At 43.1% G+C, this 120,223-nt stretch overlaps 4 protein-coding genes, 3 long non-coding RNA genes and 1 pseudogene across 12 annotated transcripts; 5 read left to right on the top strand and 3 right to left on the bottom strand.

Moving 5' to 3' along the window:
- Window positions 1-12,328: 12,328 nt before the first annotated feature.
- On the top strand, window positions 12,329-13,300 carry LOC147333533 (uncharacterized). Its single transcript, XR_015128391.1, has 3 exons — window positions 12,329-12,763; window positions 12,919-12,970; window positions 13,070-13,300. It is a non-coding gene; the product is annotated as an uncharacterized LOC147333533 (long non-coding RNA).
- A 26-nt stretch (window positions 13,301-13,326) lies between these two features.
- On the top strand, window positions 13,327-16,527 carry LOC147333532 (uncharacterized). The gene is made up of 12 exons (XM_086285802.1): window positions 13,327-13,331; window positions 13,485-13,530; window positions 13,624-13,743; window positions 13,819-13,866; window positions 13,946-14,029; window positions 14,138-14,203; window positions 15,258-15,318; window positions 15,416-15,466; window positions 15,555-15,599; window positions 15,684-15,748; window positions 15,825-15,926; window positions 16,041-16,527. Exons 1-7 carry the CDS (start codon window positions 13,327-13,329, stop codon window positions 15,309-15,311), a joined length of 423 nt encoding a protein of 140 aa, XP_086141928.1. The 3' UTR covers window positions 15,312-15,318; window positions 15,416-15,466; window positions 15,555-15,599; window positions 15,684-15,748; window positions 15,825-15,926; window positions 16,041-16,527.
- A 4,528-nt stretch (window positions 16,528-21,055) lies between these two features.
- On the bottom strand, window positions 21,056-25,846 carry LOC147333531 (uncharacterized). Its single transcript, XM_086286388.1, has 6 exons — window positions 25,810-25,846; window positions 24,166-24,510; window positions 23,950-24,075; window positions 22,129-22,446; window positions 21,146-21,472; window positions 21,056-21,078 (listed from the first exon to the last, which is right to left on the bottom strand). The coding sequence occupies exons 1-6, from the start codon at window positions 25,844-25,846 to the stop codon at window positions 21,056-21,058; spliced, it is 1,176 nt and encodes a 391-aa protein (XP_086142514.1).
- Window positions 25,847-33,021: 7,175 nt separating this feature from the next.
- Window positions 33,022-57,239, bottom strand: LOC147333530 (NLR family CARD domain-containing protein 3-like). 4 transcript variants are annotated; one of them, XM_086286333.1, is made up of 12 exons: window positions 57,175-57,211; window positions 56,774-56,866; window positions 55,383-55,508; window positions 55,179-55,298; window positions 54,961-55,080; window positions 47,213-47,291; window positions 46,310-46,535; window positions 44,305-46,111; window positions 43,181-43,354; window positions 40,101-40,271; window positions 36,209-36,255; window positions 33,022-36,051 (listed from the first exon to the last, which is right to left on the bottom strand). In XM_086286333.1, exons 3-12 carry the CDS (start codon window positions 55,469-55,471, stop codon window positions 35,522-35,524), a joined length of 3,363 nt encoding a protein of 1,120 aa, XP_086142459.1. In that variant the 5' UTR covers window positions 55,472-55,508; window positions 56,774-56,866; window positions 57,175-57,211; the 3' UTR covers window positions 33,022-35,521. The 4 variants fall into 4 exon arrangements, with proteins under 4 accessions (XP_086142459.1, XP_086142457.1, XP_086142458.1 ...); XM_086286331.1 differs by lacking the exon at window positions 56,774-56,866 and having other exon boundaries at window positions 57,175-57,239; XM_086286332.1 differs by lacking the exon at window positions 57,175-57,211 and having other exon boundaries at window positions 56,692-57,000.
- An 8,352-nt stretch (window positions 57,240-65,591) lies between these two features.
- LOC147333529 (uncharacterized) lies at window positions 65,592-70,736 on the top strand. 2 transcript variants are annotated; one of them, XR_015128381.1, is made up of 3 exons: window positions 65,592-65,741; window positions 70,079-70,132; window positions 70,248-70,736. It is a non-coding gene; the product is annotated as an uncharacterized LOC147333529 (long non-coding RNA). The 2 variants fall into 2 exon arrangements; XR_015128380.1 differs by lacking the exon at window positions 70,079-70,132.
- A 1,676-nt stretch (window positions 70,737-72,412) lies between these two features.
- On the top strand, window positions 72,413-88,423 carry LOC147333527 (CST complex subunit CTC1-like; annotated as a pseudogene). The gene is made up of 26 exons (XR_015128376.1): window positions 72,413-72,888; window positions 77,247-77,331; window positions 77,711-77,810; window positions 77,886-78,108; window positions 79,148-79,362; window positions 80,670-80,684; window positions 80,761-80,890; window positions 81,160-81,456; window positions 81,537-81,659; window positions 81,746-81,975; window positions 82,096-82,240; window positions 82,314-82,516; window positions 82,589-82,758; window positions 82,839-82,953; window positions 83,097-83,499; window positions 83,599-83,688; window positions 84,012-84,149; window positions 85,166-85,212; window positions 85,347-85,432; window positions 85,605-85,740; window positions 86,017-86,085; window positions 86,159-86,321; window positions 86,524-86,579; window positions 86,686-86,842; window positions 87,550-87,670; window positions 87,745-88,423. The product of XR_015128376.1 is annotated as a CST complex subunit CTC1-like (transcript).
- On the bottom strand, window positions 73,090-77,102 carry LOC147333528 (uncharacterized). The gene has a single exon (XM_086286405.1). The coding sequence runs from the start codon at window positions 77,041-77,043 to the stop codon at window positions 76,369-76,371; it is 675 nt and encodes a 224-aa protein (XP_086142531.1). The 5' UTR covers window positions 77,044-77,102; the 3' UTR covers window positions 73,090-76,368.
- Window positions 88,424-109,374: 20,951 nt separating the features above from the next.
- On the top strand, window positions 109,375-110,977 carry LOC147333526 (uncharacterized). The gene is made up of 3 exons (XR_015128393.1): window positions 109,375-110,264; window positions 110,350-110,461; window positions 110,542-110,977. It is a non-coding gene; the product is annotated as an uncharacterized LOC147333526 (long non-coding RNA).
- The last annotated feature ends 9,246 nt before the right edge of the window (window positions 110,978-120,223 follow it).

The following is a 120,223-nucleotide window of genomic DNA, read 5'->3' as shown; positions in this document are numbered from 1 at the left end:
GAACCAGAATCAGAACTAGATGATAGCAGCACTAAAAATCATCATAGACCTGCACTACACTTATTTTTTAATTCTACCAAAGTACAATATTTAGATTGAGAGAAGTTTATATAATTATTTAGCCTTGTTGTGCAAACAAGCTGCAGAACTTAATAAATATAGAATTTGAAAAATAACAAACCTAAAAAGAAACACTAGGTACGAGATACATGAGGACCTGTGATACGGTGATACTTTGGTAAACAACCATTTGACTAACATGTGTGTCTCACCTGCTCTTGTTCATCTCTGTTCTGTCCTCATTCTCCATCTCCCTCTCTGTTCCTCTCTCTCCCCCTCTGTTCCTCTCTCTCTCTGTTCCTCTCTCTCTCTCTCTGTTCCCCTCTCTCTCCCCCTCTGTTCCTCTCTCTCCCTCTCTCTCCCCCTCTGTTCCTCTCTCTCCCCCTCTGTTCCTCTCTCTCTCTGTTCCTCTCTCTCCCCCTCTGTTCCTCTCTCTCTCTGTTCCTCTCTCTCCCCCTCTGTTCCTCTCTCTCTCTCTCTCTGTCCCTCTCTCTCCCCCTCTGTCCCTCTCTCTCCCCCTCTGTTCCTCTCTCTCCCTCTCTGTTCCTCCCTCTCTCTCTCTGTTCCTCTCTCTCTCTCTCTCTGTCCCTCTCTCTCCCCCTCTGTCCCTCTCTCTCCCCCTCTGTTCCTCTCTCTCCCTCTCTGTTCCTCCCTCTCTCTCTCTGTTCCTCTCTCTCCCCCTCTGTTCCTCTCTCTCTCTCTCTGTTCCTCTCTCTCTCTCTCTGTTCCTCTCTCTCTCTGTTCCTCTCTCTCTCTCTCTGTTCCTCTCTCTCTCTCTCTGTTCCTCTCTCTCCCTCTTTGTGCTGACAATCATCAAATATACAGGTGAAACCAGATATTTACTCTTCAGATAAAAACACTTTTTTAATTGTAACATCAAATCAGACTAAATGTTTATTTTTTAGATAAATATAAAACATATTTGTTAACTTTAAGAGTAAAGAGAGAAACTGTCTGTATTTCTTAATTGCAAATGGCACCAAATTGTATTCAAACTGAGCCACACTTATGGAGCTCCACAGTTCTTTTTCTGGTGTTTTGGTTGAACATCTCTTGATGTTCCCATGTCACAGAAACAGGCTCTGTGTTTTGCCTTATATGCATCCACAGCTGTGCCACCAGTTTACTCACATGGACTCTACTAACCTATCAGAAGCTTCTTCAGCTCAGAATGGAGTTTTCTTATTAATTAACAATAAACTTAGTGTACATGTACTCCTAAATTTAATGAAAGTGATAAAAAATAGAAAGCTCTGTCTCTCTTTATTCTGACATTTAACTGATTCAAAAGATATTTCAATATTTATCTAAAACAAAAGTTTACTCTAAATTGATGTTGTACAGTAAAAATGTTTTATGTTTTCTCCCTAAAGTGTAAATATCTGGTTACAAATGTGAATATCCTGCTGTGTACTGAAATCCCTCTTGTTTTGCATAGAAATATACTGAACAACATACAAAGCATAATATATAAAATAACATTTACCTGAGTTTTTTCTTTGAAAGAAGCCTCTAATGTCCATTCTTATATTTCAGTACATAACTGAAACCGATTTAGTCGGGGAGGGTAAGAACTAGGGTTGCCAACCGTCCCTTAAAAAACTGAATCGTCCCGTATTTAGAAACAAAAGTACACGTCCCGTATTGAGCTAATAAGGGACGCACTTTGTCCCGTAATACAGTGAGAATCAAAAGTAGTCTATAAATGTTAATGGAATTAACACTTTGTTTGAAATCATAATTCCCAGCCCCTCTCCTGATTTGTGACCAATGAGCTGACAGCACACTTATGACAATTCGAGTATGACAATTCAGATTACTGCTCATCTCATTGGTCGAGGAAAGGTCGCTTACGGAGAAAATACCGGAAGACAACAGATGACCACAACAAGAAGCATGGCCAACAGGGGAACAAACGCCGACACTGCGGTGCAAGTCTCGGACGACAGTACACCTAAAGCTGGGCAGACACTGTGCGATTTTTTCAGTCACGTTATTCAGCTCCTGCTCAAACTGCACGATTGACTCGCAGGGGTTAGAAGTTCATAGGTCACGATGCAGGGTCTCACCGGATGATCTGATGCGACCTGAGTGCTCACACTGTGCCTCCATAACATGAAGGTTATAACAGAAAATCTGTCGCTCTCTCTCTCTGTCTTTCACTCACACAGACACACCACCACCATCAACTTTGTTAAATTTCTAATGAAAAACATGATCAGGCAGCTGTGATTGAGCAACAGTGTAGATCCAACTATTTTCACGGTTGTTGTGGTCGTGATAATTTTGTGAGGCCACATCGAAAAGGCTCGGATGAGCTTTCCAAAGTTCTACAAGTTGTGCCTCCATCGCTTGTGTCCAGATCACACGCTGCACAGCCGTGCTGCTCCGTCTTTTTCACCGACGTTTATGTGTTTGCGCGTGAGCAGTGTGAGCGGCTGTGGTGACACTCACGAGCGATTGATGATCGGGAGCTGCTCGAGGTATTAATCGCTCCTTGTTACCCCACGTATACTACACGACGCACGATGAAGGCCAAAATCGGGCCGATCACCAAATCGGTCGCACGACTCAAAAATCGTCTCAAAATGGGCCAAAAATCGCACAGTGTGAGCCCAGCATTAGAGCAGCAATGTTTGTTCCCCTCAGAGAAAGAAAAAAAGGCTGCAAAAGTACAGGGAGGAATGGGAAAAACACCTGGCTGGGAAAGTGCACGACAAACACCTATAAAGCGCACTGCACTGTGTGCCGGAGCACTTTTTCCATAGGCATGCTTCTAGTGGTGGCACATGAAGAACATGAGGGGCGTGAAAGCTCGGGGAACCCTTAACCAATTTTTTGTCCACCAGGCCATGGCAGAAGCAGATATGGTATGTAAACACTGGTTTATTTTTTAAACCCTCTGGTTAAGGTTAATATGGGCATGTGCAGTGAATATCAGCGCTATGTGGCCAGAAGTGTAATAATATAATTTATTTTGTGTAATAAACAACTGCAAGGATAGATGATTACAACAAATAGATGACTAATACATAAAAGTAATACATAGATGAATAATGATGATGAGTTAAGATGCGTAACCTTCCCTCCCCATCTCCAGCTGCCTCCCTCTTCCCGCTCCACCACAACCACCCACACATGCAGGGCCTTGGAGTAGGGGTATGTCACCAGGGTGCAGAGGAGGCTACCCCCCCCGTCCCCTTCTGGCTGCCTCTGCCTCAATTTTATCCCACAACTTAGACATTCACATTACTCACACTCTCATTACACATACATATAGGATCTTGGGGGTGGGCACGATACACGGAGTCCAAAGTACCATCAGGGTGTACACCCCACCCCTGGCATCGTTGCCCACCTCTCAATTTTAAATACACGTAGACATTGAGGGCTAGCAGGAGGGACTATGCGCTTACCTGCTGCTCTCTGGCAGGTAGCTCCATGCCCTCCTGGGTTTTAATTGCACCTTAGAACACACATGCATCAACACTACAATGAGCGGGTGGAGGGAGGTTTGGAGTCTTCTCTCACCCCCGTTCTCTGCGACCTGCTGGAGCGGGGGGGCTAGGAGGAGGAGTTGGCCGTCCGACTGCGGTCTGGAGTGTGGGGCCTCCCTGCTGCTGCGGAGTCGGGGCGGTCTGCCTCCCCCCACCGCAGGGAAAAGGGAAACACCACCTGGGTCTGGGTGCAGTTCCCCCCTCCAGGGGCGAGGGCACCTAGACCCGGTTTGTAGAGTACGCTTGGGGAGTGTGATCGTGTGTACAACGTCTCTTTATGTCTGTCTCCACGTTGGTTGAGTGTGGAGTAAGTGCATATGAGAGCATGAGGGTGGGAATGGATGTTTGTATCTGTGTGTGCCTGTATGTCTGTGTCTATATGTCAGGTTGGGTGTCAGACGCCACCTCTCTGGGGACATCTCAGGCCCTCCAAGGTTTGGAGGCCTATCCCCCCCTACCACCACTTCCCCTGCCGGTGGCGGACTCCCTCAGGTGTCGGTGCGTTGGTGGTTCTTTGTGTCCGGGGATGGGCGTCCAGGTACACACCGGCTCACTCCTTGGCGGCCGCTTATCGGGGCCTGGAGCCTGGGGCTTGCTCGGGCCACTTCGGAGGTGGGGTGCCCCCGGCCTCTCGGCCTGGGGCTCGGTCACTCAGGCGCAGCTGGCTGCCGGCGGAGCTCACGGGCGCGTCACTGCAACTCCCCCTGGCTTCTGCTCCGCGGCTGCTGAGTGAGCCCTCATCTGGGACTCTCCTCAGCTCTTTCTGGGACAGTGGCGCGGCTGCCCCTCTGTTGGTCTTCCTTGGTCTCTTGTGTTCTGGGGGCCTCTGGATGTCTGGAGTTTTGATCTCCTCCATACCTGCTTCACGCCCTGGAGGACGGGGCTGTGGCCCCCCCACACCCTCTAGCAGATCATTACATGAAGGAACCTTTTAAAAACAAGCGCGTCCATGCTCACAGGTGTACACACGGGTGATCACACCCACAAACTACACCCCTTTTTGGCTCCTACCTCAAAGCACACTGTGTTCTGTTGATCTTATGTGCTGCACAATAATGTTTAACATTTAGTATTTACTGTCATATTCCCATATATCATTGTGATGCTGTTTATTCTATTACTCTTGTTCTCTTCTGCTTGCTTTCTTTTTTCTTTCTCAGCAGGTGATCCAGGTGATTGATATATGCATTTTTTTTCTCTGCCCGTTCTTTTGGTTTTTGTCTTTTGCCCTTCTCCCCCGTCCCTCTTCTCAGCTGTTTCTCTTTCCCTCTTTCTTTCTCCCCTTCTTTCCCCCAGTCAAGTCTGTCCCGTATTCAGCAAGTGAAAATAAAATAAACAATAAAAGGTGAATCAAATGGACCATTACGGCAAGGCTGGGATGGTCAGTTTGGTAAAGTAAATCCGTTGGGCATCTTTCTTTGCCTTTAGACAATAATTCTGATGCAAAAGAGCCAAACGGGACAGGCAAAAAAAAAAAAAAAAAAAGATGCGTAATCATGGGAACAAGTGGGTTTACAAACAGGAGCAGCTGCTTAGCTTTAGAAAAGCTGAAATAATACCTCAACTGAAGCCAATTGTACTAAATGCACTAAATGTGCACTGTTACAAGAATATTTTTGTTCTATTGCTTTCTATTAATTTATATAATTTTAAGTTAAGCAGGACAGAGTTCTTTTAAAGAAAGATTTACTTATATTCTCAAAAGTTAAGCATGACAGGCTTCTGTTTAAGGAAGAGACCTGTGTTACTGTGTTAATGTTGTCATTTTGAGCTAAAAATAAATGGCTAAATGATCATTTGTTTCCCATATGGTCATATCACAAAGAATATGCATCTGCTTAAATCAAATTCAAGTCAAATGGTTAAAAAATAATTTCACACACACAAAAAAAGAGCTACCACACTGGGAAGGGTGAAGACAACTGGGTTGCCCGGCCCTGGCCACGAGGTGTCCCTTATTTATTTTTCAGGGAGTTGGCAACCCTAGTAAGAACTGAAAATATGAAATAAACACACGTAACCTAAGACTCTCTAAAAAAAAATAGCATTTGTTGGCTTTTCATTTCGCCATTTGTTGATTCACTTGAAGAGCGAGTAACGTAATATTGGTCAAGTGATCAGTTTGATATCAATCTTTCGTGATTCACCGTCATATTTACATTATTTGTACAGTACGAATGATTTGCTTTGGTACCTGGTCAAACTTCAGCTCTCCTTAGTATGGCTGGCTCCGTTTCTCCAACAGCGCACTCACTGCTGGCAGCAGCTGCCCCGCCCCCTCGCTCAGTCGCTTAGTGCCTGAGCTCGGATCATACCAATATCAGGGGGGATTCACGCACAGTCGTAAATTCCCACAGTGTGCACTATGTGCTTCGAATATTGTGTGTACTTTTTGTTTTATGCAGTTGTCAGCCAGGCATCTAACTATGAAAAAATTACACTCCAAAAGACCCCGGGCTTCTGACAAAACAACCCGGGCTTAAGCCCAGTAAGCCACCCCCACGCTCCGCCCCTGCTCCTGCTGTGTGTTTATTGTCTCCTGTTGTTCATTTCATGCTTCACACTCATGCTGTGTGATCTCTCACACAGCATGAGTGTGCTCTGTGTTTCTGTTACACGTCCCTAGTTTCTTCATTTAGTGCATGTTGTTGTATTGAGACTAGTTTCAGTTTATCAGGCAGTCGCATTCATGTTTCCACACTTTCATTCATTCATTCACCTCAAAAATGAATTGGAGATTACTGATGGATGAGTGAACAGATCAGAGACTCTGTAGAGTTTAACGTTTTTAACCTTTCGAGTCATCGAGAGGCTCCATCAGCTCAGTGGTGAGGTTGTTGTCAAAGCCCTCAAAGCCCTTTTAACCAATAGAGCTCATCCAGGTCTTTAACAGAAGCTGCAGGTTAACTCTACAGATCCAACAGCAGCGTGATAAAGAACGATACATTCGTTCAGACTACAATAAACACATTCAGTTACAGAGTCACAGGTAAGGGTCTCATACTGTGATGTAGTGCAGGAACTTTTATATTTACAGTAAAGTAGAAATGAAGCTGGTTAAAGACAAAGTCAGGCTGACATTGTGTGAGAGAGGAGTGCAGACTGCATTAATAACTAACATGTACACTATAAACACAACTGCATGAAGGTGAAATACAAACCATGTTTGGGCTCTTGTGGCTCACAGGTGAGTTCAGGCTGAAGACTCGTCATCCAGACTGATGGAGAGCAGCAGGAAGCACTTCCTGAAGTAGCACTAAAGCTTGTGAATGAATTGTTTCACAGCACGTGCAGTCCCATTAAGAGATTAAAGACAAATAAAAGACTTTAAACGAGCCTCACATGTACAGGCAGGGAGTGGAGTGAAATTAAAATGGGCTAATGTGCTCAGACTTGTTGCAGTTAAAGACGTGCTGCAGCACAAGCTGCAGACTCATAATGGATGCATCAGTAACCCCACAATAAAGTGCGTTACAACAATCCAGCCTAGATGCAACAAAAGCTGTTTGCATCAAACAGGAAGTCGCCCCGTGTCTTTTATTGCTAGGAAGGAAGCTTTTTATGCAAGAAGGGAGCAAGAAGGTGAGATGTTGAGGGGATCCTCACATGCATTATTCTCTCTCATGGACAAAATGATTCAAAGCTGTCCAGAGAGACGAATCCCCGATGCTGCTAGAATGCTTCCTGATCAATTAGCTGAAGGTGCTGATGGACACTTTCATCTTCTTCCCGTGCTAAACCACCATGCTTAAAAGTGTTTGAGTTCACTGAAGGCTCAGCGTGAGCAACATGTTGTGAGGAAGTCTGTTGTTGCGTGTTGTCTTCACTGATCTCTGATGTATGTAAGGCTCTGGTCTCCTTCTCTGTGGTCCTCTGATGCTGTGTTGAAGCTCTGACAGCCTGAGGTTACTTTGCACAGACTGTTCATGTCTTTATCACAGAGCAAACTCCAGCAGAGTCAGCAGATCCTCATCTCCCCACCACACGTTTCTGTGGTGATGCTTGAGTCAGAGTTGGTACATTTTCAGTCAGCGAGGAGGAAAATCCTCTCAGTGGTTCCTACTGAATAATGTTCAAGAGAAAAGGTTTCATTAAAGTCAGAGTTGTGATTTTCCGTGTGTAATGTTGCTGCTACGGCGATTTCCTCCACCCAAACTGAAAGCAGCTGAGTGCAGAGGCAGGAAGATGAAAGCATCACTGATGAACTTTAGTTACACGCAGTAAGAACATGACTGTGACTGTAATCTGATTACTGAATGGATTAGAGTATCAAGGACAAGCCTGAATTCTGTCTTTGTGCTCATTGTTGCTCTCAAACTGTGAAACACCGTCAGCTGACAGAAGAAAAACTACACCTGCCAGTGTACACATTCATTTACTGTAATGATCATCCCTGACTGTCGTCCATCACCGTGTGTTGGTGATAAAGTTTATTTATAAATCTCCTAACTCACACGAGTGTTTACTGCATGTTTCAACAGCTTTAACTTTATTCATATATATTATTAATATCAGCCTCCTTTCATGTCTCGTGGACCGAACTGTTCAAACAACGTGGGACAAAAAGGCTTCAACTTTTTTCACAAGTCATGATTTTGGGTTATTCTGGAAGCATTTTGACTGAATTTACAGGTAATATATTGATTAGAGTTCATTTATTCTTTCGGTGTTGTTGTCTCTGTTTCCTGGGGGAGGACGTGCTGGATTACATCTCTCGGGTGGACTGGTGGTGTTGGGAAGACGGAGGTCTGGGCTTCTCTACTTAGAGCACACGAGCAGATAATTGGAAGAAGAAGAATCAGGAAGTTGAAATTCTGACTTTGTTTTTTCAATGGTAGAAAAGATGTTTCAGTCTTCTTTTGTCCTTTCCCCTCACACACTTAGATTGCTCCTCAGAGGCAGGGCCGTGCAGAGACGTTTGAAGGGGCTCAAAGTTAAAAAACCAGGCTGGAGAACAACAACACATTCATCAAGAACCTCATATGGAAGCACATCATGTTACATCACTGTGATCATGTGGGGACGATGCAGAGCCTGATGGGTACAATGTTGCTGTCGGTCTGAGACATTACAGAGTCCACAGGAGAGATGGGAGCTGATTAAACACGTGTTATGAGATAATAATAAAATGACAGTGCTTGGAAACACAAGGCAACAAAACTGTGAGAAATCAACTCTGCCTGTGAATCACTGTCTGACTCTCTTCCTCCTTCCATCTTCTCTCCACGTGCTGCCCATCTGAGAACACTTTGCTATTGTATTGATCTGTTACTTAAGTATCCACACATGACACCTTTACACCTGATCCATAATAAAGTGATGATAGAAAATATTATAGAAACAGAGCCCTGCAGCTTACTGTGAAACTAAAGATGTTCCCTAAAATGGTGCACAGACAACAACAACAACAACAATCTTTATTTATAGAGCACGTTTAAAAGCCTTGGGCATACCAAAGTGCTTTACATAAAACAATAAAAGGTTAAAAAAAGGAGCTTATCAGAGCACACTGGGATGTGATGGAGCTGTTGTGCAGTTGCTCCTCAGAGGCAGGGCCGTGCAGAGACGTTTGAAGGGGCTCAAACCTACAGACCCCTGCCTGCTGTACCCAGTGAGCTGGCAGCTGACGAGCATCACACAGGTGATGTTTGTCGCATTGTTGCACACACAGCACGCTCGTCTGTTTCAACTCATCAGTTGCCACAAAACAGCTGAACGTGTCCATAATAAGCTGACACTGCTGTGTGTTACAGGCTACAGTGTGCGCTGTTCACCTGCTTACTGGTTTCCTTTGCATCAGTCTGTCTCCCAGTTTGTGTTTCTCCTACAGCTCTGCACCACCCATGTGGCTCTTTGTGAGCTCGTTCCCACCTCGTAACCAGTGCACTCTGCCGTTAAGAGCGATCATTGGTTAATGGTAGTCATGTGACTGCTTCGAGCCAGCTCATTTTATTTAACAAATTGTGATTAATAGTTAAATATTATTGTTGAGGGGCACAGACAGGACTCCACACACACATGAAAAGAAAAAACCCTCAAGAAAAGGCCACTGGTGGGACCCATAAAGAAGCGCTCAAGCCCCTCCCACCCCCCATGCCTGCTTAGATATGCCAGATGTTCTGATGTGCTGATGAATTTGAAGTGATTTAGTTTGAGGAACTGATCTGGAATTGCTCTAAAGATTTTCAGTGTTTGTTTGCAGCCTGGTGAGCCTCTGTTTTCATACCCGTCATGTTGCTGACGCGATGCCAGATGATGTTTCTGCAGCTCTTTATTTTTATTCATATAAAACATGGAGTTTGTTGTCATGTTTGCCTTTTGCTGCCAGCAGGTTCAAATCAGCCTTTTTTAATATTTTCTCAGTTTAAACATTTGATGTTTTTTCTCAGTCGTCTTGAGATTTTGTTTCATTTCTGAGATCATCACATTCTTTCAGTCCCATGATCCACAGACAGGACAGACTCAAAGACATCAAACTCATGTTTGGATCTGTGTTCGTTCATTATCTGATGCTCGTCAGCTGCAGAAATCCTCTCAGGAAAAGAGTTTCAGCTTTTCTTCAGGGTCACAGTGATGCGTTCAGGAACACCTGTGAAACACAGCAAACTGAGTTCTGCTTCTCTCAGTGGGATGCTCGAGTGTTTGGGTCCCTCTGTGGTTCGCTTTGCTGGCCTCTAGTGGCCACGAGGTGAACTCATCATGTTGGTGTCAGCTGTATTTGACAGCAGCCACCAGTCTGCAGTTCTGTATTTGAACCTTTGAATCTCCACAAGTGCAGATATGAAACACAGCTGGGAATGATTCTTTTTGTGTATGTGGACGTAGTCTGTGGGTGGCAGTAATGGGGGTGCCCCACCTTTTCCCCTATGACAGCCTCCCCCACTTAACCCTGAGCTGGACAAAGAGAAAACGACGTCTTGTATTTGGCAGCTGTTACATCAGACACTGTTGACTGAACAGGTTTCCTGACAAACTCATTTTTATTTTGCTCTGAGACATTTTCACTCACACAGCCAAGGGCGCAGATTTGGCACGGACGGAAGGGACGTGTCCCCACCAATAATTTGATCTGTTCGAGTAAAGAAAAACAACCCGATAGAAAGAAAAAAAACGATCTCCCAGCGGTGCAGAAAGGGTTAAATTACATTCTTTACTGGAGTGCTACGTCATGTGACAAATATGGCCAATGTGATTGGCTGAGCCTTTCAGGGAGCTCTGTTTAGTTTTAGCAGCGGCAAGCCTGCGCTGTGAGGAGGAGAGGAGGATGGCAGCAAAGAGAAAGAACCTGGATATAAGAAAGTATTTTTGAAAGAAACCTGTAAGTCACAAACTCAAGCTCACTCATAAAATGTGTCCGTCATAGTAACGTTACAGGCTATGCTAGGCTTTGGCCCACATCAGTCTAAAACTGTATGTAACCATGAATAACGTGTTTGGGAAGCTAACTGCACAACAGGCAGCACTGTTAGTTCTCTCAGTCTCAGAGCAGCATTTCTAATTTTGATTGAAACTGTCAGAGGAAACGGAGCCTCGAGCAGCCCGGATATTAGTTTACAGAGGCTGTTAGAATTATATGTCTAACATTAAAATGTTGGTGACACAATAATTTCATCCTAATGGCACTGATATATTCATAGGGTTAATTTTTGAGACAAAATATCATGAGGTAGTCACGATTTTGCAAATATTCCACCTTGTAGTGCAGTTTGCACAAATTGTTGTAAAAACGCACTCAGCCTACAAACATTACTGACGAGTCAAGATCTGCACAAAGTGACAGAAACACTGAAGCAGCTCCACATTTTATTCTTATTGTCATGTTTGTCCTGTTTGTCAGGTGACAGAACCAACACAAAGCTCAGAGAGCAATGGTGACACAAGGTCACAGGTGGAATTGGATGATGACTTGTTGGTTCATTGTTGTATTTGAAGCACATGTGTGACTGCATGTATGTGGAGTGCCTCACTGTTATTGATCAGGTGACAGAGGCAGCTCTGCCATGTTGTAGCTCGGAGGTGAAGAGGCGAGGTCACAGGTGACTGACTGATGATGTGGTGCTGTAGATTAACTAGTATTTATTATCATGACAATTATCAGGCTGCTTTTAGTCATCCCAGTATCCTCAGTTGAGGCTGAAAGAAGCTTCAGTGCTCTCAGAAGACTAAAAACATGGCTAAGGTCAACAATGACTCGAATGAGATTAAACAATGCTGCTGTGTGTCCACCAGGAGAGACTGGACAGTATAGATGGAAAACCAATATGCCAGCAGTTTATCTCAGTTAACGAGAAGAGCAGGCCTGTGTTTGGCTCCTTCACATAGTGGACATTGAGTTGTTGTGTGGGACACCAGTAGTATTAATGTCTGTTGCTGTAACAGTAGCTCATGCTTAGAATAGAAAATCCCAACTCATTGATCTGATCGGGGCAATAGTGTGGCTAAAATATTGCATAATTTTGCTGACAGATCTTTTACTTTGTGGTAATCTTAGATGGACATAAACCACCAGGTCATTCAGTGCTAATGTATCAGAGATGTTCAAATCAAATCAAAATTTATTTATATAGCACATATTAAAACAACAGTGTTGACCATAGTGCTTCACAGTCAGTAAAAGCATGAGACAGTTAAAAAAAACAATAAAAGAGGACAACAAACAATAGGTAACAACACAACAAGCTAAAACAGCCAACTAGACAGAATCAAAAGCCAAAGTAAAAAAATAAGTTTTAAGACGTGATTTAAAAGACTGGATAGACTCGGCTGTGCGAATATAAACAGGGAGGTTATTCCAGAGTCTGGGTGCCACGGATGCAAAGGCCCGGTCACCTCTCGACTTCATTCGAGACCTAGGTTGTGCTAGGAGCCTGTGATTGGACGATCTAAGTGCTCTGTTGGGATTGTATAAGTGGAGTAGTTCAGAGAGATAGCTGGGCGCTAAATTATTCAGAATATTAAAAGTGAACAAAAGAATATTAAAATCTATACGATATTTAACAGGGAGCCAATGTAGTTTGGCTAAAATTGGAGTTATGTGTTCATGGATTCTCGTACCTGTTAAAAGGAGAAGGGTCTGGCTGCAGCCACTGTGGAGCTCCACAGTAACCGGATACACGTGACCTCCACACTAACCGGAAACACGTGACCTCCACAGTAGCCGTAAACACGCATGGATACCGTGGAAGTCTTGCAAGTTGATCGCAAAGGTTGGGACAGAGTCTTTCTTAAATAAATTTGCCGTTAGTGATTTCATAATTCTAGGAATCGTCTAGTTTTCGTACAATGATCATGTTGCCACTTTTTTTGCGTTACAACAACATTCCTTCTTGTTTTAATGTTTTTTCATCGTGCTCCATGGCAGAGAAACACACAGATCAATATCTCATTGTCGGCACTGGGTCAAGCTGTCGTAGGTAAGTACATGCATTGTCTCATGACCAGAACGCTACCATTGTTTACATGTTAGATTTGTTCCTATCTGTGTGTGTATATTCTTTTCTTTGTGTACCTAGCCCCACAGGTGTGCAATAAACCCAGAGAAATCACTGAAACGGTGTTGAACCCAGCACCTTCAATGTCTGGTGACACTGGTAAAATTTCTTATTTTGAATAGTGATTGTCATATATAGGTGAAATAATAATCTTGCATTCATTATCTTGTTGTAGTTGATGGCTCATAAACGAATTTGTTACATGCTGTTTCAAATGAATTTCCTTCTATAGATAGTGCTTATTTTTCTTGCATTTGTATGTATTTAATGTGCATTCTATGTAGTGTTTTGTCTGAAACCTGTTAAAATCCCTATAGGACCTCAGGAAAGAGTTGACAACAAGAAAGCCAATAGAAGGTCTCAACAGATGCAACTTTTCCTGACCTGTGTGGACCACCGTGCGAACTCTGACAAAGCCTGAGAACATTTTGGCCAGCCGTTCATCATGGTGTTTTGTACCGCACCCTGGCCAACAACAGCTTGTATGTTAAAGTTTTCAGATGTTGCAAAGTGCAACTTTTAGTGCTTATCTGATTTGGTCATCCACAGTCTATGACACCTCTCTGTTTTTTTAGCTCAACTATGTTCTGGACATCAGCAGACCCAAAGATGAGCTGATTGTTGAAACGTCTTCTGGATGCCTCATGCGGGCAGATTTTTGGACACTGGGTTTAAACAAACAAATGGAATCGACTGTAAGTATTATTTTTTCTATGAATATGAAATAATAAAGTGTACATTCATTTTTTTCATGATTTTTTCTGTTTCAGATTGGAAATGGCTGTTTTGAGCTTATCACTAAAATTGTCCAGTCAAAGGTACTGTATGTTGTATATGATGATTGTCAAGCTTTAATTTAGAGAGTTGTTGTTTTAAATGTTTTTGTTTACATTCTAGGGGATAAGCATTTACATAGAAAATCTGTATGTCACCCGGACTTGGCTTGCACCCTATGGCTGTGATCCATTGCAGTCCTTTCCTGTAAGTGTACCGTCCTTTAAAGAAACAAGCAAGTAATCAAAATGATTTTTTTTTATAACTTTGGTGAGAGTTCATATACAGGATACTTAAAAAACAATTCTGTTTCAGACTGATGCTCAGAGGATGGACATCATAGTTCTCCCTCTCTGGACCCCTGGTCATTTCCAGTTGTGTGTAAGTCTTGTTTTTTGACACGTACAAACTGTTAGAATTTTGCTATGTGTCTGAGATGTATTCAAGCTTTTATGACGCAGTTTCAAAAGTCTTTGATTGTGATCGCTTGCAATGACATTGTTTTCAGGTTTGAAGTCATGGCTAACTGTCTTTTAGGTACTGAAGCCACCTCAAAGAGAAATCCTCTTTCTTGACCCAATAAACACCAAGGCAGGATTTGGTGGCCAACAATATGTTTCACTTTTGAGGTCACATTTTTATAAGCATTTTTGGTTTGTTCCGGAGTTTTCAGGAACCTGTTCAGTGTTCCAGGTTAAGTGCATCCCAGATCATGTTCTGCTGATCTTGAGTGTTCACACATACAGTACACTCACATGCTTTTTTTATAAACTATATCAGCAAGTTTCTGTGTGGAGTTTGCATGTTCTCCCCGTGTTTGCGTGGGTTCTCTCCGGGTACTCCGGCTTCCTCCCACCGTCCAAAGACATGCAGCTTGTGGGGATAGGTTAATTGGATAATCCAAATTGCCACTAGGTGTGAATGTGCGAGTGAATGTGAGTGTGAATGGTTGTCTGTCCCTGTGTGTTGGCCCTGCGACAGACTGGTGACCTGTCCAGTCTGTCGCCCTATGACAGCTGGGATAGGCTCCAGCGACCCTGAAAAGGAGAAGCGGAAGCGAATGGATGGATGGACGGATATATCAGCATGATGCTTCAACATTTTATTCTATTTCTCATCTTCACATTATGATCAAGTCAGTGATGCTGTCTTTAGATGACTTTCAGACATAAATAGGGTCTTCAAATGTTCTAGTTTAACATAAAAGACCATTAAAAATGAGTTTATAAAACATGCCAACCTTAACTTAAAGCTGTAAATGCTTTATTTTGACCAACTGTGAGCATGTGACTGTACTTTTTCATTTTGTTATGCTGTTTTGTTGAGGTCGTGTTCCTAAGGCCTGTAGTTACAGTTGGTGCTATTAGCAATAAACATTTCACACCCATCATCATGACATCTGTTAACTTGTGAATGTAACTGTCTTTAAAAAAAGGAATCTTGCAGTGAAGATCATTCCCAGGCAGTGGTCAGAAAAAAAGAGCTTTGACTTGAAGGTATGTGCTAGTTTAAGTGTATGGTGAATGATATGAATTACACTAGTCTTCTTTTAAGGGATTTTATTAACGAGCCTTTATTTTCAATGTAATACAGGGTTTTCCAAGCCAAGACTATGGAGTTGACTGTGGGATCTTCATGCTGATGGTAATTTTTCTCTTCTCTTCTTGAGATTCATACAGAAGCTAATTTAAGCTTCTAAAAAAAGGACATTTTTATTTTTTCTTCCAAATAGTCTGCTCTGTACGTGGCACTGGATGCTTGATTTGACTATACTGTAGTAAGTATTCTATTTACTTTCACAGCAATGGAGTCTTGAATCTTTTGAAAGTTGTTAAATATGTTTCATATTAATATTTTACAGTCAGACATGCCCTACTTGTGTAAATGGTGGTGCTTGCTGTTGATGGAGAACTTTGATCTCAGGAGGTATTTATATTTTGACTTCTGTTTTATGTTGTGTCAAAGTTTACACACCTTAACAATATCAACAATTTCTGTTAAGCTCTGGCAAGCTATTTGCACACTGGAGAGAGGAAGCCAAAGCTGTGCTTGAAGGACAACACGTGCCCATGTCAGACTGAAAAAGTTCCAGGAAGTCAGTCAGGTCAGTATTCACTTTAAACAGTAATTACATGGTTAGTGACATTTGAATAACTGTTAAAAAACTGTTGTGCAACAGAGAAATAACTATGTTTTCATCCCCGTTTGCCTGACACAGGAGCCAGCAGTTGTTGAAGATCTGCGTCCTGCTGTGCAGTGGGCTGTCCAAAATAAGGCACTTTTCCGTGGACATGTAACAATGCCCAAATATCTGTCCTTAAATCAAGGGGACCAGCAGAGGGTCTTAAGAGACATGTCAGAGGAAGAAGACACTGGAGCAAGGGACTTGTTCCTCTTTGTTTTTCAGTTTGCAAAGGACATGGAGCTCTTTTTGAAAGCATGTGCTGATGAGCAGGGGCTAAGGGTCAGTGCTATGTTTGACATGTAATGGACAAATGAAGGCACTGGCTGTGTTTGTTTGTTTAATATGTCGTTGTTTTTTGTTTTGTTTTTTGCACAGTACAAAATTCCAATTAAACTTATTTCAAAATGTTGTTCACTTGATTCTGTGTCCATACTTATAATAAAGGATTACAGTGTAACAGCATTAAATGTAAATGTAACAGCATTTTTTTTAAACTTGTATTTTCAAAATAAAAAGCTTATTGTTGATATTAACAGTAAAGAATTGCAATCAATAATATTTTTATACATTTTAAACATTAACACTCTGGGCTCTATCCTGGCCATCTGTGGACACTTCACTTATTCTTTTTTTTGACTACTGCACTGCAGTGGACCAAAACAATGACACGGGTTTGATCTTAAGGATCTAATAGTTGTGTGTGTTGTGCATGACATTGCCACACAAATATGTATTTGCAAGATAGAGTAGAATAAATATTACACAGGCTGCAGTGAATCTCTGTTGATACAGACTATTGAGCTTTGAGTTTCCCAGTCAAACTTAGCTTTGAAGCACATGCTAAAAACACTTTTACTCTTGTACATTTCATAACAAGACACCATAGCCGAAATATTAACAAAATATATATTATTAAAAAATTCAAAGCTGCACATACAGCAACAAACACCGTTAGTAAATGTGTCCTGGAGTTTCTGCAGGTGCAGAAAGTGCTGCTGCTGTAAGTCAGCCTAACAGCTTCCAGATCACTTTTCTGGAAAGATGGTAGGAAGGGCATCACTGCTCATTTCTACAGTCTCCCAGATCTTGGAATACAATCCCTTTGTACCATGAAACCACGTCGCAGTACTAGGAGTCCACTAAAACCTATAAAGAGAGTGATCCTGGAAGAAATGGGGCACACACTAGTGACCTCAACAATTGCAAGACAGCCTTTTCCCCGATGCTCAGATGGGGAAAAAAAGGAAGTTTCATGAAAACATTAGGACTTTATCACCGTTTTATCTGAAAAGTTAATGGTAATATATAACCTAACTGGCTATAAAGAGTAAAAAATTTAGATACAATTTTGATTTTGATGAAAAGGACTGGTGCTATTTTAAAGAGTCACGTCGGTAAAAGTAGAAAAATGTTTTAAGAAATCTACATTTTATAGCATTTTGTGAACATACACAAAAAGTGGCCATTTTTGGCAACAAACAAGCTGAGAGAGTTTTATATTTTTTGCTCTCCTTGAACAAAAATAATAGTGCATAATAATCAATGTTGATGTTAATCAATTAGATGTCCCAGACTCTACTATTAATAATACAGCAGCCCCTCGTTTATCGCTGGTGTTACGTTCTAAAAATAACCCGCGGTAGGTGAAATCCATGAAGTAGCCAACTTTATTTTTTACAATTATTACAGATGTTAAGACTGTGAAACCCCTCACTACATGCTTTATACACTTTTCTCAGACAGACATGAACATTTTCACACTTTTCTCTTTTGTTTAAACACTCTTAGAGTTCAAACCTTCGTAGAAACATAAGTCCGGATTATGGAATGAAACCTAAAGGTGCATTTGAGGGTGCAAAACGTTTCGTCGGCATTGTTGTGTTTGTTTGGGAGAAAACTTACAAACATACAGTACAGCACTTCAGAGTTACACTGCTAGCGAAGATATATGTAAATTCGACAAGCTAAACGCATTCTGTACTGTACAGCAGGAGTCCCGAACCTTTTTGCACCACAGACCACTTTAATGTCAGACAATATTTTCAGGGAACGACCTTTAAGGTGTCGCGGATAAATACAACAAAAGAATTAAAAAAAGAAACTGTGGTATTTTGTAAATATAATAATAAATGTGACTTGAGCTGTGTGCCAACAACAATGACAGTGACATCCTCCTCTCTGCTTCTTAATGCTCTCTGGTCGCTATGGTAACGCGTAAATAGTTCTTTCAAAATAAGACACACAACTACAACCATACATTTCACATCGGAGGATCAACTATCGCAGAACGGTACCAAAGGACTCACGGACCGGGACCCGTCCGTGGGCCTATTAGGGACCGCTCCTGTACAGGAGACACTGGACTAGATTGATTGACAATGGTCTACAGCAATCAGAACGCACAACACAATGTACTGTAAAACAAATAAATAAATCAGCGAAACAGCAAGTGTCGCGGAAGGTGCGCCGCGTTATAGCGAGGGACCACTGTACACTTTTGGCCACGAACAATTTAGGGGATGGTGAATTTTTTTGAACAAACCCAGAGTGTTAAAAACCCCCCACTTAAAACCATTTTTATTTCTCAGCAGCATCAATAGTAACAAAAACGCAATTTAGTTTTCGCTGTCAAAGTCGATTTAACTGAAGTTACGTGTTTCCGGTTACTGTGGAGGTCACGTGTTTCCGGTTACTGTGGAGCTCCACAGTGGCTGCAGCCAGGTGCTCTTGGTTAAAAGATGCGCAGCTGCATTTTGAATTAACTGGAGCCGGCAAAGAGAAGAGTGTTGGAGGCCCGAGTAGAGGGAGTTACAGTCGTCCAATCTGGATATTCTGCCCTCACTAGGGTGTGAAGCTGGTTTCTAGCTTGGCAGATAGCTAACAGGTCCACAATAAACATCCAGGAGTCAGCGGATACGTTTTAGATGTTTACTGTTGAAGCACTGTAAAACTGGTACAGAAACAAAAATAAAATATTACATTTCTGCTGTAATTGCATTTTCTTTACAACATCAAACATTAAGCCATGCACTACAATGTATATAACACAAACACAAACTTATCCAAACCCTTTCACTGGTTATTAGGCCCACGCATTTAGCGATTAGCTTAATGCTAACATTACATGGGAAATCCCATAGACGGGCTAACGTGTTAGCATCGCGGCCGTTTTACCTCACAAAAGAAAGTTTTCCACACAAACCTCTAAACTGCTACACAAAACTATCGCGGGAAAGCTTACAAAACAGATAGCAACTACTTACAGGCATGTGCTCTCTCAGGCTCAGCAAGAAAAAGTGAACAAAAAGTGGAACAGACAACAGTTTGGCTATAGGACTGTTTTTCACTGGTGAGGTACTACGGCAAGTCTGCTGGTACAAAAAACACACACCCAAATGATCATGCCTGCCTTAAAGGGGCAGCACACTGGATGTAATAAATGCGTGGATAAGCTTTTCAAGGTCCTTTAAAGGAAGGAACGGCTTTGCTTTAGATATCTGACGCAACTGGTAAAAGCTGTTTTTTTATGTTGGTGTAATGCAACTGAAGTAATGTTGTTAAGTCTTTGAACTCATATTCGTTTATTGTCATGACTGTATTTCAGGGCTGGACTGGCCATCGGGCATACCGGGCATTTGCCCAGTGGGCTGCTCGTGATTTTTCGTTTTTATTGGCCGATGGGGTTTTCTTCCTTTTCTTTTTTTAACGGTATAAATGAGTGGTGGTGGATTGGCCAGTTGGTCATGATCGACTCTGGGCTGGACCAATTACAGCCGAGGAGGTCAAACTTTAAAGTTAAGGTGAAAAGGAACGGGATTTGTGCCGTACTACTTCAGCTAGAAAGTTGCTAATTCAATCATGAAACTGATCAATGATCAGCTGATCGGCTTTTCTCTCTGCGCCAGAAAGAGGAAACCAGCGGAGGTCGAATTAAACAACAGCAGCACGTTTAAGCTTGATCAGCTGTTGTTAGAATTTATTTAATATTAATTTCTAGTATCAGCTGATGTTTGCTGGAGCCACAGCTGTAAAGCTGCTGGTCATGATGTCGGTTTGGATATGTGGTGAGAGGGAAACATGAAGATGAAACCAGGAGATGTCCTTACTGAATCATCAGAGCTGTGATGGAGAAACAGGTTTACCTTTCAGGTGACAGGAATGAGTTGAAGGGAAGTTCTGAACTGTTTCTGTGTGCTACTGTTTAGAATACCAGAATAGGGAAGGTGGTGTAGGTTTAAGTTTAATTATAAAGGCTTTAAAGGATTTTTGACTTTTCCTGTAATACCATGGTGGGCCGGTCACTAGTCAAAATGCCCATATTTTGTGCCAGTCCAGCCCTGCTGAATTTGAAGTTATTTTTATTTTTGTATGATACCTGATTTATATTGAATATGACTGAAGTAAACTAAAGTCTAAACTACTTAGTCATTTGTTTAATTGTAATTTAGCATTATATAACTCACATATAAAACTATCAATTGTAATTTTAAATGGTTTAAAAGCATGTAGAATAGCATATGTAGACAAGTACATTTCTCCTTTTTATCAAGAAGCAAAGACAAAAAGGAAAAAAAACTGAATCATTCGTCCCCACCAATGCCAAAACGAAATCTACGCCCTTGCACACAGCTGTGTCCAGCAAGCTCCACCCACTGCTCCTAAAAAGGTGTGGTCAGTGATGGATCTCAGCTTCCCGTGCCCCTCCCCTCCCCTGCAGCCGAGCCACAAACATCCACAGATACACACAGTGTTGTTAACGGTTACTCCACATGCACATGACACTGACACACCTTATATTTGGTCAGACTTACAGAAACAGCCAACAGTGCACTTTCCAAGAACACAGGTTTGTCGGAGTTTATACATTAGCTGTGTGATCATACTGAGAACACACAGGACTCAACAGGCCTCAGTATCAGCTGACAGCATCTTCAGCACCATCTGTTCACTGATGTCCTTCACTGATCAATAATCAAATAAACACATCAAACTGATTGATCAGTGATCAGAGCAGACGGATCAGTGGAGCTGATCCTGATGGCCTCTGCTTATTTCTCGGCCTGATTTTTCCCTGCAGAGGAAACAGAAGAGTCACACCTCACACACACACACACACAAACATGAATGAACTAACTAACCTTTGACTGTGAGCAACACCCTCTTGTATCTCCAGGCCTCCTTGCTGTTGACCTCACATCCGTATCTCCCAGCATCTCCCACTTTGAGGTGTCTCAGGGTCAGACTGAGGTCTCCAGACTTCAGAGCGTCTTCATTCATCTCAGTGCGACCTTTGTAATGGTCGTCCTGTTTGTCGGGCCGGTCAGAGCCGTTCTCATACACGTGGACCTTCATGTATTCTGGTTCATAACATTTCCACACCACTTCACTGTCGTCAGGCAGGTTTTCTGTGGTTTGAAAGGGAAGACAGATGGACTCCGCCCCCTCCTCCTCCTCCACCTGACACTCTGAGAGGACAACAAACAACGTGAGCATGTTAACATTTTACTTGTTATTGATGACACACCAGTCGTGGACTTTATGTTTTTACTTAATCCCCCAGTTTTTATGTTGATTCATAAAAGCTGAATCAACATAAAGCGTCTACAGCCTGTTCATAGCCCAGCATCATCCTTAAACCATTGGCTGTCTGAGCGGTGTGTAGACTCATGTGGGTCTCTGAGATTCTGATGAGGAGAGACAGCATCTATCCAGCTTTGGAAGAAGCATTTAGGGAAATCTGTATGCAACACTGAGACCAGGATGTTTCCGGCTCACACACCTGCTGCTGTTGTAAAGGTTTCCATCACTCGTCTCATTTTAGGACATTGGGAACGAGCTCAGGGTTTGTTTTTGCAACACTATAGCCGGGCTGATAGAGTCAGAGCTCTGAAGTCTTATGTGTGATTCTCTTACACTCATCTCATCTCATGAACGTCCTCACAATATCTGAACCACTACAAAAATGAATCAAATTTACAGTTTCCCACAAACTTATCTTTGAGCCTGGTTGATGCTTTAACTGCTGACATTTACCAGTTTCTCTCCCACAAACTACTTCAGTCATTACAAACCACTGACTTATCAAACACAATCTGTGAATAAGGATCATCTGCATACTGACCTTCGACTTTCAGCTCCACTTTTTTCTCCATCAGGACTTTTCCCTCCCTGCTGTAGGCGGTGCAGGTGTAGGTGTCCCTGTCTGTGTGTGTGGGGTATGTCAGGGTCAGACTGAGGTCTCCAGTCTTCAGCGGGTCTTCGATCATTTCTGTTCGGCTCCTGTAACGTCTGTGCTGTTTTTCAGAGTCTTCCTGATACACGTGGACTATCCTGCCATCTCTGTCCTTCCACACGACTTTATTTACCTGAGACAGGTGAACTGTGGCTTTGCAGGGCAGCTTGGCAGACGTCACACCTGAACCCACCTCCACCTCACGAACTGAAAGAACAACCAAGCACAACATGAGCTGCACAGCATCAGCAGCAAACTTCCTTTGACAGGATGAAGTGAAATGTTTGCAGTAAAACATGTTGGACTGGTTCCAGTCTGAAACGTGTTCCTTTGCTCCATGAAGAGACTGTGCTGTGTTTGGTGTCCAATCAGCAGCAGAGCTGAACTGAACGTGTCTGCCAGATACCACAGAGTCAAAGCTTTCAGCGTCTCATGGTTTCACTCCAGTCAAAGCTGTGAAGAGTGTAAAAGCTCGAGGGAGAGGTGGACACAGTGTTTCTGTAACACTCATCACACATCTGACTGCACTTACAGTAAACCATGGACAGGGTAACACATGGACCTGCTGTCCTGATGTTACTCTGTGTTTTCTGAAGTCCTGCTTCCAGCCTGGAGATGAGCTTCTTCAGTGGTTGTCACAGCTTTTTCTATCCATGGGGCCTTTTTTCTTTAACTATTATAAGACTAATCCATCTGACCAAGAGAAGGATCATCAGAGGAGAGCTGAAACTAACAGGTGTGGTTATTGATTGCACCTAACTGTTATGTTATCAGTCAGTTGCATCATCAGTGGATAGCAGGATGGACACTCCTGCAGGCACTTAGAGCTCAGCGCGTCTCCTCACTACCAGCTTTAGTTACTTTCTGTTAGCCTATTGTTGAAATCTCCCAATCCTTTGAATCTTTGGGCTGAAGGAAGGACAATACTCGGTGTATAAATGCTCAATCAACAATCATTTATTTCCATACAATTCAACACTTATGAGCATTAGAACCATCATGATGGGGAGACATGCCTGCAGAGGGTCACAGCAAGTCTCAAAATGGTGACGGGTTGCTCAGCTTCTTATAGCCTCTAGCGGCCCCCACCTAGTCGTAAAAGCCTAAACATTCACATTCTTTCTCTCTTACTAAGTTATGACCTCGGCTCCTTGTTTCTCTGCTCTCTGTAAGGTGGGGGTCTGTCTCTTCTATTATCGGCACAAGGTCCTCTGCACACAACATTCTCTTCATGACTCAGCAGTATGAAATGTCAAGAAACAGTGTAACACATTCAACAGTGTCGAGTAATACAGGTCAATCCAATAGATCTAATGATTTTCACACTCTTTTAAGTCAGAAGTATAATGCAAACTAAAACTACATACTGATCACACCATCTAAACTAAAGGATAATATCTGTCCTACAGCTGTTATCATAATTCAACTACTTTGATTACATATATAAGGTAACATATGGTAACAGAATAATATCACACTATAATGATAATACCAGAAACTTTGGCCCTTCAAACAAAGAGTCGGTCCAGACGTCTTGTACAGGATAACTGGGATCTAACAGTTCGTGGTAACCATCAGTGATGAAAAGATCACTAACAACTCATTCAGGACAGAGACGTCAGCTATGGTGCTGTCAAATCACCAAATCAAACTTTGCTGATTACCTTCAAGGTTCTGATATTTCATCAGATGGTCCAATAAAACACTCACCTTCTTTGTTCTTTAACGTTTTGTATCTACAAGACAGCCATGCAGCAAACATAACAGCCAGAAGAACCACAGGAACCAGGACACCTGAGAGGACTTTGAACCAGACTGCAGAACGAGGAGGAAGTTCTGTGATCGACACAAAACAAACAACCTGAACATCAACCAACAGATTTTTAGAACTTGCCATTAGCATGCATCTGACCTGACAGCACTGACCTGTGACCTTCAGGTCTACATAGGCCTTGTTCCGATCTTGTCCATGCTTGCGGTATGTGCAGGTGTAGGTTCCACTGTCAGAGACTGTGGGCTTCCTCAGAGTGAGGCTGAGGTCTCCAGTCTGCAGAGCCTCGGCTCTCAGTGATGTTCGACTGAAGTAACGAATATTCTGATCTTTAAAATCGTCACCACTCGGCAGACGCACGTGGACCGTTGGGTCCTTGAGCTCCTCACGGTCCCACACTGCTGCTGTGGACTCAATGGTAACATCAGCTTGTACCTGACAGGGCAGCAGGACAGACTCCACCCCCTCATACACCTCCACCCCTGAGGCATGCTGGGAACCTGAGGATAAAAATATAAAGCAGGTGAGTGCTGTGATTTTGTAACAGCTGAGAGACACAGGACATCAGGTAAAGTTCCAAAGAGTTTCCTGATGGTTCACAGATGAACTAAACAGGTAAAGAGGAGCCGACTGAGTCAACAACCAGGAAAGTGAGTGACTCAGTAGAAGCAGACGTCCTCTGCACATGTGCAAACATGTCAGCCTGTCTGACTCTGAGCCGTCCCTCTGATGGACACAGCTCTGATGCTGGAACATTTTGTGGTGGATTTGTGTGTGACATGTATACCTATATAACTATATAGACTATCTATCTATGTGCACTGAACATAGATATTTTAACTTTCACGCAGAGTCTTAAGCACATGGTTTATTAAGGGGGTACAGTAACAGTTGATGTACGGGGAGATTTCTCCTGAGTAACTCAACCTCCCCAATACACACTCGTCTTTCATGCAGCACAACCAAAACAGTTACACTGTATGCGTGTCTGTGATTATGTCATACGATATAATCACACACACACACACACACACACACACACACACACACACACACACACACACACACACACACACACACACACACACACACACACACACACAGTGAATTTCCTTTCAGTGTGGAGATGATGCAGCAGAATTTAGCTTTGTGTTGGGTTCTGATGAAAAACAATCAGTAAGGTTTCGTTTGTATATTTACAACAATTAATGCAAAATGAATCAGAATAATCTGAAGGAAGCTGACAAATATGTAAAAGATGCCACTGTGACATGAAACAGGTGAACAGCAGAGATGCAGTTTGTTCACAATAAGTCCAATATGACCTAATGTTATATTAACAAAGTTACCATTGAAATGTTAAGATACTGAAGTAAAAAACTGAAGACACTTACTTCAACCTTCAAATATAAACAGCTTCTAAACAAACTGCTGTGATGTTGTGTTTCATGAGTCATCAACCTGTTCTTCATGAGCTGCTTCAAAATGAATAAAACACTGAGATCTGTGTGAATGTGTGTCAGTGCTTTATTCATGATGAACTAAAACCTCACTGAGCTTCATAGTTCTCAGTTATTTGAGCCACATGGTGGGATCCACCCTGCATCACCCGAGCAGGGAGGGCTTCATTCAGCAGGACAGAGAGCAGACATCAGTGCACTGCATATATAATAACCTCTGTGTGTGTGTGTGTGTGTGTGTGTGTGTGTGTGTGTGTGTGTGTGTGTGTGTGTGTGTGTGTGTGTGTGTGTGTGTGTGTGTGCGCACATGCATGCAGAGTATCAGAGCAGCTTTCTTACCGAGTAAGAGGAGCATCAGCATCAGTGGCATCTTCATAAATCTGATCCTCAGTCAGACACACGCAGCAGCACTGCAGACACTCCCAGAGGCTGCTGCACAAACACCAGCTTACTTTCACTTTCATTTTCATGCAAGGGTTAAAAATGATTGATTTTTAGTTTGAGATTTATTATTATTGTTGTTTTTCTGTCCTGTTCAGCAGCTTTAGAAGGAGAATTATGATCTGAATGCTTCGTCAGTTTATTTATCTTGTATGTGAATAAATAATATGTATTGTGTAACAGTGTTTGAGCTGACAGGCTGGGAGGGGCAGATTATCAAGAAGAAAGAACAAGCTAGAGTGAGAAAGAGAAAGAGAAAAGAGGGAAAATGTGCAGTAAAGCTGTTCAGAGGCTCTGAAAGCTAAAATCATCTGAGAGTCCCGATCAAAAGTTTAAGACTGCTTGAAAAATGTCAAAAAATCCTGTTTTGCTTGGTTGGATCTTAACAAGGTTCCAAGTAGAGCTTCAACATGCAACAAGAAGAAATGGGAGGAAACAGTTTTTGAGCCTGCAATTTATTTAAAACAATGCTTAAACTGAAACAGGCGGTTTTACAGCTGATCAAAAGTGAAACTGAACAGGAACATGCAACAATGTAACTATGACATAAACATGAACCTGAACAGTGAAAAGCTCTGTGATGTGATGTGACTGGGCATGAAGGCAAAACAGACAACCTGACAAGGAATGAACAGAAACACAGAGACTAAATGCACACAAGGAGGTGATCAGGGGAAGTAGAAACACACGAGGAAACAGCTGACTGGAATACACCTGATGACCAACGTTCCCTCTAATGTTTCATGTGTCTGAACACACAAACTGAGCGTCCCTTGGACCACTGTGAGCAACAGCAGACGTGTGCACTGTGGTCACGCCAGCATCCAATCCATCCAAGTTACATGTTTATTAAAGTAATCAAATTACAGCATTTATGTTAGACTACTTTTAATTAACTGCTTCAGCCCACTTACAATGAAAATAAAATCTTGTTCCTGACCTGTGCAGCATGTTAACACTATTGGAAGTAAAAATAACTTGAACTCCAATTTTGAAAACACAACTTTATTATTATTTTTTTCTTAATCTTTAAATATAGTAAACATACCTTGTGTGCCACAGACTGCTCCCAAACACGAGGGGACAAGTAATACCTCTAAAACACTTAAGTTGGCTTTATTAAACGTTAGATCTTTAGCTGGGAAAACATTTTTAATTAATGATTTAATCACTGAGCACAGCCTTGATTTTATGTTTTTAACTGAAACTTGGTTGGACCAAAGTAACAGTGGAGCTGTTCTCATCGAGACGACCCCTCCTAACTACAGTTTTATCAGTGAGGCCAGGGTGAGCAGGAGAGGAGGAGGGGTTGCTGTCTTATTTAATGAATCATTTCAATGTAAGCAGCTATCTCCTGGAAGTTTTCAGTCTTTTGAATATGTGGCTTTACAGCTGAAGGCCCCATCCAAAGTTGTGTTTCTTAATGTTTACAGGCCTCCCAAATACTGCACAGACTTTTTTAATGACCTCAGTGAACTGCTGTCTGTGATCTGTGTTGATCTCGACTGTGTAATTATTGTTGGGGATTTTAACATTCATGTGGACAACCCTCAGGACAAAGGGACTAAAGACCTGAGTAACACTCTGGGCAACTTTGGGCTGACTCAGCATGTAACAGAGGCCACACATAATAGAGGACACACTCTTGACCTACTGATCTCCAAGGGCCTGAGCATTTCAAAGGTTACTGTGTCTGATGTGGGCCTGTCTGATCATTACTGTGTTTTCTTTGAAAGTAAAATCTCAGCCCACACAAATATATCAACAACAGTGATCACAAAACGGTGTATAACTGAACACAGTAGTGCAATTTTTAACCAGGTCTTCCCATTAACACCTGACCTGTCCAGAGGGTCAGTCAATGAGCTCGTCAATAGCTTCAATGCTAACATGTTAAATGTAATGGACACTATTGCTCCCATTAAGGTGAAGGTTATCTCTGGAAGGAAAAAGTCTCCATGGAGAAACTCCACACTGGTGAAAAATGAAAAAAGAGAGTGTAGGAAAGCTGAGCGCAGATGGAGAAAAACAAACCTCCAGGTTCATTATGACATTTATAAAGAGAAACTTCACAATTATAATTTACAACTGAGGAGTGCAAGGAGGTCCTACTTCTCTGACATCATCACTAAAAACAGCCATAATGCTCGGGTCTTATTTTCTACAGTTGACAGGCTAACAAACCCTCCTGTGTCAGTGGCAGCTGAACTTCATTCGACCATGGCCTGCAATGACTTTGCCAAATTCTTCACAGACAAAATCCAAAAGATTAGACAAGCAATTGGTACATCAACAGCAGATCCAGGATATGTACTGTGTCCACCAAAAAACTGTTTAAACACCATGAAACAGTTTCAACCTATTAACAGCAAAGACCTGGAGGACATCTTAGGTCAACTGAACTCCTCCTCCTGCTGTTTAGATGTCCTGCCAACAAGTTTTTTCAAAAAGGTCTCAAAGACTTTAGAGTCAGACCTGTTACAGATCGTCAACTTTTCTTTAATATCAGGTGTGTTTCCAGAATCACTAAAAACTGCTGTAATCAAACCTATACTGAAAAAGGACAATCTTGACAAGACACAAATGAACAACTACAGGCCGATCTCAAATCTCCCGTTTTTAAGTAAGATCATTGAAAAAGCAGTTTCTCAACAGCTCAATTACTTCTTAAAACAGAATAATTGCTACGATGCCTTCCAGTCAGGTTTTAGACAGAACCACAGCACTGAAACCGCTCTGACCAAAGTGTTTAATGACATATGTCTGAATACAGACAGTGGAAAAATGTCAGTCCTAGTTTTACTGGATCTCAGTGCAGCATTTGATACAGTTGACCACAACATATTACTCAAACGACTGGAGAACTGGGCAGGTCTTTCAGGAACTGTACTAAACTGGTTCAAAACATACGTAGAAAACAGGAAATACTTTGTATCAATAGGTAACTTCACATCTGAGCAGACAAGCATCACATGTGGAGTTCCCCAAGGTTCCATCCTGGGACCCCCTCTGTTTAACATCTACATGCTCCCACTGGCACAGATTATAAAGAACAAAATAAACTATCACAGCTATGCAGATGACACACAAATATATATCACAATGTCACCAGGAGACCGAGGCCCTGTACAGGCGCTTGGTAAATGCATTGAGGAAATTAATGACTGGTTGTGCCACAATTTTCTCCAGCTAAACAAAAACAAAACTGAGGTAATAGTCTTTGGCGCCAAAGAAAAACGATTACAGGTCACCAGAGAACTTCAATCTATACACCTAAAAACCACAAACCAGGCGAGAAATTTGGGTGTAGTGATGGATGCAGACCTAAACTTAGAAAAACACATTAAGACAATAACAAAGTCAGCTTACTATCACCTCAAGAATATTTCAAGGATAAAAGATCTGATGTCTCAACAGGACCTGGAAAAACTAGTCCATGCATTCATCTTTAGTAGGCTTGATTACTGTAACAGCATCTTTACAGGTCTACCTAAAAAATCAGTCAGACAACTACAGCTCATTCAGAACTCTGCTGCTCGAGTCCTCACTAAGACCAAAAAAGTGGACCACATCAGTCCAGCTCTGAGGTCCTTACACTGGCTGCCTGTCCGTCAGAGGATAGACTTTAAAGTTCTGATGCTGGCCTATAAAGCTCTGAATGGTTTAGGACCAAAATACATCAATGACCTCCTGACCCAGTATGAACCTCCCAGATCCCTCAGGTCATCTGGATCCGGTCTTTTATCAGTTCCCAGAGTCAGAACCAGACACGGAGAAGCTGCATTCAGCTTTTATGCTCCTTATATCTGGAACAAACTCCCAGAAAGCCTCAGATCAGCTGAAACACTCAGTTTATTTAAATCCAGGTTGAAGACTCACCTGTTCTCAGCTGCATTTGAATAAAGCACCAAATCCACACTTTTAAGCTTAAATTTCAAAACTTACATTAACTACTGATTTTATCTGTTTTGATTTTATATACTGTTTTGTTTGTTTGTTTGTTTGTTTGTTTGTTTGTTTGTTTGTTTGTTTGTTTGTTTGTTTGTTTGTTTGTTTGTTTGTTTGTTTGTTAAGTGGGTTTAGAGCTCTGGGTAGCTCCCCAGCTGGGTCTAGACTGGGTCTAGAGAGTATTTTAAATTCAGGGAATTTAAAATAGAAAGTAGCTCGTCCACAGAAGGACTGGTAGCTCCCCTTACGATAAGGGTTCAGATCGCGCGAACAGGTGTGAAATGTGTGTGTTTAGTTAGTTTGTTTGTTTGCTTGTTTTAATCAATTTTAAATCATGCTTTTTATTTGTTTTTGTTTCTAATGTCTCTGTAAAGCACTTTGAATCACCTTGTTGTTGAATTGTGCTATACAAATAAATTTGCCTTGCCTTGCCTTAAATAGTATCATCAACATCAGTACATCTGTACATCAGTTGAAAAGCTGCATCAAAAATTCAAGTAAGGAGTTACTTGTCCAATGAAGCCTTCAATAGGTGGACTTCATTTTTAAAGCAAAAATCTGAGTAATTTTCAAGAAGCGACATTTGTGAATGAAAAATTTTGCAACTATAAACAAGTTGTTAATCCCAAATTCTATTTTCTTATTTTCTGTTTGTAGGCCAAATCTAATTACTTGAAAGGTTAGAGAAGGGCAGTCAATATTTTTAGAGGTTAACCAGGACTGAAAATCATCCCACAAACATCTGGAACTCTCACATGAATAAAAAAGGTGCTCTGTAGTCTCAATATCACTGTTGCAAAAAGTGTGTTCGTATCTATACTGAATTTCTTGTGAAGACAGTCGTTGGACGGGTATATGGCATTTAAGATTTTAAAGTGATTTTCTTTTGCTTTTGGTGGAATTGGAAAAGAAAGATACTCAGTCAAAAACCTCGAGTTATAATCTTTAAACAAATATTTTCTTTTTAATTGAGAAGGAAAAAGTTGTTTGGTTAGAATTTTGCATGTCTTTCCTTCAAATTGACGATCATCAATAATTAGGGACGGCTCACAAATTATAGAGGAAGAACAGGTTAAACTGGCTTTAGCCATCTGAATCATTGCAGGGGGAATGGCTTTCACAACTTTAATGAATTTACTCTGAGTACATGATAAGCCATAATTATCTATGAATTTATTATATGATAATAATAAATATATATTTTAATATTTAATTTAAATAAATACTTATTTTCCACCCTGATTTATGAATAAATTCTTTACAAATCCTACCATGTGGATTCATGGATTTTTTTTTCACATTCTGTCTCTCACAGTTGAAGTGTACCTCTGGTGCAAATTACTGACCTCTGTCATCATTTTAAGTGGGGGAACTTGCACAATCGGTGGCTGACTAAATACTTTTTTGCCCCACTGTATATATATAATAATAAAAACTGCAAAGCTAAACTTAACCCTGGTTAACCCTGGTAGTTAACCCTTAACCCTGGTAGTTTGCCCTGGTTCAGCTTTGACAAAGTTGTCATCTTGTACCCTGTCAGAGCCCTGTATGCTTGCAGAGACCCCTACAGTAGGGCAACATGCAAATGTCCAAACCTTTGTGTTTTAGCTTTATTTATGTCTTACACAGCATCCAACTCTTTAGCTGACTTAATAACTTCAGCTAAAGTGAATAGTTAGTCTAATTCATTAGTGCAGCATTACTGGATCACCTCTGTTTGAAGTGATATAACGTGATGTACAACTATCACTGAAACAGCAAACTTTGTAAATAAACAAACAACACTTCTCACAAAATGTGTTCTTTATACCTGACTGTATACCTTCAAGCCTGTAGTTATATTTATTATCAGTTAGAGCCCCTCCTCATTGTTCTTCTTTGGTGCAACCCTATAAATACAGTGTACCCCTTTTGCCTCTCCCCTTTTCTACAATTCCCCAGTGGGAGACGTGGGTAATTCGTATGGGACTCATGGACCATCTCTCTATGAGCACTCAGTGCTTTCAACAGTGAGTCCCAGTTTAACCAGCAGCCTTCACACCACACATCACACAGACATGGAAACTTCAAACCCTCAGACTGAAGACACCATCGGAAATAAATAGATTGTGATGAAGATGAAGAACTGGAACAGTTTGCTGTGGTTTCTTCTGTTCCTGTCAGAAATAAGAGTCTGGCAGCACTTTGCTCTCCTTCCACATGTTTAAGGAGGAAGTGAAGAAGAGCGAGTGAGTCGTCTTCCTCTGTGGGCCCAACATCAGGCAGCAGCCACGTATTTGTAAAAACCCAGCACACTGCTTCAGAAACACTGAGTCAGGTGACCAGAGTCATGTGATCAGTGAGGTCTTCACTCAGGACGTCACTGCTTCAGGACCTGATTCGGAGGTTTATAAGGACGTGGATCATTGGTGTTGTGTGAGAGCTGGTGAACCATGGGGAACATAAATAAAAACCAGGCCATCAGCAATTTACCTCTCAGTTCTAAAACCTACATAATACACTATACATATAGTTATATGGGTTATAGTATGTTATAAATAAATGTAGCTTCACGCTGCACTTCATATGTTTTTCCACTAGATGGCAGCACAGAGGCCTGTGTTGGAAAGCTTTGAGTAATGAAGCGTTTTCAATCCAAGCTTCAGAAAGCTTCATGTGATCATCAAGGAAGCAACCAGGAAATATCTGCTGTGTGTAAAAACAGCAACACAAGAATCCAGGATGAAGACAAGAAACTCAAAGCTCACACACAAAACAGGCGGAGCTAATTTTGTGACGAGTTTCTGTAAAAACACCACAGAAGTGAATCATCAAAGTTTCCATGTGAGCTGATGATGCTGCTGCAGAGTTTCTGTGAACCTCCTGTGACCCCGCCTCCTCATACAGAGACATCTTATTGGCTTTATTCATTCTGCTCAGCACAGACGTGCTGCACCCTGGATCCCAACAAGAGCTCCAGTTGGATCCAGTTTGATCCAGTTTCTGCAGTAAATCTAATGACGGGCGTCTGTCTCTCCTTAAGCTTTTCTGCCCACAAGGAGAGCTCTGCCTCCTGCCGCTCACGGGTCGTGTCATTCTGTCAGGCATGTCGTGTGTGGAGGTGAGGAAGACATGACCCAAACGCTGGACTCACGGTGCAGGATAATGGTGTTAATGGTGTTTTATTGTAGGTAGGCTGGATGAACAGAACATGAACTGAAATGACTGACTGGGTGACTGAACTGAACATACATGCGGAGAGACAACATCAACATCAATGACACAACAAAGAACTGGAGGAAACTGAGGACTTAAATACACAGACTGATGCGGATGATAATGAGAGACCGGTGAGTACACAGCTGAACATAATCTGGCTAACGACATGAGAGACGAGCTGCTACGGGAAAAACAGGAAGTGAGAACAACATTGATGTGGCAAAATAAACTGAACATGAACAAACTGAAATCACTGGGTCAATGACCCAGCAACCCTGACAGTTGCATTGCTGGCTGATCCCAAAAGGTTGATTCTGCTCATCTGGACGTTTTCAGTGGGAGAAACATTTGGTCACTGATCCAGGTGACTTCTTCAGTCTTAGCTGACTGCAGGTTTCCAACCTTATAAACAGCACATTTGCACAATGATTGAAACTAGCAGCAGTGGTACCTGATATATATTATAGTAATAAAATACATAGACATATATAATACATACTAATGATGAAGGAACTGAGCTCACAGTCCATTTTTCATTTAGTGAACTTCTCAGTTTATTTTGGGGGGCTCAGAAATGCTCACTCTGTTTGTACATCACTTATTGTCAGCAATAGACTCATTCTGCTTTGTGGAAATAAACATGTGACATTATTTCCTGTGTTTTTGATGCAGCGTTTTATCAAACTAGAGCTGCATGATAAACAATGAAACGGCTTCTAAAAGTTTGACGTCAAAGAATAGAATGAATAGAATAGAATGCCTTTATTGTCACTATACAGTTGTACAATGAGATACAGAGCATCTCTGTCACCAAATTCCAGCATATTCTTCACCAGGACCCTTTGTGATATTTTTCATGTTTCATACAAACTAAAGTGATACACAACATACGCAGTGCTAAACACAGATATTTACATGTTTCTAAGAGTTTGATAACGAAGCTGTTACCAACATCCTGCACCATGTTCTTGTTCTTGTTCAAAATGGGAAAAACACAAGACTAGTTTCAAATAATCAGCGTCTGCTGTTTATTAGATAAGCCGCATGCATTATGATCCCTCAGTACAATACAATCATTTTCTGCTTGAACTGCATTCAAAACAATTGAGCCAATATTTTCAGCTTATATGGCTGAAACATTTTGAAATGATGAGCTTCCAACAATGAGTAAAAGATGTGGAGAGTTTGGAAACATCCCATTAAGAAAGAGAAATCAAACATTTGGATTCATTTTAATGAGCTCAGACTTGTTGAAAATGCAGAGGAGCTGGTTGTGAACTGAGCTTCAGAGAAAAACAACATATTGATATTCACTCTGAAACTTTGAGTGTAAAAAGACAGAAAAACAACATGTGGATCCTGTAATAATGGGAGCTTCCATCTTTAAAGGACTGAAGAGGAAGAAGTTTACAAGGAATCATTTAGAACAGTTTCAAACATCAACTGATTGAATCCATGAATCTGAAAACGTGTTTCTGAGTGAAAGAGACAGACATGTACAGACTGAACTATCTGTTCAACAGTGAGAGTGTTTCTCTAACAGGAGACACTCTTTAAACTAGGGCTGCTCGATTATGGCAAAAATGATAATCACGATTATTTTCACTGACATTGAGATCTCGATTATTTGACGATATTTATTTAACAATAACAATGTGTTGAATAATGACTTTAAAGATTGTCAAAAAATAATATAAAATAGTGTGCAAATACTGATAACAGTGCAAATGTTTGCAATATAAGAAATAAATGAAAAATGTAAACATCTGTGTTTAGTGAACTTTGCAGTGTTGCTCTGTGGTGCAGCTACGACACTGTAGCAAAGTTTACACACTGTGTCTACTTGATCCACGTCTGACCCCTCAAACCCATAATGTTTCCACACCACTGAAGTTTTTTTTACCTTTCTTTTCAACCAGCAGCAGTCACTCTCCTCTCCAAATAACTTCTGCTTAGCTTTCCGAGCTTCCCTCGGGTCCTCTTAATCAGCGGTCCCCAACCCCCGGGCCTCGGACCGGTACCGGTCTGTGAATCGTTTGGTACCGGGCCGTGAGAGTTGAAGCTCAGGTGTGAAATGTATAGTTTTCAGGGTTTTTATCGCTTTTCAGCGTTATTTTGTTATCATTTTTATCATTTACTCGGTTTTCCATCTTTTTTTCGGTACCAGTACTAGTTTTATTTTGTTGTATTTATCCACGACACCTTAAAGGCCGGTCTATGACAATATCGTCGGGCATAAACCGGTCCGTGGCGCAAAAAAGGTTGGAGACCGCTGCTCTTAATTGTTGTGACGCGTGTTCGAAATGCAGAGAGGTGTGCTCGATTTGCCACACGAAGCAGCGCGAGAGTAAAGCACGAGGGAGGGGCTAATAATCGGCTCGGTCATTTTTAATGATCGTTGAAAGCCCAGATCGTAATCGAGATTAAAATTCGATTAATTGAGCAGCCCTACTTTAAACTCAGCTCAGCACAGGGACACTGAGGAACCAAGATACCTGAATCTAAACCCAGGATAAAGAGTTTCAGTGAATGTGGTGCTGAAGGTGTGAATATGAATCAGATTGTCAGAGGAGACTCTGTAGAAGGACAGAGTGCCGGCAGGAACGTCCACATACACCGCTACTCTGTTAGAGACGGAGGAGGAGGAGGAGATGGATGTTCCTCTGTTATTGTGCCAGACAGAATGAGGACCATCATCGTAGCAGATCAGGCTCCAGGACTGATCATTGTAACCAAACCAACAATCTTTACTGTCTCCTTTCCTTCTGATTCTTCTGTAACTCACTGACATATAAACCCCTCCTTTCCACTCGACCTCCCAGTAACAGCGACCAGTCAGACCATTTTTACACAGCAGCTGAGGCCAGTAATCAAATCTGTCTGGATGATCAGGAAATGACTGAACCTCCTCCACATGTGCCACCTTCCTGTTGTTGTCAGACAGTTGGAGTTTTGTGTGTACTGTGTTTGCGTCGACTGTGAGTTGACAGGAATCTGATGGAGAGAACAAACACAATCCAGCTGCAGTTATTGATCATCTGTTCATTGATTGACTCCTGACATCAGAGATGTAAATGAGTGATGTGACAGTTTGAAGATGGTTGAATGTGTGCTGCTTTGTTTTCATGAATCACATTAAAAACCCACTTACATTTCCTCAGACCTGGTCTCAACCACTGGACTCCAGCAGGCTCCACCCTGAAAGGAGGGGGGGGGGGGGGTGTCAGACCAGCACAGTCTCTTTCAGCATACACAACTGGACATTACATGGCTCTCATATACATACTGTTAGACACTGATAAAGGAACAGTGCAACATTTTCACGAATACACTTATGAGGAAAACATTGAGACAACAGTTTATCCTGCCCCGGATAGGGTTACCGAGGCCCACAGCCAGAAGAGGGGACATGGGCCCATCCTCCTGCAGGCCCACCACCCGCATGAGGTGCAGTAGGGGTCGGGTGCATTGTGTGCCGGGAGACAGCCAGGAGCAGATGCCCTGGCGGACCGATTCCCGGCTACCAAGACTGGCAATTGGGACATGGAATGTCACCTCTCTCGTGGGGAATGAGCCTGAGTTAGTGCATGAGGTTGAGAGGTACCGGCTAGATATAGTCGGGTTCACCTCTACGCATGGCTTGGGCTCTGGAACCAGTCTCCTGGAGAGGGGGTGGACTCTGTCTCAGTATGGCGGGCTGGGGTGGGTATGCTACTATCCCCTCGGCTTGCTGCCTGTACATTTGTTCTCTGCGCCTTAGGTTCAGGGAACAAGTCCTGATTGTCATCTGCACTTATGCGCCGAGTTGCAGTTCAGAGTACCCAGCCTTCTTGGAGTCCCTGGGTGGGGTGCTAGAAGGTGCTCCACCTGAAGACTCTGTTTTCCTACTGGGAGATTTCAATGCTCACGTGAGTAATGACAGCGAGACCTGGAGGGGCGTGATTGGGAGGAACGGCCTCCCTGATCTGAACCCAAGTGGTGTTTTCTTATTGGACTTCTGTGCAAATCACAATTTGGCCATAGCAAACTCCTTGTTCGAACATAAAAGTGTCCATAAGTGCATGTGGCACCAGGACCCTCTAGGCCACCGGTCGATGATCGATTTTGTAATCGTATCACCAGACCTGCGACCATATGTTCTGGACACTCAGGTAAAGAGAGGGCCTGAGCTGGGGAGGACGCTGGACAGACCCAGTGCGCCTAAAAATGTAGTGAGGGTGTGCTGGGAACGCCTCGCAGAGGCCCCAGTCGTGAAATCTTCAACACACACCTCCGGCAGAGCTTCAACAGCATCCAGAGGGAGACTGGGGACATTGAGTCCTAATGGACCATGTTCAGCATCTCCATTGCCAAAGCTGCAGCATTGAGTTGCAGCCGCAAGGTGGTTGGTGCCTGTCGTGGTGGTATTCCCCAAACCAAATGGTGGACACAAGAGGTGAAGGGAGCCACAAAAGGCTGAAGAAGGAATCCTGTCAGGCTTGGTTAACCTGTGGGACTTTGGAGGCAGCTGACAGGTACCGACAGTCAAAGTGGATTGTGGCTGAGGCAGTGGCTGAAGCAAAAATTTGGGTGTGGGAGCAGTTCGGAGAGGCCATGGAAAAAGACTTTTGGACTGCCTCAAAGAGATTCTGGTAAACTGTCAGGCGTCTACCAGTATTGTGGATAGTGTTGGTGGAGCGCTGCTGACTTCGACTGAGAAAATAGTCGGACGGTGGAAGGAATACTTGGACGACCTCCTTAATCCCACTGACACGTCTTCCAAGGAGGGAGCAGAGTCTGGGGATGAGGGGGATGACCCGCCAATTTACCGGGGCGAAGTCACTGAGGCAGTTAAACAACTCCTTGGTGGCAGAGCCCCTGGTGTGGATGATGTCCTCCCCGAGTTCATGAAGGCTCGGGATGTTGTAGGGCTGTCCTGGTTGACACGCCTCTACAATGTTGCGTGGAGATCAGGGGCAGTACCCCTGAACTGGCAGACCAGGGTGGTGGTCCCCATTTTTAAAAAGGGGGACTGGAGGGTGTGTTCCAACTACATTGGGAATCACACTCCTCAGCCTCCCTGTGAAAGTCTATACAAGGGTGCTGGAAAGGAGAGTTCGTCCGCTAGTCGAACCTCGGATACAGGAGGAACAATGCGGTTTTCGTCCTGGTTGTGGAACACTGGACCAGCTCTTTATCCTCTCAAGGATACTTGAGGGGGCATGGGAGTTTGCCCAACCAGTCTACATGTGTTTTGTGGACTTGGAGAAGGCATTCGACCATGTCCCTCGGGGTGTCCTGTGGGAGCTGCTATGGGAGTATGGGGTGTCTTGCTATTTGATCCCTATACAACCATTAAGAGCTCGGTTTACATTGCCCACAATAATTCGGACTTGTTCCCTGTGGGGGATAGGCTCCGCCAGAGCTGCCCTTTGTCACCAATTCTGTTCTTAATTTTTATGAACAGGATTTCTAGGCGCAGCCAAGTGGCGGAGGTCTTTCACGTAGGTGGTCTAAGAATCTCATCTCTGCTTTTTGTGGATGATGTGGTTCTGTTGGCTTCATCGGTTGATGGCCTCCAGCTCACTCTGGAACGGTTCACAGCCGTGTGTGAAGCAGTGGGACTGAGGATCAGCACCTCGAAATCCGAGGCCACAGTTCTCAGCCAGAAAGGGATGGAGTGCCCACTCTGGGTCGGGGACGAGTTCCTACCCCAAATGGAGGAGTTTAAGTATCTCGGGGTCTTGTTTGTGAGTAATGGGAGAAGGGAGCTGGAGATCGACAGACGGATTGATGCTGCAGCCGCTGCACCAGTCCGTCGTGGTGAAGAGAGAGATGAGCGCAAAAGTGAAGCTCTCAATTTACCTGTCTGATCTACGTCCCTACCCTCACCTATGGTCACATGCTGTGGGTAGTGACCAAAAGAACAAGATCACAGATACAAGCAGTGGAAATGAGCTTCCTCCGAACAGTGGCTGGTCTCTCCCTTAGAGATAGGAGAGGGTAGGGAAGTTCAGCCATCTGGGAGGGGCTCAGAGTAGAGCTGCTTCTCCTCCACATTGAAAGGAGCCAGCTGAAGTGGTTTAGGCATCTGACAAGGATGCATCCTGGGCGCTTCCTGGGTAAGGTGTTCTGGGCATGTTCCGGAACACCTCACCCAGTGACTTTGAGGACTGGTGCCAGCAGAACTACCTCCAGATCAACACAAGAAAAACCAAGGAGCTGGTGGTAGACTTCCACAACCAAAAACATCCTCTACTTCAACCACTAAACATCCAAGGTATAGACATTTTGAGGCTGTGATACCTTGGTGTACATCTGAACAATAAACTTGACTGGACTCACAATTTAAAAACCCTCTACAGAAGAGGGGAGATCAGGCTGTACCTGCTGTGGAGACTGAGGTCTTTCGGAGTGAAGGGCCCACTCCTGAAGACCTATGACTCTGTGGTGGCCTCAGCCATCTTTTACGGTGTGGTCTGCTAGGGCGGCAGCATCTCTGCTGGTGACAGGAAGAGACTGAACAGCCTGATCCAGAGGGCCAGCTCTGTTCTAGGATGCCCTCTAGACCCAGTAGAGGTGGTGAGTAAGAATGGAGAAAGGAGAATGGTGGCTAAGATGTCATCCCTGTTGGACAACATAGCCCACCCCATACATGGGACCCTGACAGAACAGAGCAGTGCTACCCAAGATGTGGGACAGAGATGGCCGCTACCTTTACAGGGAAAGACTCAGCTGAACATTTCTATCTATTTCACACCTTGGCTCATGTGATGAGGCACATAATTAATAATGGGTCAACGACCCTTTTTAGGGATAACCAAATTTTAAATAAAATTAAATACCTAAGTTTCTCCAAAATTTTATTTTAGAACTGAAGAAGCTTCTCATATGAAATGTCTGCAAGAAAAAGCCCAGTTGCTCTTTTCAAGCTCCTTAGATTGTCTGTAATGAGCAAGCACTTCCCTTCATTTGTGACATCTGCATGAAACAATCAGGAACTGAATGTAGGACACAGCAGATGTTTTCAACTTTTCCTCCTCTATCAGACATTCTCTCCATACCTGAGAGTGTCTAGTCTCCAATGTGGATCCTTCAGTCCAGCCAACAAACTCTGGACTGAGTCACCTGGATGATTGTAGCTCAGGTCCAGCTCTCTAAGATGGGAGGGGTTGGAGCGCAAAGCTGAAGCCAGAGAAGTACAGCCTTCCTCTGTGATCAGACAGCCTGATAGACTATAGCAAAAACACACACAAAAAAACCAATACATTTGTTAAAACTTCAGTAAAGGCTTATTTTCAATTATTTTTATGGATAAAATACCCATTCAAATTCAAATTTTATTTGTCACAAACAAATGAATGATAGTCAAATGCCAAGTCCACAAGATACATGTAGACTTGTTGGATAAATTCCATGCACCCTCAAACACCTGAAGAAAACTTTGTGAGATTTCTTGTTTTATTTGTTTAAGAAGAAATAGACAATTTCATCAAATTCTGATATGTAATATTGTAATATATATATATATATTTTTTATAGGCCAAGGAAAACCAGTCATAACAGAGAATTTACACAGTTAGTAGGTAGTGTGCAATTTAGACATTTTTTGTTTGTTTGTTTGGTGTGTGTGTCAGAACAGTTGGACAATGATGGAATGTCACACACACTGCTGTTACGGCTGCCGTCGTGGGCTGGGATTATGACATGTAAATGTGAGTGTGCAGGTGCGCCTCCAGGAGTGGTGGATCCCGAAGATGGTACACCAGGAGTATAAGACGGCGCGGTTGAGGACGGCAATCATCCATCCTCGGTTTTACCCCAACCAGCTGGGGCTGCGACATGCCCTGTGTTGCTCTGCAAGTCATGAGGAAGTTCGAGTGGATCGCCTTTTCAGTTGGGTACAGTTTTCTCATGTTTAGTTAGTCAGGGAGGTAAGTGATTGTTGTTTAGTTATGTTTTTGGGGGCTACGTAAGCAATCGCTCCTCTGAGTTAGCTTCTCTTATTGTTGTTTGCCGTTCGAGAAGCCAAGCAGGAATTCCTCCGTGTCAGCCCAGCTGATCTTGTTTTTGGACACACGGTACGCAGGCCGTTGCAATTACTTAAAGAGAAATTATTGTCCGAATCGCATCGGGTGGAGGATAATGTGTTGGATTATGTGTGTGCTTTTAAGGAACGTCTCTCTCGTGCAGTTGGCCCGCGACCACTTGAGGCGAGCCCAGGGCAGTATGAAAGCACGTTTTGACAAGAAATCCGTGGTTCGGAATTTTGCCCCGGGGGAGAAGGTGCTGGTTTTGCTTCCAGTGACTGTGTCTAGCATTCGAGCTCAATTTTCTGGTCCTTATGAGGTGGATCGGAAAATAAGTGATACTAACTATGTCATTAAAACGCCTGATCGGAAGCGAAAGTTGCAAGTGTGTCATGTTAATATGCTCAAATGTTATGTGTCCAAAGATGTGGTGATGTAATTTGCTCTGGGCACCACAGAGTACCACCCACAAGACGATGGTTTGATGGAAAAAAGTGGCTGTATACTGGGGGCTCGGAGATTGGAATTGCGAGATGTTGGCCACTTTGGAGTCCTCCCGCTCTCATTTGCCACCCCCTGCTCATAGGGATGTCCTTGCGTTAGTGAAAGCTCATCAACCTTTGTTTTCTGACTACCGTAGGCAAACATCTGTCCTGTGTCACGACATCACGGTGGAAACTGACAGGCCGATAAAACAGCACGCTTATCGTGTAAACACCACAAAGCGGAGCTTGATGCAGTAGGAAGTTGAATATCTCATTGAGCATGGCCTTGCTATTTCCAGTCATGACGCGTGGAGCTCGCCTTGTATTCTGGTAGCGATAGCGGACAATATTTCCAGAAAGTGAATGCGGTTACCAAACCAGACTCGTTTACGCTCCCGCGGATGGAAGATTGCCTCGATCGTGTTGGTTCTGCTCAGTATGTTACAAAGCTGGACCTATTAAAGGGGTACTGGCAGGTTCCATTAACACCTAGGGCTTTGGAGATCTCTGCGTTTGTAACGCCCGATCACTTCCTCCAATATACAGTGATGCCTTTCGGGCTACGTAATGTGCCCGCAACGTTTCAACGCCTTATGCGGCAGGTGCTGTGTGGAGTGTCTAAGTGCGAGGCATACTTGGACGACGTGGTTGTCTATTTTACCTTGTGGCCTGAACATCTCGCAACACTTTCTGAGGTGTTTGGGCGGTTCAACGATGCCTCCCTCACGCTCAACCTTTCTAAATGTGAGTTCGGGAAGGCTACTATTACCTATTTGGGCAAGCAAGTGGGACAAGGGCAGATATGGCCCGTGACTGAAAAAGTTCAGGCCGTTGAGGACTTTCCAGTGTCACAAACTCGGCACACGTTGCGTCGCTTTCTGGGCATGGTTCTATCGGGGGTTCTGTAAAAACTTTTGTTTTGATTCAGGGGAGCACATTTTTTCCCTTGTAGTTTTGGCATTGGCTACGGTTCACGGTAGCCTGTGTTACTGTTCTTATAAATAAAAAAAAAATAAAAAAAACACCAGGTAACCAGATAACATATCGTCTCTGTCTTCTGTCGGAGGGATGTTAAAATGTTATATAGTTTCGTCTGGCTTGATTGCAAATGGTGTTCTATGACTTTTGATGGTTATAACCCTTTATACTTTTTTATATATGAAATTTCTGCACAAATTTTGGTCCTATTGAAATGAATATGAAACTACAGTCCATCTAGTGGTATGAATGGCAAACTACAGTCATGGTGCGTTTGGCTTCCTCTAGTGAAAGAAAGGTAAACTATACTCAATAGCAGTACATTTTTGCTCTAGTTAATATTAGCGGCTAAAGTTTTAAATGATTTCTTAAACATGTTGGTGATTTAATGCTAAAAAATAAAAATAAAAAACATTGTTTTTAAGTGTTTTTTGTGAGATTTTAGGTTGTGTTAAGGCAGTACGTCAAAATGAAAAAAACAAAGAAACTGCCAATTTAAACGTGAGGTTGTGTTGAATAGAATGCCAACAAACGAGACATTTTCTTTTAATATAAAAGAATAGAAAGGTCACATTACAGTTAGTGAAAAATAGCCAGTTACACTTTTGATTTCTGAAGGGTAAATGACTGCTTGACTGTCTGAGTTCTAACCTGAGAGTTTCCAGTGTACAATATGGACTCTCCAGTCCTGCAGACAGAAGTTTCGCTCCCAAATCTCGCAGATCATTGTTACTCAGGTCCAGCTCCATCAGACTAGAGGACGGGGAGGTCAGAATTGAGGACAGAGCCGCACAGCTTCTCTCTGAGAGGTTGCAGCCACTTAGTCTGAAACAATTATTATTGAAAATAGTTTTATTGTTTCATGTAGACAAGAGAAATACACTTCATACAGGGAGTGCAGAATCATTAGGCAAATGAGTATTTTGTCCACATCATCCTCTTCATGCATGTTGTCTTACTCCAAGCTGTATAGGCTCGAAAGCCTACTACCAATTAAGCATATTAGGTGATGTGCATCTCTGTAATGAGAAGGGGTGTGGTCTAATGACATCAACACCCTATATCAGGTGTGCATAATTATTAGGCAACGTCCTTTCCTTTGGCAAAATGGGTCAAAAGAAGGACTTGACAGGCTCAGAAAAGTCAAAAATAGTGAGATATCTTGCAGAGGGATGCAGCAGTCTCAAAATCGCAAAGCTTCTGAAGCGTGATCATCGAACAATCAAGCGTTTCATTCAAAATAGTCAACAGGGTCGCAAGAAGCGTGTGGAAAAACCAAGGCGCAAAATAACTGCCCATGAACTGAGAAAAGTCAAGCGTGCAGCTGCCAAGATGCCACTTGCCACCAGTTTGGCCATATTTCAGAGCTGCAACATCACTGGAGTGCCCAAGAGCACAAGGTGTGCAATACTCAGAGACTGAATGTCAGAAATGTATATTTGTGAATGTGGAGATGTTATATTGGTTTCACTGGTAAAAATAAATCATTGAAATGGGTATATATTTGTTTTTTGTTAAGTTGCCTAATAATTCTGCACAGTAATAGTCACCTGCACACACAGATATCCCCCTAAAATAGCTAAAACTAAAAACAAACTAAAAACTACTTCCAAAAACATTCAGCTTTGATATTAATGAGTTTTTTGGGTTCATCGAGAACATGGTTGTTGTTCAATAATAAAATTATTCCTCAAAAATACAACTTGCCTAATAATTCTGCACTCCCTGTATCATTTTGTTACAAAAGTCTTTAAAATGAGTACATATTTACTTACAGAGCTTTGTTGGCGATGTTGACCACTGGCAGCAGCCTCAGAAAAGCCTCCTCTGAAGCAGAGTATTTCTTCAGGTCAAACACATCCAGATCTTTTTCTGATGACAGTAAGATGAAGACCAGAGCTGACCACTGAGCAGGAGACAGTTTGTCTGTGGAGAGACTTCCTGAACTCAGGGACTGTTGGATCTCCTCCACTAGAGAACGATCATTCAGTTCATTCAGACAGTGGAACAGACTGATACTTTGCTCTACAGACAGACTGTCATTGATCTTCTTCTTAATGTACTGGACAGTTTCCTGATTGTTCTGTGAACTATTTCCTGTCTTTGTCAGCAAACCTTGTAGGAGAGTCTGATTGGTCTGCAGTGAAAGACCAAGGAGGAAGCGGACGAGCAAGTCCAGGTGTCCACTTGGACTCCGTAAGGCCTTGTCCACAGAACTCTGGTAGAAGTGTGTCTCTGCAGATTCTCTTGTTTCACGTGTCTGGGAGGTTGTTTGCTGTTCTTCCAGCAGATTGACTCCAGAGTTGATGAAGGTCAGATGGACATGAAGAGCAGCCAGAAACTCCTGCACACTTAGATGGATGAAGGAGAACAGTCTTTTCTGGTACAGTCCACTCTCCTCTTTAAAGATCTGTGTGAACACTCCTGAGTACACTGAGGCTGCTCTGATATCGATGCCACACTCTGTCAGGTCTGATTCATAGAAGATCAGGTTTCCTTTCTGCAGCTGTTCAAAAGCCAGTTTTCCCAGAGACTCAATCATCTTCCTGCTCTCTGGACTCCAGTGTGGATCTGTCTCAGCTCCTCCATCATATTTGATCTTCTTCACTTTGGCCTGAACCACGAGGAAGTGGATGTACATCTCAGTCACGGTCTTGGGCAGCTGTCCTCCCTCTCTGGTTTCCAGCTCATCCTCCAGAACTGTAGCAGTGATCCAGCAGAAGACTGGGATGTGGCACATGATGTGGAGGCTTCGTGATGTCTTAATGTGGGAGATGATCCTGCTTGCCTCCTTCTTATCTCTGAATCTCTTCCTGAAGTACTCCTCTTTCTGTGGGTCAGCAAACCCTCTGATTTCTGTCACCATACCAACACACTCTGGAGGGATCTGATTGGCTGCTGCAGGTCGTGTGGTTATCCAGACGCGAGCGGAGGGAAGCAGCTTGCCCCTGATGAGGTTTATCAGCAGCACATCTACTGAGGTGGACTTTCTAGGGTCAGTTATAATTGTAGTTTTGTGGAAGTCCAGAGGAAGTCGACACTCATCCAGACCATCAAAGATGAACACAACCTGGAAGTCTTCAAAGCTGCAGATTTCTGCTTCTTTGGTTTCAGTAAAGAAGCGATGAACAAGTCCCACCAAGCTGAACTTTTCCTCTTTCAGCACATTCAGCTCTCTGAAAGTGAATGGAAATATGAACTGGATGTCCTGGTTGGCTTTGTCTTCAGCCCAGTCCAGGCTGTATTTCTGTGTTAAGACTGTTTTCCCAATGCCAGCCACTCCCTTTGTCAGCACTGTTCTGATTGGTTCATCTCTTCCAGGTGAGCCTTTAAAGATGTCTTCTTGTCTGATTGTTGTTTCTGGTCTGTCTGGTTTCCTGAAGGCCATTTCAATCTGTCTGACCTCATGTTCATCATTGACCTCTGCAGTCCCTCCCTCTGTGATGTAGAGCTCTGTGTAGATGTGATTCAATAGGGTTGGGTTTCCTGCTTTAGCGATCCCCTCAAATACACACTGGAACTTCTTCTTCAGTGTAGATTTAAGTTTACACTCACTCCAATAGACGTCTCTATTAGAAGTTCCTAAAAGAAAGAATAATTCAATTCAATTTTATTTATATAGCGCCAAATCACAACAACATTCGCATCATTGTACAGCAGAATAGACAACAAATATCAGTCCAGAATTTTTATATTTATGTTTGACTATCACTTTAGGGTTAGACATTAGTAAACAACCTGTTCAACCAGCAGCTTAAATCTTTATAGAAATCCTCTTACTCTTGTGCAGAAGGTCAGCTAGCTCATCCTGCTTCATTCTCCTTAAAAAGTCCAATGTGATCTTCACAAATGCCTCTCTGCTGCTATTCCTCTGCTCCTCGTCCTCACCCACTTTCTCTTCAACCGTTCTCTGACCTTCCAAGTATTTCAGATAATCTGGACTGACAACTTTTTGAATCTTCTTCAGTTCATTCTTCACAAAAGTGATGATGTTGTCCTGCAGTAGCTGGAATAGAGTATTGTGTCAATTAATATGTTACATTACAACCTCAACTGGTGGTGAAGTGGAAGAAGAGAGGAACAATGAACAGAGGGAGACCAGGAACAACAGACAGAAATAGCCAGGAGATATGAAGGTGTTGTCATAATCATATTTCTGTTGCAGTCCACAGCATATTTTGATTCTGGAAACAGAGTGAATATTGCTACATCATGGTAATTGTAGTCAGTATGTTCAAGGGAGGTTGTTAAATTGGAATGTTTAAAAAAACAAGCAAAAAAATAAATCAAATTCTGAGATCAGATAACTCAACTTTGCATTGTTTAGAGTGGAATAAATGCTATAATAATATGATAAATAACTTTTTCTAAAGTTTTCCAATCATTTATCCAGCTTTCATAGTTTATTAGACACTACCATGACAGCCAAAAATTAAAGGACCTGTCTGTAGCAATATGTGTCAAGGTGGTCATGGGTATAGATAAAATTACAAACACATCTTTTTGACCAGCCCAGCTGCTAAAGCTCATTGTTTATTTGAAACAGTGTTTAGTTGTGCTTCTAACTTGTCTTATCTTGCAATTAATACTACGAAAAACTAATACTTGCAATATGTTTGAAGTATAAATAGCCATTCTTTTTGAGAAATTACTGAATAGAATAGATGTTGAACATGTACAGACCATAAATATGGAGTCCAGCTGTGTTTGATGCTGCTGGGTAGACTGACTTCTGGGAACCTCTGAGCTCTGCTGGTCCACTCTGTGGAGGAATCATGAAGAATTAGTTCAACACAGGAGAAAGTATAATTGTCAGAGGCCATAAGAAGATCATTTGTAACCTTCACTAAAGCTGTTTCTGTGCTGTGCTGAGCTCTGAAACCTGACTGAAACTCTTCAAATAAACCTCTGCAGATGATCTGTTAGCTGTTTGACAACTACTCTTTCAAGGATGTTTGACATGAAAGGAAGGTTGGAGATTGGCCTATAATTAGCTAAGACTGCTGGGTCTAGAGATGCTTTTTAAGTAAAGGTTTAACTACAGCCAGATTGAAGGCCTGTGGTACATAGCCGATTATTAGAGATAGGTTGATCATATTTAAGATTGAAGCATTAAGAGATTAGAGATTACTCTTATTTTTCATAAGTGCACAAATCGTACTCCAGAATAGATTATTTTTTGCTTGATTCTAAATTTATGTCTAAAGTTGTATGCTCAACTTATCATAACATATTGTTCTCGGATCACTCTCCAACCTCTTTAGTCCTGGACTTCTGTGGTACGAAACAACAGGGTTACTGGCGTTTTCACCCGTCACTCCTGTGTGAGACATCCTTTTGCCAATTTATGACAACTAAAATATCAGATTTCTTGGAAGCTAATGATAAACGTTTCTGATTCGATTTTATGGGAAACATTTAAAGTGGTAATGCGAGGAGAAATTATTTCTTTTGAATCTTCGTTAAAAAAAAAAGAACGCCGGAAACGCCTGTTCGAAATAGAAGCTGAATTAACACAGTTAGAACAGGACCACAAGGCCTCCTCTTGTCCCTCTTTTTTTCCAAGACATCATTAAAAGGAAGTTTGAGTATAACACAATTTTATCTAGTCAAGTAACAGATCAGCTATTTAGGATCAGACAGAAGCATTTTCAGTTTGGAGATAAGCCCCATAAGCTTCTTTCTCGGCAGCTAAGAGGCCTACAGGCCAGTAGGGCTATACACAAAATTTAATCAAGATCAGGCGAAATTTTAATTAGCCCTAAAGCTATTAATGAGCCATTTAGAGAATATTATGAAGAGCTCTATATGTCGAAATCATGGGGCAATATTACTGATTGGTTAGGGAAGCTGGATCTCCCGAAAATGAATGACGTTGCACGAGAGGCTTTAAACTCAGATATTACTATTGAAGAAGTTTCGAAAGCTATTAAGTAATTCCCCAATGGAAAGTCCCGAGGCCCAGATGGGTTTGGCATTGAACTGTATAAAAAATACTCTGAAAAGCTGGCCCCGCTTTTATTGAGAATGTTTAAGCATTCTTTCCATACTCAAAGATTTCCCCGTACGCTATATGAAGCTAATATTTCTTTGTTATTGAAAGAAGGAAAGGATGAAACAGAATGTCCCTCTTATCGACCTATTGCTTTGTTGAATTTGGATATGAAAATTTTCACTAAAATTTTGGCAAACAGATTAAATGGACATGTTGGATGAATTATCCATCCGGATCAAACTGGGTTTGTCCCCCAGAGGTTTTTCTTCTTTAATGTTCAAATGTTGATGAACACTATGTATCATAGGCACTAGGGAGCTTCCAAGATCGCAGTACTGAGCTTAGATGCTGAAAAGGCGTTTGACCAGGTCGAGTGGGCCTATATGCTTCGGTACTGGAGAAGTTTGGTTTAGGCGAACAGTTTATATCATGGGTTGATATGATATATAGACATCCCTCTTCTTCCATTCTTATTAACCAAGATAGATCAGCGCCTTTTCTTTTTTTACACCACGGGACACGACAAGGCTGCCCTTTGAGCCCTTTGCTCTTCGCAATTTCTATTGAACCTCTTGCAGTAGCCATTAGGAATGAGCCCTCTATTGACCCTGTCCGATTGGGGAATATCAAGCACTACATTTCTTTATATGCGGATGATGTTGTTTTGTTCTTGTCAAATCCTGAGCAATCTGTTCCTGTACTTTTAGATGTGGTGAGGTCGTTTGGGGAAATCTCAGGTTATACAATTAATTGGCAGAAGAGTGAGTTTGTGGCTTTAACTGCAATTTTGAAAGTTTTGCCTTTTAAAATTACAGACAGATTGAAATACTTGGGTGTTATTTTGCCTAAGGTTCCTAAATCGATGTTTAAGTTGAATTATCTTAAACAAGTTGAAAAATTGAAAAAGGACATTGAGAAATGGAGGGCTCTACCTATTCCCATGGTAGGTCGCATTAACGTAATTAAAATGGTTTCCCTTCCTAAATTTCTATATTTATTTTTAAATTTACCTATTTTTTTGAATAAGCAATTTTTTAAAGTGATCGACTCAGTAGTATTACCATTTGTTTGGGGCTTTAAAACTCACAGGATATCAAAAGTTCATCTATGTACTGTAAGTCTAAACTTAAGGGTGGATTTGCTCTGCCACTGTTTCAGTTTTATTATTGGGCTGCAAATGCTAGAACTCTTGCTTACTGGCAGGAAGGGTACAAAAAGGTCATGTCTGCCGATACCGCACCTTGGGTGGTCATAGAGAGTGGTGGGGTTGAGAATAGTTCCCTCCCTGCTCTTCTTTTTTCATCCTCTAATCCACGAACCAAGGTCAATAATTTTATAGTTTCGAACTGCGTTAAAATCTTTAGTCAGAACAAAAAAGGTTGTGCTCTACCAGATACTTCGATCCATACTCCAATATATTGTAATCATGCATTTCCACCCTCATGTTTAGACGCCTCTTTTGAGGTCTGGACACAGAAAGGTATTATTACTGTCAAAGACTTATTTATTGACAGGCAGTTTGCATCATTTACCCAGTTGCAGAACAAGTTCTCTCTCCCCGCATCACATTTCTTTCATTATTTACAGATAAGAAACTATGTTCGTCAGAGTATTCTTAATTTTCCATCTCTTCCAGAAGAGGGGTAAATTTTTACACTCTTCTGAGCTCCCCGGATTCTAAAAAGTTGGTTTCTGGTTTTGTGAAAGCTTTTTCTGAGTATTTAAATTTTGAATCTGACTTTTTGAAGATGGCATGGGAGGAGGAGCTTGGTTTGCAAATAGGAGATGAGGTGTGGGAGAGGAGTCTGTGTAGGATCCATTCTTGCTCTATAAATGTAAGGCATCAGTTAATTCAATTCAAAGTGCTTCACAGACTTCATTATTCAAAAACTAAACTGCACAGGATTTGTGATATATGATCGTTGTAAACTTGGAGAAGGCTCTCTCACTCATTTATTTTGGACTTGTCCCAAATTGCTTAACTATTGGTTGGACATTTTAAAATATTTTTCTGGTATTTATAATTGCACATTAGAGCCGGACCCAATAATTGCATTGTTTGGAACTTCCTCTTCCCTTTTACACCTCAGCCCTGCTGCACAAACTGCAGTTTTGTTCGGAATGGTAATTGCTAAGAAAAATATCTTGACTCTCTGGAAGTCGGATATTGTACCTCAATTCAAAATGTGGCAAACAGAACTGAGTGCTCTACTACATATGGAGAGAATTAGGTACACATTAGCGGACAAACTTAGTAATTTCTTTGATGTGTGGCAGCCATTTTTAGACCATGTATTAAAGCAAAGTCCTGTTTGATCAATCACCAATAACTCGGCCTACCACCTTAGTGTTTTATTTCTGTTTATTGCCAGTTGAAGTAATTTTGAATAATTTACAATAGTAATTTTACTAGTAATACTACTTCAACTGATGTTGAAGTAGTATTTTTGTCGTTGCAGTGTAATATTTTGTCTTATTTGTGTGTTTTAGCCCTTGTTGTTATGTTGTCTGTTTTTTGTTTTTTTTGTGTCTTTCTTTTTTCCTTATATCAAAACATCTCAATAAACATACTTACAAAAAAAGATTGAAGCATTAATTAATGGCAGGACTTCTTTGAGCAGTTTTGTAGGAATGGGGTCTAAAAGACACGTTGATGGTTTGGAGGAAGTAATTATTGAAGTTAACTCAGAAAGATCAATTGGAGAAAAAGAGTCTAACTTAACATCAATGGTACTAAGAGTAGCTGTAGATAATATTACATCTGTGGGATGATTATTGGTAATTTTTTCTCTAATGATAAAAATTTTATTTGTGAAGAAGTTCATGAAGTCATTACTGGTTAACGTTAAAGGGATGGTTGGCTCAAAAGAGCTCTGACTGTTTGTCAGCCTGGCTACAGAGCTGAAGAGAAACCTGGGGTTGTTCTTATTTTCTTCAATCAGTGATGAATAGTAAGATGTTCTGGCTTTGCGGAGGGCTTTCTTATAAAGCAGCAAACTATTTCTCCAGGCTAAATGATGATCCTCTCGATTTGTGACACGCCATTTCCTCTCCAGATTACGAGTCATCTGCTTTAGGGTACGTGTTTGAGAATTATACCACGGAGTCAGGTACTTCTGATTAGAGACCTTAGTTTTCACAGGAGCTACAGTATCCAGTGTTAAACATAGAGAGGAGGCAAAGTTATTAACAAGATAATCGACCTCTGTTGGGGTAGCGTTCGGGTAGCTGCTCTGCTCTGTGTTGGTACAGGGCATTGAAGATGATAACAGTGGGTGGATTATATTCTTAAACTTAGTTACAGCCCTTTCAGAAAGACATCTACTTTGATAAAGTCTACTCTCCACCGCTGTGTAATCGATTATTGTAAAAGTAAATGTTATCAGGAAATGATCAGACAGGAGAGGGTTTTCAGGAAACACTGTTAAATGTTCAGGTTCGATGCCATATGTTAAAACAAGATCTAGAGTGTGATTAAAGTGGTGGGTGGGTTCTTTTACATTTTGAGATACTTCAATTGAGTCTAATGAAAAAATTATATGCCATGTTGAGGCTGTCATTTTTAGCATCTACATGGATGTTAAAATCACCCACAATAATTACTTTATCTGAGCTGAGCACTAAATCAGATAAAAGGTCTGAGAAATCAGACAGAAACTCTGTGTAAGGTTTATACATAGGCTGGTGTGAAAAATTGCTGCCACACCGCCCCCTCGGCCTGTGATTTGAGGTTTCCAGTTCCAGGTCACTGTTCGTGTGGTCGAATGGCCGGTCAGCTGAGCAGTTTTGCATTCTTTTCTAACTTTAATGCTCTTTCCATTGTTGTTTTTCGCCGTCTACTCTGTACATTTCGTATTCTTTCCTTTTTCTCATTTTTGTGGACTTGTTTCTGACACTTCGACATGACCCCAAGGCTCACCTACACCAGAGAGTCCCTCATTCAGCTGCAGCTGCAGCTGCAGCCCAGGCTCCGGCATTTCCGCTCTGCTCCTACAGACTATTTTCGCGAGGAAATACTCTTGGACACAGAAATCAAAAAACTCACAAAAACAAGGTAACCAGGAGGGGATTAAAGAAGAAGGGGTGAGAGCCAGACTCAAGAGGGAGACACACAAACAACGAGCACTCCTGTCCATTAACCTAATGTGTGTTCTCTCTGCAACAAGCTGGACGAGCTGCAAGCCTGCGTCAACCACTTGCATGAGTGATGACGACAGCACGCTGCACATTGATGGCTTTTCACTACCTCTTCATCTGGACGGAGACCATGAACGCACCATAAGCAACATGGCGGCGGCATGTCTGCATGTAAACAGCAGCTGGTGCTCTACAGTCATTGTGAGGGAGAAGCTGTGCACTACAGACATCAAGCTTCTGGCTGTTTCCCTGTTCCCAACTCTGGATAGTCATATTTTGGAGGGGGGGGGGTTAATAAATTTGTCCATATTTCTAGAAACGAGAGCTGCTCCATCCAAAGGATGGGATGAATGACATCTCTCTTAAAAAGACCAGGTTTCCTCCAGAAAGTCTCCCAATTATCTAAGAAGCCCACATCGTTTTTTGGACACAACTCAGACAGCCAGCAGTTTAAGAAGAAAATGTGGCTAAACATGTCACTCCTGGTCTGATTTTGGAGGGGACCAAAGAAAACTACAGAGTCCGACATAGTTACACACGATTCAATATTGATTTTAGTGACCTCCGATTGGCGTAACCGGGTGTCATTACTGCCGACGTGAATTATAATTTTACTGAATTTACGTTTACAGTTTGCCAGCAGTTTTAAATTTCCTTCAATGTCGCCTGCTCTGGCCCCTGGAAGATAATTGACTATGGTTGCCGGTGTCTCTAGCTTCACATGTCTGAGAACAGAATCACCAATTACCAGAGTTTGAGCCCCGGCGGGTGTGTCGCCGAGTGGGGAAAAACAGTTAGACACATGAACGGGTTGGTGGTGTACCTGGGGCTTCTGTTTAGGACTATGCTTCCTCCTCACCGTGACCCAGCCGCCCTCTTTCCCCAGCTGCTTGGGGTCTGCCGGGGAACAGGTAGCGGGGCCTACGCCATCTTCGGCTGCACAGGGGCCTGCTACAGGGGCCTGGCTAGCTACGGGTGTATCGGGGGGGAACCAAGTCTCCAATTCAGTAATCCTGGCCTCCAGAGCTGCAAATATGCTACATTTGTTACAAGTATCATTACTGCTAAAGGAGGCCGAGGAGTAACTAAACATCTGACACAATGAGCAAGAAAGTGCAGGAGGAACTGGTGAAGAAGCCGTGGTGCTAACGAGTCGGCTACGAGCTAAGCTAAGCTAATGAAACAGTAGAGACACAGTGAGTGAATACTTTGGCTGTAAATTATTTGCCAAGTCCGTTAACTATTGCACCTCCTCTCTATATGCTGACGAGACCCACCACAGTCGTGTCATCGGAAAACTTGATGATGTAGTTTGAACCGTGCATTGCTGCACAGTTGTGAGTCAGCTGAGTGAACGGCAGTGGGCTGAGCTGAGCCCTTAGGGGCTCCATTGCTCAGTGTGGTGGTGTTGGAAATGCTGTTACCGATCTGGACTGTCTGAGGCCTCTCCATCAGAAAGTCTAGGATCCAGTTACGGTAGGTGTTCAGACCCAGCAGGCTCAGTTTTCCAATCAGGTGCTGAGGAACGACTGTGTTGAATGCTGAACTGAAGTTTATGAACAGCATTCACACATGTGTCCTTATTGTCCAAGTGGCTGAGAGCAAAATGTAGGGTGGTGGCAATGGCCTCGTCTGTTGACCAGTTTGGGCAATAGGCAAACTGCAATGAGTCCAAGATGGTGGTAGCAGGGCCTTAATATACCTCATAATGAACCACTCGATGCACTTGACCATGATGGGTGTGTGTGCAACAGAAACACCTCCTAGAACATCCATTCTGTACATTCTGATTGCTGTGTTTTTTGAAACAGTCCAACACACACCGCTTCACATATGAACATAGAAATGTGTGTGAAAAAGAGCTGAGCTGACATTAAACATGATGGAGATTTATTCACAAACACTGAGTCACAGCAACATTTACACACACATTACCTCTCTGCAGGAGGACACGTGCCTGATTTAAAATTAATGATTTTATTTCACTGGTGTTTCTTCACAAAGCAAATATTTCATTCTGTTGTGGCATTTTATTTCCAGGAATTCATGCAGTATTAAAATTTGTAATGTGAAGGTTCCTCAGCCGGATCCCAAACAACTACATTAACCACTTTGGAGAAGACCAAATTTTTTTTTAATATGTTTTACTTCTGGTTTGCTTAAGGCGATTTTCAGTTGTTTAGAACCCAAAGGCTTGTTTTTAAGAGACAGTTTAAAGGGGATTGAGGGAATGACGTGTTTGCACTGCAGTTTATATCCAACAACATCAAGCAGTTAAATCAAAGAGTTCACAGCTCACCTCACTGCAGCAGACAGAGGCTGGACTTTAAAATCAATAATGTCAGCTTTAGACCGGTCACTCTTTAAGGAGACAGAGCTGGGTCCAGGTTCATGTTTGCATTTAGTTCCCCGTTGGTTCCTGTGAATAATGATGGAGCAGTGAAGTGTTTGCACTACAGTTTATGTCCAACAACATCAAGCAGTTAAATCAAAGAGTTCATGTTACTAACAGCTCACCTCTCTGCAGCAGACACAGGCTGGACTTTAAAATCAATAATGTCAGCTTTAGACCGGTCACTCTTTAAGGAGACAGAGCTGGGTCCAGGTTCATGTTTGCATTTAGTTCCTCGTTTATTCCTGTGAATAATGATGGAGCAGTGATGTGAGTGCTGAGCTGTGACATGGAGAAGAGTCATGGACAGTTAGAGATGGTCATCTCACCTCTGAGCTTTGGTCTGGCTCTCATGTTCCCCACACAGAGTGCTTTTAGAGGGAGGGGCTCCCTCCTCTCTGTCCTCACACTGATCCATGCTGCTGAAGTCACATCAGCTCACACACACTTTCTACCTGCAGAGGAAACACAAATCATTCATGTGCACATCAACTGAAATCCTCCTTTCCATCATGTGTGCCGGGGGGGGGGGGGGGGGGGTGTCTCTGTGCCCTGAGTGCTCACCTCCTCCTTTTTCCTTTTATATGAAAGAACTTTCTCGTGGGAAATTCAGACCTACCAGCTTTAGTGGCTGCATATACTGATGTCTGAAAGTGTTTTAAATTATCCTTAAAGTCTGGCCTTTCCACTGAGTTTGGTTCTATAAACAGAATCTATGATCATCTCCTCCACCTGATGCTGTGGAGATTCAGAGAAATAAATCTAGCATAAGAAAAGAGACGATAGAAAAAAGAAACTGATCTTATCTTTTGTTATTGGATTTCTCTGTTTGGGAAATATTCCACTCATTCCACTTAACCTGGGTAGTGAATTCAATCAGGGCTTTTTTTTTATCAAGTCCTAGAGACACTAACATGAAAACATGTTGAGCAGCTCTCTGACATGAAGAACACGCTTTAGCGTCTTTTGAATTTTTGTGTGTTGGATGTTGATGGTGTGTGAGCAAACTTTTAACAGTTATTTCAGTTAACTTAAGTCAGAAATGATGTTAGCCTTCATATAGATGTGATCTCCCTTTGGACCTCAAAGCTGAGCCTCACATGTTTTTGGTCCTGGGATTTTGATACAGCAAAGCAAAACTGTCAGAGTTTAAATACTCATGCTTGAAGATGAGGAATCATATGCAGACATTAGATACAGAAGGACTTATAATGTGGAGGGAGCTGCTTATTGGGGTTAAACCCAAGAAAAAAGAACACAAGCAGCTCCCTCCTCTATGTGACATCATACTCATGAGGAGGGAAACAAGCTTTTTTTATGATGTTGGGTGCTTTAGCCAAGGATACTTCATAAAAGTTCAAACAAACAAAACTAGTAACCCCATGCAGCACAGCTGACCTTTGTGAAGTATCAACAATAACAACATGCTATTTAACAGAGAATTTATTTAATTTATTATATAATTAATAATTATTTATTTAATAAAGACTAACATACATCAGTAGTTTATTTGATTTGCACCCTAATTCACTGATCTGATTTATGTTATGTAAATAGAAATGTCCCACGTCCTGTTATAACGCTAAAGACAAACTGCTAAAGAAGGAAACAAAGCAAACTTAGAGTTTCTTCACACACCAACTACAGGCTCCACGCCACACCCGGACACTAAACACGGACACACAGGTGAGCTGCTTCCTGGAAGGAGGCGGGTTTAAACCTGAAGCTCAGCTCAGGAGGGTTGGAGCGGAGCCAACAGTTGATGTCTCCACTTTCTTCTTCTTCTTTTTTGAAGAACAAGTTGAATCTATACCTAACACACATGTAAACAAAACATTCGTTTATGATGTCCGCTCTCCGTCTGCTGCTGTCCCTGCGAATAAAAAGTCCCGGAGCTCTCCGGTCGAGCTCAGGCAACATTCAGCGTGTTTTATCTGATCACACACACTTAGAGAAAATGGCGGACACATTCGACCTCGTTGAAAAACGTTACACACTGACTTTAATGGAGAGACCGGAAATACAAACACAGTTTGTTGTGTGAAGAAATCCAACATGAGCTGAACAAACAGTAAAGTTCCTAAAGACAAACTGTTAAAGAAGGAAACAAAGCAAACTTACAGTTTCTTCACACCAACAACAAGCTCCACTCCACGAAGCTCAGGAAAGTGAAAGTAAACTTTGAGCAGGACGGAAACACCCAGAGAGGCGTTTGAGGACACTCACGAGCATCGAAACACTGTGTGCTGCGTTCAGGTGCACCTCAGAAACTCCCATATTGTTGGCAGGTCGTGATTTATTTCTGCCGGTTTTCCTGTTTGAAACACAAACATCCGTCATCACTTTGTTGTTCTTCTTCCTGCAGCGTTTGAATATTTCAGCACTGAACTGATGTTTGTTCAAAGCTCATTTCAACCTGTTGAAGTCATGAATGAAAGTGCAGACTGAGAGTGGATCACATGATGTTTGAGGTGTGTCATGTGACATGTTCAGTATTGTCACACATGTCGAGATTGTCCCTGATATCATAGCTGCTCAAACACTGATGATTATATTTGAAGCATTATTACTGATGGCAGCAAAGTTTGAATGGAGCTCTCTGTCTGTGCTGATTTGTCGCCCTCTGGAGGTCAAAGCACAAACTGCATGATGTCACTGTAACAACCACAGTGACAGGAAGTGTTTTTATGACTGAAACACTGAAATGATGCTAACGGCTGTCGTTAGGCTCACTGACAGCAGTGCTGATGTGTTCATGTCCAACACTGGCTCAGGTCAGACTCCTTCATCCTTCTCCAGCGTGAGGCCGCCCTCAGACCCACAGGAGCTCTGACCTTTGACCTCCTGACCCTATCCACTTCAGTCTCTTTGCATCTTTAAATGCAAATCCAACGAGACTGTAGCCGAACAAAAGAAGCTGGAAGCTGTTCTATGAATGATGTTCATACCAGAGTTTGTGTTTCCAGCTCAGACGTGTTAAACGCTGCTGCTCTGCTACATTTGACATTTCCTGCTTTCACTTCCATCCATGTCAAAGCGCTGAACTCATCTGATCACTTTAATGCAGTAAAGCAGGAGCTGTAAGTCTGACATTTATTTAATGTCATCACAAACACACACAGCTGGATCAGCACCCAGACAAAGGGCTGAAAAAATCAGCATTTGATTATTATTATTATTATTATTATTATTATTATTATATATCCTGTTTATGTGGATGCACTTTACTGATCACATGACTCTGAGGGATGTTTCCAGCTCCTTGCTGAATCTGAGCCATGAAGATTTAAGGCTCAGCTCTGAAGGCAAAGCAGGTCTGAGCCTGTGTTAGCAAACTGTACCTAATAAAGTGGCAGCAAGGACTCAGTCAGTAATGATCAGAGCCAGCAGGGGGCAGCACAGAGAGGCGAGGCGCTGTCAGAGAAGCAGGCTGACATCAGACTGGTCATATTCCATCATCTATACTGAAATAATCATCAAACACACGCAGAGCAGAAACATGTGGAAACATCTGGAGCTCAGTCTCAGTTTGACCCCTCAGAGGTTTACCTCAGACCTGCTCCTCTGCTTCCTGTTTACAGCGCACATCATGCTGTGTACTGAGAGTCATGTGGTCAAAGCGAGGCCCTGGTACTCTGACAGAGAGCTAGCACAGTCATCCTAATGTATATCATCACTACCAGAGAGCATTCAGCTTTCACAGCAGCCAACATCCTGTCACACTGAGCATGTGCAAACACAGCAGCCAACATCCTGTCACACTGAGCATGTGCAAACACAGCAGCCAACATCCTGTCACACTGAGCATGTGCAAACACAGCTCTCAGCCTCCATCACTCACAAGCTCCAGCCTCCACTTAAAAGCCCAGAACAAAGCTTGTGACCAACACAGCGCAGACAGAGGTGATGTCCACACTCTGTTTCTGGGTGGGAAACTCACCTGTGGGTGTGGCTGTTCCTCCCCTACAATCTCTGATGTCACAGCTGCTAAATTAGACTGAAGCCAGACTCAAACAGAAAACAGCCTCAGAGACTCAGAGAGAGCGCTGCTCCATCTCTGGACCGTAATATATATTCCACCACTATGCTGCAATGCATCTTGGGATAGGGTGGGCCCACCTGTCATTCAAATCCAGGGAGAAGAAGGACACGTTTGTGGGAGCCTGGGAGTCTGGACGGCCTTCGTGGCCTCGCTGTGATGTCATGGACCTTCAGAGGAAGCAGAGGCTGAATTGAAACACACCTGCTGACTTCCTGTGTTCTGCTCTGACAGCTGCCATGTGTCACAGCCTGGATCATAAAGCTATCAAACTTCACTCAGCTCCAATAACACCATCAGTGTTTGATGTCCAGAGGATTCATCAGCTTTAACCATGATAGAAGCAGGAAGTTAAGATGAACCATGTTGTGACTGAAGGACAAAGCTGAAACATACAGATGTGTACAGATGTGTGGAAAACTAAGCAGCAGCCATGTTTGGAGGCTCACTGAAGTCCTCCCAGCTGACAGTAGAAAAGTCTGATTTTTACTGTGAAAGCCACAAACATGTTTAATGAATCATTTTTAGAACTTAGAGAAACTGTTCATGTCCAAGATCTTTCCAAACACCAAATCTATACAAGCTTTACATGAAATGAAGCAAAAGTAAACTCAGGTATTATCTGTACAAATACTTTAAAGTGTTCCAACAACAATCAGGTGCATATACAATAAGGCAAGGCAAAGCAAGTTTATTTATATAGCACAATTAAACAACAAGGTGATTCAAAGTGCTTTACAGAGACATTAAAAAACAAAAACAAATAAAAAGCATGATTTAAAATTGATTTAAAAAAACAGTAGATAAAAATCAGTAGTTAAAATTTAAATTTAAAATTTAAGCTTAAAAGTGCGGATTTGCTGTTTTATTCAAATGCAGCTGAGAACAGGTGAGTCTTCAACCTGGATTTAAATAAACTGAGTGTTTCAGCTGATCTGAGGCTTTCTGGGAGTTTGTTCCAGATATAAATGGCCTGTATTTGTATAGCGCTTTTCTAGTCCCTAAGAACCCCAAAGCGCTTTACACAACCTGTCATCCACCCATTCACACACCCATTCACACACTGGTGATGGCAGCTACATTGTAGCCACAGCCGCCCTGGGACGCACTGACAGAGGCGAGGCTGCCGGACACTGGCGCCACCGGGCCCTCGGTGGAGCATAAAGGAGCATAAAAGCTGAATGCAGCTTCTCCGTGTCTGGTTCTGACTCTGGGAACTGATAAAAGACCGGATCCAGATGACCTGAGGGATCTGGAAGGTTCATACTGGGTCAGGAGGTCATTGATGTATTTTGGTCCTAAACCATTCAGAGCTTTATAGACCAGCATCAGAACTTTAAAGTCTATCCTCTGACGGACAGGCAGCCAGTGTAAAGACCTCAGAGCTGGACTGATGTGGTCCACTTTTTTGGTCTTAGTGAGGACTCGAGCAGCAGAGTTCTGAATGAGCTGTAGTTGTCTGACTGATTTTTTAGGTAGACCTGTAAAGATGCTGTTACAGTAATCAAGCCTACTAAAGATGAATGCATGGACTAGTTTTTCCAGGTCCTGTTGAGACATCAGATCTTTTATCCTTGAAATATTCTTGAGGTGATAGTAAGCTGACTTTGTTATTGTCTTAATGTGTTTTTCTAAGTTTAGGTCTGCATCCATCACTACACCCAAATTTCTCGCCTGGTTTGTGGTTTTTAGATGTATAGATTGAAGTTCTCTGGTGACCTGTAATCGTTTTTCTTTGGCGCCAAAGACTATTACCTCAGTTTTGTTTTTGTTTAGCTGGAGAAAATTGTGGCACAACCAGTCATTGATTTCCTCAATGCATTTACCAAGAGCCTGCACAGGGCCTCGGTCTCCTGGTGACATTGTGATATATATTTGTGTGTCATCTGCATAGCTGTGATAGTTTATTTTGTTGTTGTTTATAATCTGTGCCAGTGGGAGCATGTAGATGTTAAACAGAAGGGGTCCCAAGATGGAACCTTGGGGAACTCCACATGTGATACTTGTCTGCTCAGATGTGAAGTTACCTATTGATACAAAGTATTTCCTGTTTTCTACGTATGTTTTGAACCAGTTTAGTACAGTTCCTGAAAGACCTGTCCAGTTCTCCAGTCGTTTGAGTAATATGTTGTGGTCAACTGTATCAAATGCTGCACTGAGATCCAGTAAAACTAAGACTGACATTTTTCCACTGTCTGTATTCAGACATATGTCATTAAACACTTTGGTCAGAGCGGTTTCAGTGCTGTGGTTCTGTCTAAAACCTGACTGGAAGGCATCGTAGCAATTATTCTGTTTTAAGAAGTAACTGAGCTGTTGAGAAACTGCTTTTTCAATGATCTTACTTAAAAATGGGAGATTTGAGATCGGCCTGTAGTTGTTCATTTGTGTCTTGTCAAGATTGTCCTTTTTCAGTATAGGTTTGATTACAGCAGTTTTTAGTGATTCTGGAAACACACCTGATAATAAAGAAAAGTTGACGATCTGTAACAGGTCTGACTCTAAAGTCTTTGAGACCTTTTTGAAAAAACTTGTTGGCAGGACATCTAAACAGCAGGAGGAGGAGTTCAGTTGACCTAAGATGTCCTCCAGGTCTTTGCTGTTAATAGGTTGAAACTGTTTCATGGTGTTTAAACAGTTTTTTGGTGGACACAGTACATATCCTGGATCTGCTGTTGATGTACCAATTGCTTGTCTAATCTTTTGGATTTTTTCTGTGAAGAATTTGGCAAAGTCATTGCAGGCCATGGTCGAATGAAGTTCAGCTGCCACTGACACAGGAGGGTTTGTTAGCCTGTCAACTGTAGAAAATAAGACCCGAGCATTATGGCTGTTTTTAGTGATGATGTCAGAGAAGTAGGACCTCCTTGCATTCCTCAGTTGTAAATTATAATTGTGAAGTTTCTCTTTATAGATGTCATAATGAACCTGGAGGTTTGTTTTTCTCCATCTGCGCTCAGCTTTCCTACACTCTCTTTTTTCATTTTTCACCAGTGTGGAGTTTCTCCATGGAGACTTTTTCCTTCCAGAGATAACCTTCACCTTAATGGGAGCAATAGTGTCCATTACATTTAACATGTTAGCATTGAAGCTATTGACGAGCTCATTGACTGACCCTCTGGGCAGGTCAGGTGTTAATGGGAAGACCTGGTTAAAAATTGCACTACTGTGTTCAGTTATACACCGTTTTGTGATCACTGTTGTTGATATATTTATGTGGGCTGAGATTTTACTTTCAAAGAAAACACAGTAATGATCAGACACGCCCACATCAGACACAGTAACCTTTGAAATGCTCAGGCCTTTGGAGATCAGTAGGTCGAGAGTGTGTCCTCTATTATGTGTGGCCTCTGTTACATGCTGAGTCAGCCCAAAGTTGCCCAGAGTGTTACTCAGGTCTTTAGTCCCTTTGTCCTGAGGGTTGTCCACATGGATGTTAAAATCCCCAACAATAATTACACAGTCAAAATCAACACAGATCACAGACAGCAGTTCACTGAGGTCATTAAAAAAGTTACTTACTTACTTAATTAATTAAGAACTAATTTGTGCTGTGTGTCTGTGTGTGTGTGTGTGTGTGTGTGTGTGTGTGTGTGTGTGTGTGTGTGTGTGTGTGCGTGTGCGTGCTGTCATTCACTTGCAGGTGTTTGTACCATTAAGCTGTAATAACAAGAACAATAAATAAGAGATTAGGAACAATATTGAATCTATATATATATAATATAATAAATAATATATATAATTATATATATTATATATAACAATAAAAAATGCTATGATTCACATAAATAAAAATAAAATGTATGATGGATGAAACCTTATCAAGGCTCTCAGCGCCTCCTTTGTTCTTGTTGTAGTCCTGGATCATCAGAGGCTTCCTGTCCTCTGTGGTGCTGACAGCGGCGTCTTTGTGTAGGACGACAAGATGTCAGGATGACATTTCTATTCTTCTTGGGAACTTATGACACAAGAGTGTGTGTGTCAGTGAAAGCACATTTGGATGAGAGTCCTTCCTCTGGTTGATACCAGCTGAGGGGGAAGTTCAGGCTTGTTCTTCCTCACTGTCCCTACCATGGTGAGCTTTCTTTTCAGCAGCTCCTGACCACCTGTCTCCTGAAGCACCGTGCACTTGTGGATTACCAGCTTCTGCAGTCTTTTCCTCAACACTAACCCTCATATAGTGTGAATGATGTTGTGAAGCTGGTTAGGGTTTAGAATGTACGTGGTTAATGATGTGCTTTTGAACACACCATGTGTGAAATAGTCCCATGTGACCCCGTGGGGAGCTGTTTATCTTGTGCCTTGTTTCTCTCCTGTTCCCACCTGTGTTTTTCCCTCTGAAGAACTGGTAACCAGTGTGAAACGTCAGGGATGCTCGATCAGACCAGTGAGAGCAAACAAACCCAGCCCTCCCAGCTTATGGTTTAATCTTTATTGGGGGAGAAAACTTTTTAAGCCCTAATTTTGACAGGGAGTAGAGTCTTTGAAGCCTTTTCTGGATCCTCAGAGGGGATGAAGGAGGCAGAGGAGGAAGCAGAGATCGGTCTGTGTTTCATTGTAAGATAGAGACCTGGACCATTCTGGGAATGACAGCCGACTTTGGCCCATCGGTGGAGGATCTCATGAAGAGAGAGGGCAGGGAGAAGGACAGTGTTTCATCGATAACAGCTCCAACACCTACAGTGTATATAATATATACATCAAAGTATATTTGCTATACTTAATGTATATAACATCATGTTCTTCTGTCCCCTTCACAGTGCAGGAGCGTGTCAGGATAGATTTCACTGCGTGTTGTATTTGTATAACTGTGCATGTGACAAATAAAGAAACTTGACTCTAATCAGCACAAACGAGGCTCTGACACATGGATTGTTTTTATAGTTTATTTAAAAGGATTAACCCCAAAATGTGAAAACAAGACCATCAACAGGCAAGACAGAGCTGACAATGTTACTGATGTCTGTCTGTAAATAAAGGGTGAGTGGAAACTAAAACTGGGGTTGGGAAACTTGCTGTGATCACTAACAGCTGCACGAGTTCTGGAGTCACCAATAAAACAAAAAGTATAAAAAGGTTTAGCAAGCTCAGCATTACATAGATAAGGGATTAGGTGGGGATACTTTCATTGCAAACCCAGGATGAGAGCACGAGGTGAGGCAGAGGAGGAGCAGGGAAGTGATGAAGGAGGACCAAAAGGATTCTTCTGTATCTTTGGGTTTGCAGCAATAAGCAGGTGGATTTTTAATGTTTCTAACTGTTTGCACAGTTTCCGTGCTGTTATTCTTTAGCTTTGGGGCCGTTTTATAATAGTTTTGTCTGAGGTGTTTAAGCTTCTATTTGTTCATCCACAATATTGTTTAGCTGATTCTATACGAGCTCGTTCCAGTTCTTTCAGTCAGTCTGTTGCTTCTCTCCCGATCATTTTCCCTGTTCCTCATAAATCCCAAGGGTGGGGCCCGTGGGTCCATGTTAGAGTCTGGACACATTTCCACCCTGAAAAGAAGAAATGACATTCAGTTACCTTTGTGTGCAGCAGAAATGCCTCCTGGGTGCACTGGAGATAGAAAAGCACATCCCTCACTTATTTTAAAGCTAATGCATTCAACAGCATTTCTATAAAATCAGACCTGATTTTTATTCCATCATATTAAGCCCATCTCTCAGCATAAACATTACTGTCATGGGTTACTTTGATAACTCCAAACTACAGGAGGTCAGAGGTCGTTAGAAGCTCCCTGGCTGTGCAGAGGCAGGAGGCGAGCTGTAGGAAACCCTTTGACGGCTGATGAGGAATTGTAAATGCTTTTTGTTGGAAGACGGCAGCTCGTGAAAGGCAGATGTGCAATGCTTTTGTGCTGTGTGAACGACCATCGTTGAACATCTATAATCCAGTTTTAAGATCCCTTTTTGTCAGGTGTGACTGCACTTAAAGAGGCCTGGAGGCCTTTTCAGAGGCGTCTCTCTTCGTGCATGAGAGACAAAGGTGCCACCCTGCCTGCTGGCTTTGTTATCTTCACACCTCGGTTCATATGATTAGGTAGAGGATGATTAGGGGTCCATGACCCTCTTGGGGACTCTCCCATGTGGCTAAATGTGGGACTCTCCATCAGCAGCTCCTTACACTACGCTGAGCTGGATGACTGAGAACCGACATACTTCCAGGTGAATGTAACGCTACGGAGAAACTACAGCGAGAGTAAACCTGTTAACTTTGGTGTTTTTTCAAGTATCGGGTAATTTTATATGTGACTTTTTCTATCAGGTGAACAAACTGTGCATGCATATTCACGCTAAAGTTAAATGCAGAGAAAGCGCAGAGTCTCTGCTTTCAGAAACAATTGGATTAGTTTCAATTGAGCGAACGGTTCAAACGTTACAGTGATTTAAAAACAATTTGCAAAAACCTGTTGGATTGTGAGTTTCAGGCATTAAATGCAATTCTACATCCGGACACTAGAGGGCGCAGAGCGCGATGGTGGTACCGAGCAGTGTTTTGGGGCGCAGAAGAAGAATTTCACAGAAAGAACTTCCTGTTGTGAAGCTAACGCCAGCACAGCATGTGTGTCGTTTGTGTTCACGGTTTAAAGAAGATTATTGTGTTTTCGTCTACTTGTTACCCAGGCTGACAGCAGCTTCGCTGCCTCAGGTTAGTAAACATTACAATGAATGTGCACGGCGCACCTCACAGTACAGGATGTTGTTCGGTCATTCGCACATCAGGATGCGGGTCATTGTGTGTACACTGTGGCTTTAGGCTGCAGGTTGATGGATGCTAATGCTAGCTGACTTGGCTAATGCAGAATACAGTGGAGCCCCGACTTACGAAAAGTTCAAGTTACGAAGGCACTGAACGGCAATACTTCTGCCCGTGTTACGGCAAAATGCCCGCGTAACGAAATCCGCTGGCTCTGATTGGCTGAGCCTTCAATGCCCACGATGCCTTCCGAATCATGTGACAACCCCTTGGCTTCCGTACTTGCGCTTCGCTGTTCCACTTGAACCACGCAGCTAGCAAAATGAAGCGTAAAGTAGGGCTGGGTATCGTCACTGATTTCTAGAATCGATTCAATTCCGATTCACAAGGTCCCGAATCGATTCGATCCACGATTCGATTTAATTCGATTTGATTTAAATCTGGGAAATTTTGACAGTCAGAAATATAATTCAGATCAGTACATTTACATATTTTTGTATCAATAAAAAGGAAGCTGACACACTTTATCAAAGGTGTGAGCATCACAGCAGAGGCCTTTGTGTCAAAGTAGCTGAGGATAAAACACAGAAAAACATGAAGGTGATTTTCCTGGCCTGGGATTTTATAAAAATATTCTGCAGTACATCAAAAACGAAAGAAAACCATTAATCAACATATGAACATTACCTCTGACGTTACAGCGGTTTTATTACAGACACAGCGTTTTGCATTTTGAATAATTTTAAAAAGTTTAAATTTGTTCAGTATTGAACGGCAGAAATTAGGTTTTCTTTTCGGAAGAATGTAAAAGGGAAAAAAACAGCGGCCGACAGCGCTGTAAGCAACAGTAGACTGGTGCGTAACAAGCAAGCGAATAATGAAGAAAGGGAAACTGTTCCTGAAGTATAGAGAGAGAGAGAGAGAGCTGCGCATCGCGATGGAAGCAAAACAGTAAAAGTGAATTCATGACGATGTTTATGTGAAGCGTTTGGATCTTCTTTTGCTGCTGGTTCGGTCAATATTGTTTGGAGACATCAAACTAACAGCTTTAGAATCAGCGCATAAAGGGCGTGAACACAAAGCGCCGACCCGCCGACAGATCAGAATCAGCGAGCTGTCGGCTTTCAGCCCCGACCGTGAGAAAGGCGCCATCTAACTGATTCTGATCCGCGGGTCGCGCTGTGTGTTTAAGTCTATGTGCAGAGTCCCTGTACCTGCTCTCATTTACTGTTTGGTGGTTCTTGAAATTTTGTGAGATGTCACCTGAGATTCTGGCATTTCGGGCAAAATAAATTTATATAAAAAAATCGATTCAGGATTTTAATGAATCGATTTTACGTTATCCAAGCCAGAATCGATTTTAATCGATGAATCGATTATAAAAACCCAGCCCTAGCGTAAAGTACTCTCGATGAAAACAAAGAGAGAAATTATTGATAAATATGAGCGAGGTGGGAAACTTTGTGCTATTGCACGCGAGTATGGCCGAAATCCTTCGACCATAGGAACAATTCTAAAACAAAAAGAAGTCATCAAAGCAGGTAAACCTTCAAAGGGCACCACCATCATGTCCAAAAGGAGGACCCCCATACACGACGAGATGGAAAGGCTTCTCCTTGTTTGGATTAAAGACAAGGGAGAGACTGGCAATACCCCCACAGAGACTGTCATTTGCGAGAAGGCGTCCTCAATTTATAATGATTTAGTAAGTAAGGCAGCTTCCGATGAGCAGCCAACGGCATCGACGTCCTCGCAGGAGGCACCCCTAACCTCCCCAGAGTTCAGGGCATCGCATGGGTGGTTTTATCGGTTCAAGAAGAGGACTGGCAACCACTCCGTTGTGCGTCACGGCGAGGCAGCAAGTTCCAATCACACGGCTGCCGAAGAATTTGTTAAAAAATTTGAGGAACTTATAAATCAAGAAGGCTACATCCCCCAGCAGGTATTCAACTGTGACGAGACTGGCCTCTTCTGGAAAAAGATGCCGCGGCGTACGTACATCACCGCGGAGGAAATAAAGATGCCAGGCCACAAGCCCATGAAGGACCGTCTCACCCTCGCCCTGTGTGCTAATGCCAGTGGGACTGTAAGGTCAAGCCACTCCTAGTGTACCACTCAGAAAATCTGCGTGCCTTCAAGAAACACAAAATTTTAAAGGAGAGGCTCGAGGTTATGTGGAGGTCCAACCCCAAGGCCTGGGTGACCCGACAGTTCTTTGTCGAATGGGTCAACTTGGTCTTTGGCCCTGCTGTCAAGAAGTTCCTTGAGGAGAACGAGCTCCCCATGAAGTGCCCTCTGATCATCGATAACGCCCACCCCTCTGGCCTCGAGGACGATATCCTGGAGGAGTTCTTGTTCATCAAGGTTCTCTTCCTCCCTCCCAACACGACCCCTCTCCTCCAGCCCATGGACCAGCAAGTGACCTCTAATTTAAAGAGACTGTACACGAAACACATGTTCAAACGGTGTTCGGACATAACAGAGAGTACGCAGCTCAGCCTCAGGGAGTTTTGGAAATATCATTTCAACATCGTTGCATGCCTCAAGTTGATTTCTTTGGCATGGCGGGAGGTGAGTCGTCGAATGCTAAATTCTGCTTGGAGGAAGCTGTGGCCTGATGCTGTTGCCCCTCGAGATTTTGAAGGCTTTGAGGGGGAACCTCGACCTGAAGTCAAGGTTGAGGAGATCGTAAATCTTGGCACTGCCCTGGGACTGCAGGTTGACGAGGAGGATATAAACGACCTTGTGCATGAACATCGAGAGGAGCTGTCAACGGCAGAGCTGCAAGAGTTGGAGGCGATGCTGCACTCATCAGTACAGCAACAATTCAGCGAGGAGGAGGCCGTCATACCATCGGCCGATATCAAGGACAATCACCCTGAAAAGAACTTTACCGCTCATGCTATAGAGCATTTTGGTGACGTCTGCCTCTCCCACTTCAGATCCATTTTGAAAAGTAGACAGAGACAGACGTCGTTGGATAGATTTTTCACAAAGAGGCCAGCAACAAGTCAACCTTCAGGTGAAAGTGTGCCTTAGAGGGCGAAAAGCGATGAAAGTAGCAGTAGTGATTAGTTCAAAAACATAAAAATGCACAAAAATGTAAAAATAAATGATAAAATAGATTTTTTTTAATTATCTAAGTTTAAAAAAAGTTTTAGTTTTAATGTTTAGAACGTCATGTACGTGCAGCATATGTATGCATGCATACAGCTGACACATATATACACTTATTCCTCTAATTTTGAGTTATTGGTAATGTTTTACCCAAATGCGATACTTCTTAAAATACAAGCAGACATTACAAAGAAAGCTGAAGTGTTACTAATTGTGTAAAAATGTCTGAATTGTTTTTTGTTGCCTTTCTTTTTTACTTGTAGTGTTTTAGATGTCAGGGCTGTTGGTGGATTAAAACTTTTTGTTAATAAAAATAATGTTCTCTCTGGTCTTTAATGTGCACTTCAGTGTCTGTTGCACTACCTCCTGATGTTTAAAGCCTGATTAATCTTTGAATTAAAAAATCAACAACTTTACACCTTAATGTTATGCCAGTTTCCCCCGTGGTGGTGCTGTATGTATGCATGCATACGTATGCTTTCTTCAGCCTCCACCACCTCCGCCACCAAGAACTCCGTCTCCAGCCAGCATCTAAGCACTCAAAAGGCGCGATGGCTGCTTCGATTTACAAAAAACCGTCGGGAACAGATTAATTTCGTAAGCCGGGGTTCCACTGCAGTGTGTTGCTGTGACATTTGTGAGGTTCCCTCAGACACACTCCGCCAGTCTTGTTGCTGTTAACAACAAAATATTAAAAAATCCACCATCGTTTCCACCGTCACCAGTTAATCTGGAACACCGGGTGATTTAACGCTACTCTGTGTTCATACTTGGAAGTATTAGCATGTTATTGACTTGGATACTATATTGTTTTAAGCCTTTGTGAATGTTTGTTCATTTTAAAGTGAAAACGCCATCTGCTTTTGGCACAAAACTATCGAATTTGCAGCTTCGGTTAAGTGGGATGATTTGTCAGACATCACTGTAACATCATCCTACAGTAGGACCGTTTGTCAAACAGTGGTTACATGATGTCTGGAGACTTTCTGGTTCAGTTTTGTTTGTTTAGCAACTTCTGCTCATTTACGTAACTGCTGTTTTAGTCATGGCTTGTTTTCTTTGCGTTTGCTGGTTGTAGAAATGGTTTCTATGAAGCGTTTCTTTTAGCTGAACGAACTGCTCGTGTGCGTGCATGTTTTATACATGTGCTAAAGTTAAATGTCTTTGTGCAGAACATTGTGTGCTTTGGAGAAACAGCAGAGGATCAACAAAGGTTCAGTTTTAAAGTAGGTACTGCTCTGTGTCCAGTGTAGCGACATAGCTAGCTTTGCATCATACCGAGACACGCTACTGGTGCTATAAAGTGATGTGCAGAGTTTGTCTCTCTCTTTGTATTTGCAGTCCAAACAACATGGAGAAAAACATTGTGTACTGCCTGCTGTGCAACAAGCCCCAGCTGTTCATTTGGAATCACCTGAGCGGAGTGTGCCTGAAACACGGCACAGCACAGGAGAGGGAGCAAGAAGCTTCCAGAGCTAAAGCCTCCCAGAAGCTGTTTTCCAGGGAAGGTCGACTCTGGAGCTTCACTGAGCTGCAGGAGTTTTGCAAGGACGCAACATCTTGCACCAAACTCTGCAGTCGTCTTCAGAGTCGTGGCTTTATCATCACAGACACTCCCCAAACCTTCCCAACACAGAGGTCTGATGAGCTTGTTGCCACTCTGGCCAGTCCAGCTGTGGCTCCGGTTGACTCGATCCATCCCTGATGGAGTCTCCCATAAATCCTTTGGCTGGACATTTGACTTGTCTTTATTTTTCCTTTGTTTGATGCTTTGCTTGGCTTTTGTTGTGTCTGACCTTTTCTGATTAAAAGGAAATTGAGCTCACAGGACACCATGTTGCCTCAGCTGATGCAGTCCTCTTTGCAATAATGTTTATTTCCAAAGGAATTTCTAGAAATTCAGAACAGTAAAATTCACAGAATGAATTAGAAGATAACTCTTATGTAGTTAAACTAAAATCCTCTGTGGGGGTTAGTATATAAACTCTTAACACCTAGTTAGCATGAATAAGTGTTGAATGATCAACTCCAGACAGATTTGGTATTCAACACTAAGTCAGAGTTAACGTTCCAACTCTCCAATAAGAGTTAAATTAACTTATAAAGACACTTTAAAAGAGCTGAAATCAAATCTGACAGTCTTCATTTGGACATGTTGGATTTGCTGTGTGGTAAGGCACCTGGGCCAGATGGCTTTGTGACTTTACAAAACCTTCCCAGAAGAAAGAATAATTCCACTTTTTAACATGTATGTAGAGGCATATCACACGGAGGCTCTCCACCCACTGTGAGACAGGCAGTGAGTACTGAGAAACCTGCTAAACCTGCAGAACACTCATCATTTAGAGTCTGACGGGGGTTGACACTAAAATACTTTAAATGTTTAGCATGAAGATCAGAGCCTTGGATCCCACATTTGATTCGCTTTGTACCAAAGCATCAAGGGTTTCACAATATAAGAAGGGTTCTCATATAATTCATGAGAGATGTGATGCTAACGATGCAGCTTTATTATCACTGGACGCTCGTCAGGCCTCGGACAGAATAGACTGGTCAGATTTATTTAACCTTCTCCCAAGATATGGATTTGGAAATCATTTTCTCAGATGGGTTCAACTTAACCCGTCACATTGGAGTGTTCCACTCATCAGGGGTGCCCGTTATCTCCAATGCTATTCATTCTGACTATGGAACCTCTGGTGATGACACTTACAATGAGAGCTGTACTATTTGGTTTCCAGTTAGGAGATCGAGAGCAGAGATTGGCCCTAGGCCCTAGACTGGCTGTCTGTTAGCAAAGTTGCAAAATTAATGCTACAAATGGAGCTATTTAGACGATTTTCTGGCTATAAATGATTCAAAATCCTCCTCCGTCCTATTCCTGAACAAGGATGAAAGGTTATGCAAAGTTTTTATATTGAGTCACGTCCTCTGCCTCCTCCAAAAGAATCCTTTCAGAAGTTAAACGATATCTTTAATTGATTCATTTGGAATAACAAAGGTCCTAGATGAAGACTTGGCTTGTTGTACCTGCCATATGAAAGAGGGGGTTACAATTCTCTGATCTTAAACTGTATCACTGGTCTGCACAGGTGCGCTCAGCCACGCTCTATTTTTCCACTGAGACACCTGCAGCCTGGATAAAAAGTGAACAAAAAACAGTGACAAACCTTCAGTTTGATCTGCATCTATGCTCTGCAAGCTCAAAAAATAAAAAAATAAAATTATATATATATATATATATATATAATTTTATTTTATTTTAAAGTTTCCACTTGACAGAAATGTGTTTTTGTTTGAGATTCCCGAGGTTCGCACGGTGTCATCCTCCTGAAAAGGAAACACCTTGTGGCGTCAGGTGAGCTGCAAAAGGTGCTGTCAGTCACATGACCCTGAGCCTCAGCAGGAAGTCTGACCCCTTCATAATAAAAGCATGTTCTTCACCTGCACTAATCAGGCTGAGAACACGCTGGGCTGGAGTCACGTGATCGACTTGTAGTTCAAACACAGCTGTTTCCTTTCCTGAGTTCTTATCACATCTCCTAAACACATTTTCTCCACCTCAGAACGTTTCTATCAAGGAAAAGTGCTTAGGAAAGGAGGTAGGAGACCACTGAGTGTATGTGAACGTGAAGGGCTTTTATTGTGAAATGCAGGGTAGGGAAAAGTTGTTCCGCACATGCGCGGTAGAGATCCTGCGTGAGCAGAGACTAGTCAGTTTAATAAGTTTGATGATTTGTTTAAAATACAGAACAAAAGTAAACAAAGTAGGACGGTAGGGCATCATGGCGGCTTTATGAACGGTAAGAGGCGGGAACACGGGGGCGACGGTCAGAGGGAGGACATCAACAGGAGGAGGACCGGAAGCTGTTTGAAAGCCGTGAGCGGGAGTTTGTCAGCAGGGGGAGAAACCGGCACCCGGAGCGAAGACATGGACCCCCTGCAGGAGCTCCTGGACCGGGTCAAGCCCAGCACCGAGGCGGTGAGTCCCAGTCTGACCCTGTTTGCCCGAACTGAGCGATAAATAACAGTCTACGCACACGCAGAGCCCTGCGTACGTAGACTGTCTGCGTCATGACGTAGGCAGAGTTCAGTTCAGTTCATTTTTATTTCAAACATTTCAAACATGTGCCTTCACAATCATTACAAAATATCATTCCAGTATTTGTTTGAAAAGGAGTAGGCTGAAGTATTTACTTATTTGTCCCTACCCCTTCAAGTTTTACCTCTCATTCATTTAATTTTTTTTTGTCTTAAATTAAACAAACAACATATGAAACATATGAAGTAAAACAAAACATAACATACATAAATCAAAAACAAGAAATTAGCAAGCCCCACCACAGTATAGTTTCTTTCATATGAAAAATACAGAATGTGTATATTTGCAGATACACAAGTTATGGAAAAACAACAAACCAAAACAAAAAAAAAAAAAGAACCACAACACCATTACCAGCTACATTACCGTCCTGGGTTAACCCCGTTTTCTTCATTCTTATACTTATTTAAAATTAGGTTTTTATATTTTACTTTAAACTGTTTTATGTTTTGACTGTCTTTTATTTCTTCTGTTAGACTGTTCCATAATTTAACTCCTGCAATTGACATAGTTCTTAAAGTTGTTCTAGCACTTTGTATTTTTAAATTCCATTTCCCTCTTAAGTTATACCCACCTTCTCTTTCTATGAACAATTTACAGATTTCTTTGGGAAGCAATTTATTTCTGACTTTATACATTATTTGCGCTGTTTTAAGCTTCACCAAGTCTTGGAATTTAATAGCTTGCATTTTGACAAAGAGTGCATTTGTATGGTCCCTGTACCCTACATTATTTATTAATCTAATGGCCCTTTTCTGTATTATAGTTATTGTTTGTGTGTTACTTTTGTATGTGTTTCCCCAGACCTCTACACAGTAGCTCATTTAAGGCAGTAGTAAAGCACAGTATAAAATGTGCAGTGCTTTCTGATCCAACATATGCTTTGCTTTCCCCAGGACGGCAATTTTATTTCATTGACTCTTTCTAAATATACATTGTCAACACATATTTCCTACTTCGATGTTTTTCTTTTGGTTTCCAAACAACATAAATTTGGTTTTATCTAGATTCAATGATAATTTATTTATATCAAACCACTTCTTTAATATCGTTAATTCCTGTGTGATCATCTCCAAAACCTGTGGCAATTCCTCTCCTGAACACAGTATGTTTGTGTCATCTGCAAATATTACAAACTTTAAAATCTCCGATACTCTGCAGATATCATTTAAGTACATAATAAACATTTTTGGACCCAGTACTGAACCTTGAGGTACTCCACAAGCTATATCCATCAAATTAGATTTATATTCATTTATTTGTACATATTGTTGCCTATTCCCTACATAGCTTTTTAACCATTCCAAAACCACTCCCCTAAACCCGTACTTTTCCAGTTTTTTTAATAGAATTTCATGATTAACAGTATCAAACGCCTTCTTTAGATCTAAGAAAACTCCGAGCGCATACCTCTTATTATCCATACATTCCGTTATCTTTTCCATTAAATCAGTGCCAAAGCTGTTGACCTGTTGTTTCTGAACCCATACTGACTATCTGTCATTAATTCATATTTTTCCACAAAACTGTCAAATCTTTTTATGAAGAGTTTTTCCAGTATCTTAGAGAACTGGGAGAGTATTGACACTGGTCTATAGTTTGTAAAATGATGTCTTTCACCGGTTTTGTAAATGGGAATAACTTTAGCAACTTTCATTTTTTGTGGAAAAACTCCTTTTTGAAACGACAAGTTGAATATATATTTTAATGGTTTTACGATACCATCAATAACTGTCTTTACCGTTACCATATCAATATCATTCCAGTCTGTACTGGTTTTGTTCTTAAGTCCTCTAACTATGTCATAAATCTCTTTCTCTTCCACTGCTCTTAAAAACATTGAGCTACTATTCCTTTCAATATTTTCACCAGTGTCCCTTTCTATTCCATCAACCTTTATTTCTTCTGCCAGTTTTGGCCCTATGTTTACGAAGAATTCATTAAAGCCATTTACTATCTCCTCCATGTTATTAATACTTCTTGTCCCTTCTATAAAGTACCCAGGGTAATCATTATTCCTTGATTCATTTTTGATTATTCTGTTTAATACATTCCATATATCTCTTGTGTTATCTTTATTGTGTTCTAACCTTTTAATGTAATACTCTCTTTTACAGGATCTCATTATATTAGTTAATTTATTTTTGTAAGTTTTATACTTCATTTCAGTTTCTATTGTTCTCTTTTTTTATGAATTCTCGATATAGGGTATTCTTTTTTTTGCTGGCATTTTGTAGTCCTTTTGTCATCCATGGTCTTCCTGCATAGTTGTTTCCTATTGATTTCAATTACTGGGCATTTTTTATCAAGTAATGTGTTAAATGTTCTTAAAAATCCTTCGTAAGCTTTATTAACTTCTGTTTGTTCATATACAATATTCCAATCTTGCTTTAAAAGTTCGTTTCTAAGACAATTTAAGGTCTTCTCTGTTCTTATTCTTTTGTAAATAATCTTATGTCCATCGTTGTTCACTTTATAATGGCAATTATACGATGCAAAGACTGGTAAATGGTCACTTATATCATTGATTAACAGCCCACTTTTTATCTTTCCTTCTATTATATTTGTAAATATATTATCTAATAGAGTTGCACAATGAGATGTTATTCTGGTCGGTCTTGTTATCAGTGGAAATAAACCGATGCTGTACATGGAATCAATAAATTCTTCTGTACTCTTATTATGATTTGGATTCAATAAGTCAATATTAAAGTCCCCACAAATGAACATTCTTTTCTGATTTATATTTGTAAATAAGTCCTCCATATTATCCTTAAATATCTCAATCTTAGATCCTGGTGTTCTATATATACAACTGACAATTAGGTTTTTCCTTTTTTCTATACTTATTTCCACTGATAAACATTCCATCACTCCATCAATAACAGTCGTCATTCTTCCCATTCTTTTGTACTTTAGGTTTTTATCAATGTAAAGTGCCACCCCACCTCCTTTCTTGTTGATCCTGTCTACATGAAGGAATTCATATCCATTTATTTTAAAGTCTTCTTCTTTTCCAGGAGTTATCCAGGTCTCCGATATGGCTATCACATTGAATGGCTGTTCAAACTGTTATGTAGTCTTTGATGGATTGAAAGTTTGCATATAAGCTTCGACTATTAAAGTGAACCATTGTTATACCCTGTTCTACCTTGAATTCCTTTTTAAGTTGCTCATTTGTATAATAATTGCATTCATTTGTCTTATTGTTAAAGAAATTACAATCAGGATCTATGTTGCTGTCATACATCAATGTCTTATTTTCAATATCTATATGAGTTGTTAGTTGAAAATTGTCAGACATCTGCGTTGGTTGTGCACTTGGACGGTCCCATCATATTTAGCACTGCTTTGCATTTATCAGTTATATTTTTCTAGTTCCGTCATCTCTTTGATGACTAGAACCTTAGCCTGCTCTGGTGTTCCATTTAACTTAATGAATATTTTACAGTCTGACGTCCAAGTTGACTGTATTTTCTTCTGTTTTCTTAATATTCTTGCTCTTCTTGCAATGTCTGCATTTTTCTTGATTAGGTGTTCATTTAAATAAACATTTGTACCTTTTAGCTTTCTTCCTTGCTTGAGCAGTTCTTTTTTCTGTTTTCTATTAACAAAATGAATGATAATGGCAGGAAGAGGATGGCATCCCTCAATATTTTTACTGTCCATTTTGATACCTTTGCTTTTAAAGAAGGCCATTACCTGCTCTTCCAAAGAGCGTAGCTCTTGCTCGGGTGGCTCCCCTCTCTCTGATGCTGCTACCCGTGCGTATGTCTGATGCTTGGTTTCCAGTCCTGTCACTATCACATCATTTACTCTTGAATATTGTTCCAGATCTGACACCCGTCCTTCCAGCATAGCAATCTTCTTGTCCTTTTCCTCGCTCTGCCTTCTTAGTTCTTTAATATCATCCATTAAATTGAGTATCAGATTTTGTTGTTTTGAAATTGTTGTTATTTCTTCAGACATAAAGTTTAGGGATTTCTTTATGTCCTCCAGTTCCTCCTCATTAACGTTGCTCCTCTTAGGCGGCATCTTAACGGCGTTAAGGCCCGCTGGTTGCGAAGCACCCTTGAGGGTTGCCGAAACCCGGCCTGTCCTGGCAATTAAGAGCAGCAGCCGATCGCTGTTTCGAGCTAATTCTATAGCAGAAATCCACACAGAAAAGAGAATATAAGGATGTGAGCCTGTTCTACATTTATTATTGTGACCTCCGACCTGCTGCTTTGTTTCTTTAGGAGTCCCTGTGGTTAAAGAACATCTTCACCTCCATCTCTGAACACCTGAGTCCTGTGGTGTGTAGCTCCGCCCCCTCCCAGACAGGTGAGTTCCTGTTTGTTTGAAACAGCTGGCTGATAAATCAGCTGTACTTTAAATCCTTAATGACGATGTTCACTTATGAAACCAAATACTATTTAAACCATTATTTAAACAGTGAAAGCAGGGCTCACCTGCCCTCACAGGTGTCATCAGAGCAGTCCAGTGTGTAGATGTGAGTGTGGTTCAAAGGTCAGAGCCATGAAGGTGACCGACTGTCAGTGAGGAACAGGGAGGACTAAGAGTCTGAGGATGAAGAGCAGCTGCTTCCTCAGGTGGTCCCACCTGTTCACACACCAGCTCTGGTGTCCACTTCAGGTGTTCTCAGTGGGCGGGGCTTCAGTTGTTTATGTTTGTGTTTACCCTTTAAACTTTGTTTTCCCAGGTAACCACGGTGACCTCAGCCTCTTCGATCTGAGCATGTGTGCGGTGCAGGCGATCCAGCAGCAGATGTGTGTGGCCCACAGCTTACCTGTCAGCTACAGGTAACGCCCGCTGACATCATCGCTGTAGCAGGTCACGTGACCTGGCCTTACCGCTGTCCTCCCGTCTGTCCGCAGGCTGCTGTCCGTCTCCCAGCTCGTCTCCCAGCAGCACCTGGCCTGCGTCAGCAACCTGTCCTGGAGCACCAATCAGCAGAGAGCCTGGGCCAGGGAGGCGGAGCTCGCCGTGCCGGGTCAGAGGGCGCTGCCGAGGGTCAACCTGCTGCTGATTGGCTGTCTGAGAGAAGGCCCTGACGGAGAGTACAGGCTGACGGACGCCAGCGGCAGCGTCATGTGTGAGGTGAGTCAGAGGGGGAGGAGCCTAACCTTAACCCATGGTCCATCAGCTGGTTAGTTCTCAGGAGCTTCTTCACAGCAGCGTCACTAAACCGGATCTGGTCAGAACTGATGGTAACGAGGTCACAACAAACTGCAGGTGTTCATGTGCAACGTGAATGAAATCGAATTCCTCTTTAATTCAGCTCATTCTCTGTGCAGGGACACAAGTGCTGATAGAGTCTGGTCATCACACGCTTCTCTGCTGATGTTTACATCAGCATGAAACAAGCAAACAAGCTCAACAGCTGACTTTCATTTCTGTAACTCAGAAACATCAGGACTTGTTAAATGTGAGCTGTGTTTATATGGATTCACTTAGCTGATCGATAAGTAAGGATGTAAAGACAGAGTCTGTCAGCAAGTGAGTAACTGTGCTGGCACAGACGTGATGACAGCAGAGCTTTATAAAGATGTGGAGCCTCCTCCTCACATAAAGTATACAGATAGCATCACCTGCAGTAACCTGACAGATTACAGTCAGACAGCTGCAGCAGGCTCAGTGTGGTCCTAGCATCACCGCACGGATTAATGACTCACAGTACTTGAAATGTGCAATTCCCTTGTGTTCTTATTGCTATTTATTCTATTCTTCCCTTTTCTATACTCTGTATTTGTATATGTGTATATTTCTGCTCACCTTCTGTAACTTCTGTCGGTGCTGGGCTGCTGGAAACCGAATTTCCTGGAGGAACGCAGCCGAGGGATCAATAAAGTTTCATCTAATCAGATCAGATTAGATTAGATTAGATTAGATTAGATTAGATTAGAATCTGATCTGATCTGATCTAATCTAATCTAATCTAATCTAATCTAATCTAATCTAATCTAATCTGATCTGATCTGATCTGATCTGATCTGATCTGATCTACTGCAGCTATAAAACAAACGGCATCACTGCAGATCAGAGCTGATGAAGCTGTCATCATCAGTACAGGCTTCCAGCATCCACCCAGGACACACTCCGCCTCTCTCTCACCCGCGTCTCTCTCTCTCTCATCCAGTGCCTGTCTCTCTCGCCCCTGTGGCTCGATCGTCCTGTTTTCCTCCCTCACTGGAACTACATCCCCCACAATGCATAGGGCCAGGAAGAGGCCGCAGGCTTCTTGGAGCTGATTGGCTCCCCTGTCCTGTTGTGTCCTGGTGCTGAGCAGGGATTGGCTGCTGCTCCTGGAAGGGTGGAGCTAAGCGGAGCGGTGGGAGTCGGAGAGGCCGGCAGGCTAGTGATGGGCAGATGAAGCCCCATGAAGCACTGAAGCTTTTCATCCAATTGGTTCACCCCAATGCGAAGCTTCATGAAGCTTCATTTGCTCTAGCAGGACACCTACTGGACGTAAAAATAATAGCTGGCATGAATTTGAAGAGTGTGGCATTTTGCACACAGCCTGTAAATGTCAACAACAAAAGGAGTGTGTAAAACATGTATATTGTAGTGATGCAGTATACTGTGTATATTTATAGTGGCAGTATGGAACATGATTATTTGGAAATGCTTGAAATGGAAATGATCATTTACTGTGAGGTGAGGTGTGGTTGGGGTGTGGACAGTAGTTGTGCTTTTGTAACGTTGAGGTATGGACAGCTACACACTGAGGCTTTGAGCCTCAGTCCTGCCTGTTCACATTTTATTCTGTAAAAACTACATTTTCACTGCTTTTATGACCTTTTTAGTGGGGAGAACATAGCTGGGATTTAATGATTTAACAAATCTTTTAAATCCTTTGTCCTCCACAATGCTAAATAGCTGTGAGTCCTCAATCACCATGCTGACCAGGTCTTCATCTATTTGAGATTGTTCTCCTGAGGAAAGACAATAAAGACAAAGCACAAATATAAATATCACACACGTAACTTATAACAGTTGTATAATATTGTTATATCATTTAGTAACATTACAGCATGCTATATTATCATTGCATTTGATGGCTCACCTGGTCTTGCTCCACAATCGGTGTTCCCCTTATTCTCATGCAAAGCTCTGTAGTGCCTAAGCATGGATGAGGTGTTGTTGTTATATCCCAGCTCCCTGGCACATAGCAAACACTTCACCTTGTACAAAAGTCAAGACAGCTCAACATAAATTGTATTGCACCATCAGTATTATGAAAATACATCTTCTGTAGAAATTTACATACCTTGTTGGGAGGAATAAGATCAAAATGTTCCCACACAGGGGAGGACATCCTCCTCTTCTTAGCTGGCTCCATTCTCTCCTGACTTTCTCTCCTCACTCTCATAAACCTCCAAACTGTCTCCAAACTCTCACTAACCGCAACTCTCCATCAAACACCCACATTTTGAATGAAGTCTGAGGGCTTTATATTGCTGTCATATCTCGCGGCAAAGTTCGAACCACTTCATGAACCAGTCACGTGGTACAGCCGGGCAGCGAGGCTTCGGACGTCATCATTTTCAGCTCCTCCCATAAATGAAGCAAGCCTCGATACGCGCATCGCGGAAACGCCCCCTCCATTACTCGACACACGCTCCGAAGCCTCGATACAGAACGTCACATCACTACGGCAGGCTGCTGAGGCACAGGTGGGTCACATGACCTCTGAACTGCAGTGGGGTTTCTGAGCAGTGTGTGTGACAGATGTGTGTGTGTGTGCTCCAGGGTCAAAGGTCAGCGGCTGAGCGTGTTCGGAGAGGTGGGCTCAGTCTGCCCTCTGCTGGCCGTGGCAGGAACGACCTTCTTTTGCTTCACGCTGACGGATGAGTCGCGCTCGCTGCCCGTGCTCGTACAGGTACCAGCTCTCTGAGGATGATGATGGTGAGGAGGGACGATGAAGCTCAGTGTGTGTGTGTGTGCTCCAGGGTCAAAGGTCAGCGGCTGAGCGTGTTCGGAGAGGTGGGCTCAGTCTGCCCTCTGCTGGCCGTGGCAGGAACGACCTTCTTTTGCTTCACGCTGACGGATGAGTCGCGCTCGCTGCCCGTGCTCGTACAGGTACCAGCTCTCTGAGGATGATGATGGTGAGGAGGGACGATGAAGCTCAGTGTGTGTGTGTGTGTGCAGGACAGCAGCCGGCTCAGCTGGATCCAGCGTGTGTGTGTCGGGCAGAGCGTGTGTGTGACAGCTCTACGTGTGTGTGCGCTACGAGGCTGGAGAGGAAACAACATCCTGTGTGTGACGAAGCGCTCCGAGCTGCACGCCGACTACATGCACACACAGGAACACACACAGGAACACACACACTCTGAGTCCCTGCTGTCACAGCCTGCTGAGGACGACTGTGAGGAGGCGGAGCATGAGGAGGTGGAGCTGGACCAATCAGCTGTGAGGATAAAGCAATCCAAAGTCATCAGCTACCAGGTGAGAGTGCTGTGAGCTCTGATTGGCTACCACAGGTTTGTACCTGTGTGCTGATTACTAAGCCTCCTCTGCTGTGATAGGGCACGGTGACTGAGGTTGTGAGTGAGGGGGCGGGGCTCTACGTGCTGGATGGGAAGGTGGGTCTGTGCGTGGCCTATCAGCCGGCGGCGAAGAGGAAGCTGAGGGCGGGAGACAGAGTGGAGGTGAGTCACATGATGTGACATCATCATGCCCGTTTGTGTTCGTGGCAGCCACGACTAATAAAGTTTGATGGTTCCTCCTCCTGCAGTTGCATCACGCCCACTTCCTGTACCGGCCCTGCCCGGACTTCCCTCCCAGCATGCTTTGCACCTGCCTGCGCTCCAGCCTGAGGGTGACGGCCTTCAGCAGGGCGGGAGGCTCGCCACCCGACAACCGCTGCCCGGGAGATGGGGCGTTACCACGGTTACTGCTGCAGAGAAACACAGATGTGTCCGATTACCTGTGGACCTGTCACCTAAGCTCGCAGCTGGCACACAGGTGAGGCTCCACCCACCACCACCTGTCCACAGTCAGAGACAGCAGAGCCTAACCTTTGTCCTCCTGTCCTCCGCTGGCTCTGGCTTGTTTCCTGGTCCTGGTTCTGGTCTTGGTCCTCAGTCTGGTCCAAGGTGTGTGGAGGCAGCAGTGTGTGTGCTTGCTGTCCTGGAGGCTGATGGAGACTCTGAGCAGAGCTGGAGGACGAGGACGCAGAGACATCTACGCTGAGATGCTGGACGAGCCTCACACCTGTCCTGTGACGCAGGTAGGTCCCACTCTCACCTGTCTTCCTTACAGGTGAGTGTGGAGCATGCTCAGTGTGCTCTGTGTCCCTGCAGTACAGCGTGTCCTCGGCGGTCCGGCAGTACCTCGGTGTGTCGGAGCTCCTGGAGTCCCTGCAGACTGGCTGCTGGTCTTCGGCCCCTCTGAGCTCTCTGCTGCCCCCTGATGGCTCCAACCTGACCTCCGCCCAGATCAACGGGTTCCTGTCCTGGTCTTGCAGGACTCTGTCCTCCGAGCCTCGGGGTGGAGACGCTGTCAGGTAAGGTGACAGCAGCTCCCACATGAAGTCTTGTGATTACGTACCAATGGTTTTTGCCGGTTTGTGTGTCAGGCAGCGCCCCCTGCTGCTGGTCGGCGTGCTGGAGCTGCCGTCACAGACGTCTGAGTTCAAACACTCGATGCAGCTCAGAGACGCCGCGGGAGCTGCAGCCTGCGTGCTGACGGAGAGCAGCGAGGAGGAGGAGGGAGCGCAGAGGGCGGTCTTTAACAGCGCCTGGATCGGTACAATGCACGCACACAGACACACACACAGGGACACACAGCTTTATTCTTTAATGTGTGTGTGTGTGTGTGTGCTGCAGGTTGTCTGGTGGGTGTGGTGCAGTTCACCATGGTGACAGAGAGATTCCTCCAATCAGATTTCCCCTCCTACCAACACCTGGACCAGGACAGGTTCATCACACACAAACACTGCAGGTACACACACACACAACCTGCAGCATGCTGACTGCTCATTGGTCCACTCTGTGATGTAGGAGGGCGTCTGATTGGTTCAGGGAGTGAGCTTCCTTCCTGGTTGTAAACATTATGAGTTAAATAAAGCTGGGTTCAATTCACAGGGTTTACCTGCAGTTCTCTCTGGACCACCTGCACATCCTGAGTCCATCTGTTGCCATGGAGACACACCTGAGACACAAGGGGGAGGAGCCAGGAGGGGATGTCACTGCCAGGAAGCAGACAGTAGAAGAAGAAGAAGAGACTGCTGGGAGTAAGAGGAGGAGAAGAGAAGAAGAAGCCAAGTCCGGCAACCCCTGGCCCTGTGTCTCCATGGTGATCAGGGTGGAGCAGAAGGAGGGTGTGTCCTGGAGGAATACAGGGGCGGAGGCAGAGGATCAGGAGGCAGGGCTGAGACTGTGCTTCTCAGTGAAAGCTGCTGTGATTGGTCCAGTGGTCAGCTGGAGGCGGGACCCAAAGAATGAGCCAATGACAGAGAAAGAAAGTGAACAAAAGCAGGAGAGACAGGTGAGAGACGCACCTGTGTGTGTTTCCCTGAGCTCACCTGGATACACAGTTACGTGTGTGTGTGTGCGTGTCTGTGTGTGTGTGTGTGTGTGTGTGCAGGTGGTGCTGGCGTTCTCAGGTGTGTGTACGCGGTGGTTTCCTGTCCTCCAGCCTGGATGTTTCTACAGACTCATCGCCGCTAACACTCAGGTATCAACCCAGCTTTGATGATGTCACTAAGGGGCGTGGCCAGAGGTTGGCCTCATCGGTCTCTGCTCTCTGATATTAGACACATGAACACGTTTTTCAGCTTTAACTGTAGTTGTTCACACACTGAGGTTAATTATGGAGTTCCACAGGGTTCAGTGCTTGGACCAGTTCTGTTTACATTATACATGCTTCCCTTAGGCAGCATCATCAAAACACAGCTTACATTTTTACTGCTATGCAGATGACTCCCACCATTCCTGTTTGTGGGGAGTTGATCTGACCTGAATCCTTGCAGCTGATTGGCCCATGTGTCTGTCAATCAGGATCCCAGTGTTCTGATTGGCTGTGGAGTTTCTGAGCGCAGTGGGGTGGATCTCCACGCTGAGTCGACCCTACAAGTCAGACGTGGTTGGAGATTCCACACTCTGACACGCCCACTGCTGCTGCCCACCTGCAGACAGGTAACACTCGGTTTGCTCCCCGTCTTCCTCCAGGACCCTTAAACTTTTTTTTTAGAGATTGACAGACCATGTGACTTTCACGCATTGCATTGTGGGTACAAGTGGCAACAAAATCAAAACCCTGCATTAAGCGCTAGCATTTCCAGCACTTTGGGGTCCTTCGGGACTAAGTAAAGAATACAAATACAGGCCATTTACCGTTTATTTAGCTGTTGTTAAATATTTTATCTCCTGTACAGGCCAACACAATCTATTTGTCGTTTCAGGTTGTAGTGTTACACAACATTTTCAGATCTAATATAAATAAAATGAGTGTTTCGTAATTCATTCAATTTATTGTCTTTATTTATAACTGGCATCATTGTTTCATTCTATTATAGAATCTTACAAGAAAGAGGCAACATTGTAAAAATCCATCAGCTTTATTAGCTGCTTCCTGAAAAACAAATCAACAATGCAAAGAAAAAAAACTTTGCTAACAACAAACTGGAAAACAGTTATTCATCACTTGCTTGCTTCAGTACAACCCTTGGGCACATATATGCGGACGTTTCGTGGCTGTTTCGATATCGCTCTCTCTCTTAACCAATCAGATCTGGCTGTGGTAGCAGCTTTAAACTCGGTATGACCCAGGCTGATAGAGGGGCCAGTCTGGATCACATTCCTGCATTTTGTTTCTGGTTTTCCTACAAAGCACAACAAACATTAGCCCGCAAAGCCACAGTGAACAAAGCAGCATAGCAACGAATTCAAATCAAATCAATATAAGACTTATTTGTAACCTACATCATCAATCATGTTGTGATAAATTACGTAATAACTCCAACAGAAGACTTAATAATACAACACAGTTAATAATACAGCAGCTTCTTGCCATTTTTGTGTTTCTTTTTATTACTGTGTGACTGTTTACGTGTGAAAGCCTGCGTGCGCTAGTACCGCTTGCCACTCGTTCCCACAATCCTTTGCGGTTTTACCCCTGAATGACGTCATATTTTTAATGTCTGTGTTTTCAGGCCGTCCCACCCACAGTCTTGTCCGTCTCAGAGGTCTTAGACTGCAGGTAAACTGCTCGTCCCTCACTGAGTCGCCCCCTGTGGCCATCCGAGGAACTGCAGCTGCAGCCTGCTTTAAACTCTTACTGGTGTGTGTGTGTGTGTGTGTGTGTGTGTGTGTGTGTGTGTGTGTGTGTTTCAGCTCAGAGCTGGTGTGTTTTCAGGGTGTGGTGTCTGAAAGGATCAGTGTGAACAACAGGACCGCCCACTCTGGACACACACACTCAGGTACAAACACACAGGTGGTTTGTGTATCAGGCTTTTTCTGCTGTGAAGTTGTAACATGGGGATCTATGGAGGCGACTCACTGCTGCCTCTGCTGGACACTAGAGGAACTGCAGGCATCAGTGCTTCAGGTATGAGTCTCAGGTCTGACTGTTAGCTGAATGTGTGTGTGCAGGTGTGCGTCTCACTCTTTGTGACCAAGCTGGGAGGAGTCTGCAGGTGTACCTGGACTTAAGCCACACCCCCTACCCACCTGGCCTGTTGCCAGGTAACACTCTGCTGTTGTCTGGTTTCCAGAGGAGGCTGTCCAGGTGAGACACACATAGACAGGCTTATAAAAGTTTGGACTCTTTATTTGGACTCATTTCCAACAATGTCAGCCCCAATAAAGTTCTGGATCATCTTGCATCAATAGGCTGCTGGTTTTCTTTACTGGTTTCAGGTGTTACCAGCAAAATAGTTGTTTGATCATCTGGAAATGTACCCAGATTTATTTATTTAGACAGAGATCTTGACCCCCCAATGTTCAATACAAAGTCACGCCCATGGTTACGTACCTGTGCGGTTTACCTGTGTGTGTGTTTCAGGACAGGAAGTGTGTACTGCACGTACTTACCTGTCAGCTCCATAACTGTGGTCTCCCTGGGAGACACCAGGTAAGTTTACAGGTAAAGTCTGGTTCACGTGTTTGTCGTGCTGTTGTTTATTTGTTTGTTTGGTTTCTATCAGCTCGGCCCAGCCTCCTCCTCCTGCTCCCATCATGCACCTGGGTGAGTGGGCTCTGAGCAGCAAGCAGAGGTGCGCTGTGGGACAGGTCAAAGGTCACGTGGTGTGTTTCCTGTTCCTGCAACTGCAGTGGAGCTGCTCGCTGTGTGGCAGCGTGTACACACAGGTACTGCATAAAATACACACAGTGTGTACAGGATGTGTTTAGTGTCAGTTTCTCGGGTGCAGTGAAAGTACTCAGAGTGCTTCATGTGTTGTTAGCGTGTTGGTGGCGTGTTAGTGTTGGTGCAGTAAGTAAAGTGTCGTTTTGGAGGAAACTGCTCACGATTTCAGGTGTGTGTGTTTACCTGTTGCTCTCTCTCTCTCAGGGCTGCAGCAGCTCTCAGTGTCACTCGACCTCGTCAGTGTTTCAGTCCAAAGCAAAGTAAGAGCAGCTTCCTGTTGAGCTCACCTGCTGATACGTGTTAATCACCTGGATGAGTCAGGTGACAGTCACATGATCAAACCATGTGGCTCTGCTCTTCCATCAGGCTGGTGATCGATGACGGGACAGGTGAGGCTCACGTCTGGTTCTCAGCTGCTCTGGTTCCTGCTCTGCTGGGATTGGCTGATGCTCAGTGGGAGGGGCTTCAGAGAGCTCTCAGGGTCAGAGGTCACATCAGAGTCTTCCCTCGTGGGCAGAGCCAGGTCAGTAGCACCTGTCAGGTGTATATGTTTACCTGTCACAGGTGAGTCACGTGCTCATCGTCGTCTTTAAACTTTATTTTGTCTTTAAAATTTAAGATGAGGCTTTAACTGTGAAAGGGCACATCCTGTTTGTATCCTGGTAACAGCTCCGTCTGCTCACACCTTACTGCTGAACTGGTTTGGGGGCGTGGCCACTTCCACCTTTAAAAGTCTGTAGGTGTGACGGACCCACGCTGGGCTCACGTGAACAGGAGGGAGGGGCCTTACAGCCGTGTGTTTCAGCGAGACTCAGGTCGTGCCCCTGACTCCACCCACTCGACCTGATGAAGCAGCAGGTGGTGTAGTTCTGAGGGTAATCAGGGCTGACTGTGAATGCCACACCTCCCACATGGAGGGTGGAGACCACAGGGGAGGGGCAGGACAGCGAGAGGCATTTAGGACTCGGGTCACACCAGGAGAACCCACAGGGCCCCTCCACCCACAGGTGGAGCTGTGTTAAAAGACCCTGCAGACTGAAACGTCCTGTGGTCAGAGGAGGTGAAACGAGAAGAAGATGCAGCTACAACCCAAAGAACAGCGTCCACACAGTGAAGCACGGTGGGGACGCTGTGGGGGGGCCACCACAGAGAGAAACAGGCGTCCTGCAGGACGTTTCCACAGGGCCGAGCCGTGAGTCTGCAGAGACATAACCTCTGTGTCTGTCTCAGGTGTGTGACGGGGACGCTGACGGCTTCCTCCTCCACTTCCTGTTGTGTCTGTGCAGCAGTGATGTCATGATTCGGCCGCTCAGCCTCACCTGCAGGAAACACACCAACCAGAGACCAGAAGGTAACCCCACCCTCACACACCACCCTCACCACCCTGACTGCAACCTTCAGAGTGTGTGTGTGTGTGTGTTTCAGAGGTGAGGAGGTTCACTCGAGGAGACAGAGAGTTCCAGACCAGACTGGCTCCTCCCCTTCAGCTCACCTGTCTGCACCTCCACCCTGACTGAGCTCCACCTGCTTCGTTCTGACTTCATCTGTTCTACGTGTTCGTACAAATAAAACTTTATTGTTCCTCCTCCTGTCACACGGTATCTCACCTTCACTGACCCTGACGCTGGTGATCAGGGTCAGAGGTCACACGAAGCTCTCTGGGTTTAACAGGTCATGTGACCCTTCTACAGGAAGTGATCCCTGTGAGTGGCGCCCACATCGGAGACGTTCTCAGATGGTGATTCATGAAACCTAATTGGTAAAACTAAACACTGAACGTGTTTCGGTTTGTTTACAGAGGTCAGACGGTGAAAGCTTCAGCCTGACCAGGAAACAATCAGTCCTCTTTAAATCACACTTACTTTAAATGAATTCCTCCTCACCTTCATGTGTTTTGTATTATTGCATCTTATACTGAAAGAGTTCATCCATCGACACATTTGAATCCTGCAACATTTCACCGTGTCAGTTTGTCATGAATTGGACTATTTTAGGATTTCAGTTCATCTTTCCAATAAAGCTGGCAGCTCTGAAACAGCTGTTCTCTCTGAGGCTGTTTTGCATGTAAATAAAAGTGAAATAATTAAATGTTCTGTGAACAGACCGTCCAGTGGAGCTCCTCAGGGCTCTGTGCTTTCACCACTTTGTTTTCTATGCTAATGAGTGTCAGAGCACGTCAGCATCAGTCCTTCAACATGGTCACAGCCTCTGATGAAGGTGTTCAAATGTGGCTTTTAATCCAGGTTTACACTTAAACAGTCTCCATGAAACGGGCCTCTGCCCTCATTCATCCTGGAGATCACTCGTCTAAACCAACCAACATAAAGAACGTGATGTTTTCAAAGCGAACACGTACACACAGTTGTTATGGAGACGATTAAATGTAGGAGCGATGATTCGTGAAATCCTACATGTGTGTTCTAACATGCTTTAATGATGGCACGAGCTGACAATGAATAACATAAAGTTAATAGTTAATCTGCAACAAAACTTTTTCACCGCTTCAGTTTTTGGTCTTTTCCACATACGGTTGTTGTTGTCATGGAAACAGAAACCAATCGGGCCTTGGATGGACGTCGGGAGTTCTTAACAGCAGCTCGTTGTTCATTCTGATGTTGTTTTTTAATTATATTTTATATTTAATATCATATATTGGCCTTTTTCAGCTTTATCTGAAGGGCCACAGGTCAGACTCCAGCTGGGCCTGCCGCTCTCAGCCTCACTCTGAGGAAGCCCACAGTCTGACCCCATCCTTGGGGTGGACCCATTTTTGTTGTAGCGTGTTTTGGGGTTTAAAAGCCACAGAGACGCGGTGCTTAGAAAAAATGCATTTCAGCTGTGCTGATGCTCCTGACACGTTGGAACGTTGGGTTGTGTTGCGTGGTTGAGAGGAGGCGGCAAAACACCTAGCAGGCTAGTCGGAAGAACACACACCCACGCTGGTATCGGTAACCCACGGTGGTTCTTTAATACGCCTTCTTCAACAACCATATAAAAGCCCGGCTGAACGGCTGCGGCTCAACAACATAACGCCCAGCGTTCATACAACCCAAGCGTTGCAAACAAAACAAGAAGAAAACGTAAATCCGTCCCTCGTTAAGCAGAAGCGTGCAGGCACGTGTCCTCATAATCCCAGAGAGAGAGCAGCGGCACAAACTGATGACACCATCAACCCTCGACTTGGGTGTCTTAAAGGGACACCACACCATAGTGGCTGTCACAACGTATAAGACTGGGGAAACCTGCATTCAGCTGGACCTGAAAAACACTATGTCCAGATAAACACAATCAACTTTTGGAGAAAAATAAAAGATTCTTCATCAGACTAACAACTAAAAACATGACACTTACCTTAACAGTATGGGCTACATCAAATATATTCAAGACTGACAACAACACTTCTCACTGCTGCTAATTTTAACAAAACTAAACAAAAAGTAGAAAAAGGCAATTCACCAAGTCTTGAAAAGTAAAACTGAAAAATAGAAACACAGAATAAAGTAAAACATCCATCCAGATCTTTACCACCAACAACATAAAATCTATCTTGATTAAATGGCCTAATTCTCCAATAAATGATCGTGAAGTGTCGCCCTTTCTATTTGCCCAGGGAGGTAAGCTCGATCTTGTTGGTCGCTACTTATATACCTCCATCTAGCAACAACAGCGATAGAAATGCGGCGCTGAACGAACTGTATCAGGCCATCAGTGAACAACAAACAGCACACCCAGACGGTTTCATCATCCTCGCAGGAGACTTTAATCATGCTGATCTTAAAACTGTTCTCCCAAAGTTTCATCAGCATGTACATTTTCCAACAAGGGGAGACAACATATTGGACTTGGTCTACACACAGGAAAAAGGAGCATACAAAGCCATCCCCCTCCCCCACATCGGCACCTCTGATCACCTCACTGTTATGCTAATGCCAGCATACAGACAGAGAGTGAAGGTCATCAAACCTGTTATGAAAGAGGTAAGAATGTGGCCACAGGAGGCCACCTCTGCTCTTCAAGACTGCTTTGGGTCAACTGATTGGGACATATTCAAGGAAGCAGCCACCTACAATAACATCATAGACATCGAGGAGTACACAGACACGGTGAGCTCATACATCACCAAATGCATTGATGATGTAACACAGGTGAAAAGTATCACAACTCGAGCCAACCGGAAGCCATGGCTAACAGGAGATGTCCACAGGCTGCTGAAGGCCAGAGACAAGGCCTTCAGAGCTGGGGATGAAATAGGCCTGAGAACAGCGAGAGCCAACCTGTCCCGTGGCATCAGGAAAGCGAAACAGGACTACACACACAAGATAACCTCCCACTTCAATGATAGCAAGGATGCAAGAAGCCTATGGCAAGGCATCCAGGCTATTACAGACTACAAGCCTGTAGCGCGTAGCTGTGAGAGCGACACCACTCTGCTGAACAACCTGAACAGCTTCTTTGCACGATTTGAAGCACAGAGCAACACACGCCCACAGAAAACATCACCACCTCCACACGACCAGCCTCTGTGCCTGTCTGCTGCCAGCGTGAAGAGGACACTCATCACCATCAACGCCCGGAAAGCAGCGGGTCCAGATAACATCCCTGGTAGTGTGCTGAAAGACTGCGCAGAGGAGCTGAAGAATGTCTTCACAGACATCTTTAACACCTCCCTGAGGCAAGCCACTGTCCCATCATGCTTCAAGACTGCCACCATCATACCTGTGCCAAAGAAACCATCCCCAGCCTGTTTCAATGACTACCACCCGGTGGCACTGACACCCATTATTATGAAGTGCTTTGAACGACTAGTCATGTCACACATCAAATCCACCCTACCTCCCACCCTGGACCCACACCAGTTCGCATACAGAGCGAAACGATCCACAGAGGATGCAATCTGCTCTGCCCTCCACCCAGCCCTAACTCATCTGGACAAGAAAGACTCATATGTGAGAATGCTGTTCATAGACTTTAGCTCAGCATTCAACACCATAATACCACAACAACTCATCTGTAAACTGGACAGACTGGGCCTCAGCACCTCCCTCTGCAACTGGCTGCTGGATTTCCTCAGCCAGAGGCCTCAAGCGGTGCGTGTGGGCAACAAGGTCTCAAACAGCATCACCCTGAGCACGGGGGCTCCACAAGGCTGTGTGCTCAGTCCTCTGCTCTTCACCCTGTTGACACATGACTGCACACCAACCTACAGCTCCAACCACCTTGTGAAGTTTGCGGACGACACAACGCTGGTGGGGCTCATCACCAAGGGCGATGAGACCCACTACAGGAAAGAGGTTGAGCTCCTGACCACGTAGTGCAGAGACAACAACCTCCTGCTAAATGTCAGTAAGACCAAGGAGATTATTGTCAACTTCCAGAGAGGCCACACCTGTCACCCCCCATTGACCATCGACGGCGCTGCGGTGGAGAGGGTGAGCAGCACCAAGTTCCTGGGGGTGCACATCAGTGAGGACCTCTCTTGGACCACCAACACAGCATCACTGGCCAAGAAAGCACAACAGCGCCTCTACTTCCTGCGCAAACTCAAGCGGGCAAGTGCTCCACCATCCATCCTGACTACATTCTACAGAGGAACTATTGAAAGTATCCTCTCCAGCTGCATCACTGTGTGGGGCGGTAGCTGCACTGACTATAACAGAAAAGCTCTACAACGCATTGTGAGAACAGCTGAGAGGATAGTTGGTGTACCACTCCCCTCCCTGCAAGACATTTACACCACTCGCCTCACCCGCAAAGCCATCACAATTGTCAACGATGCAACCCACCCTGCGCACTGTCTGTTCAGCCTCCTGCCCTCTGGAAAGAGATACAGAAGTCTCCACTCCCGCACTACCAGGCTCACCAACAGCTTCATCCACCAGGCTGTGAGACTGCTGAACTCTCTTCCCTCCCGGCTCCCAGCCAGCAGAATCACCAGATTGGCAGAAGTATAGGAAGACAGATTGGACTCTGCAGCAGCGTTCTGCTGTACGGATCACTCTCTGGAGAGCTTTTTGGTCCTTCACACAGCTGTTCCCAAACCACGATGTCATGTTCTGTGTGAGGATGCTCTCCACAGCGCCTGTATAGAAAATCCTGAGGATCTTTGGAGAGACCCTGAACTTCCTCAGTTGTCGTAGGTGATACAGGCGCTGCCTAGCCTTTTTGGTCTGGACCTGAATGTGGGCAGCCCATGTCAGGTCTGAAGAGATGTGGACACCAAGATACTTGAAGGACTGCACCCTCTCCACTGGAGCTCCATTGATGATAATGGGCTTGTAGTCTCTGTGCTGACCCCTTCTGAAGTCCACCACCAGCTCCTTGGTTTTGCTGACGTTCAGCTGGAGGTGGTTGTCCTGGCACCACGATGCCAGATTCTTCACTTCATCCATGTAGGCCGCCTCATCGTTGTTGGAGATGGCACCCAACACCACTGTGTCGTCAGCAAACTTCACAATGGTGTTGGAGCCATGGGTGGCCACACAGTCCGAAGTGTAGAGGGAGTAGAGCAGTGGCGAGAGGACACATCCCTGAGGTGCTCCTGTGTTGATGGTGATACTGTTGGAGAAGCACCTGCCCACCCTCACCACCTGAGTTCTGCCAGTGAGGAAGTCCAACACCCATGCACACAGACGGCTGTTAAGTCCCAGATCCCTCAGCTTTGTGAACAGTCTGCAGGGCACTATTGTGTTAAACGCTGAACTGTAATCAACAAACAGCATTCGCACATAGTTACCCTGTTTCTTGTCCACATGGCTGAGAGTGGTGTGTAGGACGTGGGCGATGGCATCCTCTGTGGATCTGTTGGATCTGTAGGCGAACTGCAGCGGATCTGTGGTGTCTGGGATGGAGGAGGAGATGATGTTCTTCAGCAGCCTCTCAAACACCTTCATTACTACCGAGGTCAGTGCAACTGGCCGGTAATCGTTCAGGGATGAGGGTTTGCTGTTCTTGGGCACAGGGATGATGGTGGATCTTTTGAAGCATGTGGGGACCACAGACTTCGCCAGGGACTCGTTGAAGATGTAAGTGAACACACCTGCTAGCTGGTCAGCACAGCAGCGCAGCAGACGGCCGGTGATGCCGTCTGGCCCCGCCGCTTTCCTTGTGTTCACTCTCCTCAGTGCCGCTCGGACGTCATGCTCCGCGATGCTGGTCACCGGTCTCTCGCTGATGACGTCACTGTCCTCGGTAGTCAGGCGGTAGATAGCATTAGCCGCCTGGCTAACCTCGAAACGGGCGTAGAACTGATTCAGCTCGTTGGTGAATGCAGAGTCAGCGTTGATCAGCACAGTGTCCCTGGCTTTGTAGTCCGTAATGGTGCGTAGTCCGTGCCACATACTCCGTGTGTCGCCCTGGTGGAAGTGGGACTCCACACGTTCCCAGTACCGGCGTTTGGCATCTCTCACCGCGCGCCGCACGCCGTATGAGGCCGCTTTGTAGGCGCTCATATCGCCAGTGGCGAGACCCGCGTTGTAGGAGGCGGTCCTGGCGTTTACTGCAGTGCGGATCGATCTGTCCATCCACGGTTTCTGGTTTGGGAATGTGGTGACTCTCGCAGTGGGGATAATCTCCTCCGCTAGCATATTGACGAAGCATACTGCTACTTCCGTAAACTCGTTGATGTCGACTGCGCATGCTCTGAACATGTCCCAGTCGACGTCGTTGAGTGCGTCCTGTAGCGTAGCTTCTGATTGGGCAGTCCACCGTTTTACCTCTCTCGTGGTTACTTCTTCCCTCCGTATGCTTTGTTTATACTGGGGGATGAGGAAGATGGCGTTGTGGTCAGACTTCCCAAAAGACGGGTGTGAGACAGCTTTGTAGCCCTGCTTGTATGGCGTGTAGCAGTGATCCAAAATTCGATCCCCTCTCGTTGGACACGAGACATGCTGGTAAAAGTTTGGCATGACTTGTCTGAGGTTCGCTTTGTTAAAGTCTCCTGCTACAATGAGGGCTGCGCCCGGGTCCTTGTTTTGAAGCGAGCTCAGCACATCATGTAATTCGGACAAAGCCATACCTGTGTCCGCTTGGGGTGGGATGTAGACCGCCGTGGCGATGACCGAGGTGAACTCACGGGGCAGATAGAAAGGGCGGCACTTAATGCTCAGGAACTCCAGATGTGGCGAGCAGCCGCTGGAGAGAGTAGAAATGCTCCTGGCATCATACCACTTTCTGTTTAGCATGAAACACACTCCCCCACCTTTGGTTTTGTTTGACTCTGCCGTTCTGTCCGCGCGGAGCACAAAGAATGAATCCGACGGAGTTACGGCCTGGTCCGGCACGGTGGGGGTCAGCCATGTCTCCGTGAAACACAGAATGTTGCAGTCCCTCGTGTCACGTTGGAAGGTGACCCTTGCTCTTAGGTTGTCGAGCTTGTTCTCCATGGATTGTACATTGGCCAGTAGGATACTGGGCAGTGGTGCGCGATGCGCCTGCTGTCTCAGTCTGTTCCTAATACCAGCGCGTTTCCCCCGGCGCTTCTTTGTTCTGCGCCTCGGATGAGCGGCCCGTCCTTTGTTGTTCTCCGTGCCGCGTAGAATCTCTGGCGGCCAGGAAGGGTCGGGTTTAAAAGTGTCCAAGATTAGATGTGCAACCTTAGCACCGATGTTTATAAGCGATCCGCTGTCGTAAACTATAAGACTAGAGGATTTTGGGATGAAAACCAGAGCAAAAAATAGGTAAAAAACAAGAAAAGTAGATAGTCGGAGCGGAGTGGTCAGGAAGGCGTCTGGACGTGGCCGCGCCATTTTGGTTATTATTGCAGGCAATCAAGCCAGACGGATTTAAGCCACACGTTGATGTTCATTCACTGCCAGTTCGTCATCAACACATGTTGGTAACAGGCCATTATGCTTCAAGTTCTCGCTGTGATTTATCTTGTTAACAAGACTCTCTGTATTCACCTTGGCTCACGCTCCACCTCCGGACTCAGGATACCAAGCAATCATTTTGAAAATCTCTCTGTGCCTCACCTGCCTGCCCTCCTGCCATCACACTCCATCTGAAGCCCCGCATCTCAGGCCAGCCTTTCCACGCCACTCGGCCTCCCCTGGATTCTCATCACCCCCCTCTCAATACTCCATGTCCCCTACTACAAGTAAGAATTGCTACTCTTACAACTGGCCACTCCAGAGCTGCCTCCACCACCTCCCTAACTCCACTGTCTTCTCTCTTCAGTGTGACTGTTCCCTGCTCAGCTCCACTCTGCATCTCAGGCCATATTTTACGCCTACCCCCTCATCACCCAGCTAAGATTGCTATGACATGGCGTCCATGCACTGGCAAGCGAAAGCAAGGCCAACCAAAGACCACATGGCGTCGAACATTTATGGACGATCTGAGAACTGTCGACAGTGCCTGGGACGAAGCTGAAGCAGTCGCTGCTGACCGACATCGATGGAGATCACTAGCTGCCCGATGCGCCGCTCGGCGTAGGAGGAACTAAGTAACTAAGTAAGTAACATCCATCCTATCAGGCTGCTCACCTCCTGCACTTTCAAACGTCCACACGTAGGCCTGCAGGAATATCTGGACCACGGCCAATCAGAGAGGTCCTGCCCACTCTCTGATTGGTTTAGCCAACGATATGGGCATAATGTGTTGTTGACCACACGGAGAATTTTCCTTTTGTTTTTGCTCGAATGGCTGGTCGTACCGGTGTGACCTATTTGTTTAGGCTAAGTCCACACTAATGCGTTTTTGTTTGAAAAAGCAGTTTTCTCTCCGCTTTGGCCTCCACACCGAGACGGTGTTTTCTCTCTGCTTTGGCCTCCCGTCCACACTGAGACGGCGTTTTGTCCAAGGAAAACATTTTGAAAACGAAACATTTGGAGACGGTGCGTTTGTGTCACAGTGTGAACAGTGAAAACAGAGACCAATTCAGGGTCTGCAGCCTTAACGGTCCACAAGGGCCGCATACTTAAAGACCGCTAAGGCCGGAAGTGCGAGGCTTGTGAAATGGGACGGTGTAGCCTCCGTTGCGCTGCCCAGGTTGCCTAGCAACCATGATACTAACAGCTGGAAACGTTTCATACAGCTTTGTTTGACAGAGATGAAGGAGAAAATCTTTTGTTCATTTGTTTGTTTGTTTCTACATGAGCTTTGATCATTCTCTGTAAGATTAAGCTTTAAAACCAAGTTAGTACAAACGTCACTAACGATCTTACGTGCTGCACAATAATGTTTAATATTTAGTATTTACTGTTATATTCCCATATATCATCGTGATGTGTTTATTGTATCGCTCTCGTTTTCTTCTTTCTTTCTCAACAGGTGATCCAGGTGATCGATAGATGTATTTTTTTGTCTGCTTATTTAGTTGTTTTTTGTTTTTTGCCCTTTATCCCCGTCCCTCTTCTCAGCTGTTTTTCCCCCTCTTCCTTTCTCCCATTTCTTTTCCTCATTCAAGTCTGTCCCGTATCTAGCAAGTGAAAATAAAAAATAAATAAAACAAACAATAAAAGGTGAATCAAATGGACCATTACGGCAAGGCTGGGATGGTCAATTTGGTAAAGTAAATCCGTTGGGCATCTTTCTTCACCTTTAGACAATAATTCTGATGCAAAAGAGCCAAACGGGACAGGCAAAAAAAAACAAACAAAAAAAACAAAAAACGTCACTAATGTCACATAACTTTGCCGACATGTTGCCAACAGCAATATTTTAATGTTCTTCGTTATTAAACATTTGCACATAAATAAGTGACATAATATTCAGTACTTAAAGTTTACTCTTCGGGCGCCCCTTATCGTTTTTTTTCGGCAAAATTATCCACACCCATCGCCGCGCTATGCATTCTGGGATATGTTGGGCCACGAAGTCTACACCGCCTGTCACTACCCGATCCGTACCGGAAACGAGGGAGAGCAGCCAAGATGGCGACCGAGGTAGACGCTCTTCTCCGCGGCTAAGCAGGATTTTGCAGTTTTACTTCCCTTTCAGCCATCGTTTTTTCTCTGAATCTCAAATGAGTTATTCTACCGACTGTTTATTCAGTACACGTATGTGGCATTTCTAAGTAACGGCTTCCTGAACCATACTTCAAAGGACTTTTTCGCGACCCTAGCTTCTTTGCAGAGCGATAGCTCAGCTAACAGCAGGAAAGCTCTGCTACCTCAACGATGCTTTCAGCAACTCAGGGAAGCAAAAGGAAGGAAAAAGAAACATCCATGAAGTTTAAAAGTCTAACCAAAGGAGCAACCAAGGAAATGGAGAGAAACACAGGTGTTGCTGGCTCAAAAACCAGCCCCAAGAATGCCGTGACTGCCGAACATGACTACAACCGCAGCAAAAGTCCTGAACTGATGCCACTGCCGGACTCGGATCCCGATACTCCAGCCAGACCAGATGGTAAAAAACACAAAGGTGATATAACTCTTGCTGATGTGCAAAACAACATTGCTACTTTAATTAATGAGCGCTCAGATAATCTGGAGGCTATGATCAGCAAGAATACTGTTAACATCGAGGCCATGAAGAAGTCTATTGACTTCATGTTCTTGGAAGTAGAATCTTTGAAGAATGTCACCAAAACCATTAAAGCTACTTGTGAAAAAAACAGCAGCAGAATGTCTCAAGTAGAACTGAAGGTCAACGAGGTTGAAAGATACCATCGGAGATGGAATCTCAGGCTCTCAGGTGTCCCTGAGCAAAAGCAAGAAGACATCACCAGAAAAGTACTTGACATCTGCTGCACTGTTGCTGGGGAAACAAGTGCAGGTTTCAAAAACAGCATTGATGTAGTTCATCGCCTGGGCCGCTACAGCGAAACTCAGAAGAAACCAAGGCTGGTTATCATTCGATTTGTGACAAGATCAGCTCGTGACTTGATCTGGAGAAAAGCTAAAACCTGCTCCTTTCTGAAAGAAAACTACATGAGGTTCTCTGAAGATCTGTCCTCTGCTGACAGGGCAATTCGAGAGAAGCTTTGGCCTCTTATTGATGCTGCAAGGAAAGAAGGAAAAAGAGCTCACTTTGTCGGGGTCCGTGTGATCATTGAGGGGAAAGAGGTGCACCCAACGCTCACTTCGCCTGAGGATCAAGCTGCACCTGCGATGATGGAGGTTTCATGCCCTCCTTGAGGTATAAAGTTAAAGAGGTCAAAGGGGTTGTTTACAATTTTGAGGTTCCGGATAAAAGTTAATACCAGTTTCATGTTAACTATGGGAAGTAAACTGTTCATTATTTTGTGCTAAAGCCGCACTGTCTATATCACTTTGTTCTCTCAATGCCAGGGGTTTAAGAGACACTGTTAAGCGAAAAGCTTTGTTTTTGTTTGCAAATCAACAGAATACTGACTTTGTTTTTTTTCAAGAATCACATTCTGTTATTAAGGATACTGCTTTTTGGAAAACACAGTGGGGCAAGGACCTATGGTTCTCACATGGATCGGAAAGATCGGCAGGAGTTACTACTCTGAAGAACAAATTTAATGGGAACGTTATGCACTCTGAAATGGACTCAGAAGGACACTATGTGTTAATGATTGTCAACATTGATGGTACACTTCTTCTTCTTGCCAACGTGTATGGTTTTAATTCTAAGTCTGATAATGACTTCTTACTGGATGCCCTTGAAACACGCTTTTTGTTCTGGTTATCCAAATACCCGAATCTTCTGTTATTAGTTGGAGGCGATTTTAACATTGCTCCAGATCCTTCACTAGACAGATGGCCACCTAGCTCAAATAACTCTATGTCCTGTTGTTTAAATGTATTCATGCAAAAGTTTCATTTAATAGACATTTGGAGATTCAAAAACCCTAAAGCCAAACTATTTACATGGAGTAACAAATCCAACTCTTCTAAATCCCGTATTGACTTCTGGTTAATTTCTGATTGCTTAAATAGGGATAATGTTATAGCCAATATAATTCCAACTCCACTCACGGATCACAAAGCGGTATCACTTCAGGTCTTTTTCAATACTAATGCTGCCCAAACTTGTAGGAGCTGCTACTGGAAACTTAATAACTCCCTTCTAAAACATGAAAAAGTGCTTGAAGATATTTTGTCATTAATCAAACGTTTCTGGGATAAAGCCTTAACCAGTCATCTCTACTGTCAAAACTGGGAACTCTTTAAATTTGAAGCCACTAAATATTTAAGAGAGTATGGCTCATCTGCAGCAAAACAGAGGAAAAATGAAGAAATTAATGTAATTACTAGGATATCTGCTCTCACTCAGATCCCACCAGAGAACCTATCTGAAGAAGATAAAACTGACTTAGCTTTGCAACAGAGTAAGTTAAATGATATCTATAAACTGAAAGCAGAGGGAGCCTTTGTGAGATCAAGGAGAAGATGGTTAGAAGAAGGTGAACAACACTCATCCTATTTTTTTAAATTAGAGAAATCTCGTTCTAAACTTAGTTCTGTTCGGAGACTTAATATTGACGGTATTATAATTGATGATCCCCGAAAAGTCTCCACCTATTGCTCCAATTTTTACAGAAATTTATACAAGTCAGAGTTTGATGAGAATGCTGCTCTGAACTTTATGGAACAAATCCCTGATGTGCGAACAGTTAAAGAAGATCAGATGAGTTTCTGTGATAGGCCGATATCTATTAGTGAAGTGCTACCTGCTATTCGACGTCTTAAACTTAATAAATCCCCAGGACCCGATGGCTTAACCTCTGAATTCTACATTACTTTTGCAGATCAACTGGCTCCATTTCTTCTTAATGTATACATTGAAAGTCTTACAAATCAGTCTCTTCCCCCCACTTTCTCACAAGGTCTGTTAACCCTAATCCCAAAGCCAAAGAAAGATCCCACTTATATTGACAATTGGAGGCCAATTTGCCTCCTTAATAATGATTATAAGATCCTAGCTCAGATCTTTGCCAAAAGACTGAAAGCTGTTTTGAATGATATTATTGATGAAACTCAGTCTGGCTTTATGGCTAACAGACACATATCCAACAACATCAGACTTGCTTTTGACCTAATTGATTATGCAGATTTGTGTAGGGATGATAGCTTTATCTTATTTGTAGATTTCTGCAAAGCGTTTGACACGATTGAACATGGTTTTATTTTTCAGGCTTTGGACAAATTTGGCTTTGGCCCTTATTTTCAGAATGCAATTAAAACAATGTACAAAAATGTGAATTGCTCCATCAAACTAGAAGCAGGTACATCACCTAGGTTTAACTTGAACCGCGGTATCAGGCAAGGCTGCCCCATCTCCCCATACTTATTTCTCATCTGTGCTCAACTCCTCTCTGATTATATTAAAGGCAGTCCTCTGAAAGGTATAACAATTGTGGACGAAGAAATATTCATTAGTCAACTTGCTGATGATACCACTCTCTTTTTAAAAAATGCTTCACAGGTGCAGATGGCTATTAACACAATTAATGCCTTTTCTTTAGCATCAGGACTCCACCTAAACATTGGCAAATGTGAACTGCTTGCCCTTAGAAATTGTACCAGTCTATCTATTGCTGGCATCCCAGTTAAAGAGTCTGTCACTTACCTTGGTATAGTCATTAATAAAGATCAATCCACCAGGTGCTCCCTTAATTTCACTCCAATTTTGGACAAAACACAAAAAAAGCTAAATGCCTGGTTGCAGCGGGATTTATCCATTAAAGGGAGAGTTTTACTCACGAAAGCAGAGGGTTTATCTCGTCTAACTTATGCTGCTTTGTCTCTTGATGTAAATAAAGAAACCCTGGCAGATATTGACAGACTTTTTTATAATTTCATATGGAAGAATAGAATACATTATATTAAAAGATCAGTTTTATCCAACTCATACCAACATGGTGGAGTAAACTTTCTTGACTTCTCCTCATTAAACAATGTGTTTAAAATAAACTGGATTAAACAATTTTTCAGGAACCCAACCTCAATTTGGAACTTTATTCCCAATTATATTTTCTCAAAAATTGGTGGTCTTAACTTTCTTTTGCTTTGTAATTACAATATTGATAAAATCCCTTTAAAACTATCCAACTTTCATAAACAAATGCTTCTTTCCTGGTCATTGATTTATAAACACAACTTTTCTCCACATAGATACTATATTTGGAACAATAGAGACATTTTATACAAACATAAATCTGTGTTTTTAAGTAACTGGTTTGATAATGGGATTCATCGTGTTGCACAACTTATAAATCCAGCTGGAGGTTTACTCTCTTACTCTGAATTTTTGAATACATATGGTCTTCCTGTTCCACCAAAGGAATATGGCGTAGTGTTTGATGCTATCCATGCTTAATGTTGTTTAGAAATCCTGTTGTTAATGATTTGACCCCTTTACCACTGGATCCTGCTGTTACTTATATCGGTCAGGTGTGTTTCCCCTCTGTAAGGAGGAAAAACAACCGTGAAATACGAACTCTGTTTCAAAAAGACAGAACTTGTGTCCCAACGGCTGTCGCCTACTGGAATAACTTATACCAGGACCTGGAATGGGAGAAGATTTGGACCTTACCGTCGAAATTTCTATTAAATAACAAAGTAAAGGAAATATCTTTTAAAGTTATTCATCGTTTTTACCCAACTAGGTCTTTTCTTGTACGTTATAAAAAGGACATTAATGTTAACTGTACATTTTGTAATTGTGTGAAGGAAGATATTTCTCATTTATTTTGGTCATGCTTATATACGAAACTTTTCTGGCAAGAATTTTGTGTTTTTGTTGTTTCCTTTATCTTTTCTGAGTTCTCTCTTTGTTACGAGAAAATATTGTTTGGTTTCTTTAAGTACCCCATGCACAGGGCGAACGAATTTTGATTAACTTATTGATATTATTGGCTAAATTTCATATACATAAGTCGAAATTTTCTAACGCAAAACCATCCTTTCGGTGCTTTTTAAATGAAACCAAACAATGTTAAAACCATACAACATTCTCAAAATCAAAAAGCTGTCAAAACCGTAAACCTATGTTCCCTGTTCAATATTATGTGATTCTATAATAGACTGTCTATTTTGCTTTGTCTGTATTTTGTGCTTTGTCAATAAAAATTATTAAAAAAAAAAAAAAAAAGGCTGCAGACCCTGAATTGGGATACAGCCAGAGACTTTCTAAAATGATGATGCATGTTAGTCATGTGATGCAGTCATGTGACCAATTAAACAAAGATAGTGGAGAGCATTATACAGCAGCAGTTTTGACAGCCCTATTAAAGATGAATATCAGTCTGCACATGCTCCACAGAGATTTTCTTCAAATTCTTTGTTTCTGTCTCGCTTTTGCAACTTTGTACTTTTGTGTTACTCGCAGCAACAACTCCACCTCATTGTTAGTCCATTTTAAAACTCGGTGCTTTTCCTCCACCTTTTGCCGCGACGTTTCAAACAGCCGGAAAGTGAATAAGCGGCAGACAGAAATGAGACCGGTCGAATCGTCTTGCGTTTCACGCATGCGCAGGACTGGAACGTAAGCGTTTTCAGCCGTCTTAATGTGGACGCACAACTCTGTGAAAACGACTGAAAACACTAGTGTGGACGCGGAGCGCTGTTTTCAAATCTATCCGGGCGAGTGTGGACGTAGCCTAAGTGGCACCATGGAGGAATGAGGTGGCGCTCTAGACCCTGATGAAGTGAACAGAGTGAAGATTTGTGTAGAAGCAGGAAGTGTGATCAGCTGCACTCACCACTGTTGCTGAGAGAAACCTGATGGACTCCAGTGAATCTTCTTTTAGAGACAAACAGGACTCGACTGCAGCTCTGCTGCTGCTCTCTCACACTGTCACTTCTGCAAAATGACGTTGGGCTTCTTGTTTTTCAGCTGTTGCTCCACCTTTTCCTTCCTCTCCCTTTACAGGAATCAGCCGGTCTGTACTCAGTGACTGTGTGCAGCGGGTGGAGGAGTGAGGAGTGGTGTGTGGGTAAAGTTGAAACAGTAATGACAGCCCATTTTAATTTTGGAGAAGCTCACTTGCGATTGTTCAACATGTTGTGTAGCGCTTTCGATTCCGATCTTGCAACCATCCATTTTTGTCATGACATCACTTTAGTTGAGTATCTGAGGCTGAGACCACGGGACTGTAAACATGATTGTTGGGCTTCATTTCTGTGCTGAACAGCCATTTAAGATCAGTTAGTAAATAACAATCAGTTAATGTTGTTCATGAGACTAAAGTTATCTCACTGTGGCAATGTAAATATAATATGGCCAATATTATAGTATTGTCAGATTATTATGAAATATATATATATATATATATATATATATATATATATATATATATATATATATATATATATATATATATATATATATATAAATCACTGACTTTCAGCTTGTTGTGTTTGTGGATATATGAGTGACTTTAATTATTACACATTCGCACATAAATAAGTGACGTCATATTCAGTACTTTTGACAGTTCACTCTTCGGCCGCTCCATCTTATTAGGGAAATTCTACATACATAAATGTAAATTTCAAAACTCAACCCCATCATTTAATTTGTTTTTGATTGAAATTGAATATTACTTAAACTCTCTTAACTCATTCACTGCCATTGACGTCTATAGCCGTCAATGGCAGTGAATGAGTCAATGGGTTTAACTCATTCACTGCCAATGGCTGGCAGTGAATGAGTTAAATTAACTTCCAATAAAAAAGGTTTATCATTGATTGAAGTTCATCCAGAAATGTTTAACGACTGAGTTGTCACAACTTTCAAGTACAAAGTTGTTATGAAGTCTGTCACATCCCCCCCCCCTTTTTGTTTTTTATCCTTTATTTATTTATCCTTCTTATTTCATTGTGCTGTATATTGTTACTCTTATTTGCCTTGTATGTCTACTGTACAAACTGAACTGGAATGACTGACTGTTCGCTTTTTAAGTTCAATAAAGTTTTGGAAAAAAAAAAAAAAAAACCTCTTCGGCCGCTCCCTTCTGCCGTATTTTGCGGCAAAATTATCCACACCCACTGCCGCGCTATGAATTGTGGGATATATGGGACCACGAAGCGTGCACCGGACCACGCTTGATATTTGGGGAAATCGACGGCGCATTTGAAGCACACTTCGAATTGGGACAGCCGTCGTCGCGTGGCGGTGACGTAACCGCACTTAAAATGCGTACTTCAAGCGTGCAGACCCTGAATTGGGACACAGCTTGAGAGCTTCAGGTGGACCCTGAAGGAGGTCTCAGACACAGGTGGTAAAAGTACACACAGTGTGTACTGAAGTAGAAGTACTACTGTTAAAAATACTCCAAGTACTAATTCAACCTCTTTACTCAAGTAAAAGTAAAAAAGTACTGGCTGTGAAATGAGAGTAAAAAGAGCTGATTGAAGAACATTTCTAACACGTGTTTATACAAAGCTAACTGACTAACTGCTGTGGTTTGGAGTAGAGATTGCTGAATTTACCAGGTGCACCTAAAGGCAGCACAATTTAAACCGTAAATAATGATGTAGGCGCGCAAATCCTTTTCAAGCGTCACAGCATCAGATGAGCCGGCTTACGTTTGTTGCACTTTTACACCAAGTTTTTAGATTAGATAAAACTTTATTAATCCCTCGGGTGGGTTCTAATAGCACAGCACCGACAGAAGTCACAGAATGTGAGCTGAAATATATACATACATATATAATAATATACACATGTATAAATACAGAGTATACAGAAGGGATCATAGAGTAAATAAGAATACAAGGGAATTGCACATTTCAAGTATTGTGAGTCTTTTGCACCGTTGGATATTAACAAAAGTGTTGCACAGTGAAAGAGATTCCTGAATTTACCAGGTGCACCTGAAGGCAGCACAATTTAAACCGTAAATAATGATGTAGGTGCGCAAATCCTTTTCAAGCGTCACAGCATCAAATGAGCCGGCTTACGTTTGTTGCACTTCTACACCAAGTTTTACGCTCGCATTTCTTCGTTGCTGATTTTTGTTCCACAAACCAAAAGAACAAAGATTCAACCTTTAATATATTTTCATGTGTGTTTCAAGCACTATGACATATCACACACACACATGCTGAGTGTGTCACTGATAAAGCTGTGACACAGCAGCTCACTCAGTCCAGTCCAGGTAACAGACTCACCTGTTAGCAGCAGCTCTGCCCTCACAGAGCTCAGCTGCTTATTTCAGTCAGCAGGAAACATTAATATTATGGACTACAGCCGTCTGTCAGGGCCGTTCAAGGACACAACGTCACACACAGGTTTAAACTGTTAGACTCATGAATACCCACAACGTTCGATGCACATTTATCTTTAACAGGAGCAAACGGCCTGATCAGATAATATAAGAACTCATAAAAGCTCATTTATGTAAATCTCTGCTTGGACCAGTGAAACAGTCTCACACTGATTAAACACCATCACTACTTCAGTAATGACAGAGGGGCGTAGGCGTGCTCGTGGGACAGCTTCCTCCAGCTGTGGAAACCAGATGTGGAAGCAGACTCCCTGATGTTGCAGTCCAACACCAGTGTGAGCAGAGAGGACTCAGCTGCTGGGCGGAGCTTATCTTCCTGTCCTGTTCAGCATGAAACTCTTCTTATGTTCCCTCTTCAGTCTGATCCTGTCTAACAAACATCACTGTTCACCTCCTCCTCCCTCTGTGACTCCTTCATGTCCACTTTACTCCTCAGTAAGTCTCCACAGCTCCAAGCCAGCTCTGCATTCAGAGTTAGTCCACGTTCTCACCTCCATCTTCAACCTTTCCTCAGCCAGAGTGTTGTGTCTGTGCTTCCACAGGCCCCGCTGGTTTACAAACTTGTTCCTGTTAACGGAAACAAGACGAACAGCTTTTACTTGCTAGCAAGGGAGGACCGCTCGGTGTGTCAGGAAAGCACTGAATCCACCCACAGACGACCTTTTACTGAACACAGTGTCAGTACACACAAGCACCACCCATTGTAACCCCCCTATGGTCAACAAACATAAGGCCCTATGTGTGTGTGTGTGTTTGGGGTGCGTTTGTGTGACCTCCTGCCCACAAAGGATGATAAAGCAGGAAGCTTACTAAGCAGCAAACAGAGCCCTCACATAGATGTGCCTATAACAAAACACTGCAGCCTCCCCACCAACAAACTGGCTGGAGAGGTGGTCAGAGACAAAGGAACGTCTTTGATCAGGCTGCTTGAACCAAGACTTACAAACTTAAGTAACACAATGACAACATTTAACAACTTGACTCCAACACAGAGCACTATCCCCACATGCTTCAAGACCACAACCATCATGCCCCTCCCCAAGAAAAGCCCAGCCACTAAACGCCTGCAGACCAGTCGCACTGACTCCCATCATTGCAAAGTGCTTTGAGATAGCGGTGCTGGCCTACATCCAGAGCAACATCCCAGACACTCTGGACCCCCTGCAGTCTGCCTACCGGCCCAATAGGTCCACGTCAGACGCCATCGCTGCTGCCCCTCACTACTCCCTCTCCCACCTGGAAAACAAAGACCTCAGGGTGCTTTTTGTTGATTATAGCTCCGCCTTCAATACAGTCATCCCTCACAAACTCATTCCCAAGATCCTCAGCAGCTTCTACAGCTGCACTGTGGAGAGCACACTGACCAGCTGCATCACTGCATGGTACGGCAGCACTACTGCTATGGACCCAACGCCTGCAGAGAAGATGATCAGGACCCCGCTGCCCTCTGCGGAGCATCCACCATCGCAGAGTCCAGAGGAGAGCTGCCTCCATCCTCAAAGACCCCACATCCCCCCAACACGGCTGTTCACACTTCTACCCTCAGGACGAAGGTTCAGAAGTTCAAAATCCAGAACATCCAGACTCAACTCCTTCTTCCCACTGCTGTCAGACTCTTGGACAGCTGACCTGTTTTAACAGTAATGTTTGTGTTACACACTGAAGGACGACAGGGTTCATTCAGGTGCACATGAAGATTTATTAAACACAGCAAAACAATTCAGTGTTACTGGCGGCTTCCATTGTAATAACTGGCCTGCGTTACTTTTGTAGCATTACGTGTAATGGCCATGTATTAATCAGCCCTTCACACAGAGAAAATGACCAGTAACAATAGACAACATAACATGTACTGGCTGGTCTATTTCCTATAACTTTAACTGAAACCAGCTAACAGTTTCCTTTCACCTTACTGATGGAACAACACGGTTACAGAGATTAATGCAGGAGGCTAACATGACTTAGCTAGCACACAAATGTTACTAGCATTACCCACAGATAACGTGAAACAACTCCCTTATTCGCTCACATTAAACACCATATAAACAAGAATTACACTCCAAACATGTTAAATAAGCATCAACTTTACATAAATGTATGTAGTTCTCGTATTTTGCTCTCACCTGAAACACAGCAAAACAATTCAGTGTTACTGGCGGCTTCCATTGTAATAACTGGCCTGCGTTACTTTTGTGAAGGATTATTTTGCCAGTTACCCGTTTGGCTGAGCCGCCACTGCCACCTACTGGCGAAACTAAATATCGCCCTAACATCACATCAGGTGGGAGCAAATGAGCTTTTCGCTCTGTGTTATGATGCAAACTATTGTCACAACAAATAGCAAAAAAAGATGATGGGGGGTGGGCACGAACACATAAGGAACACATCTGAGACTTGTTCTTAATGCTCAAAATACTCAGGGTGCCACATTTGCACATCAGGTCATCTTTCATATCAAGCTCATAGCTCCTTTGCACCCCTTTGTGGTGTAACACAATGTGCACTGTTACAAGAATGTTTTTCTTTCTATTGTTTTCTATAATTTTAAGTTAACCAGGACAGAGTTCTTTTAAAGAAAGATTTACTTATATTCTCAAAAGTTAAGCATGACAGGCTTCTGTTTAAGAAAGAGACCTGTTTTACTGTGTTAATGTTGTCATGTTGAGCTAAAAAATAAATGGCTAAATGATCATTTGTTTCCCATGTGTTCATATCACAAAGAATAGAATATGCATCTACTTAAATCAACTTCAAGTCAAATGGCTAAAAAAAACAATTTCACACACAAAAAAAGCTACAAAATTCACCACACTGGGAAGGGTGAACTGGGTTGCCCGGCCCTGGCCACGAGGTGTCCCTTATTTATTTTTCAGGGAGTTGGCAACCCTAAACTGAACTCTCAAACACACAAACAAACCCATTAAACACCTGTAACTCTATCAATGTCGTACTGTTAAAGAAGACTTTACTGTCTAAGGGATTAACAACTTCATTTTAAAAATCGTGCAGGCAGCTATTCAAATTAGTCACACCGTGGGATGTAAGGAGCTCTCTGATTCTCCAAAAGTTGATTCTGTTCATCTGGACGTAGCGTTTTTCTGGGAGAAACATTTCATCATCATGCAGGTGACGTCTTCAGTCTCAGCTGACTGCCGGTTCCCCCAATCTTATAAACAGTAAATTTGCATAATGACTGAAACCAGCCCACTGCAGGAACAATGGGCTGGGAGGTCAGTTCCTTAATCATAATTATGCAAATTCTCATGACCATTGATCAACAACCACTGATCAAAGCCAACTGATCAATGGCCATGAGTCCCATTCACAGAGAGTTGGGGAATGGCTGCAATCACAGCATTGTAAGATGGCGAAAGATGTACTCTTAGGTCCCCTCCTCGATTCAGAGATGGTCTAATTGTTATTTACTAACTAATCTTAAATGACTGTTCAGCACAGAAATGAAGCCCAACAATCATGTTTTACAGTCCCGTGGTCTCAGCCTCAGATACTCAGCTAATCAAAGTGATGTCATGACAAAAATGAACGACCAACAAAACATTTTTCTCCTTCATTTCTGTCACACAAAGCTGTATGTAACATTTCTCGCGGTTAGTATCATGGTTGCTAGGCAACCTGAACAGCGCGACGAAGGCTAGACCGTCCCATTTCACAAGCCTCCCACTTCCGCACTTATCCTACTTATAGTACGTGTACATAGTACATGTAGTGCGCGTACTTCAAGCGTGCAGACCCTGAATTGGGACACAGCCACAGTATCCAGGAGGCTCCTTCCAGCTCACCTGTCCCCTGACACCAAAAACAAGTACACACAGCCAGCTGTCAATAACTCTGCCAACTTCCTGTTTCCTCCTGCAGAGCCCGCCCATCAAGGAATCTACAGCTGTGTTTATCAAGTCCACGTTTCATCTCATAAGTTGTCCTCTGAGAGCCACCTGGGCCCTGTTTCAGGAAGCCGGTTTAGTGGAAAAACTGAGTAAGTATACCCTGAGTTAACGAAAACTCTGGGTTTTCGGTTTCACAAAGCGAGTTCAGCTGAAGCCTGAGTGAGTCACTATGACGACACACTCCGTGAAGCTAACCTGCCCCCTAGCAGGTTTACTACAACTAACCCTGACTGTCTCCGCCCCTTTGTCGGAAACCTGACAGTAGGAAGTGTCGGACATGGCGTGCCACTTCCTTGAAGAGCCAGTAGATCGTGAAGCCCAAATTCTCCGCAGAGCTCTCCGCCGGGAGAGAGTGATCAGAGCGCTTTTGGACATTTTATCATTTCCTGATGATTTTCTGTGCGAACGTTACCGTTTCTCAGCACAATCTATAATTTATTTGGATAACATCCTCAGGCCATATATTACGCATGTGACACATCGCGGACATTCTCTCAGTTCATTGCATATTATTTGTATTGCACTTCGGTTTCTTGCAAACGGGAGCTTTCTGTATAATATTGGTGACGCTGAGCACGTTTCCAAGGCTACCGTCTGTCGGGCAGTCAGGAATGTTACAGTTGCACTGAAACGTCTCCTGTACTCGTCTGTGGTGTTCCCCGGTCATAGACCCACAAGATTTATCAAAGAGGGATGCCACAAAATTGCAGGTATCAGGATGACCAAAACTTAATGTATGATGTGGTGATACTTGGACTACTACTTAAATTGCACATTTATTTTCAGGGTTCCCAGGCGTGATTGGCTGTACAGATGGCACTCACATTCCAATCATTGCTCCTTCAGTAAATGAAGGAGACTATGTGAACAGGAAGTCTTTCCACAGCATTAATGTACAGGTACATAGTTCCCTGTAGCATGTCAAACTAACAAATTATTTCATTATAGTAATGGATGCTAATTTGTGTTCTCTGCACTGTGAAGATCATATGTGATGCTGCCAACATTATCACAAATGTGGAAGCCAAGTGGCCAGGCTCTGTCCATGACTCACAAATATTCCGTGAATGTACACTGAGCACAAAATTTGGACATGGTGAGTTGAGAATACTTTAAAATATATAAAGACCAATTGCTTCAGGGACATTTGAACTGAAGTGTATCCTTCTGTCTTAGGAGAGTTCACTGGCTACTTGCTTGGTGATAGGGGGTATCCATGTTTACCCTATTTGCTTACCCCTTACCCTGACCCTGAACCGGGCCCACAGCAGTGATATAATCTGGCTAATTGCAGGACAAGAGCCAGAGTTGAAATGACTATCGGAATGCTTAAGGCCCGGTTCCAGTGCCTGCAAAGACTCAGGGTCACCCCAGAAAGGGCATGTGACATTATTGTGGCATGTGTGATTCTTCACAACATTGCCACAATTAGAGGAGAACACTGTCCTTCTGAACCAAACATCAGCAGTGATCCAAACCATGAACATCCTGACCCTCCCACGGACATACAAGATGGAAGAGCAGTCAGAGACACCATATGTCACAATCATTTCTTTTGACCCATCACCTCAACATGTTGAAAGAAGAATAAACAGATTTTTTGTTCAACTGGCTTTATTGGTCGCCTGTATTTCCTGTACACAAAGTATTAAAAGATGTAAACCTCATAAAGTGTCTCTGTTGCTTCCTCCTCTGTAACAGCTGTCAATGTTTCTTCATTATTTTCCTGCAGTAAAGAAATAAACAACATTGCTGTTCTACTGTAAACTCATATAATCTGTGGAGTATTACTCACAACTGCATGTTGGTCTGGCTCAACAGGAGGCTGCACCAGATGCAGTACACCATCACCATCAACTGATAGAATATGAGGTTTATACAGGTCACTTATAACTTACAAGGGACCAAATGGCAATTAACAAACATACCAAGCACCTTACACTTCATTGTCATTATGCTCTCAAAGACAACCAAGGCTGAGGGAAGGCAAAATCAGTAGGAAAATAACTTCACTACAAAATAATCCATTATGGTAAAGAGTTTATCAAATGAATGAGTAGCACTGCAAAGGTGACTGTGAAGAAAGGATGTATGCACATCATGTATTATTTTGAATTTACCCCTTATGTAGGCACTTGTGTCTTGCGGGGTTATTGACTCAGAGGATGTCCCCGCAGAGATGCCTTCGGCCACAGGGCGCCCACTGTTTTGGCTGAGGGCCAACTGCTCAGCCTCTGTGAGTGGTGGTGGTGGAGGACCCCCACCTGTTTTTCGGGCCTCCGCTTTTTTTCTGTTGGCTATAACGGGCCACATTTGAGCATACAGAGTAAGCAAATATGTACTTGTAATGTGCTCAGATAATTTCAATAAGTGCTTACAGAAAGAAAATTAATGTAGCCTCTAACTGCAATTGATTTACATGGGACAAACAGACCAAGCACTATGGCTCATAATACAATTACACCTTACCTGTTTGGACTATATTTTTATATTTCATTTTTACTTGCTGCCAGGAACGTTTGGGGCCTGTTGGGTTGCACCTGCGCTCACATCACATCACAAAATAAAATGTATAAAATAACAAATAAAATAACATATGATAAAATAACGTGTTAAATGGGTGGAAATCCCTCGATCAATGTTTAAATTAACACTCACGCATTGACTCTGTCGGCTATGTTTTGCCATGCATGCTTTTGCAGCTGTGGCTGTGTTACTTTTTTCCGCGGAATTTGCATGTTATCGGCATATGCTGCCATCAGAATTTCGGCCTCAAGCGCTGTAAGATACATTGACCGCGCCTTCTTTCCCTCCGTCTCCATGGTGACTCGCTTAATCTGTGCTCCGCTTATCAGGGCTTTATGTATCCTCGTCCGCGCGCTTCACTTGGGGTTAAAGCAACTCCGCGTTGACTGAACTAATTGTTATCAGCCTTTCTGAAACGGAATATTCCGAGTTGGACAGTTCGGGGTTACTCAACCGTGAGTATTGTTTTTCACTCTGAGTTTTCCAAACCGGCTTCCTGAAACAGGGCCCTGCTGTCTGTCTGAGGTAAGAAGAAGCAGTAGATGATGAGATCATGGGAATATTGAACAGTGTTGTAGAGCAACAACAACAACAACAACAACAACAACAACTAGCAACTCTTCTCTGCAGCCTGATATCACAACAAAGCATGCAAAATACACCCGAGTCCATCATGTCAATATCACGCTTTTCTTCTCCAAACTGTGAATTGACAAGCATGCAGAAGATGCACTAGACGACATATTCAATGCCAAGAAGTCAGCAGTGTCCAAAGAACGTATGAAGCACATTCCAATGTCCTTCTATGCCAGAAATTGTTAAGCTAGGCAGTTAATATATATTTACATGTAAATGTGTTCATGCCTTTCCAGCGATTATTTTCTCTGTTATAATTATTCTTTCTTTGAAATGAAATATCTCCATCTGCTGTTACTGCAACCTACTGCAGAGCATCAGCTTGCACCACACAATTTTTGAACCTTTGGCTCCTGCTCGCAGAGCTGCTTCTTATGTGAAAATCAGTCGACACCTTTGTAGCTGAGAATGAAGCGTTCAGCCTGTTTGGACCTTCAGAGAGAAGTGATGCAGTCAGTCTGATCTGTGCGCTGTCATGTCTCTGCAGCCTCACCACAGACGGGAAGACGCTCAGCTGGTGGAGTGTAACCTCGGCATTGGTGCAGTGAAGAGGGAGGAGTTTAGGGAGGAGATTACTCGATATTTAGAGTATTTGTCATGTTCCCCCTCCACTGTGTGGATTCCTGCCTGGCTTAAACTTCTGCTGCTATGCTCATTAAACTCTGTTACACTAAACCCACCTCTGACTACGAGTCTTCCTATAAACCAACAGACAGAGGAACAGGTCTGAGGTGAAACTAACACTGATTCACTGTCAGAACAAAGTTTGTTTAAGTTGAAGACATATTTCTCTTATTAAAGTTCTGGTTTGGTCTTTATTGAATGTTGATGTTCAGTTAACATGATATTTCCCTTTGTCCAAACACCTGCACTAAGATCAGTTTTCTCTGAGTCAATGGATGCATTCCAACACTCCATGTTTCAAACTACCTGCTAAGTTTTTACCTGTTGATTTACAAAAGCACTCTAAACATTATGAGACACTTGAACTGATGAGAGTGTGGTTAAAGTCCTCTGTAATCACTTGGTGAGGTTGCCGTGCTTCAGCCTTCAGGATTCTTATAAATTAATGTTTACTGGAGGCAAACTGGATAGATGGAGGGAATTTTACTGCAGTCACAGAAATCCTAAACAGGAAGGACAAAGTGGAGATTACTCCAAGATGTGACAGTTATGGAGTGTATGCACTTATAAACTCAATCGATATTTAGTACTTAAGTACTGAGTAGGTGTATTTTTTTATTTCTCATCTCTCTGTCCATAATGTAAAAGAGAGTCTGACTTAGAAAACAGACTGAGGCCTGAAGTTGTTCGATTGTTGAGGGTTTTTTTGCAGAATATCAGGTGAAAACTGTCTGACTTCATGCTCCTGTAGGCCTAAATCCAGCCAGACACTAGTGTTGTTGTTGCTTTACATTGTAAGGTAAAGACCCTACAATAAGAATGAAACCCCCAAAAGTCACATGACGCCCTGTTACCAAGCACTTTGACATCAGTGGGAAGGAAAACCCTTTTAAAAGGAAGAAACATTTGGTACAACCAGGGGCGGCCATGGGGGGAAAAAACATGCTGTGGAAGAGATGAATAGAAACACCCAGTGCATCATGGGAATCCCCCGGCAGCCTACATCTATTGCAGCATCACTAAGGGAGGATTCAGGGTCTCCTGGTCCAGCCCTAACTATATGCTTTAGCAAAAAGGAAAGTTTTAAGCCTAATCTTAAAAGTAGAGATAGTGTCTGTCTCCTGAATCCCGAATCAGGGAGATTTTTAGGAATTCAGCAACAGACTGTTGCAGGCTTTGACTGATTACTGTGTGGACTCTCCACATTAATGTCAACCGTCCAATGCACAATAAAAACAATCAAATAACTAAAGCAGTTCAGCTTTCAGAATATTAAAATACATTTTACAGTAGTGCCATCTTTCTTTCCATTTACTTATATTTTCTTAAACACTCACTCATCCATGTGACTTCGTCACACTGAAGTTATATCTATATATACTCATTATATCTGAGTTCAGCTTTCCAGTAGATCCAGCTGCTCAGTGAGTCTTACTCCTTTACACACTCTGGGTTATGTTTTTTATTTTTAAATCTCTGTAGAACTGGAACCACGTAAGGTAGCGCAATAATTTTTTTTTTCCATATGAAACATAAGAAACCGGGGGAGTTGTACTTACATCTTATGCCATCAGCTTGTCCTAGGTCACAGTTTCCTTCCACATATAGCTTTGCAAAAATTGCATAAAAAGCGCTTGCAGCAACAAAAACAGAATATTCCATATCTATATACACGCACACACACATATGCATAAGTATATGCATGTTTGGTATACATATTTAGTAATGTGCATACAATCTTATATTTGTACACATTTTAATTCTTGCAGTTCTTGTATTCCTGTTTCTTATGTTTCTTGTATTTTGCACACCTCTGTTGCTTGTGAAGCTTGCACACAAGAATTTCCCTCACATGTGCTGTACCATGTACCAGTGTGCCGTGACAATAATATTGATTGATTTGATTTTGATTTGAACACAAGACAAAGACACAAGGAGAACCTCATGAACAAGGAAGTAAACGATGAAATGACTGAGATCAAAAGAATGTCATGCAGATGTCACACAAACAACAACACTAGACACTCAGAAAGAAACAAATCACCTGACGTTATGAAACAGCTCAAAATGGACCAAAGTTAGACATCCAAAAATAGCTTTTTATCAACTGCAGAACACCACTATGTATTATACACATTCACGCCCCTAACAAACCAGCCTCTCTGAAACTGTTTTAAGACCTATGTTATTAATGGTTGACAGCATGTCAAAATGCTTCTAACTGCTGATATTTTTTGCCTTTTTGGTGGCTCCATAATGTGCTTATAATGTTCCTGCAAGTGGGTGATCATCCCCAGATTCACCTCAGATCCAGTTCATGCAAAAAATAAATCCCTGTGTCTTTTCAACAGTTTGAATCACACAATGAGGCAGTGATGTCATTTCAGAGAAACAAGGACTCGTTTATCTTTGGTGACGTGATATTCTGAAGAATGATATGGGCCTTAACACAGGCTTCGTTTGGACACGCCCCCTGTGCTCAACACAGGAGATAAATTTCATCATTTCATGAACTGAAGCTATTTCCATATATACTGTGAAAGATGTAGTGTGTACCTGTAAAACCAGGTAGCTTTGGTATGCATGTGTTGGATGCACCTTTGCTGTGACTGGCTTGATGCGAGCTGTAGAAACGCATCATGTTGACTTTAATGTTGACTGGTTCAACCTTTAGGTGGCGCTGTTTCTATTTGTTCCTGTGAAAGCTGTAACAGTGACAGACTTGGTTAAATGAAGGTGTATAAGTCATGTAGATTCTTGCATTTACACAGTGGTTTATTTGGGATAAGATAATAAGAATAAGATACTGTACACCATAGAAAAGAGTGAAATACAAAACAACAGAATAAAATATGGTATGACATCTTCAATGAATGTGGAGAAACAGAAGTTACCTTGGAATATATATAATGACTTGTGAAAGGGAAACAGTGAATATAGACTTACACAGAAGGTCGAGCCTTTAACTTACAGTGTGACTGAAGTGCATCTACATTTTATTGCCTCTCTCTCTCTCCCTCTCTCTCATTTTCTCACCTTTCCAGCTTGTTGTCGTTGTAGCAGCTGCTCTCTCACTCGTCTGCCTCCCTCCTGCTTCTTGGTGTGTCTGTGTGTACATGTTTACTTATGTCTGTGGGGACCAAAAATTGGAATTTTACTATATTTCTGGGGATCAACTCCAGGGTTCCTGTGTTGTTGACCCAGTGTTTTCAGTTTGTTCATGTTCTGTGTGCTTCCTTCTAATGACTATTTAGTGTGGACTCTCTGACATTACCACACATCGCACAGAAAAAATGAGAGAAGACTCCCTGGCTCCCAGACAAGCTGTTCACTCCAAAGCGCCGACTCCTAGAGCATTTTCATTCTCGCCCAATTATAGGCTGACTCATGATCAGCCCATACCAGGAAAAAAAACAAACACGCAGACAATTGTCTGCCCAGCCCAGGCAGTAAAACAAGTAAAACAAGTGGTACTGGCCCATTTTTTTAGAAGTGTTGCTGTAAACAAATTCAACATAGCAAACAGACTGGCCACTTGACCTGGTAAACTCTCTATATGCGAAGCATATTTAAGACTTAAAAGAATTTTCTAAAAGGATCCCAGCACAGCTAAATACCAAAGCAACATAGTCACCTGTAAGCTCATCCATCTGTTATGTTATTCTGTCATACCACATTAACAACATTATGTTCTTGAGTAGTATGTCACGCAAAGTTATTAAGGGCTAGGTTTATTGCAATGGGTGTTACTGACTGACGCGCAGAAGAAATAGTTCTTTATGGAAAAAAAAAAAAAAAAAAAACACACACAAAGAAAGAACAATACAGTATCCACATCTGAACCAAAGAGTAAAACAGTGAAATGTGGATTATTAAATATTAGGTCTCTCTCCTCCAAGTCTCTGTTAGTACATGACTTAATAATTGATCAACAAATTGATTTACTCTGCCTTACAGAAACCTGGTTGCAGCAGGATGATTATGTTAGTTTAAATGAATCAACACCCCCGAGTCATTCTAACTACCAGAAACCTCGAAGCACAGGCCGAGGGGGCGGTGTGGCAGCAATTTTTCACACCAGCCTATTAATTCATGAAAGACCAAGACAGACTTTTAATTCATTTGATAACATTTGCATTTACAATAATCGATTACAATAATACAATAATCGAGAGCAGACTTTATCACAGTAGACTCTGGATACTGTAGCTCCTGTGAAAACTAAGGTCTCTAATCAGAAGTACCTGACTCCGTGGTATAATTCTCAAACACGTAGCCTAAAGCAGATGACTCGTAATCTGGAGAGGAAATGGCGTGTCACAAATCTAGAGGATCATCATTTAGCCTGGAGAAATAGTTTGCTGCTTTATAAGAAAGCCCTCCGCAAAGCCAGAACATCTTACTATTCATCACTGATTGAAGAAAATAAGAACAACCCCAGGTTTCTCTTCAGCTCTGTAGCCAGGCTGACAAAAAGTCAGAGCTCTGTTGAGCCAACCATCCCTTTAACGTTAACTAGTAATGACTTCATGAACTTCTTCACAAATACAATTTTTATCATTAGAGAAAAAATTACCAATAATCATCCCACAGATGTAATATTATCTACAGCTACTCTTAGTACCATTGATGTTAAGTTAGACTCTTTTTCTCCAGTTGATCTTTCTGAGTAAACTTCAATAATTACTTCCTCCAAGCCATCAACGTGTCTTTTAGACCCCATTCCTACAAACTAGTGATGGGTCGTTCGCGAACGAAATGGCTCTTAGAGCCGGCTCTTTGACGTGAACGACGCGAGCCGGCTCCTTATCGCGAGCCGTCACGTGGGTTTTTTTTTTTTTTCCCCTCTCTCTCACCCTCTCTCTCTCGCACTTTTTTTCCGCTTCACTCTGCACGTGAGCCTTGTGCTTTATGCTGGGCAGAGGGGGGAGGGGCGGTAGTTACACTCAGTAGCACAGGAACAGAGCCAGAGGGAGAGAGAGAGAAAGAGAGCCAGGGACAACAACGTCACATTAGAAAGGTATAGCAATCATCCACAACTATTTTCGGTTGCAGATGATAAAGGATTCAGAAAGTTTATTCATGCAGGTCCATATGACAGAGAATGTGCATCTTCTTTTTGTTTTCATATTATAATTTATATTTAATTGTGTTGTGGTTTGCAGTGTTTTGTGTTGTTTCACTTTAAATTTGTAAACGGAAAAAGCTGAAAATTTAAATAGTTAAAAGTTGAAATGTGAATAGTTGATTTTTGTATTATATGATTTATTTATTACATTTTATGTGGAGTGAATAAATAAAAGTATATTTACAGTGGTCCCTAGAGACAAAGCACATACAAACTTCAAATCACGTACAAACTCCAAAACACGTAAAAACACGTACAAACTCCGAAGCACGTAAAAACTCAGAAGCACATAAAAGCTCAAAACACAAGACAACAGAAGTGCTCCAGGATGCTGGGCGCAGTGTTGATCTTTTGTTATCTTGTGGCTACACAAGCCAGCAAGTACCAACGACCGGATTTGGTGTGTGATAGTAACAGGTAGATGAACTTTTTTTTAAATTATTTGAATATATTTGAGTGCCTGTGTATAAATACACAAACAATACACACATGCTTTCAATTGTGTAATTTAAGTGATCTAGTAGCTCTGCTTTGGAAGTTCAGTTCATGCTAGAAATGTGTTTTGGAGTTTGTACATGTTTTGTCTCTAGGGGCCACCGCATATATTTATATATAAACATATACAAATAAAACCACTTTTTTTTTACGTTAGTAATTCCTTTTGTGCATAGTTTTATATTATTGTGAATAATAAATAAATTAAAGCAACAAAACAACCTGAAGAGCCGGTTCGGAGCCGAAAGAGCCGGCTCTTTTTAGTGAGCCGAGCCGAAAGAGCCGGATCTCTAAAAAGAGCCGGAAATCCCATCACTACTACAAACTCAGGTACCAGTGTGGTTAAGATGATTTCTCAACATTGATTTTGAATTAATAAAGAAATCTTATTGAAGTTCTAAGAGATGTGTCTAATGAACAGGTGACTGGTTTGGTTGGTTATGGGAGGGGCAGAGAGAGGGGAGCAGAGAGAGGGGAGCAGAGAGAGGGAGGAGCAGAGAGAGAGGAGCAGAGAGGGAGGAGCAGAGAGGGAGAGAGAGGAACAGAGAGGGAGGAGCAGAGAGGGAGAGAGAGGAACAGAGAGGGAGGAGCAGAGAGAGAGGAACAGAGAGGGAGGAGCAGAGAGGGAGGAGCAGAGAGGGAGAGAGAGGAACAGAGAGGGAGGAGCAGAGAGGGAGGAGCAGAGAGGGAGAGGGAGGAGCAGAGAGGGAGGAGCAGAGAGGGAGGAGCAGAGAGGGGGAGAGAGGAGCAGAGAGAGAGGAGCAGAGAGGGGGAGAGAGGAGCAGAGAGAGAGGAGCAGAGAGGGAGAGGAGCAGAGAGAGAGGAGAGGAGAGGGAGAAGCAGAGAGGGAGAGAGAGGAGCAGAGAGGGAGGAGCAGAGAGGGAGGAGCAGAGAGGGAGGAGCAGAGGGGGAGAGGGAGGAGCAGAGGGGGAGGAGCAGAGAGGGGAGGGGAGCAGAGAGAGAGGAGCAGAGAGGGGAGGGGAGCAGAGAGAGAGGAGCAGAGAGGGGGAGAGAGGAGCAGAGAGAGAGGAGCAGAGAGGGAGAGGAGCAGAGAGGAGCAGAGAGAGAGGAGAGGAGAGGGAGAAGCAGAGAGGGAGAGAGAGGAGCAGAGGGGGAGGAGCAGAGAGGGAGGAGCAGAGGGGGAGAGAGGAGCAGAGAGGGGGAGAGAGGAGCAGAGAGGGGGAGAGAGATTGAGGACAGAACAGAGATGAACAAGAGCAGGTGAGACACACATGTTCGTCACATGGTTGTTTACCAAAACTCATCAGAACATGTATCCAGTACCTAGTGTTTCTTTTTAGGTTTGTTACTTTTCAAATTCTATATTTATTAAGTTCTGCAGGCTTATGAAGGCTAAATAATTATTATTATTAGAGCCGAAACCTGGAGAGGTTCAGGGAGAGGAACAATGGGTACGGCTAATTCTCGAGCTAGCGATTCATCCAAAAA

The sequence above is a fragment of the Aulonocara sp. 'chitande type north' Nkhata Bay genome, linkage group LG3 (genome assembly GCF_057382095.1).
Source record: "Aulonocara sp. 'chitande type north' Nkhata Bay isolate Kocher_YH1m ecotype deep benthic linkage group LG3, A_spYH_male_GT1.1, whole genome shotgun sequence".
In the NCBI taxonomy this organism is placed as follows: Eukaryota; Metazoa; Chordata; class Actinopteri; order Cichliformes; family Cichlidae; genus Aulonocara; species Aulonocara sp. 'chitande type north' Nkhata Bay.
Note: the sequence above shows the minus strand (reverse complement) of the source record. Positions and strands in the feature narration are given on the sequence as shown.

What these genes read in the sequence shown, in the direction of transcription:
- LOC147333530 (XM_086286331.1), bottom strand. Translation starts at nt 55,471, where the DNA reads ATGGATCAGTGTGAGGACAGAGAGGAGGGAGCCCCTCCCTCTAAAAGC. An exon ending in AGCCAGACCAAAGCTCAGAG is followed by an intron (nt 55,299 to 55,382) that starts GTGAGATGACCA and finishes CATTATTCACAG; the next exon opens with GAATAAACGAGGAACTAAAT. An exon ending in AACATCGCCAACAAAGCTCT is followed by an intron (nt 43,355 to 44,304) that starts GTAAGTAAATAT and finishes TAATTGTTTCAG; the next exon opens with ACTAAGTGGCTGCAACCTCT.
- LOC147333531 (XM_086286388.1), bottom strand. Translation starts at nt 25,846, where the DNA reads ATGAAGATGCCACTGATGCTGATGCTCCTCTTACTCG. An exon ending in GCTGATGCTCCTCTTACTCG is followed by an intron (nt 24,511 to 25,809) that starts GTAAGAAAGCTG and finishes TTTTATCCTCAG; the next exon opens with GTTCCCAGCATGCCTCAGGG. An exon ending in GGTGTTGCTCACAGTCAAAG is followed by an intron (nt 21,079 to 21,145) that starts GTTAGTTAGTTC and finishes TTTCCTCTGCAG; the next exon opens with GGAAAAATCAGGCCGAGAAA.
- LOC147333528 (XM_086286405.1), bottom strand. Translation starts at nt 77,043, where the DNA reads ATGCCGCCTAAGAGGAGCAACGTTAATGAGGAGGAACTGGAGGACATA.
- LOC147333532 (XM_086285802.1), top strand. An exon ending in CTAAAATTGTCCAGTCAAAG is followed by an intron (nt 13,867 to 13,945) that starts GTACTGTATGTT and finishes TTTACATTCTAG; the next exon opens with GGGATAAGCATTTACATAGA. An exon ending in ATCCATTGCAGTCCTTTCCT is followed by an intron (nt 14,030 to 14,137) that starts GTAAGTGTACCG and finishes ATTCTGTTTCAG; the next exon opens with ACTGATGCTCAGAGGATGGA.